Here is a 144179-nt window from a genome sequence, read left to right on the forward strand (position 1 = left end):
AGTTTTTATTTCCACGTCGTTGTTCAAGGTGTTAACTATCCAGGACCCCAAATACTTGAACTTGTAGACCTGTTCTAAGGTATTGCCCTTATTTTAATAGGAATTGGTACATTTTGGTACTTTCCAAATACCATGAGTTTAGTTTTGGAAGAATTGATCTTCATCCCGTATTTCTTACAAGAACCTTCAAGTCGGTCCACTAAACTCTGGAGACCAGTATCAGAATCGACAATAAGAACTGTGTCATCGGTAAATCTAATGTTGTTAATGACTGCGCCGTTGACTTTAATACCGCAATCTGTTGAAGAGAAAGCTTCGAAAGATCGCCTCAGAATAAACATTAAATAACGAAGGAGACAGCACCCATCCCTGTCTTACTCCTCTCTGTATATTGGCTGGATTGGAATTGTCATTTTCAACTTTCATGCGGGCTGTTTGTTGCGAATATATATTTTTCAGAAGTGTTACATCTTTGTTGTCAACTCCCAACTCATACAACATTTCGGTAAGTCTCGTATGTTTGACTCTATCGAATGCTTTTTCGAAGTCTACGAAACACACATACATTGGTTTTTGTTGGTCTACTAATACTTTACTACTAATACTTTTACTTTGTTGAATAAAATTACTTTTTTAGTCTATGGCTATGGTATAGGATAAACAAGCAATTTTTCAGTATTGCCTCCTTTCAAATTATGCCGTGTTTCATCATATTCTTTCTAAATAGTTGTTTGGTAGAGACGTTTGTTGGTGGTGCAGACTAGAAATATGCCGGTTTCAGAACTCTGTATGGAGGTGAATAATTACACACAAAAATTTTACTTATTAGTAGGATATACGAGTAATTCATATAAAAGCATAAAAACTTGCATTAGTAAGACACTAACATCTGACATATCGTTCATTGTTTACGCATAGAAATACGAAGGCAATTCTTCAGCCATCCGAGAAATTTTCTTCGTGATTCGATCTGATCATATTATATGGATCAAATATGATCCATTCTTTTTTCGACTTTGGACGAGTAATTCATTCATCCACGCAGCGATAGGTGGAGCGATACGCTCAAAAATATGCTAATTGGATGATCGTGAGCCTTTTTATGCTGAGAACGAGACCGAGATCTGGGCCTGATTTTTAGCCGAGAATGACTATAACCGAGAGCGAGACCGAGATCTCAGTCGGACGTTACTTGTGACATTGTTTCTTGAGTTACAACTCATCATACAGTCCGAGGGATTTGGCAAAAGCCAGTATATGAGACGATTTGACTCAGGTTAGTTCTCATCTACGATATTAGTCGTACCAACGTTTATGGCACGAATAGGTGTCGTCTCGGCGCACATAGTTTAGTTTTAGTTTTAGTTTCCCCATTTTCCTTGCTGAATATGTATTCATAAGATACTAGTAAACAGTTCTCTGCGAAAATCTAGTTACGCCACTGAGTTCTACGCGATAAACTATAGAGCTCAATTTTTGCCGTTATGCGCACACTGACCAGCGCCGCACTCGCCGCACGCGCCGCACGAATCGCACTTTTTTTCTTGCCGCGCACACTGACCCGTACCTAACGCGCCGCATTGATCGCTATTTTGTTTCTTTTTTCCCCTACTACACCCGCTTTCCCCCACTCAGTCGCTTCTGGAGTCCTGTCTGCGGTGACAAGCGTGTTTTTTAATATTTCTCGACAATAAACGACAACAAACAAGAAATAATTATGAGCTCCTTGCTAATAGAAGAAGAAGAAATCACGAGAAAGAATCGAAAGTTATAGGTTCACAATATTTGTAAAAATCCGCATTATTTCCATGTTTAATTGAGAATGAAAAATTTGCGAACTTTCTTAGCATTTCAGTGATTTATGATGTGATACTCTTGACTTGTTATCTTACACACTGTAAGAAATTTATTGGGTACTCCGAACTTTTGCATAATTGCCCAAATTGATTCTCTCTTTACAGAGTCGAAGGCTTTTGTTAGATCGATGAATGCAACATAAAGTTTACTCTGCTGCTCCTTTACTTTTTCCTGTAGTTGGCGCTCTATGGAATCAATGGTATCGCGGTTGGTGCGAAATCCCGTTTATGATTCTAGGGGTGCACCCAAAATAGTGGTACAGATAAAACCGAATCTTTGTATCTCTACTCTTAAACGAGAAACCCCATAAAACACACGAAAATGGGACACCCTGTAGATAAGATAAATAATATTATGAAAAAATTAAAAAAGAAATAAAATAACATTTTCATATTTTCTCCAGTATAATTAAAAGAAAAACGACGTAATGTTGAAAATTAAACAGAATTTTATTTAATAACTTTTATTCGAAAAAAAAACTCAGGGGGTACAATATTTACTCGGCCGCCAGCTAAAAATCCCTAATAACAGAAAGGCCGAAATATGATGACGTATTTACATAACAAATTTCGAACTGATATTTGCCGAGGGTAAATCTTTGTTAATAATGCTCTCTGCGAGTGGGCATCACTATGGCATTATTTTACATATTTCAAAAACGTCCACATAATGCCAGTTCTAATCCAGAGGCACAAATGCAAACTGAATTACGTTTTGTGCAAAAAATGAGAGGTGAAAACAATAAAAACGGACGAGGAAAAAATAACCGTTTGTTTATTTTTGATTTTAAAAATATTTTTCTTACATAATAATATGTAATGTTGATGTTACAGGCTTTTTAGAATTTTGAAAGGGCCACAAATTTTATCTACCATTAATATAATTAAAATTACAAGACCGATATGTTCCGCGTTCTGTAAAATATTTTTGATAATAATCGAAATAATAGTATACTGTTTTATTAGGAGTAAAAATGATACTCTTGTAGCGAAGATATATACAAGGTGACGCCTCTCATACGACACGTAGAGAACTGGAATTTATATCGAAATAAAATTTTGGTAGCATCTGTAGGTTAATTGAAAGCCATTTTATATAAATATATATTCTACAGGGTGTCCCTGAATATTAATTGATATTCGGATTCTAGGAAAAAAAACAAAGGTGAGTTTCATTAAAGAAGCATATGTCTAATATGTAAGGACATATTTCACATTTTCTGAAAATGCAGAATAAATTTCAATAACAGCTACCTAAATTGTAATTTACCTTGTATAATTTAATTACAAGTTTAAAATTTCATCCGAAAAGTTATACATAAAATTAATACTGAATAATGGCCATTTTTAGTAGGGTAACCTCTTTATTTTAAATGGAACACATTTATTTTTACCACAAATGGAGAAGGAAATTAAAGATAAAGGATTACACTATATCCGTATTGTAGCACATTTTTAGACAACTTTTTTATTTTTAAGATTTTGGTGGTCAATCATCAACAAAATATTCCTTATGTGTTTGGACTAAATTTTCTCGAAAATAAAGACATAATTTAAAATTCCGTTACAATACGAAAATAGATTGAAGTTTTGTGATTACAGTGATACTTTAAATGATTTTGTAACAAATTGCTCGCTATTTTACGGCAAATGCTGAAGCTCTGCAAACCTTAATGAAGCCTTAATCAAAGCACATGTGTTTGGAATTTTGGGCATGGCTTAACATGACAGGATCGGGCTAAGCTTTAGGCGGATTTCTGACATATAATATATAATTTACTTCGGCTACACACCCGCTTCACCCGACCCCTGAGAGCGACTCGAACAGTACATCGTAATAGACTCTTTCTTCTTCTTAAAGTGCCTTCTCCAGTCAGTGAAGATCGGCAACAACCATGGCAAATTCCTCTCTATTTTTCGCTCTTCTCAGCAAAGTATGTGAGTCCAGGCCTGTCCAATCTCTGATGTTCTTCAGCCAGGAGCGATGGCAAGCGGACCCGGACGATGGCAATCGTCCGGGTCCGCGCTTTCCCTCAATTTTACCCTCGATGATGAGCTGAAGGAATTCATACTTGCTATGTCTCATGATATGGCCCAAATAGGCTGCTTTCCTCTTTTTTATTATGTCGAGGAGTTCTCGGTCCTTGTTCATTTGGTTTAGAACTCGTTCATTCGAGACACGGTCAGTCCATGGTATTCTCAGCATTCTGCGATATACCCACATCTCAAATGCTTCCAACTTATTCATTGCGCTTACTTTGAGTGTCCACGACTCAACCCCGTAGAGAAGTACGTAGCAATAGACTCTTAAGACAGAATAAACAAAAATAAATTCTACCAAAATAAATCGTTTTACCCGATATTAGACTTCCTCACACTAATCGGTCACTCTGTATACACGGTGGCCCATCGAAAACGTTCGGCAAGGCGTAACGGCCAGGGTATTTTTTTTTCAAAAAATCCAAAAACACGTCAATTTTGTTTGTGAGAGGGACAACTTTTGCCCCGAAAATGATTGCAAAATCTTCAACCCTCTAAACGGGGGTGTCATCCCCCAATTTTTTTCAAATGGGAAGGGGAAGTTTAATTAAACATTTATCAGAGTAAATGATAAAGATAAATTCCTTCGACCAATTTGCTGTTTTTTCTTATTATTTCTAGATGTTTACGCATTTTTTCAATTGCCACAAGGTTGAACAATCAGGTGCGGTAGTTGCTAGATAGCTGTTCTGTGACTTTTGCGTTGAAGTTTTTTTCAACTTGCAGAAAAAGTGGAAATAATCGAACTTTATTTTACTTTATTTTAAAACGTCTTCGTTGAGTGCTTGTATCAACTGAATTTTGTACGGGTGGAACTTGTGTTTTTTTAATATCCTTTGGACGCTTGTACGATTCACGCCCGTCTTATTGGCTAATTTTCTTGTACTCAGCTTACTATCTATGGCAACTTGACCCAATACGAATACCCCCATAGCTTCATTTACTACAGGATTTTCCCTCTGCCTCTTTTTATTCATAACTGAACCAGTTTCGCGAAATTTTGCTACTAACTCGCGAACAATTTTGCCATAAAGGTGTTTTTCAGGATGGCATTCATTGAATATCTGCGCAAACCGATTGCCACATTCATTATTTTTAAAATAAATTTCGATTATTTCCACTTTTTCTGCAAATGAGTACACCATAATTGTTAAAAAGTTTAACGAATTGAGAAGAACTTCAACGCACAAGTCAAGGAACAGCTATCTAGCAACTACCGCACCTGATCGTTTAACCTTGTGGCAAGTGAAAAAATGCGTAAACATCTAGAAATAATAAGAAAACACAGCAAATTGGTCGAAGGAATTTATCCATATCATTTACTCTGATAAATGTTCAAATAAACTTTTCAAATTTCAATCCTTCATATTTTCTCAATAACTCAACCGATTTTCAAAAACAAAGCAGGAAAATATAGAGAATAGAAAGCCCTGTTCATTGCGGTACCACTTGACCCCCCTTCCCACTTGAAAAAAATTGGGGGACGACACCCCCGCTTAGAGGGTTGAAGATTTTGCAATCATTTTTGGGGCAAAAGTTGTCCCCCTCACAAACAAAATTGACGTGTTTTTGAATTTTCTGAAAAAAAAATTACCCTGGCCGTTATACCTTACGGAACGTTTTCGATGGGCCATCCTGTATAATTTCGCTGTTTCGGAAAGGCGTAGCCATTATTTTATTAACGAGTTAGTTCCTTACAACCATCAAAACAAACCTGAAACAGACAGATAAAACATAGACAAAGCAAAGACAAAACCCTCTGTGATTTCTGATAACCTAGCTAGGGAACAAATTGGCCTATAGGAGCTTCGGCGGAACCAAAACCACCAAAGAACTGTCTCTATTATCCCCCATTCTCCTGTTATCTCTCCCTCTTTCTCCCACTACTTAACCCTACTATTCCTCCCCCCTCCCATTCGGTCCGACCTGCGTGACGTTCCCCACACCGAAGCTCCCCAATCCCTCCAATTAAATGAAGCGTGGTTATGATGTGCCCGCGGGATTTACAGGCGATGACACATATTAGCGGTTTAATAGGGCCCGGGGATGTACAGAGTGTCCCGTTTTTGTATGTCTTATGAGTAGATATACAAAGATGCCGTTTTAACATCACTGTACTACTTTTATATTAAACTAAATGTGGTAAAGGCAAGTTCTGGTCACCTTTGTCCTGGGTGATCGATCGATATATTTTTAGTTAGTCATTATTATTGTGTAATCTAGTAGTAGTGTTTTTCGTAACCGAATAGTTAGGTTGTATATAGTCTTGTTATTTTAATAGTATTATTTACGATGTTCTGGAAAAAGTGAAGGTATTATTTGCCTATACAACATCAGAAGTGGTTAAGAAATTTAGTGTTGGTGTCTTAGGCAGTTTTGTTTGTCTTATATAAGGTGGGTATTCACTTGCAACAAAATACTCCGAACCAACCAAACGCGGCGCGCACTCCAAACAATCTGCAACAAAACATTTTCCGGGAACGCTCTGAACGACCTGCAACAAAACATTTTGCGCTGAGTGTTCCGCCTGTTTGCGGTGTTCGTTGCGTACGGAAGAAAAGTTATTACTCTTCAAAACAGTTAAAACATATGTAGGTGGCGCCTCCTAAAAATAGTAGTCATATTGACATCAAAATCAAATTTCTCATGTCAAAAAACACCGAGACACCAATTTTGATCCGAATATTGACGTTACTTCAGAAATTATTTAAAAAAAAGCGAAATAAAAATGAAACTTTTACATCCTGTAGGTATCTCAGAAAATAAGTATTTTAGGACATACATTAATACGAACTTGTCTTCCATATTTTTATCTGCAGAATATGCTGCCGAAGTTTCCGAAATACAGTTCGGACCACCCTGTATATTTATTACATTCTATGGTACCATGATATAGAAAATTTCAGTCCAACTCAAATTTGCTATATTATCAAACTTTAAGAAGTAGTTCAACAGAGAAGTTGAACGAAAGCTTGTAAAAAACAGATTTTTAATACCTTTTTCAAATTTACTATTAGACTTCGTATAAATTCAATAGATCAGGTCTAGGTATTCAGTAGAAACTACCAAACTCAGTTAAACACACCCTGTATCCCATTTCATGACGAGAGACAATTCTAAAATCCCTAACCGATATTTTTTGTCTTCCCGTCTCATTTTCTTTCATTTCCCCCCACCCTTTCCCAGTTTTTCCACCTCCCAAAGGGCCGCAAGCGATGAAAATCCTCACGATTTTCCTTTTGTCGCGCCAAAATGAAAATTACGCTAATGGCGTTTGGGAAAAATATATATGTTTCGCTTTTTTATCGCAGTACAAAGCTGGAAATCTCTTTTATTGGTATTACTACTATCGACGCGTTTTATGAAAAGGACTTAATTGGAGCTATATTCTTCTCGTTTAGAAATATTTTTTTATAATGTAGGTCTCGTTTAGACATACAATTTTTGTTTTGAAATACAGGGTGTTGCAAAAAACATGTGAAATCTCTCGTGGGGAAATTCCTCTCTTAAAAATAAGATCTATTTTTCATAATAACATAAATCCGATTCTGCCTTGTTTCATAGCTACAGGGGGTTAAAATCTTCATTTTTTTCGATTTATTATAATTTTCTTCCAAGTGCTTTAGTAATTGGAGGGTAAAATATTCTGTAGGTGCGACATATTTTAAGAGTCCATTTTACTAGTCCGAAAAAATAGCAAAATAAGCGTTCGGCATTTAACGTTTTATGTAAAACTGGCTAGGTATTTTTACACAAATAAAGTAGGAAATTAAACATAAAGCATTGTACTATATACGTATTGTAGCACATTTTTAGACAACTTCTTTATTTTTATGATATTGGTGGTCAAACATCAACAAAATAATCCTTATGTTTGGACTAAATTTTCTCGAAAATTAAGACATAATTTAAAATTCCGTTACAATATTGAAATAGATTGAAGTTTTGTGATTACAGTGATATATAATTTATATGATTTTGTAACAAATTGCTAGCTATTTTATGGCAAATGCTGAAGTTGTGCAAACCTTAATCAAGCCTTAATCAAAGAACGTGTGTTTGGAATTTTGGGTGTGGGTTAACATGACAGGATCGGGCTAAGTTTTAGGCAGATTTCTGAAATAAAATATATATTTCCTTCGGCCACACACCCGGTTTACCCGAACCCTGAAAGCGACCCGAACAGTACAGCAGGCTCTTTTTAAATAAATAAATGCTTTTATTGTCAAAAAATTTTACAATTTGTCGACAAAGGTAAAGTAAACAAACAAAAGAGAATACAAAACAAGTATACAAATTACATTGTCAGTCTTATTGTTTCAAATAAACATTTATAAATGTTTACAATATCAAAGAATAAAAAACTAAAAATAATATTCAAAAATATTTAGTAAGTTTATAGTAAATATAGTAATAGCAAATATTAGACCAGTGTTTACAAGATCAAATTCGATTATCAAAACATAAGTCATTTACGGCGTATAAAGCCTTGTCTAGTAAATAAGATCTCAATGTTTTACGAAATAAAGAAAAAAATGTTATGGATTTGATTTCAAATGGCACGTGATTGTGCATTTTTGTCGAGTCGTATAATATTGAACTTTTAACTGAGCATGGGGTAGGTAGATAAAGATCTTGCTCCGCGTTCCTGAGTGGATAAGTGTGAGATGGCCTTTTGAGAAGCTGATACATGCTTACATATTAGGCAAACGGATTCAAATATAAATAAGGAAGGAAGAGTTATTATCTTTAATTTTTTTAAAAAGTCCTGGCAATGAGTTCTGCTGTTTAGTCCCAGGGAATATCGAACAGCTCTCTTCTGGAGCTTGAAAATGCGGTCAAATTGAGTCGCATAACACGTACCCCAGAATAATATGAAGTTCTGCATAATAAATAGTTCTAGGCACTGACAAGTTAAGCTCTTTAGAAACAGAGCTTAATGCAAAACAGGCAGAGCTTATTTTTTTCGACAAAGCGTCGATATGCAAGTCCCATTTCAGAGAATTGTCTACAACAAGTCCAAAGAATTTTACAGATTTTACGAAGTTAATGGTGGTGTTGTTAAGTACAAAACGCTGCAGCGAGTTTTTATACGCCGAAGATTTAGTTTTAGAAATGTTGAGACGCACGAGGTTTGAATCGCACTAAGATTTAATGGTGATTAAGTCATTTGATGAAAATAGTTTTCTTAATCAAAAGAAATTTATTTTCGAATTATCAGGGTGACTGAAAACTTTTGAATCTATGTGTATCTATGAGAGCCGAACTGAGTACGAAATCAGCAGTCAACTCGAAGTTTCGTGAATGAAGAGGACAGAAAGGACGATAGAGACCGACTGAAACACAGCTCTATCGGCTCAATTTAGCCGATTTAATGCTGCAACCTGTTGCTCGGCGCTCCGTTGCCGAGCCGGTCGATCGGTCGTGTTAAGTTTTCCATCTCATAAAGCGCGATCGGCATCGGTTCGATAATAGAAAAATTGATGTCGAATGGGGAGGAAACAATGCCGTTTGTGACTTTTCGCCCGCTATTGTTTTATTTATGGATAGAGTTCGTCGATTCAACCCAGTTTCGCGGAATATTTTTACATATATACGTGCGTGGCTGGTTAAAAAACAAAATGTTTTAGTTTGTGTGTTTGCACGGAATGTATTGTAGGTACACCTTTTGTTATAACGCTATTTTATACATATACAGGGTGGCGCCTCTCATACGCCACGGAGGCTCCAAGGAGAACGATAGTTTGTATTGAAATGAAATTTTGTGAGCATATGTATGTTAATTCAGAGCACTTTTTAAAAATATAGAGAGTTCTACAGGACGTCCCCAAAAAATTTACATATCAAAGTTGTGTTTTTTCTAATGGAACACCCTATATATTAATTGATTTTCGGATTCTGGGAGAAAAATAAAGGTGAGTTTTATTAGAGAAGTATATGACTAAAATGTAAGGTTTTTGACATATTTAACATTTTATAGAAATAAAGAACAATTTTTTAAATTACAATAAAAGCTACCTAAATTGGAATTTACCCGGTATAGTCTAATATGTAGTTAAATTAACTATTGTAATTTAAATCAAATTAAAACTTGATCAAAAAATTTATACAGGGTGGGACAAAATTAACATTGGTCACCTCTACTCTTTTATATTAAATGGAACACCCAGTATATTATTCCGATATTCAGTGGGGGATTCATTCATACTACTTCAAAATACTATTAAGGTTGCCTACCCCTCAAATAAAGATTTTCCTAGATATTTTCATTTACATGATTTGATCTGTGTAGATCATTATTATTTGATAAAATCTAGGTGGCTGTGATATGTCTGACGTTACTTCAAATAGCTGTCTAATTAGTCCAACTTTTACAACTAGTTATAATTTTGTGTCAGTTAAAACAAAAAAAAATTCTCAGAAATTTGCCGAAAATGCAAACTTATCCTACATCAGAGATAAATTGATATGATTCTATTAGTTGGTTAATGCAGCGTGCATTAATGCCAATTAATAGAATACTTAAATGCTCCTGCTTTTATCTAGTTTGGTTTTTTTATGGAGATATGTTAAAGACAGTGTTTACAAAACTCGGCCAACTATTGTCGACAACATGAGAGAATTTATTGTAGCTGTTTTTCGAGGTAGAACTCCACATATGCCTTTTAAAATGAAAAGGGCAGTTCTTGTATTTTTAATGATTTTTTTAAGAAATGCTGAGAAATATATATTTTTTATTTATTTATTAATATCTCTGAAACTATCGAAATACATTTACTCATATCTTAAGATTATGTACAGGGATCTGAAAGGAAGCCATTTAAAAAAATCATCCCGATCCACTCACACTTTTTTGAGCCACCCTGTAGAAGTTAAAATATTTTCCTGAAATACATCCTAGTACGTACTTTAGGTTTTTCACTTAAACAAAATTCCCAAGTTTTTTATTCTAGGAGCTACAGATGCGTACACTCTGTATACAGCAAATCCCCAGATTGTCTTTACAAGAGGTAAAACATTTTTATTATCAACATTTTGAGAAAAACATTCTTCATCAAAAAATTTGCTTGTCTTAAGATGTCGTCTGTCGAAATCTTTCCTAACTGAGACACTAATTTAAGAACAAGACTGGAAATACGAGCAAGACAGAATTATTTTTTGTTTAGTACAAGCAAAAAATTAATCTAAAAATGATCAGTAAATTTGACTTAATTAAAAATCAAAGTTCGCCCTTCTATTTCATTTAGCCTGGGAAAAAAGTGAACAAAAAAACTATTTTTAGCGTTCATCGCCAGACCGTACGATTCAACTTTAACGAAAAACTTTTTCTCGCCTTTGTAGTCGAAAATATTCCTTGTAAAAAGTTTTTAAAGTACTAACAATTATAATTACGAACAAAACAATGAACAAAGAACAAAAATCTCCTAAAATCCCCTCTAAAAATTTCAATCGATCTTCTTCCGAACGCAGATCCTTAAGCGAGTAGTTTTTCCTTCTTCCCACTGATCTCCTGCCCTCAATTTTGCCTTAGATGACCAGTCAGAGCACCTCGTATCGTTCACCCCTCATTATGTGACCGACGTCCTTTCCTTCATTGTTGATAGGAGCTCTTTATTTTGCCCATCCGCCTGAGCACCTCTTTATTTGTCACTCTGTCCATCCAGTATATGCAATGCAGTATACGACGATACAAGTATATATCGAAAGCGTTAATGCGGTTTTCCAATGTCTGATTGACTGTCCAACTTTCAGAGCCGTAGAGAAGTACTGGAAAGATGTAACAACAAAGCATACGCATGCGCAGTTCGAGGCTTAGATCTCGGCTGGAGAAGAGGGTTTTCATGGAAGCCAAATTACGTCTGGCCTGTATTACGTCTGGCCTGACTCGCCAAAATTTCAGTTTTAGGGTCACACGCATCGTTAACGAGGGCTCCTAGATATTTTATGGACGATACTTGTTCTACCACCTTGTTAATTCTAAAGACAGTCTTTCTCGGTGTTTTGGAAAATACAACAAGTTTAGTTTTGTTAACATTGATATGTAATCCGTACTGCATGCTATGGTCAACGATGCAGTCCATCATGCTCTGAAGGTGTAGAATAGTTCTTGGAAATTTTGCAATGATCAAAAATCCAAAAACACTGTATCTCAATTTGCAATAAAAATATCCACAAACAGCATATGATATTAAACATGTCTCAGGGGTCTATTTAGAAAAAATACCTAGGTATTCAGATTTTCTAGGTTTTAAGAGCCAATAGTCCTACACAAGAACTACACAAACTAAAACACAAATTAACGAACTAAATACAGCGAGCAATAAAGTAGATCTCAAAATGAATTTAGCAAAAACTAAAGTAATCTACAATGAACTAAGAGACAGAAAAGGGCATTCTAATATATAACTTCTTCTTCTTCAAGTGTCATGATCCTAGTGAACGTTGACGACTGCCATGTTAACAATATCTCTGTATCGCTCTCCATCTTGCGCTACATGGAGTAATTCATCCGCGCTCAAGCCTGTTCATTGCCGCAAATTCCTTAACCACGAAAGCCTCTTGCGCCCAGTCCACTTATTACAAGCATTCTTCTGAAGGTCCACGTTTCAAATGCTTCGATTTTATTTATCGTTTCTTTATTAAGTCTAGTCTTTTAAATTAATTTAATAAATATACAGGGTGTTTCAAAACAAATGCGAAAAACTTCAGGAGGTGATTCCTTGTTCAAAATAAAGGGTAGTTTGTTTATAAACGTTGGGCCAAAAGTCAACCATTAGGGAGATATCGCGGTACAAAGATGGCGGAAAAATAATGTTTTAATTTTTTATCTTGAAAACTAAAAGCGATAGACTAATGAAACTTTATGGAAGCATTACTGTTATGAAAACACACTTTCTGGTAATTTTCTCACTTTTTTAAAATGAGTGGAAGGTGTTGAAATAAACTACCCCTATCATTCTTGTTAATGAAATTTGAAGAAAAATCGTATCAAACACATGCAAATAAAATTAATTTGGATAGCTTAGTTTGTTTAGAAACTTTTTTATCTCTTGTATTTTTTGGATAAAACTCACAGATTTGAAATTAAAAAATAAAATATAAAGCATTACCGTGTCAGAACAAAAAATATTTTTAGATAAAGAATCTAGTGATAATAACGATAATAATAATAATCTAGATAATAACGTATTGCAGTAGAGTAATGGGGTAAAATAAAATAATATTAGAAACATCCTAAAAAGTGACCAACTAGATTTTTTCCTAAAAAATTACAGCATCCCACTAGATTCTTTATCTAAAAATGTTTTTTTGTCCACATGTAATGCTTTACATTTGATTTTTTAGTTTCAAATCGGTGAGTTTTATAAAAAAAATACAAGAGATAAAAAAGTTTCTAAACAAACCAAACTATCCAAATTAATTTTTTTGCATGTGTTTGATAAGATTTTTCTTTAAATTTCGTTAACAAGAATGATAGGGGTATTTTATTTTCTATAAAAAAAATTATAGGAGTAGCTTATTTCAACCCCTTCGTTTTCAAGATAAAAAATAAAAACATTATTTTTCCGCCATCTTTGTACCGCGATATCTCCCTAATGGTTGATTTTTGACCCAACGTTTATGAAGCAAACTACCCTTTATTTTGAACAAGGAATCACCCCCTGAAGTGTTTCGCATTTGTTTTGAAACACCCTGTATAATAACACAAAACTGAAAATAGTAGAAGAATACATATAGGTATCTGTGACAATTAATACACAGCTCGGGATCTCTACTACAAGAAATCAACCGAAGAATTAAATTGGCAGGGGTACTTATGGAAGAAACTCCATCCTGTTCAAATCTAGAATCTAAAGAAGAAAACATTCGACCAATGTGTACTACCAGTCACGACCTATGCATGCGAAACCTGGATACTTAAATGGGACATTATAAGGAAACTGTATATGGCACAACGCTCAATGGAGCGAAATATACTGGGAATAACCCAAGAACGCTAAACTAATAGGATTGCTCATCCTCATAAGACGTACGTTCGCCTCTTCCCGCGCTTCAGCTGACAGTTCGTGGTCTTCGAAGCCTTCGTGGCCTTGTCATGATAAAGTGTATTATTAGTTGCCTATGGTAAACTTATAAAAATAACAGCTGAGAAATTTTGAGTTAATTATTTTGTCAATTTTAAATGTGAAAAAGGTGTCTTTAAAGTTTTTAGAGCTATAGAGTGTATAAATACGTTCATTTTGTGTTGTGGATTGTGACAAAGTGCATACTAAGTGCCCACGATTTTGTTTATTAATTATTTTAAAGCAAAATATGGAAGTACTCTAAAAAGAATGCTTGCAAAAGGTGATGCTGGGAACTGCTGTTCTTAAAAATGCATTATCCAAGTATTTAATAGGATTTATACAGTTAATTTTCTATACTGCATACATACAAGGTGTTTAAATAAATAAACTAAATAATGAACGTTTTGCATTCGGTAACCAATAATGCACGTGTGTGTATTATTGGTTGCCGGATAAGGACTAATAACAATGACAGGGGCTACAATGACGTCACAAAGCGAGTAGTTTTCGCATGCACCTGGCGGACACTTTTGGCTGAATGAGCAGTCCTATTAGGTTAACTGTTCTTGGGAATAACCAAGAAAGACCGTAAAAGAATAGACTGGATACGACAAATGACCCAGGTACTAGGATGTCCATACACAGAATCAAATCCCTCAATTGGCAATGAGCAGGACACCTGGCAAGAAGGAGGGATAACAGATGGACAACAAAACTTACAGCATGGTACCCACGAGGTATTAAACGAGTAAACCTGAGATGGGATCATGATATTAGGAAATTAGCAGGGAAAACTTTTTTTTTGAGAAGGAGGGGAAAAATCTTGCAACACCGTTGGCTAGTGTCGGATTCGTTGCATCGTATTTTTACCATTAAAGACTTGTCAACCACTGTCCCGTTAGAATGACTCTCTAAACTGCTTCCATTCATTGCAGAGGAATAGTGTGTGTTCGACATTGTCAACTTCCTTGCAATACATACACAAATTTGAGGAGGATCTCTCCCTTTTATACAAATAGTTGTTAAAGCATCCGTGCCCTGTCAATGCCAATGAGTTAGGAAATAGTCCGTCTCTCCAAAGCTTCTGTCTAACCAGGTATTAATGTCCGGTATGAGATCATGTGTCCATCTACCACATCTATCTAGATCCCACTCTTTTTGCCATTCAATCATCAGTATGCTTCTTGCCCCCAGTTTTGATGTCCCTTTGTATCTCTCTCTTCTCTCCTCTACAAGTAGGTGAATAGGCGGCACCCCGGATATGACATTTAATGCTTCAGCGGAGACGGTTCTATATGCACTGCATATCTTGGGGTTCAGTTTACGGTGTATAGCTTTAAGTTTTTGCCTTATATATCCCTTTGATATTGCGAAGTGCCACACTGGTGCGGCATATAACAGTTGAGAGTGTGCTACACAGGCTAGGATTCTACGTTTGGAAGCAAGTGGGCCTCCTATATTAGGCATCGGCCTACCCAGTGCGGTCAAAGTTCTTTCCGCCTTTCGTATAACTTGATTTATATGCTCGCCGAATGTAAGCTTTGAATCAAGCCAAACTCCAAGGTACCTAATTGCAATCTTTGGTTAAATTGTTGTACCGAGAAGCTCAAGTGAAATATGAGAGAGTTTCCTCTTGGTGGTTAATAAAACCGCTTCAGTTTTGCTTGGTGCTAGTTTTAAACCTTTGCGCTCGATCCAGTTGGCCACTCTTTGTAGTCCTGCATTAGCAACACTCATGAGTGTCTTTTCGTTTTCGGCCGTTACCACCATCGCTACGTCATCGGCAAAGCCGATTAGTGTTACTCCTTGGGGCATAACTGTTTCCAGTAGGTCGTTGTACTGGATATTCCATAGTGTATAGTGTTGGGCCAAGTTCTCACCCCTGTAGCACTCCACTGTTACGTTAATCTTCTATTAGCAGTATCGTCTTCAATTAAAATTGTCCTTTCAGAGAGATAAGACGCCACCATGTTAGTCAGAGACGAACTTTACCCCATTTCTGCATTAGATACCCCATTTCTGCATTTTGCCCAGAATGATCTGCCACGAAGCACTGTTGAACGCATGTTGCACATCTAGAGTAATTACTGTGCACAATTTTCTATTATTTGGTGCATAATCTGCTGCTTGTCTGGCAATAAGAAGTACATGTTCGATCGCATGTATTGTTTGTCTACCTTTTCGAATGACTATCTATTTATGTATAAATAAATAATTTGAATTAAAATCTTTATAATTTTTTTAACATTTTGTAACAAAATTTTTTAAAATTACACAATCGATATTAATTTATTATCATAATTTAGACCGTAAGCGTAGGTACAAATTTATGTATAATTTATATCGTAATAAATGCAGTGAACTGTAAAAGATACCAGTATTATTCAAATAAATATTTATTCAACCACCATGTTGCAGTTTTAGGTCATTTAACAAACGCGCGATAATTCAAAATTCGTTTATTTTACCGAAATGCAGTTAGGTGTAATTAATTTACCAATATGTTGAACCTGTCAGTTTATGTTTAAATATTAAATTAATATAATATGTATATACACTGTTTTTTTCTCAGGTAAGATTTCGACAGACGATGGCAGAGAAAAAGCTGATCCATGTCCATACCAATCTATTTCTTTCATTCAAAACTGTTTCTAATATTTTTTAGATAATTATGGATGGGTTCCCTTTTTATTTTTTGGTTGTCGTTGTTGACTGAGTTTACAACTCTTCTCCATTGCGTTCTATTGTGCGCTGTTTTCTCTCACTGATTCTGCATGATTATCCTCTTTAAGTTTTCATGGAAAATATCCTTGTATCTTTTCAATTGTCCCACTCGGTTTCCTCTTACCTTCTACCAGCTCACCGTAAAGAATAGATTTCGGTAGGCGGTTTTCTTGCATCCTGCGTATGTGGCCAGCCCGTCTTAAGCGGGATTTAGTAATCATGACTTCAGCACTCCCGCAGCTAGCTTTTTTAAGAACTGATGCGTTTGAGACATTTTTTTGTTCGTTTCAAAAATGACAGATCATGTTTCAATATTATAGAGATGTCAAGGTTTGCCAAATTTTAGGTTATAATTTGTGTCAAATTATGCCAAAAGATGATAAGAAAATTATATCTAAGACTTTGTTTCACTTCATCGAAAAAATTATGGTAAAATTGTTTCTGTTGAACCTTTGGAACAAAACCATTTCAAATTCATTATTGTTGTCTAATAATGCTCAGCCGAGGGGTCAACCACCATGTTAAAAAATGTACAATGATTTCCATATTTGGCAATCACTCATCAGTTACTCCCATGTATTCCCAAATATTGCCACTGATTTCCACTAATTGCCAAGTATTTTTATCCGATTCCCAAGTGATTCCCAGTTTTTTAACGATTCCCATGTGATTCCCGATTGATTACCTGATTTCCTCGCTGATTTCCTAAGCAATCACTTGATTCCCAGCCAATTTAATTACGAAAACAATGTTTAAGTGTTTATTTTCGTTTTATTGTGATCGGAAAATATGTACTAGCCGCATCTAGCAAAAAAAAAATGAATATTTTAAAACATCAGAAATTTTAAAAAATATTTCTTCATTACGCCATAAGCAATAATAAGCATGGTTTCTTAGAGATTTCATTATATTTCATTATAAATTGCAAATTATAATAATTAAAATACACATACAGTACGTCTGTCCGTTCTGTAGCTACGGGGTATCCGTGAGAGGGGAAACGATATTCTCTCTATATTTCTCGTAAAAAATTAGACAACGCGTCCCATCAATAAAAATTCAACAAATTTGCAAGTAGCCAATAAAATGAGTGGGCGGATCGATTTGCGGTGACGTATCGTCAAGTCGACGTATAAAATATATTGTTGTTTATTTAAATGTTTTTTGTCCGCATTCCTTTCATAGACACAGATCCAGCAGACGTACTGTACCTACCTACATTTAATGCTAAAAAATGAAACAAAAGATGATGAACTGAAACTAAGAAAATCATTATGAATGACATGCGAGATACATTAACTAAGTAAAACTAAAACATACATAATAGAGGTATACCTATTTGGCTTGTAAGTTAAACAGAATAAAAAAAAACATTGCACTAAAAATATTGAGGCAGGTACCTACTGCAATAGGAACATTAAAAATACATTGGCTAAAAAAACTAAAATATTATTACCTATTTAAAAAAAGAACGAAAATGATAAATAGTATCTAAATAGATAAATTATTAACATTTAAAATCTTTGTATTTTTTCAACCAAATCGTTTCTCTTTATAGTAGACCGATCACAGCCCCATAATGTGATAGGTCCATGAAAAATGAAACGTCGATGAACTTCTTGTATATCGTCTTTTTTGGGCCATTTAAAAATATCCTTGTCCTGTTGTAAAAATTTCATTTTAAATTTTTCTGATTTGCAGTTAATTACTAGCCCTAGATACCATTGCGTGTCATAGTACACAGCATAATATGAGTCTAAGCTAATGGACTCGATAATGGACAATTTAGTCTTAATCGAGGTCTTAATCAAAAACACCCTCTCCACCCCTTACTTCTTAAAACTGCATGTTTGTATTTGTTTTGATAAGAAAATTATGAACCTACACCCTTTACACCCTTCACCAACCTACACTCATTTTCGTTGATTAAATCGCGAGTTAAATTGTATTATCGCCAGATCAAATCATCAATCTGAATACCGCCTATTCATATTTGATTTGGTTCCAAAATTGTGAATTTCCCCCTTTCACATCCCTCACTCACCCTCTTTTTTTTCATTAAATTGTATTATTACCACATAAAATCATGAATCTGAAACTGCAAGGTCGTATCATTTTTTATTCCAAAGTTATGAGTTTTTACCCCCTCTACACCCCTTACCTACCCCCTCACCGTTTTTTTTATAAAAATTTCTTGTTATCAAATCAAAACATAAATCTGAACACCGCATATTTGTATCAGTTTTCATTACAAAATTCTGAATTTACCCCCTTTACACCCCTCACCCACCCCTGTATTTCCGATTTTTTTTTCATAAGATAAGAGTTCATAAAACATAAAATCCCCGATAAAATCATAAAATCTGAAAACCGCATGTTTGTATCTGTTTTGGTGCCAAAGTTATGAATTTACCCCCTTTACACCCCTTAACCACCCGCTATCCCCATTTTTTTTCATAATAATGCATTGTCATCGGATTTACATTACTGTGCCAAATTTCATTAAAATCGGTTCACGGGAAGTGTGTCAAAAATGAATCGCAAGATTTGACAGACAGCCCAATCAGACAATACAAGTTAAATTAAATCGTTTAATCGAGCGTTTAATAATACAAATATGTCGTGACAATCATAAAGATACTTTTTAACTCTTGGTGCTCTTGTATTATTTGAATTTTATGATGATAATAATACAGCCATTTTAATTTAATTACATATTTTTTATCAATTAGCTACTTTTGAAAATACATTTTTGTTTAATCTGAACGCACCCAAAAATCAAAATTGACAAATAAAATTTAACCTTATTACCGAGCTTGTTACCATCTGGCTCAATGACTAAAGAATATAAGGACATGTAACGTCCATATATAGGGGCTACAACAGAATTTGTGACCTTAGACGCCATTCTTTTGATGGCAAACAAAGAGTCATCATCTGGTCACCAGCGACAATTTTAGCGATTTTTAATAGTTTGTGTGTAGTGAACTTTGTATAAACTTTATTACAATGGTGATTAGTTGTTCAGCTTTCAAGTGTAAAAGCAGCAGCGATAAGAAAGAGCCAGGAGTTACGTTTCATAAGTAAATAAACAGTCAGCTCCACCTTTTTAGCGTTTTTTAGTTTTCTTATTGAATTCGATAATTATTTTTCTGATATTACTCGTATATGTACTTGATGTGTGATATACGTCGATACTAGTTTTGTACCTTTTGTTAACATTTTAATACGTTTTTTTCTTAATTAATTAGTATTATACCATAGTATACACCATAGGCGTAGTCAAAACATTTATCAAAAAATATAAATATCTCTTCAAACAACTAGGTTAAGAAAAATATGTGCCACGGCACTGTTTAGTGACATCGTCACAATTTGCTTTCGGGTGTTATTTGTCCTTGGATTCTTTAGTCATTGATATGGCTTGAAAGCTAGAAATCTGAAATCAGCTGTTGATAATCGGCCATTTTTTATTTTATTATTACACACCCGTCTAACGATACTTTAGACACCAAGGAAAGATTAAAATTAGTTGAATTTTTAAATAATAAATATTATACAAGCAACGAAGTATATTAAATAATATTAATAAAGTACAGAGTAGAGTACCTACTTATCTTACTGCTTTAGCAAAAGTTTTACGGGCTTGAACGCTTTCTAATCACAATAAATAGGTAAAGTACGTCTACTGGATTTGTGTCTATGAAAGGAATGCGGACAAAAAACATTTAAATAAACAGCAATATATCTTATACGTCGACTTGACGAGAACGTCACCGCAAATCGCTCCGCCCACTTATTTTATTGGCTACTTCCAAATTTGTCGAATTTTTATTGATGGGACGCGTCGTCTAATTTTTTACGAAAAACATCGAGAGAATATCGTTTCCCCTCTCACGGATACCCCGTAGCTACAGAACGGATAGACGTACTGTACACATGCGAACGGGGACGCCGCGTCGTGAAAAACTTTTGTATAATGACATGTGATTTCTAGGTTAGGATGAGGTGATTCCTAACGATTACCACATCATTCCCAGCGATTGCCAGTTGATTCCTAGGTGATTCCCAGGGATTCCCATGTGATTCCCAGGTATTCCCAGGTGATTCTCAGGGATTTCCATGTATTCCCAGTTGATTGCCACGTCATTCCCAGGAAAATGTACAATGATTTCCACTAGTGGTTTACCCCTCGTGCTCAGCCTTAAATGAGTACTTGGGATTCACAATCCTGAGGTAATAATAGGCGGTTAAAGCGTAGTGCTAGCCACATTTCCTTCCTTGTATTCCAAACGGCTCTAGCATGGCTACTCCCAAGCCCCCCCGCCGGTAAACGGTATATTCTTTCCAGAGCTGTTAAAAAATATGTAGGTGGCACCATCTACAAGTAGGAGTCATAATGACATCAAAATCAAATTCCTCATTTCAAAAAACTCTCTCAGATTGTAATTTTCCTCCAAATATCGACATAAGTTCAGAAATTCTTTGGAAAAAATCGGAATAAATGTGAAATTTCTACACCCAGTGTCTCTGAAACTAAGCATTTTAGGATATAAAGCGTAGTTTAAATTTCGAAAATTTTTTTTTTGCTTTGAATGTCTTGATTAGGGACTGTAATCCCGCAAATGCGGGATACCTCTGAGATTTCGCGGGATCAAAGTTGCGGGATTTACCGTGCGGGATTTGCGGGATCGACACATTACTACTGGGTAACCGAATCGATCTCAACCAATATCAAACCGCTTCGTTCCGGGCCGATGCGTCGACGCTCTGAACCCGGGGGATTCATTCCCCTTACGGCTTGGCCATGAAAAATAAGTGAAACAAACACGTTAGTTGTTAGATTTCTTTCTGGCGTATGTGCGTAAGTGAAGAAAAGCGTTTAACTTGTACTTGCGGACAATTTCGTCAAATAAACTGCCGGACATAATTATCGGGACAAGCAAAATTTTAGGGTAAATTTAAAGTTGAATATCTCTTGAACTCAAAAAGATTTTGGGATGCGGTTTGAACCAGGTTTTAGATGCGTCTGTTGTGATTAAAATGCTATGTGGTTTTTGAAAAGATATTTGGCGAATTCTCGTATACAGGGTGTTTTATAAATGTGTGAAAATGAGCCAAGAATCTTTTTTACCGCAAATTTACAATTTTTAAAAAATCGAAAGTACGACTCATCGTTCGATCTGTATTGAAATTAGAAAAAACAATTTGATCGGGTTTTTACTTTTTTTTTTGTTTTAAGGAAAATACAACGTTTTTTCAAAAAATATGCATTTTTAGTCTTACGTATGGTCCTAAATTGTACAAAAAGCTTTGTACATTCTACATATGCCAAAAAATTATTGATATAGAGTGTATCTAAAAGCAGATAACTAACACAAGTTAAAAAAAAACTTCAACATCAGAATAATATTTTTATTTATAAAATAAATAGATTAGTTATAATAAAATTTAAGTTTACTTAATATTAAATATATTTTTTGAACACTCTGTATACATCGGTCCAAAATTAAACAAAATATTAGTTTTAATAACGTAAATAAATACTTGTCACAAATAAAGAGGCCAATTAACCCTTAGTGAATAGGTGGAAGAATTATACAATTTTTTTAATAATAATTGATTGATAACATCTTAATTATTCAATTCAAAAACAATAGCTAAGGAATGTAATTATCAACTCGATGCAAAAATATTAATTCCAAAGATAACAAAAGTAAAGATATATCCAAAATATTGGTACCTCAAAATCACAACAAACAAAAGCGTTATCGCGAGATTTTTCGACTGATTATATTTTGAAATTCTTTGTAATTTTGAAGCCAAACGTTGGAATTTTGTTGTCTAAGGAAATAGGTAGTTATGCTGAAAAGCCTTGAATTCTGTATGTGCATCTGGTTTTTGTTTAGGTATATCTGATTTTAGATAAATATAATTAAAATCCATTGTAAACATCCGTATCACTTGACTCAAACTGATATTTTTCAAGATTTAGACTATATATATGAAAAAATTGGTCAAGTGCGAGTCGGACTCGCGCACGAAGGGTTCCGTACCATTCATTATCTATACAACATTAGACACTGTATTATTATATTTTTTTTCCGATTTAGCTGAAATTTTGAATGCGCGTATAAGTAATTAAAAAAAAATGAAGAAACACATTACTAAAAATTGTATTAATCAATAATAAATATGTCAAAAGTAAAAATAAATATGTAAAAATATATAAAAATTAAAAAAAAAACGATTAAAAAAAAGTCGCCTCGACTAGGATTCGAACCTGCCTTACTACGGCTCTAACGTCATAGCAGCGTAAAGTTCTAACGCTTTAACCACGCGGCCACCGAGGACTTCAAAGACTCTATGTAAAATTCTTACTGAAAAGATAATGTTTAGTGAAAGTACTTTTTTATTAATAAACATTTATTTAATTCTGTTTTTAGTATTTGTTCTTATAGCGGCAACATAGATACATTATCTGTAAAAATTTCAACTGTCTAGCTATAACGGTTCATAAGACAGACCTTTGTGACAGACGGACGGACAGCGAAGTCTTAGTAATAGGGTTCCCGTTTTTACCCTTTGGGTACGGAACCCTAAAAACTGTGCAGAAAAATATCAGTAGATTTTAGATGTAAAATAAAAATTCATACAGATTGATGAAATATTTAAAAATGCTATTTGAAGATGCCTAGATATCTTATCTAAACAAATAGACTTACTGATTTATTACGGTATTAGATTTTTTATATAAGTATCAATATACAGGGTGGCCCATCGAAAACGTTCCGCAAGGCATAACGGCTAGGGTATTCTTTTTTTCAAAAAATCCAAAAATACGTCAATTTTGTTTGTAAGGGGGACAACTTTTGCCCCAAAAATGATTGCAAAATCTTCAACCCTCTGAGCGGGGGTGTCATCCCCCAACTTTTTTCAAATGGGAAGGGGGGTCAAGTGGCCCCGCAATGAAAACAGCTTTCTATTCTCTATATTACCCTGCCTCGTTTTTGAAAATCGGTCGAGTCATTGAGGAAATATAAAGGATTGAAATTTGAAAAGTTTATTTAAACATTTATCAGAGTAAATGATAAGGATAAATGCCTTCGACCAATTTGACATTTTTTCTTGTTACTTCTAGATGTCTACAGGGGCGTAGATAGGTGTATGCTATGGGGGTGGTACTATGATTAAGTCGCAAAAAAAATCACCGTCGGAATTTTTTTGTCGAATTAAAACGACGGCGATTTTTTTGTCTTCAAAAAGATAAAAACATAACACAAAAATTAAAATATAGATTTGTAAATAACATAAACAAAAATGAAACAACGACGTTTATTAGTTAATTTTCTATAAACTATAAAAAAAACTCTAAACTATCAAAAAAAACTATAAAAACTATAAACTATAAATAAAACTACAAAACAAAATCAAGTTTTCTAGTACGCTGTTTGGAAAACCTATCAATAATAGCATCAACATTTATTTCAATATCTTTATGGATATTGATTAGAGTTAACCCCACTAAACTGTCCTGGCCAATAAGTACACTTTGTGTGCTTTTAATTAGGTCGAACATATTATAAACGATAAATCAACATAATTAAAAGCATACAAAGTATTCTTATGCCGAATTTTAATTAAAAAAAATCCTTTCATAGTCAATGACTATTTCAATTTTCGTATCTCGTCAAGCGTCAGGGGGGGGGTACTGTCCCCCAGTACCCCCCCTTATCTACGCCCTTGGATGTTTACGCATTTTTTCACTTGCCACAAGGTTGAACGATCAGGTGCGGTAGTTGCTAGATAGCTGTTCTGTGACTTATGCGTTGAAGATCTTCTCAATATCGTTAAACTGACCACAATAGAATTTTCAAAAATACCAGCCCACACGTTGACTTTCTGAGGGTTTTGTATGTGCACCTCGTGAAAAACCCTGGGGTTGTCTTCAGCCCAGTACCGACAGTTGTACCGATTAACGACACCGTTCAAAAAGAAAATACACTCATCCAAAAAACACACATTAAATAGGAAATGATTATCATTCGCCACTCGTTCACTCATAGTTTCACAAAATTGCAAGCGATGATCAAAATCATCTTCGTTGAGTTCTTGTACCAACTGAATTTCGTACGGGTGGTAAACAATGCTATCTCGGTAACCATAATAGATGTAGAATGTAGAATGAGTGAACCATAATAGAACATGGTTAAATTGGGGCAAAGTTGCCCGCTTTGGAATGTTTACCAAGATTCAATCAAAAAGCTTTTAAAAACTTCAAGGATTGCTGGAAAACCCGATTTTTTTGGAAGTCAATTTTATTTTTTCCTGTTGTTAGTTTTTAGAAAATCAAAAAACTAATTGCACATTCTCATATCCACTCTATTAGGGCTATCTGATAGTATTTTTAGATTTTCAAATCAGCTGATAATTTGTGAGATACAGAGGTCAACTTAATATTCTTAAATACGGAGCTGCATTTCTTATTTCAGGTTTTGAGAGAACTCGGTCTTTTGAGTACAACGATATGCTACACTTTAATTCTTGAATTTTTAAAACTTTGAGACTGAATCTTGGTGAACATCCCAAGGCGCTACTTTGCCCCAATTTAACCATATTTGTATCTATTACGGTTTCCGAGATAAAAATGCTCCTACTCAAATTTAAAACACCCTGTATTACCTACCTAACTATCTGTCGATACTTTTTAGCATTAAAATATATAGTAGCTTTAATCTCCAAAATCTCATTCGAATCACCAGAAGCACTTGGAAGAAGATTACAATAAATCGAAAAAACACATGTTTTTTTAAACACCCTGTATATCCTTTTAACCGAATAACCGAGACACTAAACAGGGAAAATTAAATTTAATAACTTCCCTGTGATACGGAAATAAAAATTCGTACGGCACATCTAACCGAATAAAAAAGAGATACAGTCTTCATTTCAACGGTTATTTGGATGTCTTTTATCCAGGCTTATCTCTATGTTTTCGGGCTCTTTATGGTGCCGCTTATCCAGGCTCTATTGTGCTCAGAGGGAGAGAGAGAGTTGTAATAGGACCGGGGTAATAATGGACAGGAGAGATGAAAACCCGATGAAATATGAGGAACACGATTAAAAAATCCAGTGAAAAAGGATGCAAATTGCATTTTAATTGCTTGTCATTTTGCGGGAGAGCATTAGCAGCACTTTAAATGGTCTATTTTTCTTGAAATTAGGTAGTTATACAGGGTGGTCCGCAGTGTATTCCGGAAACTTCGGCAGCATATTCTGCAGATAAAAATAAGTAAAAAAATTCATCAAAGTTGAACTTATGTCCTAAAATGCTTCGTTTCGGAAATAGAGGATGTAGAACTTTCATTTTTATTTCGAATAAATTTTAAATAACGTCAATATTTGGATGAAAATTGGCGTCTGGGAATTTTTTGACATGAGAAATTTTATTCTGATATCAACCTCCTTGTAGGGTGGCGCCATCGCCACCTACATTTGTTTTAACTGGTTTGAAGAGAACTTTTCGTCCGTACCTTATAAAACTACTAAGTAAAAAAACATCTACAGTGTTTTTTACGTAAAAGAGATATTTGGAATCGAAATTATCAATACCTCTGTCATCATTGACATAAATTAAACATATGTTCACTAAATGGTTATTAGACTGAAATTATAAATTTGAAATGTTGTATATATCTGTAGTGGCGGTTCCTCAATAAGTGCACAAGTGAACATGAATTAGAAAATTTAATGTATTTTCTTAAAAATGTAATTAAATTCATAATTCTTACATTAATTCAATTTATTCGAAAAAGCCTATTAACTTTTCGTCTTCTTAGGTCGCCATCTCCCTTTAGAGGTTGGCGATCTAAGTGGATATGAACATATCGAAATACAAACAAATTGAAATATTACAAGAACTATTAATTTCAGGTATATAACATTAATAAAATACATAAATTTTTTTTTAGAATTTTACGCAGAATCTAAAACTAAAATAAAATAAGGTTTTGTATTTAAAAAAAAACATATGTTATATCCTCCACATATTTTTGAAACACCCTGTTTATTCTATAATAATTTTAAAATGTGTATCTTAACCCTGTAATCTTTATATTAAAATTTTTTTGTGAACCTCGAAACAAATGATCGTTGACTTACCCTGTATAATTGCTTCAAAACCATGCCAGTATGAAAAAAAAAACGGTAAGTATTAAGTACACTAAACTATATATTTTTGAAATTAGCATATATAATATGTCTACCTGATGATGCAAAAATATGTGGCGGTTTCCATTTAAAATAAATCAACATGGCGTCGTATCTGTCAAAATTGACGTTTTAAAAAATTATTAGATAAAAAATCTACACCCTCGCAAAAAATTACATTAAAATATCTTTTTACTATCCTAAAATAGAAAACAGGAAAATTTTAAATCTGGTGAGACACTTGAAATAATTCTGGAACATTACATTTTTAAATGCACTGTATATTGAAAACGGTAAGCGCAAAGTGTACTAAGCTATATATTTTTGAAATTAGCTAAAATATATCTACTGGAAGATGTTAAAATATGTGGTGGTTTCTGTTTAAAAAAAATCAAGATGCCGTCGTATCTGAAAAAATTGACGTTTTAAAAAATTTGAGCTGTAAAATCGGCATCGTCGCAAAAAAACACATTAGAAAATCTTTCTAGTATACTTACATACGAAACAGAAAAATTGTAAATTGAGTGAGACACTTAAAATGATGTTCCTGTATATACAGAGTTGTTCACCACATACGACACGGAGTATTGTAGCTAAACGATTAGATTTTTACGAAATGTAAGTTTTAGGTTCGTTGAAGGACTATTAGAGCTACAATTACTATAGGACTATTTTTATTATTGCAACACAATAACTGATCAATAAATAGACTTCAGTAAATAATTAGTATTAAAAACTTTGATACCCTTGGAGAAACGAAGCCTTAAAATTTTTACTGCTAATTCACAAAATTGAAAACATTTCAAAAACGGTAAGGTTCAAGTGTAATAAACCTTAATCAAATTTATCTTTATTTTAATCGTAGAAACTAAAAATGTAATAATATACAGGGTGTTCCATTTAAAAAATACAACTTTGATACTTTTTATTTATTTGGGACACTCTGTATCTTGTAAAATTATTTTTAAATTGTAGCTCTAAATAGTCCTTCAACGAACCCAAAACTTACAATTTGTAAAAATCTAATCGTTTAGCTACAATACTCCGTGTCGTATGTGGTGAACAACCCTGTATACTCTGTCGATATCCTGCGTGTCTCTGACAGCCTTCTTTTAAGAGTTCCCATCGAGATTCTGTCATTATAATTACATCTACACGCTTAAGCTTGTCTGGCATTTTAACGCAAGCAAAATGGCGAAGCCAAAAAAAAAAATATTTTATTGTATATTAAGCGCGTTATCGACATATATAAAATGCTAATGTTTAACAACTTGCTCTAGAAAGTTGCTTTTTACTAAAAGATAGCTATTGGCTCTTCTAAAACTGTCGTCGCCGGTTTTTTTTGTTTTTCATTTTTAATATTTCATTTTAATTAAAAAAATAGAAAGTATTTTTATTCTAATGTCGTGGCGGATGCGCGAGGCTTCAACTAAGTAATAATATAATATATTAAAAATGTTGATACGAAAATTAATTCTCTATTGATATTTTCTCCTGTATTTTTTACACTCTTTTAGGAAACTTTTCAATAATTAAACGATATTTAAATGACTGATGACAGGCGAAAGTCATCGCGAGCGTATATATAAAAAAGAACGAAGAGATAGCGATTAGGGAAGAGTGGAGAAGGAAGGGGTGTAGAGAATAATAAATGACAGGGGCGACGTTGCCGTGTCGTGACTGGAAACGGACAGACTCGTCCCGACTCGCTAAAGAATTACTATCTGGAAATCAGCGTTTAGTTGCGTGATGGTTAAATCGGGAACAGGCTTTACAATTGAAATAGTTCCTTAATTAGCACGCACAACTCCTTTTGGGGGATTTAACTGTTGTAACTAAAAAAGAGCGAATCGAAATATTTAAATGAATAGAAAATTTGAAAAGAGACCCAAATAGCATTTTCACGACTTGCGACCACATGTTTACTAAACACAACGTTGGATTAGTTACAAAAAATAGTTAGCTCCGTACCTTGGGTATTAAAATAAATGTAAACGTTGTTGTAACGTTGTGCCGACGTTGAACTAGTACTACAACAAAGTAGAAGCTTCTGCGACGTCGAATAAACGTTGTCTTGTAACCTTTTTTGCTTGAGTGATCTTTAGGTGATTCGGACAACGTAGATTTACAATGTTGGGGAATAAAGGAGCTTTCCGACGTCACTTTCAGGACCTATTCCAACGTTATACAAACGTCGTCTGTTTACTAATTCCAACGTTGTTTAGATTTCCTTATTCTTACGTTGGTAGGACGTCGAGCCATTACCTTTTGCAACTGTATTGAACCATACTTAAATCTTAAATTTTCACTTCATTGTTCTGTTCAGTCAGACAGTTCAGTGTTGTTTTGTTTTTATAAAAAAACTTAATTAAAATGGGACGTAAGGAAGGCACATATAAAACTAAATTTAAATATACATCGACATATTACCGATATTTTATCCACTCCCTCGTTTATTTAGAACACAGAGGGCGGCACAATCTAGACTCTAGGATGACTAAATTAGGCAATCTTGCGACTAGTATACTACCTGTTAAGGCTGAACTGCGACTTTATTAGTCCAGTATGCGACTACTCGAACTACTCCATCTTAATCTCCAAAACAACAAAGTGAAAGCCGCCATATTATTTTGAATAAGTAAATGTTTCGTTCCTAAAATAGCAATTCCTGCTTTTTGAATACATTAACTTGACATATTTGACCCTAAACAACACGCGGAAACAATTTTTTTCGACTGCGAATAAATTATTCCCATTTTACTAAAAAAAATTCAAGAACTTTTCATTTTAATTTTAAGACCCATTAGTATTTTCAAAGTAGAAACAATACGTACATTTAGCAATAAAGTAGTTTGCGTTTAACTTTTTGCCTTGGGTAACGAGTTACAGAGTTGGTTAAAGTGTTTCAATAATTATAATCTTCAAAATTTTCCACACTTAAATACTTTTGTTTGTTTTCCTTTACTGCCATCTGGCCTATGTCTCTTACTAAATCATAAAATAATATGTTTACTATAATTATCCCAATTTAGGATAAAAACGCGACTTAGACGCCATATTATTATAGTTTTTGTATTTCTGTGAATTAGGATTTCAAACAACATTGCAGTTTGTACTAAATTAGGCTACTAGCCAACGTAGGTATCCAACGTCGTTTCGACCCAAAAATTATTCCCCAAACTAGTGCAGACTAGGGTTGGCACGAGATCGTGCCGACGTTGCGCCCCGACGTTTGGTCGCGTGACACAACGTTATCCCGACGTCCAAATGCTGCTTGGGGAACTATATCCTGCCATCGAACTTTTTTAAGTAATGGCAAATATAACATAATTATACCCGAGAGTGGAGGGCTGGATAAATTAAAATAATGTCTATACCTTTTCCCGTCCTTCTTGCTAGGTGTCCTGCCCATTGCCACTTGAGGGATTTGATTCTGTGGACAACATCTATTATCTGGGTTTTTTTGTCGTATCGACTCTACTTGCTTATTCACAGCATATTTCGTTCCATTGAGCGTTATGAGACCTGCACTTTCCCTATAAAGTCCGCTTTAAGTATCCAGGTTTTGCATGCATAGGTTATGACTGATTTTGTATGCATAGGTCAAAACATTGGTCGAATGTTTTCTTCTTTAAATAAAGTAAGTGTTATATTTTAATATAATTATGGATTTAATAATTAAATATAAGTTTAAATTGTGGTATGAGTTTCAATCATTTATATTTAAAATCTTAGGGAAGACAATAGAGATTTAAGGCAGGAGAAGGGCCAGGATATTCTTCTCCCTTCCAACAGATCTTTTTTAAACACAATTTATTATGAGTTGCAAAATCTCATACCTTGGACCTCTCATGATACTTGGCCGAGATATTGCAATTTTCTTTTTTCACTTCCCTTGAGGATCTCTACCTCATTCTTCTCAGAACCTCCACGTTGGTGAACCATGTTCTGTCCATGATATTCTCAACATCCTACTGGTATGTCCCATCTCAGTGAAGGCCTCCAGTTTCCGCTCGAAAAGCTCGTTGAGGGTCGTAAGCTTCCATACCATACAAAGGACTGGGAATACATAACATTTGAGCATACGAGTTCTCAATCCCTCTGAAGCTCAAATCGCGGCTACAGAGCAGCTTCTTAATCTTCACAAAGGATGCACGGGCCTTCTCAATGCGAATCTTTATTTCTGAACAATAATCCGCGGTGCAGTCGACACTTGTACCCAGGTAGTCATACTCTCTCTACTCTTTCGAGCTCCTCGCCTTCCGCGTACAGATGTTCATTGGGCACTCAGTTTTAGTGACAATCATGTATTTGGTCTTCTTAACATTGCAATTCCTGCTTTTTGAATCCGCGGTGCAGTCGACACTTGTACCCAGGTAGTCATACCTCTCTACTCTTTCGAGCTCCTCGCCTTCCGCGTACAGATGTTCATTGGGCACTCCAGTTTTAGTGACAATCATGTATTTGGTCTTCTTAACATTGAGTGTCAGACCATATTCTCGACTAGTTGTGATGACGTTATTTAACATATTTTGAAGGTCTTGCATGTTTTCAGCGAGAAGGACTGTATCGTCCGCGTAGCGCAAATTGTTCAGTGGTATGCCATTAACTAGTATTCCACCAGCATCACTTTCGAAGGCTTTGTTAAAGATTTCCTTTGAGTAGACGTTGAAAAGGAGTGGTGAAAGAACACACCCCTGTCTAACTCCTCGTTTGATATCCACTGCTCTCGTCAGTTCAGATTGGACGCGAACAGACGCACTTTGATTAAGGTACAGTTTTACTATTATTTGTATATCTCTTGTATCGAGATTTTTTCGTTCTAACGCTTCTATTAGTTGTTTGTGTCTTACTTTATCGAATGCTTTATTACAGTCAATAAAGCAGGCATATACGTTTTGATTGACATCAAGGCATCGCTGCATTAAGACATTGTAGGCAAACAAAGCCTCCCTAGTACCGAAACCATTTCTAAGTGTTATATTTTAATATAATTATGGATTTAATAATTAAATAATTATCTTAAGTTTAAATTATTGTATGGGTTTCAATCATTTATATTTAAAATCTTAGAAAAGACAATATAGATTTTAGGCAGGAGAACTCAAGGGAAGGACTGTGTAATTAGTAATTAAGATTTTGCAATTTTTTTTACTTGCCATTTTTCTTGTCGTTCACGTTGCGCTTTGTCTCTTCATTGTGTCACACACAATCTGAATTTCGGATATGATGCAGAACTGATAAATTGGACCAAATATATTAATTGCAAGGTATGCAAAGAAATATTTTTGTAAACTTTGCAAATACTTAAAGCATGGAATAATTTTAAAAATTTTTGACGTGAGACTACTTCATAATTCTTGGAAGCCTTGAATGATAAAGATTTGAATTATTATGGGTCTGTTTTGTTTAAGAAGTTAACAAATAATTTCAAAAACTCAACTATCAAAATATAATGGTAGCAAATTTTTAAAAGTATGCATGGGTATAATGTTCTATATTAATTGGACATGCTGAATGTAAACTAGGTATAGTTGCTGCAATCGATAATATATTTTGCTGCTTATTTTCATCATAACAAAATCCGTTATGACGAAACCGTCAATACCGCTACTCATATTATGGGTACCTAGTAGATCTTAAACCTCATAATGATGTTTAAAAATACATAGGTACATACTGTGAGTAGTGGTTGTGATGGTTTTTTATTAGGTATGATGAAAAGAAGCTGCAAAGTAAATTATCGTTGGAGCCAACTATGTTTTAATTTATTTTTATCTACAGTAACTATGCACGGTAGGGAATCAAAATACGCCTATACTATGAGGCATCTCAATTCGAGTATAAATTAACACTTACATTCCGAGTATCTTCTTGGTCTACCGGCACCCCGTTCACCCTTATTCCATCATTTCTATAAAACAATATTATGATTTATAACTTTTAATTTTTATTGTAAAAATTGGTGAAAAGCAATTTTTTTGTACGGCGAATTTAAATATATCGGCCTTCCATAAATTTACACTTTAAGTTCGAATATTGGTTAAACCTAGGAATACCCAGGTAATGGCCCGAAATATGCCAAAGAAGGAGTGAGTTTAGGTTAGATTAGAATTAGGTTTTAGTTGGTTTTGCATTAATAAAAAGATAGACCTAAACTAAATTTAATCTAAACTGACCCCCTTTTTTGCATATTTCGGGCTCTACGTGGGTAGGAGCCCGTCATAGTGTCGTGATCGTGATCGTGACCATTCGCGAATCCGCACACGTTCATCTCCATCATTAATATTTTCCTCACTAAAGTCTTCACTTTTACAAAAAGACATCACGATAAAAATCAAATATCAAAATTATTTAACGTTGCGAACGTTAAACTTGTTCACTATACGTATCTGGAATATATTTGTGAATAGCGATCAATGATACGTTTACGTTAGACTGCCGGAGTGCTGACGTCACGAATGTCAAATTGCTTTCCAACAAACAAGGTTTAGTTCTTTTATATTTCATTTGAGCTCTTCGAAATGACGCCACCAGTTAATATAAAATGTAAAAAAAACGGTGATTATCGACAACCGCCGACTTGTGTCTGGTATTTTCACGCCTACGATGGTTGCGCATGTTGCAAAATCTGTGATTTTTTTTCTCTCTAGACCTCTATCTTTTTGTCCCCTCCCCCTTTCTTAGGCTCCGACATTATTAAGTTTCGTGTTTAATTAGTTTTTAATGAAATTTAGCACAAAGAAGACAAATTTAAAACCTGCAATTTGGAAAAGTTAACGGCGCCGGCGGACGGGAAACTACTAGCGATAGAACTTGGAAATAACTTAGCAAATTAAACTTTAACCGGCCCCAAATAGATTATAATTATTTCGAAATAAATTAATATAATATGGATCCTATTAGCGAACTAGTTATGCTTAAATGGAGAAAATAAGTTAATTACGTTTGCAAATTGGGCATAGAAAGAGACGTGTAAAAGGTGCGGAACGGTAATGCTATAAATAGCTCTTCGAATACAGGGTGTTTTTAGTACTACGCGTACAATTTAGTCACTACTCACGCGGGAATACTGAAAGTTTTGATAATCGACGATTGAAATATGGATACTTAAGAGCAGGGTTGGCATGATTTAAATCGTGATTTAAATCAAATGATTTTTTTAAATTTTAATCATGTGATTTAAATAAAAAAAAATAATTTTATTGAAACTTTATCATAAATAAAAAAATAACTGTAAAAGTTATAAAAATGTGTCCTAGAAAACTATAAAAAATATTTCTACAACAGATATAATAGATAATAAATCGAAAAATAATTGTAAATGATATAATACTATATAAAAATATCTATTCATCAATTTAATTGTTGGACCGATTTTTGAACTAATTTCATGTGAATCCATTAGACCGCTAAACGCAAGGATTTGTTTTAAAAGTGACAAAAATCGGTGTTCGAATACAATATCATTCGCAAAGTCTAGTGCAGAACTAGGTTCTTCTGATATAGAGACTATATCTTCATTCCCGAGAATCTATAATCGTTGTCAGAAAATATGTTGTTTTATATTTATTGGAAATAAGTCCTAGTCATTTGGAAATCCGATTTAAATATTGTTTTGAATTAAAATAAAAAAAAATCTGATTTAAATAAAAAAAAATGATTTTTTTTTAAATCAACATTTTTTCCAACCCTGCTTGAGAGTCTATTACTGTTCGGGTCGCTCTAAGGGGTCGGGTAAAGCGGATGTATGGCCGAAGGAAATATATATTATATTTCAGAAATATGCATAAGGCTTAGCCCGATCCTGTCATGTTAAGTCACACCCAAAATTCCAAACACATCACGTGCTTTGTTTAAGTTTTGATTTTTTTTGATTGCAGAGCTTCAGCATTTCCCATAAAATAGCGAGCAATTTGTTACAAAACCATATAAATTACATATCACAGTAATCACAAAGCTTCAATCTATTTCCGTATTGTAACGGAATTATAAATTATGTCTTTATTTTCGAGAAAATTTAGTCCAAACATAAGGAATATTTTGTTGATGTTTGACCATCAAAATCTTAAACATAAAAAAGTTATCTAAAAATGTGCTACAATACGGATATAGTGTAACCCTTTATCTTTAATTTCTTTCTTCGTTTGTGGTAAAAATACCTAGCCAGTTTTACATAAAACGTTAAATACCGAACGCTTATTCTGCTACTTTTTGGACTAGTGAAACGGACTTTTAAGAGTAGTTAGTAGTACACCTTTTGATGCACCAAAAACATTTACAAAAATACAATTTTTTGTTACAGAAAGTCCATCATTTAGTGCTCCAATCACAAACGTGACAGCAGCAGTAGGTAGGGAAGCCATCTTGACATGTTTGGTTCAAGATTTAGGAAATTTTAAGGTGAGTAATATTAATTTTAACTCTTTTTCAAAGCTCCAAGGAGAACGGTGGTTTATATCAAAATGACATTTTGGGGGAACATGTAAGTTAATTGAAAGCATTTTAAAAATGTAAATAGTTCTACAAGGTCTCCCGAAAAAAAGTTGACACATCAAAATTGTGTTTTTTGTAATCGAACGTCCTATATATTCATTGTTTTTCGGAATCTAGGAGAAACATAAAGGTGAGTTTCATTACAGAAAAACATGACTAAAATATAAGGTTTTTGATATATTTAACATTTTTTAAAAATGAAGAACAAATTTTAAATTTGAATAAAAGCCGCCTAAATTGGAATTTACCCTACATATTAGGCTATATGTAGTTAAAATTACTATTATACTTTAAATGAAATTAAAACTTAACCCAAAAATTTATACAAGGTGTGACAAAATTAATATTGAACATTTGTCTTCACATTTAAAAGCAAGTTACGTTTTTATTTGAAATAACTTAACACCCAGTATATTATTCCGATATTCTATGAAGAATTCATGTCTCTTCAAAACACTATTTAGGTTGCCTACCCCTGAAAGAAAGATTTTTCTAGATATTTTTATTTTCATGATTTTTGGTGTCAGTAGATCTTTATCATTTGATAAAATCTAGGTAGCTGTGATATGCCTGACGTTACTTCAACACAGCTGTCAAATTAGTTCAACTTTAACAACTAGTCATCATTTTGTGTCAGTTAAAAGAAAACAAATGTTCAGAAACTTGTCGAAAATTTAAACTCATCAGAGATAAAATGATATGATTCAATTAATTGATGTTTGGAATGGGCATTCACCCATTCATAGAATGCTCCTAAAATATTTTAAACGCCCCTAAATATTTTAAACGTGTATCTTTTTATTGCCGTTAAATATTTTACTCTAGATCCTTTAATTTTTGTTAAATTAGCGAAAGGTATATATCACAGCCACCTAAATTTTATCAATTAATAAAGATCTACTGACGCAAAATCATAAAAATAAAAATATCTAAGAAAATCTTTGACTAAGAGGTAGGCAACCTTAAGAATATTTTGAAGATATATAAATTCTGTATACTGGGTGTTCCATTTAAAATAATGGATGTGCTTTTAAAAGTGACCAATGTTTAGTATTAATTTTGTCCCACCCTGTATAACTTTTTGGGTCAAATTTTAATTTTGCTTAACATACAATGGCTACAGGATATATTCCAATGTAGGTAGCTTCTATTGAAATTTGAAATATGTTCTTCATTTTTAGATAATGTTATATACAGGGTGAGTTTCCTACGATGTTCTCTATGGGTATCTCGGAAACTACTGGAGATAGGGATTCGGTTAAATGGGAAAAGAAAAATTGCAGTTTTGTGGGGTCATAAATATGCGCCTTTCAGATCTTTGAAAAAGTTCATGGCTTACTAGATATTTCGAAAAAAACAAATTTCGGCTATTTTAAAAATTGTCTCTAATTCCATTATAAGCTATTTTAGACAAAAAGTTTTCAGATAACAGTTGTAGATAATCACATCCTTAATGAGATTGTGTCCTCCGTTTTTCTCTAAAGCCTATCATTTTTGACATATGATACAAACGTATGTTTTTTTAAATGTAAACCATAGTTGGCCATGACTTCATAAAAAGCGCCATTTTTAAGCTTTTCGGCGATATAAGCTATAATATGTTTTCTTTAAAAAATTACTGAGTTATATCAGCTAATTAAATTTAATTAAAAAATTACTGAGCTAATTCTTATAATTTTTAAACAATTTCACTTAGTTAGCCATGGAAACAAGTTCAATCGTCGTTGCTCTAAGAAATATCAAACTGTCACATCCAAACTTTGTAACATAAAATAAACAAAAATTGTAAATACCAATTTTTCAACTGAAGAAAAGTGTGTAGAATTATTATTGGTTTAACTTTTCTTGACCATACATTTTCGAGGATACGTTGTACGAGGATACATTTCGTTGACCGGTGAATGTTGCGTTTTTTAGAGAAAAGTTTTCAAGATATATTAGAAAAGTTAAACTAGTTATAGCCAATTTATATCTTTCTTGACTAATTTCACTTAGATTGCATGTTTAACATTTCTTTCAGGGGGGGGGGGCGTCATAATGAAAGTCATGTTGGAACCACTCTAGTAGAGTATCTACACGCTTTTCTTCATGTGAAAAATTCTTATTTACAATTTTTGTTTATTTTAATTTAGAAAGTTTGGATGTGACAGCTTTTCACTTCAGAGAGCAATGGCGATTGAACTTGTTTCCATGGCTAACTAAGTGAAATAGTTTAAAAATTATTAGAATTGGCTATAACTCAGTCATTTTTCGAAGAAAACATATTATAACTTATATCGCCAAAAAGCTTAAAAAATGGCGCTTTTTTTGAAGTCATAACCAACTATGGTTTCCATTTAAAAAAACATATGTTTGTGTCATATGTCAAAAATGACAAGCTTTAGAAAAAAAAAGAAGGACGCAGTCTCATTAAGGATGTAATTATCTACAACTTTTATCTGAAAAAGTTTTGTCTAAAATATATTATAATGGAATTAGGGACAACTTTCAAAATAGCCAAAATTTGTTTTTTTTCGAAATATCTAGTAAGCCATGCACTTTTTCAAAAATCTGAAAGGCGCATATTTATGACCCCATAAAACTGCAATTCTTTCTCCATTTAACCGACTCTCTATCTCCAGTAGTTTCCGAGATACCCATAGAGAACATCGTAGGAAACTCACCCTGTATGTCAAAACCCTTACATTTTAGTCATATACTTCTTTAATAAAACTCACCTTTATTTTTCTCCTAGAATCCGAAAATCAATTAATATATAGAGTGTTTTATTACAAAATACAAAACTGATATTCAATTTTTTTTGGGACACGTTGTATAACTCTCTATATTTTTAAAAGATGCTTTCAATTAACTTACATATGCTCCCAAAATTTCATTTTTGATTTAAACTACCATTCTCCTTGGAGCCTTCGCGTCGTATGAGAGGCGCCACCCTGTACAATAAAAGCTCTTTTTCTGTATTTATCCATAATTCAACAACTTAAACAAAACAAACACGTGATACTAAATAGAGCCACGGAAAGAAATATGACATATTTATAAATGTCGCATCGAACTTTAATGAAAAAAATATTATAATTTTATTACTTCCGCTCGGTAGAACGAAAGTCGCACACATTTTCATGCGTAAACGGAATAAAAATAAACAGATGGAGAGTTAAAGATATCTGCAGACGGCATTTGCCCAGTGGCCGCCTTTTTTCCTACACTCTAATACCCTAAATTTGACAGAAAGCATTAAATAACATTGATATTAGAGTTAGATTTTCTAGGGCAGCACAATTTTGATTTTATCTTAAATATTTTATCAGGAACGGCTTTCAAATAAGCATTAAGCATCACATTTTACAATGGAATACAAAAGCTGTCTGTCAAGTTATCTAAACATCATTATTATTGATTGGTTCAAATGCTGCATCTTAAAGAGGAGAGATGCAGATGCTAATAAGAAATTTTTTGAATTTTTTAACAGACAAAAATCTTTTATTTGAAAATTATAACGATCTGAGTCAAAGATTTTAGTAAGTAAATATACATATCGTAAATAAATATACATAACAATTTTAATTTTTTTTTCTCTAGGCGTTTTTAGAAGTTTTGAAAACCAAATATTGTACTGAAATTTTGCTGATTACTAAATTTTGTGTTGCAATAATAAAAATAATACTACCTTATACAGATAATTTAAAAAAATATTTTAAAAAATTACTAGCTTTAATCGGCAATAACTTGTTTAAATTAATTGAAACACCCTATATATTTTAGGAGAATCAGAGGCGCTAAATGGGCTATCAAATTTTATTGTACCATTTTTTACCAATTTCTTCAAGTTTTCCTAGAAAATGCATCTTATAATTTAGACCTTATTTATCAATATACCCATGGAATATTGACATTTTAGAATATTTTTAAAGATGTAACAAATTTTCAAAGACTACACATAATAATATCGTCAATATAGTTGACATATTTCATTAAAAAATAAAAAAAAGTGTTTAAATATTTGCAAAAGTGTACCAACTAAAATGATCCCAGTATTCGAACTATATTAATTGACTGTTTGTGTTGATTAATTATTGCTCCGTATACTAAAAAAAAACCTTATAAATTTGATTTAATTTTTTGACGAATGCTTATTTAAAACAGAGACGTTCACATTCATAACTTATTACTATATTGATTTCTGATTCAAATCCACATTTATTTAGAATAATTTATTAACCAACACAATTAAGTAAGTAATTAATATACTACTCAAAACAATTATAGCATATTTTCTAAAAAATATATTAATTTGAAACACAAGACACTTTGAATTCCCTGACTTACAGTTTTAAATATAGTTTGGATACTCGAAGGGAAATTCGAAACAATAAGCTAATAGCCGATCGGCCGACTATTGGATTCTATGTGAGTGCGGCTCCAGAAATATACAGAGAAGACCAGGCTACTAGTAACATAAGCAAGTTACCGGACGAATTTACGTTTACCCGTTTTGCGTTCGTACTCGAGAGTCACTGCCGGCTAGTCGGCTGGTCAGGCAGTACGCAGTTGCAGTTGTGCTTGGACGGGTCGGTCGTGACAGATTAGGAATATGACGCGAGGAGTGCCGTGTATTTATTATTTTCATTTTAAGTGTTTACCTTCACTTAAGGTAACATTTAAAATAAAAATACTTAAATATTTATTATTTGAATGTGTTTACAAGCCAAAACTAAAAATAAATAAATTCTCTAAACACAAAAAAAAACTATAATATTACTCTAAATAAAAAAAAAGTTATAACAAGTGTTCAGAAAGACCACCTTCTTGTGCTAGACAGAACGTCGTAAAATCCCCGTCTGACACTGGCTAACATATTAGGGCTAATAGTTTGGAAAGCCTCTCGTATTTTTACTTGAAGCTCATCCAGATTATTAGCCCTATTATGACCATACACTTTGGATTTTACATAACCCCACAAAAAGAAATCATTGGGAGAAAGATCTGGTGATCTAGCGGGTCACAAAATAGTTCCATATCCACTTGTTAAACGGTTGGGAAAAGTATGGTTCAAATATTCTTGAACAATACGGGCATTGTGGGTAGGGCAACCACCTCAGCAATTTGATTACTTGAAAACGTGGGATTTTGATCCGCTGTAGCACAAACGAACATTTGCTTTAAGTCCTGTTCTTCATTAATCAACACATCAGGCTTTTTGTGTTTTTGTGGGGACACGCACCCATGTGTTTCAAAATTATTAATAACTCTTGATATAGTAGATGAAGATGGAATTGGCCTGTTTACAAAAGTTTGTGGAGAAATTGTTTGTATATCCCGATAAGACCTATTTTGGAAATACCATTTTACAATTTGAATTTTCTCACGAACTTCATAAATTACTTTATTTTTTACAGCCATTATTTTACTTAAAAAATAAATTTTACACGAGAATTGTCGCGAGAATCTGCGTATTCGTTTTGGCTATTAAAACACGAATAAATACAAATTCTGAAACATTCTTATCACATATCGACCTATTATTATTTTATCGCATTTTTTCGCCTGCTATTTATCCGGCGGATGGATATACGCTAATTCGTTTGGTTCTGCCTATGTCTGGTCTGTATATTGGTTACAAATATGCAACTAAATAATCGGCCGATTAAAAATTGCCTGTCAGCGTATAGCCTAACGCTACGCAATGAAATCAAATATTGGGCCGATCGGCTCCATAGAAACGTATTGTTTTCACTTTTGCAACTAACTAGTCGGCCAACTAAAAATTACATGTCAGTGCGTACCCTAATTATCCTAAAAAAATTCACAAGAGAAAGGCAAAAAAGTGCATGCTTCATTTAGAAACATGTGATAATTACTCTTATTTTTTATTCAAATATGCGTTAATTGTTTTGAGTAGTGTATTTGGACTGAAAAAATGGTGGTATTAGTCTTTTACAAAGACTTAAACATATTTCTTTTTGTAAACAGACAGTTCTGTTTCTGGTGCCATTACAACCCTGCCTCTTAAATCCTAAAAACCCTTTATGCAAATCGCCCCTATTATTCCGTATTCAATAATCGCGATTCCAGGTGGCTTGGCTGCGCGTCGACACGCAAACGATCCTGACCATTCACAATCACGTTATCACGAAGAATCACCGGATCGGCGTGACGCACAGCGAGCACAAGACCTGGTTCTTGCACATCAGGGAGATCAAGGCGACCGACAAGGGCTGGTACATGTGCCAGATCAATACGGATCCGATGAAGAGTCAGGTCGGCTACTTGGACGTTGTAGGTAGGTGTTATTTTATTCTAGTGTTTGTTTTTTATTCTAGTTTACGGACTGAAGAGTATCGGAAACAGCACTGTCATCATTGTTCTTACATTTGTACCAGTTCTGTAAACATTTTGCTGAGATTCACCTCTTAATTAAATCATTTACCTTTTTCCAAAAGATAAAATTTTTTAAAATAAAACTTTTGTAATGATATAAATTGTACAATAAAAAGTAGGGAACTGATACGGAAAGGAAGCTTACGTATAGCGTCAATACAATAAAAAATACGGAAGGATATGGATTGGAAACGGAAGGTATAGTGAGAAGGTAGTTTCATCTCGTTGGAATTTGACTTTCGAAAAATCCGTTTGCCAAAAATAAGCTTTTTACGTCAAGCAGTTTAAGCAGAATCGTGGTTAATCAATTACCCAAATTTCTGGAACACCCTGTATGATTTTTTTAAAAAAATTCAAAATATGTAAAAAAACAAATAAATTATGTCCAAGCGTCCGAAAGACTATAGTCTGTCCAACGACAAAATCCTTGAGAGTGATAGATGTGTCTGTCGTTTTAATTTCAAAGTAGTTTATTTTATTTTACAAAGAAATAAGTTGGTACAATTGGAAAGCATAATTAATATATTTAAATTTTGAGTGACAAGTGATTACTTCAAAATATTGTGAAATAAACTGTATAAAACTGAAAAAATCTAATCTTGGGTAATTAACTTTAATCTTAATTTTTTTCTGCAGTACTAAAATGTATTATTTACCTATCGTGTGGTGTTATCTTACAGATACTCCAGTTTTTGGTACCATATACGAGATGGTATACAATTTTATTTGTAGCAAATACAACTCTCTGGCCATAGTCTCTGGCAAACTGTGTCTCTAGCGGTCTCTGGGCACCGAATATTAACCGTAAACTATGGTCTGGGTTAACACTTAATTTTCCCTCGAGTTCTCCTCCATTTAATTTTAAAAAACACGAAACACAAGTATCAACACAGTTCAAAATGCAAAATGCAAAACATTTACCATTTCTATTTGACATAATTTGACACAAAATTATAACCTATAGTTTGGCAAGAATTTGACAATTCTCAAAAATCTTAAGTCGAGTTTATACGTATAGGCGTCCGTTTGGCGTTCATCGTTCCGTCAAACCAATAATATTGAAATATGATCTGTCATTTTTGAAATAAACCAATAAAACTGGTTAAAAACAACAAGAGACGACGCATGACGTATTTATTTATAAACCCATCCATAGTTAACTTAAAAAATATTAGAAACTTTTTTTAGTGAAATAAATGGATTGGTATGGAAGTCATTTGGCTTTTTTCTGTCATCGTCTGTCGAAATCTTACCTGAGAAAAAAAAACAGAGTATAACCGTTTTTTAAATAACAAATATTGTATTATTTGAGGGGCGTTTTTACCCTCTTGGAAATTGTGATTCGAGAAACCCCTCCTTATCGAACCTCTACACCCCACAGTCAATTCGTTTACCAAAAATCAGCTTTAAACGTCAAGCACTTTAAGCAGAATCGTGATAACTCAATGGTCATATTTTATGAAACACCCTGTATAAATTTATAAAAAATCTTAAAATATGTAAAACAACAAAATAAAATATATGTGTTTAAGCGTTCTTTCGGAAACTTGACCGTTTTAAAAAAAAATATTGAAATATTTCAGAGGTGGTTTCACCCTCTTGATCGACACCCTAGAATCAACCTGTATGCCAAAATTGAGCTTCTTAACTTGAGTGGTTTGAGAAGGATCGTGATTAATCAGTATGCCAGTCACTTAAGGATTTTATTTATTAGTATAGATTATAATTCTTACAAAAAATAAACAATTATTTTAATTAAATAATGGACTTATACCACGTTCAAAAACATATTACAAAAAATAAAAACTGGGGTAAATTTAAGTCCCCCTTAAGTTTAAATATTTTTATAGACATTAGCTTTATTGAAATGGATCTTTTTATGTAAAAGGTAATAATTAAAAATAAATTACACGAAATAATTAAAATTAAATTACACATTTAAATACACGAATAGTAAAGTTTTATCAAAATTAATTTCAGTTATATTGAAAGTATAAAAATGAAAATTACTTCGTTAAGATCTTTTAATAATAAAAAAAATAAATAATAAAAAATAATATTTTAAACTTCTTTTCCTTTTACATTTAGCATATTTAAGTACCGAATAATGAAAAAAAAACGGCGTCCGGTTGTCTTAGAAATGAGTTAGAACGTTGATGATATTCTCCATATAATTTTTCATACAAAATGACAGCGTATAAAGGTCCTGATATGCTTAGTTTTGGAGATACAGGGTGTAGAAGTTTTAATTTTATTTCGATTTTTTCCAAATAATTTCTGAAGTAACGTCAATATTTGAATGAAAATTGGTGGCTGGGAGTTTTTTGAGATGGGAAATTTGATTTTGGTGTCAATATGACTCCTATTTGCAGGGGGCGCCACCTACATGTGCTTTAACTGTTTTGAAGAGTAATAACTTTTCGTCCGTACCTGTATAAAACTACTGAGTGAAAAATATATATTTTCGTGATTTTTTGCCTAAAAAATGTCTTCATAAAAATTGCTACGAGCAACTGTTCTCAAGATATTTAGAATATAAATAGTCAATACATGTCATTTTTGACAAAAAATAAACATGTTGAGTAGATAGTTACTTGACTGAAATGATAGATTGGGGAACTTTTTAATTTTTTAAATTAATCATAAATTTTTCTGCGAAAAAATAATAATAATATAGTTTCTATAAATATAAATATAAAAAATATCTAAATATAAAACAGTTCAGACACAAAAACATTTCAAATTTATGATTTCAGTCTAATATCTATTTAGTCAACATATTTAATAAATTAATGTCGATTCCGATTACGTAAAAAAGTCGCAAATGTATAGCATTTTAAAACAAAAGTTATGATTTTAGGTAAAACAGAAGTCAATATGAATATAGAGATAAATGACATCAATTTGGAACAAATCGATTCAACAAATATTTGGGAGTGAACATCAGTAGCACAGGAGAACAAGAGACGGAAATCATCGAAAGAATTAGCAACACGTCCCGCTTGTATCAAGCCATTAAGAACGGTTTCTTAAATAGAAAGGAAATCTCGAGAGCAGTGAAGATGAGTGTATACAAGACAGTATTGATACCGACGTTGATTTTTGGCTGTGAAAGTTGGGTATTAACTAAAAGATTGAAGAGTAAGATCCAAAGAATGGAGATGTTATATCTACGAAGAGTACTTGGGGTAACAAGGAAAGGTAGACTAAGGAACAGCTTTATAAGAGAGGAACTAAAAGTAGATTCGATCCTGAATAAAACTGAGTAATGTCAGCTTAGGTGGTATGGACATTTGATCAGAATGAACAACGACATACCAGTAAAAGGCGTGTGGGAAGCTAAAATGCAGGGAAAGAGACCAAGGGGAAGACCAACTAAAATATGGAACGACACAATAGAGAAGATAGTGCAGGATAGAGGACTAACGTTAACTAACAGAAGCCAAAAGTTTAGCAAGAGACAAAAATAAATGGAAACAATTTGTGTATAGTGTAGCAATTAAGTGAATTTATTTAATTCAGTATACCTTACACCTTCGGGTAGAAAGGTTTTTGATTATATATATATACTTATATATATATATATATATATATATATATATATATATATATATATATATATATATATATATATATATATATATATATATATATATATATATGTATAGCATTTTACTCAGTAGTTTTATACAGGTACGGACGAAAAGTTATTATTCGTCAAACCAGTTAAAAAATATGTAGGTGACGCCCTCTACAAGTAGGAGTCATGCTGATATCAAAATCCAAATTTCTCATGCCAAAAATCCCCCAGACACCAATTTCCATCCAAATAGATTGACGTTACTTCAGAAATGATTTGGAAAAAATCGAAATAAAGATGAAACTTCTACACCCTCTATCTCCGAAACTAAGTATTTTAGGACATAACATTTATACGAACTTTTTCACTTATTTTTATCTGCAGAATATGCTGCCAAAGTGTCCGGAATACAGCTCGGACCACCGTGCATATTTATTTATAAATAAATTAGACTTATAACACTTTCAAAAATAACAGTTCATATATTTGATTAAACGTTCATTTTGTCAAAGAAAGTTGGCCTCCTCTAACATAACTTATCAGTAGCCGTACCAAATTTAAAAAGTTTTAAACAATTTCTCAAGACTACACTACTCTTCGTTTTTCCGCTAAGGAGAAATAAGAGTATCCGGGCATTCGGCATCGGCTTAATCTTAAATTACACTTCTTTAAGTGAGAATTACGAGACGGCCAGATGAAGGTAGAGAGAGCCCCTGGAGAGGCATAGCTCGCGCTGACCGCTAGTCTGACCGCAGACATCACAAATCTAAAGGAGAACTAACTGCCAAGTCCGAAATTGGTCGAAATTTGCATGCAGCACGCTTGTGTTCGGTTGGAGGTACGGCGATATTAAGAAAGTTTTAAAACGGATTGATTGAGTATTGAGATATATTCCACGTTAAAAAATGTCTAGCCTAAAAATTGTTCCGGGTACAGAGAATGTAGAATGAATAGGAGGGGGGTTAGGTAAATCATCAAGTACCTTAGGCCATGATACAGTAAAATGGCTTTGACAACAGCCAGTGTCTGAGATCTTACAGAGGTTAGTTCTTCATCTCCGATATCAGTCGTACCAAGCTTCTTACTACGTTGATCTTAGCATATTTAGAAAAAAAATATAAAGTTTTGATATGTTGAGGTTATACGTACTAAATGGAGACTTTTTAAAATCAAAAGAGTTCCTAACTGTAAAGTGTGAGCTTCACACCCAAAAACCACCCCCAATACGCACTGCGGTGGGTTTTCTCGTTTTCCTCGAAAACCATTAGTCGCTCAGAAAATTTTATTCTTGTCAAAAATATTCCTTATAAAATTTGCTATAAAAAGGGTTCTATTCATTATTTATATTTATCCAATGGATTTCGAGCAATAACAGTTTGAAAAATGGAGTACAAAAAAAAATACAGTTCGCCTTTCAAATTATAGATTCCCAAGGTATTTTAATGTACTAAATATACACGCAACAGATATAATACTGTATAATATAAACAAAAACATTGCCTATTCCACTAAACTAACATCCATACTTTCATCTACATATTGTCATCGTCTATAGTTTCTAGAATGTGCTTAGTATTCGAACAACTTTGCCCACGACAAGTTCCGCACATAGTTCTACATTTCATGCCGGCTTTAATGCAACTGCATCTTTTTACACAATCTTGTTTGCTGATGTTCAAATTATTCGTACTGCCATCAAAATATCTGAGAAAAATGAACAAGTTCTAATCGTTGGACAAGATGTCGATCTTTTTATTAGCAGCACTTTTCCCCGATGAAAAAGACATTCTTTTTCTGAAAGAAGCCATAGGTAATGTGAAACAACGAACGTATAGTTCGAAAGACTTGCAATCATCCAGTATTATACGTAATTTAAAAAAATCAATTTTATTTATTCACGCTATTAGCGGGCGTGACACAACATCACAATTTTTTGGAAAAGGAAAACAACACGTACAAATATTTAATAAAGAAAAAGACCTTGATAGTATCGTCGATATTTATAACAACGCAAAGTCAACACCTGAAGAAATTGAAAAAGCTGGAGAGACGTTTATACTGAAACTGTTCTAACTTCAATCATCTTAAGGGAGCCTTGGTGAGCAAAGATTCGCTTGTTTCAATAAGTTAGTTGGTCAAACAAACAGCACAGTACTTTTATCAAAATTGCCTCCCACATCTGCTGCAGCTAGGTCACATTCCCGGAGAACATATCTTCAAGCACAAATATGATAAGAACAACCTATAAAACCCGACCCGTGGGGCTGGAAGAAAATCAACAACACCCTGTCACCTTTATATACAACAGAATCGCCCTCTCCTGCTTCAGTTATGTCATTAATAACGTGCAAATGCAAACAGGATTATAACAGATAAATATAAATAATGAATAGAACCTTTTTTGTAGCAAATTTCGTAGGGAATATTTTCGGTAAGTATAAAATTTTTTGTGGGACCAACAGGTTCTGAGAAAAAAGCGAAAAACCATTGAAGTGCATATTGGGGGTGGTTTTATGGGGTGAAGCTCACACTTTAAAGTTAAGAACTCTTTTGATTTGGAAAAGTCTCCTTTTAGTGCGTCTAATCTCAACATATCAAAACTTAATAAATTTTTTCTTCTATTCGGCAATTTTAGGTCTAATATAAATATACTATCATGGTACAAATGGTGTTCGTCCGCTCACTCAGTGATGACATGATCTGGTGGTTAGTTTCCCATTTTCCCTGCAGAATCTTCGTTAGTCGTTGTGCCACAGAACAATCTAAAGAACAACGCTAACTCTCGAGTATTTTTTAGTTTCATATTTATAGTGGCGCCTTCTAGTGTGGTAAGAATGAACTAAATCTGGAAGAAAATTAGAATGTACCCTCGAATATACCATATTTTATTATTTTTATGTAAGTTGTTTAATGTAGATACAAAACAATCAGAAGCAATCAGATTTTCACAAATTATAAAAACTTATTTTCTTACATCTGATTGTCGCTGACTGGTTCGTACCTACTCTATGCACAAGGAAAATAATCAATAAAAAATAGGTATATTATATAAAAAGGAGTTAAAATATATAGTGTCAAATGGTACCATCACAAGTTTAACAGTACAGATAAAAATCAATTCAAAATATAAGATAGGTAACTATTAATAAAACTAATTGCAGCGTTTAGCGTGTTTTGTATTGTGTTGTTTATTATATTTGTGAATATCTTGTATGTTACTGGTAGTAGGCTTGTAGTAGATAAATGTGTTGCTTATTAAGAATCCAAATATCTCGAGAAAATTTTTAACCAAGAGACAAAAAGTTTTCAGATAAAAGTTGTAGTTAATCACATCCTTTATGAGATTGTGGCCTTTGCTTTTTTCTAAAGCCTCTCATTTTTGACATATGATACAAACATATGTTTTTTTAAATGGAAACCATAGTTGGCCATGACTTCATAAAAAACGCCATTTTTAAGCTTTTGACCGGTATAACCTATAATATGTTTTGTTAGTGTTACCATAGTTACAATAATGTGGTTCCAACATGACTTTATTATAACCCTCCCCCCGCCATAATGAAAGAAATGTTAAAAATTATTTATATCATAATTATGCAAACTCAGGGATAGGAAGAGGTGGACCAATTGCATGGGCCTCCTCGATAACCTGACCTATCAATTTTAGATTTTTTTTATATGGTATGGTTAACAATAAGGTTTAAAAAAGAACTTATGAATTAAGAGAGGCACTCGAATTGGCGGTACGGGAGAAGTTTAATTAGTCGACCGGTTCTTCTCTGAGAATAAGTAGTAATTCAGTTTTAAAAAGATGTAACTCAAAACAATTTTCTAAAATAACTTAAAGTGTATGTAGTGATATTATTTTTTTTAAGTTTTAGTTTGTGTATTGTAAACTGTAAAGAACCGTTTAGTAATATATTCTGACTTTTTATAAGTTATAAATCATAACAGAATAAGAATACCATGCAATCTAAGTGATATTAGTCAAGATAGAAGAATTAGAATTGGCTATAGCTAAATTTAAGTTTTCTTGAAAACCGTTCTATAAAAAACGTAACATTCACCTGTCAACGTATCCTTGAAAATGTATGGTCAAGAAAAGTTGAACCAGTAATCCTACACGCTTTTTTTCATTTGAAAAATTCATATTTATAATTTTTGTTTATTTTAATTTACAAAGTTTGGATGTGACAGCTTCACATTTATGAGAGCAAAGACGATTAAACTTGTTTCCCTGGCTAACTAAGTGAAATTCTTTAAAAATTACAAGAATTGGCTATAACTCAGTAATTTTTCGAAGAAAACATATTATAGCTTATATCGCTGAAAAGCTTAAAAAATGACGCCTTTTATGAAGTCATGGCCAACTATGGTTTCCATTTAAAAAAACATATGTTTGTGTCATATGTCAAAAATGAAAGGCTTTAGAAAAAAGCGGAGGACACAATCTCATTAAGGATATGATTATCTACAACTTTTATCTGAAAACTTTTTGTCTAAAATAGCTTATAATGGAATTAGGGACAATTTTTAAAATAGCCGAAATTTGTTTTTTTTTTTCGAAATGTGTAGTAAGCCCTAAACTTTTTCAAAAATCTGAAAGGCGCATATTTATGCGCATTTTAAATTAATTTTATAAAAAATCGTTACTTTCAAGGTTCTAACCTAACTTTTTTTCAGCTAACTTCCTTGGTACACTTTTAAAGTTCTTAATTAGTTAATTTAACTTGTGGTAGGTAGTATTATTCATAAACGTCTGTTTATTTTTCTCAATAGCTTAGAACAATATCACAAACAAATATTTTTTGAAAACAAATTGGTTTGGTTTGGTTTTTCATAATTTTAAAACCTTAAAGTCCGCTTTCTTTTTATGAGGTTAAGATTTCTTTAAATTAATAACCTCAAAGGTCAAGATTTCTTGCTTAAGGTATTTTTCCTCCGAGATGCAAGTTAAAAAATGGGCTATACTAGCTCATTTCTCGAAGGCGTATGCCGGTAAAACCGAAAACTTTTATTTTCTTTGAGTGACAGTTGACAATGATGTTTTATGCTAAGTTCGGTAATTACATCTTCGAGCAATCCGATCAACTTTTCACAGTGTAATCATGTGTCCTAAAATGAGAATATTTATTGAGAGTCATGTGATATGTCAAATTTTTATCCTCTTTTAAATTAAAACACTAACTAACTAAAAAACCAAATTAGTTTTCTTTGCTTATTATTTGTAAAAATGTTGTGTTTTGGGATTGTGAGTGTTATTATAGAAGACTTTTTGTTTTTATTGCACATAATGGACACGTTTAAGATTGGGTCGGTAATAAAAAAGAAACGCATTGAATATTCTTTCGTTCCCCACCTTCCCACTGGTAATGTGCTATGACGTAATAATCCCTCGAAAACTATTTTAAACGGAAATCACCCAGAGGAAATTAAAAGAGGTAATTTTTAACCTGCCGTATGTCTGACTTTCTTCCAAGTCAAAAAACTAAGTTACTTTTACCTTTGAAGCATAATAGCGACTTATGAGGTCGAAATAAATTAGAACTCCTAAATAACTCCATTTTAAGTTATTGACAACTAAATTTTAACCTAACTTGAAAACCAAACAATGCCTTCGACCCCCGAGACAAATTTGAAGTTATAATAAAGTAACATTTGACCTACTTTAAGTCCCTGTAGTCCTAATGCCCTCAATGGGTTATCAATAACTAGATTTTAACAACGCCAGCTAACTCCAACGTTGCTACTTTTCAAAGGCATAATTTTAGGTTATTATTAACTAGTTTACGACCTCAATTTTAGATTTCTCGCACTTTATTCCCTACAAGAAATTTATTAAGTTAAATATAAGTAAAATTCAACCAAATAGTGGTTAATTTTCCGTGGTCAATGGTTTTTTCTCCTTCCTATGCTACTTGGGTTCCCCATTTAACCGACTCTCTATCTCCAGTAATTTCCGAGATACTCATAGAGAACATCGTAGGAAACTCACCCTGTATAAAATACTGCCGAAATTTTCGGAATACAGTTCGGACCATTTTGTATAGGAGACTATTATACAAACTTCCTCGATAACGATAAGAGACTAGATCCCCTATCCCTTTCTATTTCATTCTTTCCTCTTCCCCCTCAACCTATCCTCAGCAAGCTGTCGTTTCAATTTTCGACTGCAATCCATCCGGAGATTTTAATTGGTGCCTTCCGATCCGGAACTTCTTAATTACTTCTGGATATTCTGTCCGGAATTTCGTTTCATAAAGCTAATTGACGCGGAGGATATAGAGTAACGAGCGAGACAGCGACATTGTCATAATGAGAACTGGAAAGAGTTAGAGAGTGAAAGAGACTTAGTCAGAGATATTCGTTATTACTATGTTGATTAACGAGCGAATTGATAGCTTTGTTCGCACAGGGAAATATACTCTGTTTTTTTTCTCTGGTAACATTTCGACAGACGATGACAGAAAAAAACCAGATGACGTCCATACCAGTCTATTTATTTTACTAATAAAAGTTTCTAATATTTTTTAAGTCAACTATGGATGCGTTTAAATATAAATCCGTCATGCGTCGTCTTTTGTTGTTTTTTACCAGTTTTATTGGTTTATTTCAAAAATGACAGATTATATTTCAATTTTAATGGTTTGACGGAATGATGAACGACAAACGGACGCCGATGCGTATGAACTCGCCTTTAGATTTTTGAGGCTTGTCAAAGTCTTGCCAAATTATAGGTTATAATTTTATGTCAACTGTCTCAAATATCTGCGTTTTGGAAGATGATACACTTTAATTCGTGTTATTACGTGTGTTTTGTGTCTTTGGAGGAAAAATCGAGGGAAAATTAACTGTAGACCCAGAGCACAGTTTATAGTTAATACTCGCTGTCCAGGCAGAAAGTCTTATACACCAATAAAGTTACCATCAATAAAGTTTGTATATCTCATCGTAGATAAGTGCGTCACTCTATATGGTACAAGGATCGTACTAAACATATACTATTGGAGTAGCTGTAAAATATCGACATTACATGATCACTTATCAGTCTTTTAAATATATTAATCTCCTGCTATGCATTCCAGTTGTACCAACTTATTTCTTTGTAAGATAAAATAGATTACTTTGAAATTAAAATGACAGACACATCTATCACTGTCAAGGATCTTGTCGTTGGACAGATTATATCTAACCGGTTGTCAATTTGATTCTACGGATTATTAGTTTCCAACTTGTCTCAAACCTGGTAAAGTAAAGTAAAGATTTCAGTTAACGTCTCCTTTTTGCTGCCAGGGCTAATCTGGACGGGGCCTACTTTGTTTACGCGGAATCCGAACCGCGGTTCTCGGCCATATCATGGTCAGTGGCCTACCGACTTAGGGAGTGTCTAAAGTAACTCTTACTCATGAGATATCCGATCTCACATTTGTCTAGAGATAAATTGTAAAAAAGTCTATATCGTGCCTCTATCCAATGGAGACTAATTGTCAGCAATGATTTACTAATAAACAAATTTGCCTAACGTAAAAAATGCTTAACGTTTCGGGAAGTATGTCTCTTCCCGGAAGCAAAAAAGATAGATACATTTACAAAAACCGTTTTCGTTTTATTAAAATGACATGATGTCAAGTTAAACTTCAAATTTCACAATTATTACTTCCTGATAACCGTTACTTAACAACGCAAAATTTGTAATGAAAGAAGCGATAGCCTCTAAGAGAAAAATAAAAGAAGCTTTTTAATACAGTCTAATAAAAATAAATGTATTGCTCATGCATCTGTTTGTAGCGGTTAGACCTTTTTCAGACGAGGACGCTGTATCCCAGACGCGCGTATCTCAGATACAGAAAAAGCATGTAGTTAAATTGTACCTTACACATGGCATTCGGCGACGCATACAGTATCGCCCCGCCGAATTTTTGAATGTGGATATCCGGGATCCAGAATTATCATAGTAGCTTATGGACCTGTTCAGACTCGCATACTTTTGCGATACAAAAAGTTCGATTTCACAGGCAAACAGAATATTTATTGTAGGTTTATTATAGTAAAATAATAATTCAGTAGTGAGAGTGAGTTCGAACTATTGTATTTATTAATAAGAGAACCATGAATTGTGTCGTAATGAAAAATTTATAAGCTTTGTATTATCATATATATGCCACAGCAGAACGCACGCTTCAATATTCATTTTATAATACAATAATACGACTGCACCGCACTGAAATTTGTTTTATCCTCGTCTGAAAGAGCTCTAGTTTTGTAGGGCAATGATTCTAAAGAACATAACATAAATAAACATAACTTACGTAAAATAAAAAATAATCATACAGAAAGTTTGAAGCTTTTTGGTTTTACCTTATTCAGTAATTGTTATCAGGTAGTAATTATTAATTTTGAAGTTTAATTTAATATAATATCATTTTACCAGAATGTCAACCGTTTTTATAGACGTATTTGTTTGAAAAAAAATTTATAGTGTTCTCGAGTATTTGCATTTAGATATTTTAAATAGTTTTTTTCCTTGTGTTTTTTTTGCTTCCGACGACGCGCGACGGGAAGAGATATAGTTTCCGAAACGTTAAGCATTTTTTGTCCGTTAGGCAAATTTGTTTATTAGTAAACCACTACTGCCAATTAATCTCCGACGGATTAACGCAGAGGTGTTACGTTTTTGAAAAGTAGACTGATTTGAAAGGCACACATAAACATATATGCAAATGTGTTTAAAATAGATTTCCCCTTCTTCCTTTCACCTACTTTTCACGCGTCTTTATGTTAAAACTATTCTAACCCCTAAATTAGGACGTTAAATGGTCCCTGTATCTAGGATAATGCCTTTGGGATATCCTGCTTCCTTTGTGGCTTAGAAGTCGCAGATAATTGCTGTATTTACCGATAAGATTAAGCATTATAGGCACTAATTTTATATTGTTTTGTTATTTACTGCCTATAAAATGACATACCCTTGCCTGTAATCATGTAAATTTTTGATCAATTAAGTTTCGTATATGCTAATAATTGTTACCTTTATTCTATATAACTTTGACATAAAGTTGAAAATGAATGGTTGTAACACAATTAAGTTGGATATGATTCACCAGTTATATTATAGTAAAACATGTGTATATAGTAAAACAGCGTTCAAATTGATTTATTAAAAAATTGTTCTGTGGCTTAGATAGTTCTACCAATTACTGTTTTTACTGATAAGAAACATTATTGGCACTAATTTTATGGAGTCTTGTAATTGGTAATTAAATATAAATTCTGTAGTCAACTGAATTTTTGATGAGAAAAGTTTCATAATAGCTAGTAAAGGAGAGTTAACCACCGCGACCTTACAGATCTATTGTGTGTTCCCCTTTCTTGAGTTATAACGAGTTCATCATATAGTCTCAGGGCATTAACAAAAGCCAGTATCTGTGACGGCACCAGAGATGCCAACTCTCCATCCTTGACATCAGCCGTACCAAAGTTCATGGCACGAACAGTCGTCGTCTTGGCGCACTCAGTGATTAGGTGTTCTGGTGTTTCCCCATTTTCCCCACAGAATCTGCATTTGTCATTTTTTCTCAGCTTCAGCCTACTGAAGTGTTCGTTGAGGAGACAGTGTCCTGTAAGAAATCCCGTGACAATCCGAAGATTATTTTTACTTAAATTAAGGAAAATCTTTAAATTTTCTCGGTCGTAATTTGTGAGGAACTTTTTCGACCGTTGGAGTAGGACTCCCATTCCAGGTTACGGATGGAGTCATCCAGGTTCTTCAGTTTCGCTTTTAGTTGGTTTCCGCTTGGAAAACAGAACGGTTCTGGATTTTTTGTATGGTTTTAATATAATTTTTGAAGTCATTATTTAGTAAGAGTAACATAATACAGGTGGCTATGATTTACCATTTCTGTTATCGTAAAACATTAACAACGCCCAAATTTTACTGATTAAACAAAGTGATTTGCTACTTAGATGTCTCAATGAATTTATGTATTTACTGAAAAGATTAAGCATTATAAGCAATAATTTTATATAGTTTTCTAATTCACTACTTCTAAAATGGCACAATTTTGCTAGTTATCAAGTGAATTTTTAATAAAATAAACCGCATCTTTGTATATCTACACATAAACGATAGACCCCATAAAACACACGAAAATGAGACATCCTGTACAATATGTACTCATTAAATTGGTAAATATATAATTCATTTAGTTTAACTATTCTGTAATAATCACATCATATAAATAATAAACCGTATTTTAAACTTTTTGCTTTATAAATGTGTGATGCTATCGAATTATTCAAGCAAATAGACACTAGTTACATTGCTGCAATTTCCATAAACCATTATGAATAATGTACGTATCATTTGGAATTGTTTACATAAGCGTTTAAAATATAATTTGTTTAAAAGTTTAATATATACGTACGTAAAAATTAACTCTGTTCCTGACTGGTTAGAGAACTGAACTTTTTTGGTACATAACATTTTTTAATCTGTAATATAATTACTATTGCACTTTCATTATATTAAAAAAATTGAATATAGTACGTGACTTCTTTTTAGTCTCTACACGAACTTGACGAAGATTATTATCATCATTTTCAATATTTTTTTGGTTATTTGCTATTTCCAATTATTTTGTACTAACCCAGTCAAATTAGAGAAATCGGTGGAAAAAAGTCCCATTGTTTTGAAAATGGTTTTAAATGATTTCTCTAGACTTGAGCTGATATGTGTCAAAAGTACCCGAAGATAGATAATGAGCTCGAGGAAAAGGGAGGGGTTAAATGCCACTTTTATGACTTTTTAGCTCATATCTCGGAAAAAATACACTATACAGAAAATTGAAGCTCTGAAAATTCTCTACAAATATAATACTCATATTAACAATGGTAATATTCAGGTGTCCTTATATTATCTTTCAAGTCTTCATTGCAACTTGACCCTTTGTATTCCGTTGGAGAGCACTAGTGTACACAGAACTTAACAATAACTACAAGTTAGAGATTAATGCATGCCTGCTTTACGGTAAAAAAAGTATACCACAGCATTTAGCGGAGCTGCAAATATTGTAGAAAGTATACGAAAACCAAGTATCATGGTTTATGGTCCATAATTGCTCAGAGTTGAAAATTTCTATCCCCGCCTTCAGTAGATTTTTCTAATGTTGGGAATAGAAATGTTCAACTCTGAGCAATTATGGACCATAAACCATGATTCTTGGTATTCGTATACTTTCTACAATATTTGCAGCTGCGCTAAATGCTGTGGCATACTTTTTTTTTACCGTAAAGCAGGCATTACCCAACTGATGCATTAGCGTTTGAGGTCTGGTTTACCGAGTTTGCTATCTGGGAAATTCAGCCCGTTTGGCTCGTCTGACGATGGGGTATAAGTCCCGAAACTGATAACGAGAGAGTCCATAACGGCAAACAAACACAACTTTTTGTTATTTTCAGTTTTTTATTATTTTTGAAAGCTGAAGATTTTACAGAACAGCAGTTTGCATCATTAGAAGTTATAAAAAAAGATGAATGAATGTTTTTTTATAAGAATTTTCTTTTGGAAAAATATTAAAACAACTAATACTATGCGACGGAGCTGTTCGCCGGTGAGCAATGGGTCGTGATATAGTGAAAATTAAACTGTGATACTTAAGCCTCTATAGAATATTGAGCGCCACTCAGTTTTCCATTTACTTTCGAAAACTTCTAAGTTGAAAACTGAGAAATGAACTCAGAATATAGGTATTACTTATTTTAGGAATTACACAAATGAAACGCTGAGATAAACTAATAACTAAGTATAATTAATCATTAAATGTAAAATAGAACTAAATCAGACTATGAAAAATTTAATGTTTGATAATATTTGTTGGTATTGTATGTATCAAAATAGATCACTATTAATGGTAAGTTGAAACTGCACGCTTCTGAATATTATTTTATACTGATTATTCCGCATAAAGTCTGGCCATCTTGGTACCAAAATGTAGGGACTCTTCATATTCAAAAAAAAAACGTATTATGTGAATATCAGAAATGTGCATAACATGTGTAAAATATATGAAAGTGAACTCTAAAGCAATCAAATATATAATATGCCTGAAGGGCTTAATGAATTAAAAGGAATTTGAATTATATAGATATAAAATTAAATGATATGGCCTGTTTTATCCGTTCAGGTCACAAGCTAGTTGTGGTCTACCGGAACTGGATGGTGGTATAAGATGTTTCTGGACAGACAGGATCGAAAACTTGTGTGGATTCAGGAGATTCCTCCGTTATTCCCGGTGTGAAATGTAGGGACACAACGTGGACCAAATGTCAGGTGCAAAAGGACAAAATTCCGTTTCCAAGAGGGTGAAACCACCCCTCAAATATTACAATATTTTTTATTTAAAAAACGGTCAAGTTTCCGAACAATACCTTAAACACGTATATTTTATTTTGTTTTTTTACATATTTTAAGATTTTTTAAAAATGTATACAGGGTGTTTCGAAAATTCTGGTCATTGATTAATCACGATCCTGCTTAAAGCGCTTGACGTAAAAAGCTGATTTTTGGAAAAAAGATTGACTTTAGGGTGTAGAGGTTCGATAAGAGTGGATTTTTCGAAACCCAAATTCTAAGGGGGTGAAACTATTCCTCAAATATTAAAATATTTTTAATTTATAAACACGTATATTTTATTTTGTTGTTTTACATATTTTAAGATTTTTTTATAAATTTATACAGGGTGTTTCATAAAATATAACCATTGAGTAATCACGATTCTGCTTAAACTGCTTGACGCTTAAACCTGATTTTTGGCAAACGGATTGACTGTGGGGTGTAGAGGTTCAATAAGGAGGGGTTTCTCAAATCTCAAATTTCAAGAGGGTGAAAACGCCCCTCAAATATTACAATAGTTGTTATTTAAAAACGATTAGTCTTTCGGGAAAACGCTTGGACAAGCATAATTTATTTGTTTTTTTTTTACATATTTTGAAATTTTTTAAAAAATCATACAGGGTGCTCCACAAAGTTGGGTAATTTCTTAACCACGATTCTGCTTAAACTGCTTGACGTAAAAAGCTTATTTTTGGCAAACGGATTTTTCGAAAGTCAAATTCCAACGAGATGAAACTACCCCTCAAATATTACCAAGTTATATAATAATATTGCCATATTGTTTTATCTCATGCTGACATAAATGTGAGAAAATTTTATCCAGTTTGTATGTTAATGGAAGTTCTTGCTTTGCTTTATCATCACCATTACAAATAATGATTAATTCGACGCGAACGAAGTCGATGGTCCACGCTAGTTTTAAATAAAATGCTACACAATGTTATAAGGCAAGAAATATTTTTATTTTAAACATTACATATTGATACTGCAAGAACCCTTCAGTTTTTATTTATCTTTTTTATAAAGCTATGATTAATGGACTTTACAAAAATCTACTTATGCATATCGCATATAGACCTTATAAAAAAACGTAAATATATTCTTTATAAAAAATATGTCTGTTATGTAAAAAGCGGCACTTCGTTTTTCGTTACATTACAGCATCGTAAAACAGAAAGGGATCCGTTTTAATGTATGCTAATAAAGAATATGAGCCTGTAAATCGACCGTTACTTCTTTTATAGCTTGTTTTTAGGAGCTACACAGCTCTCCACAACCGAGGCTCCTTTATACAGATTTTTTAGTCTCGTCCTCCACTCGTTGTTGCACGTTGTTAAGCGTTTTCTTCTCCCTTTTTTATCGGATTAGAGAAGAGCGGGTATAGATTGATTAATTTTTAATGAAATATTCGACGATTTTTATACCGTCGTGATAGTGGAAGCTCTAAGAGGCATACCAGGTGTTTTTCAAAAGTGACCTCTATAGTACAGGGTTCGTCAATAGTGCGTCGGGCATCTGTAGCTCTTACAAAAAAAAGTTAGGAATTTTGTTTAAGTGCAAGCCTAAAGTATGTATTGTAAAATCGCTATTTTTGGGGCTTACTCAACCGGGTCTCACAATGCAAATTCACCTCAAATATCCATTTAGTTGGTCATTGGCAAGCACTCTCTCATTGTACATGAAAATAACAAAACAAACATTTACTGATCTGGATCAAATTGATAGTTAAATAGTAAGACTCACCCGGGGGTACTCCGCCCCCTAGCCACTGACATCACTGATATTCTATTCAATATATCCCATTCCATCTAATTCAAATATTATTCGGATCTATTGGTTAATAATCTTCAACAACTAGCTAGTGTCACCTGAAATAGTATAGGGGCTTCCCCCGGACGCAATTCTGCCGCTAAACAGATTCGCATCCCAATCGAATAAGCTAATTGGGGTAGCTCACTACCCCAACGCCGCATCGTCAATCGAGAAGACATTATGGAGACCTCATACTCTCAAGACCAACTCGAAGGCAGGACGTCACAAGAGGTTTTCTTCCTGTGATCAAACGACCCCGTTGGCTTACAGTTAAACGACTTGCAACTATGTTAGTCAAAAGACTCGCAAACCCCATTTGTCAGCTCTGTGACAAAACACAACACTACACAGCCGGCCGGCCTATCAACTACTGACTGACCTGTCGCGCACCGGCAAGCTAAGCCTCCTCTTACATCACAATTTTACCTGATCTCAAATATTTACATCGCTTGCCAATGAATCATACTATTTTCTCTAATCGACTTTCAAATAGAGTGTTTTAGCATTACTAGATAAATAAATAGAGAGTTTCCGAAGGAATGCATATTGTTTATTAGAATAGTGAACAAATAAAAGCATTATTATGAATAACTTATTTTCCAAATTTTACAGTATTATAAAAAAAGGATGTATTTCAGGAAAATATTTTAACCTCTTCATGGTGGCTCAAAAAAGTTTGAGTGGATCGGGATGATTTTTTTTAATGGAACACCCTGTATTTTTTATCACTTTACATAATCCTAAGATATTATTAAATATGTTTTGATAGTTTCAAAGTCATTAATAAATAAGTAGGAGAAATATATTTTTCCACTCTTGAAAAGAGCCACTCTTGAAAAATACCCAGTATACATGACGTAGATATGGCTACAAATAAAACGATGTTTTAGTAGATAATGGCAGTTATTTTATGTTATATGTCTATAATTTTAAGGACTGGCTATAGCGAGTATTAGGAACATAACTTTTTACAGCTTTAAAAGCGTAATATAAAAATCTATAATAAACCTCTAAAAATCCAATACTAATAAGGTTTTATGATTAATATAATGCACAGTAACACATGGGTTAATAATAGCAATGCATTTTATAGTGAAAACACTCTCTAGATAGATAATTTCATTGAATGTGGTACATCAGAAGTGGGATCTTCTGATACTGATGCGAAAAATAATAAAATTAATTGACAATTTTTTATTTTATTTTCAGTTCCACCCGATATATTGGATTATGCTACCAGCACAGATGTTGTGATTAGAGAAGGTTCGAACGTCAATCTGCACTGCGTGGCTAAAGGCTTCCCTACACCCTCGATCATGTGGAAGCGTGAAACTGGCGAAATGATTAAGCTGTCAAATGGAAAAGAAGGTAAATTGGATGCGCCGACGCATGAATGTTAAATAGTTAATTTTACAGGAGAAATATATATTAATAATAATAAAAACTAAATATCTAAATAAATAAATATCGAAATATAAAAAAACATAACTGACATATCATAATTATATTTTTGACAAGTGACATAAAGACATCATCATCACTTTCAGCTTATTCAACCATTTCCAGTTATGATGTAGTCTTTGTCATTGTTGTCTATTTTTAGCTACGCGGGTCCAAATTATCCCTGCTAATTGCTTAACATCATGGTGCCATCCCAGGTTTGGTCTTCTTCTAGGTCTTAATTCCTCGTGGGTACCATGCTGTCATTTTTGTGGTCCATCTGTTGTCAGTCCTTCTTGCCAGGTATCCTGCCCATTGCCACTTGAGGAATTTGATTCTGTTGATGACATCAAGTACTTGGTTCTTTTTTCGTATTTACTCTATACTTTTACGGCATTTCTTGGTTAATCCCAGCATATTTCGTTCTATTGAGCGTTGCGCGACCTGCGGTTTTGTAACAATTCTAATAATTTATTTTATTTTTTTTTTGTTATTTTAGGAATTTTTATTCATTATTGATTGGTTCACTCTCTAGATAGATAATTTCTATCTATCTATTTACCAGATAATAAACCGTATGATCAAAAAAAACGGCGTAAGCGATGGCTATGAAATGAATATCGCTGTCATTCTATATGTAAATTTATATGGGAAATGTCATCGATCGCCATTTTCTAGCCAACTGGACGCCGTTTTTTTTTCGATCGTATTTATAAAATTACTTACTAGGGAATAATTTTTTAACTATTATTTTTTGTCTAGAATTGATCGCAAGCTACCCATGTAACTATTTTTGGCTTTTATCAACATAGCAACTTTTTAAACTAATAGTAAGGCTGTAAATAAAATAGTTTTAGGAAAGTTTTCATTACTGTCTCGAGATATAGTTAATTTCTCGTTATTGGCGTGAGCAATACCTACTCGGTACAAAATATATTAATACTTTTATTTGCCCCTACATTGACATATATCATTATTTATTCTAGCTACAGTATACCAAGCCAAAATACGTGTCTAGATATTATATATGATCTAAGGATCGACACAAACAAATTGGACTTGACGTTAAAACAATTTGGAGCGAGGAAAATGGCGAGACGACCGGTGCAGAACGACTACACCGAACATGTTCCTTGTTCCGAAAGAAATGAAAGGGAACAAGAAAATTTAATCAATTCCACTTGTTTTAGCGAAAGTTATTTTGTTATACAAGACAAACCCAACTCGTGAGCTGTTTTATTATGGCGTTCTTATTCAATTAAGGGTGATAGATAAGGGTTATATAGGGGTGAAAAAAATTGTATAAATATGTTGGGGAATATTTTTCTTGGAGTGTGGGTGTAAGACATGTCGATGGAACAAACAAGGTTTTATTTTTTTTGTCTGAATTAGGTTTATTGATTTGTATCCTTTTTTATAGTGAAACACATAATGAAAAACTAACAAGGGAAATAATTTTCTGTGACAGTTTTCTCTTTCTTTGGCCCATCGCTTGTTTGGTATCTAATCAGAAAGATAGTAGTCACTACTCACTTAGATCAATTCTGTAAAAACTGACCATCTTCTGTTTATTATTGTTAGTAGTGTTTCTAATTTGTTATACAGGGTTATTCACCACATTCGACACGGAGTATTGTAGCTAAACGATTAGATTTTCACAAATTGTAAGTTTTGGGTTCGTTGAAGGACTATTAGAGAATTTAAAAATATTTTTACAAGATACAGAGTGTCCCAAATAAGTTAAAAATATTACAGTTGTATTTCTTTAAAAGGAACACCCTGTATATTATTCTATTTTTCGATTCTACGATTGAAATAAAGCTAAATTTGATTAAGGTTTATCACACTTAAACCTTACCGTTTTTGAAATATTTTCAATTTTATGAAATTGCAGTAAAAATTTTAAGGCTTCATTTCTCCCAGGGTATCAAAGTTTTTATACTAAATATTTACTGAAGATTATCTATTGATCAGATATTGTGTTGCAATAATAAAAATTTTACTACCTTATACAGAGTGTACAAAAATTTATATTAAATAATTACTAGATTTAAACGGCAATAACTTGTTTAGTTTAAATTGAACACCCTATATATGTAAATCAGATGCACAATGTAATTGTCTATCAAATTGTATTATACCATTTCTTACCCATCTCTTCAAGTTTTCGTAGAAAATGCATTTTCTTATAATTTAGACCTCATTTATCTGAGACTTATCTGACCAACGAAATTCAGCTAGGTAGTTTAAATGTATTGCAGAGAATTTCGAAGAACTTTTTCCGAAAAAAGGAATTTCAGTGTACAAATATTGGGGGTGAATTCCCTCGAATTGATCTATTTGCAATTGATTTGAATTAGCTTATTGATTTTAGTTTTTAATTTTACGTTGTTCTTGTTTATTTGATAGAAAGTAGCATTCTGTTCCATTTCTTCATTCCATTTGAGAAAAAATTAATTATGATTAAAAATACGATTTAGGCATCTATTATCCAAATAAGAAAGAACACGAAAAATATTTTAGATGATAGAATCTATTTTTTCAATGCTCCTTCATTATTAGTGGTTGTATGGCACTCTGGATTGAAACTTACAATACTGTTTTTTAAATTGAAAATGCCAAAATTGAAAGAAAGAGAAGACCAGGCTACTAGTAACATAGCAAGTTGCCGGACGAATTTACGTTTACTTGTTTTGCGTTTGTACTCGAGGGTCACTGCCGGCTAGTCGGCTGGTCAGGCAGTACGCAGTTGCAGTTGTGCTTGGACGGGTCGGTCATGACGGAGTTAAATATTTATTATGAGTGTGTTTACAAGCCAAAACTAAAAATAAATAAATTCTCTAAACCCAAAAAAAACTAAAATATTACGCTAAATAAAAAAAGTTATCTATATATATAAGTATATATAACAAGTGTTCAAAAAGACCATCTTCTTGGGCTAGACAGAAGCCTAGGCGGCCGTAAAATCCCCGTCTGACATTGGCTAACATATTAGGGCTAATAGTTTGGAAAGCCTCTCGTATTTTTACTTGAAGCTCATCCAGATTATTAGCCCTAATATGACCATACACTTTGGATTTTACATAACCCCACAAAAATAAGTCATTGAGAGAAAGATTTGGTGATAGCGGGCCACAAAATAGTTCCATATCCACTAATTAAACGGTTGGGAAAAGTATTGTTCAAATATTCTTGAACAATACGGGCATTGTGGGCAGGACAACAACCTCAGCAATTTGATTACATGAAAACGTGGAATTTTGATCCGCGGTAGCACAAATGAACGCTTGCTTTAACTCCTGTTCTTCATTAATCAACACATCAGGCTTTTTTTGTTTTTGTGGGAACACGCACCCATGTGTTTCAAAATAATTAATAACTCTTGATACAGTAGGTAAAGATGGAATTGGCCTGTCTATAAAAGTTTGTGGAAAAATTGTTTGTATATCCCGATAAGACCTATTTTGGAAATACCATTTTATAATTTGAATTTTCTCACGAACTTCGTAAGCATCCATTATTTTACTTAAAAAATAAATTTTACACGAGAACTGTCGCGAGAATCTATGTATTCGTTTTGGCTATTAAAACACGAATAAATACGAATTCTGAAACATTCTTATCACATAACTACCTATTTTTATTTTATCGCATTTTTTGCCTGCTTTTTATCCGGCGGACGGGTATACGCTAATTCGTCCGGTTTTGCCTATGTTACTACTACGGTGGTCCGGTCTGTATAACATGCCATTCTATTCAGAATGTCAATATCTCACAGGTAAAAAATACCGGGAGTACCGCTTAAAAATCAATAATTAAATTTTACAGTGCGGGTTTTGAACACCCTATAGTGGAACAAATCAAATGTTTCATTTAATATAGTAATTTTCAATTGAAATTTTCACCTAATCGCTTTAAATTCTGAGGTATAAGTAATTATGGCGACCTATTTATTATTATTCGATAACTTTTGTTGAACAAAGGCACATAACCCCAAATTGATGTTGATATATTTAAACAGGAACAATTAGGCAGTCCATTTCCGTATAAAGACAAATACTCAATTGAAGTGTATACAGAGACAGCGAATATTATACGCCACTACATCCCACTTAGCGAAATAGCTCCCCTCGAACATGTACAGAACCGGCTAAAATATTCCTTTTCATTAAAGGCTAGAATTAAATTTAGCCTAGCTCACAATAGTATAAATGTTAAGTATTTATGCTAGTTAACTATGTGGCTACTACATAGGAGAGAACCTCGGAGAGAACCTAGATTTTTGGTCTAATATTTCAAACCGGTTTGATAGAGAGTTTCCGTGGTTTAAAAATAATTTCCAGAATGTCAATTATTAACTTGTTCATAGAGGCAAATAATAAATTACAACTATTAAGGTTGATTCTCACTATACCTTCCGTTTCCATTCCATATCCGTTCCGTATTTTTTATTGTATTGACGCTATACGTAAGCTTCCGTTCCGTATCAGTTCTATATTTTTTATTGTACAATTTATATCATTACGAAAGTTTTATTTTAAAAATTTTTACCTTTTGAGAAAGTTAATACATTTAATTAAGAGGTGAAAGAATAAGTAAATATCAGCAAAATCTTAACAAGGCTGGTACAGTTATAAGAACTTGACAACGCTGTTTCCGATACGCTTCAGTCCGTCCGCCAAAAAAAGGATATGGAACGGAAGAGAAACGGAACGGATAGTGTGCATTGTCCAGTTCGTTTACATGATATAATATTTTATGTAAACGGAAAGGATAAGTTAGGAAACTGATATAGAAGGTATAGTGAGAATCAACCTTTAGGTAATCCTAAAGATAAAACACTTCCACTGAAAAGGTGGGGTATTTATGAAATTTCGTGTAAAAATTGTAATCAAAAATATGTTGGGCAAACAATAAGATATGCCTTTTTTTTAATTTAAGACAGGCCTTACATACAGACCGGACCACCGTAGTAGTAACATAGGCAGAACCGGACGAATTACCGTATACTCGTCCGCCGGATAAAAAGCAGGCGAAAAAATGCGATAAAATAGGTAGATAAGATAAGAATGTTTCAGAATTTGTATTTATTCGTCTTTTAATAGCCAAAACGAATACATAGATTCTCGCGACAGTTCTCGTGTAAAATTTATTTTTTAAGTAAAATAATGGATGTTTACGAAGTTCGTGAGAAAATTCAAATTGTAAAATGGTATTTCCATAATAGGTCTTATCGGGATATACAAACAATTTTTCCACAAACTTTTGTACACAGGCCAATTCCACCTTTACCTACTGTATCAAGATACAGGGCTTCTGGCTAGCATAAGAAGATGGTCTTTTTGAACACTTGTTATAACTTTTTTTTATTTAGAATAATATTTTATTTTATTTGGGTTTAGAGAATTTATTTATTTTTAGTTTTGGCTTGTAAACACACTCAAATAATAAATATTTAAGTAATTTCATTTTAAATGTTACCTTAAGTGAAGGTAAACACTTAAAATGAAAATAATAAATACTCGGTACTCCTCGAGTCGTATTTCTAGTCTGTCATGACCGACTGCAACTGCGTACTGCCTGACCAGCCGACTAGCCGGCTTTGACTCTCGAGTACGAACGCAAAACGGGTAAACGTAAATTCGTCCGGCAACTTGCTATGTTACTAGTAGCCTGGTCTTCTCTGTATAACTCTCGCCAATATATGTATATGTTACAGTGAAAGTCGGAAATTTAGTGATTGTTAACATTGCAATGCTAGCAAATACAAATTGGACCAGTGAACGTGGTAAAAGAATAGAGTGTAGAAGACAAAAGACCCAGGTAATAGATGCCATCCACTTAATCAAATCGCTCAAGTGGCAATGGGCAGGACATCTGTGGTGGACACCTGAAAAAGGACGGACAACAGATAGGCCACAAAAAATACAGCATGGTACCCACGAGGAATTAAGAGACCTAAAAGAAAACCTAACCTGAGGTGGGACCATAATATTAGGAAATTAGAAGGGATAACTTGGGCCCGCATATCCAACAATAGACAACAATGAGTCCAGGTTAGGTTAGGTTAGGTTGCTGGGGTTTGGGATCATATTTGATCCCTCACTCGGAGGCCTTGGGCCCATTGCGATACCCCTGTGTTGTTTTACCAAACCCTCCTCTCATTATTTCTTTGCGTTAAAGTACTTCCAGCTCTTTGCAAAGTTCCCGATGTCGCTGATGTTGGCTTCTGCTGCTTCCTCTAGTCCCTCCAAAAAACCTTGCCCTAAAGTTTTAAAGCGTCGGTATTCCAGTGCCGGACAGCAGGTGCTCTATGGTTTCTTCTTCCTCTCCGCATTCTCTGCAGTAGTCGTCGTCGGAAACTTTCCATCTTAAGAGGTTTACCCCCGTGGGACAGTTTCCAGTGACGACACCTACAATTATGCGTACTAGGTCCTTTTTGTGCTCTAGAAGTTGTTTTGTCTTTTTGCTATCTACCACTGGCCATAGTCTTCGAGCTGTAGCGCAGTCCTCACGGTGTTGCCACATCTCTTGCTGCTTGGCTTTGATGGTAGTTCCTATAGCCTCCTTCAGTGTGTTGATCGTCACAAGTGGTAGGTCATCTGCCACGGCCTCTCCCCTGGCCCCGTCTTTGGCGAGTCTGTCTGCTTCCTGATTGCCCATCACATTGCTGTGCCCTGGCACCCAGCACAGAGTAGCCCCGCCCCGACGCAGCCAGGACAGTGCTTCTTGGCATTCCATCACAGTTTTCGATTTCACTGATTGCATGGTGATGCTTCTTAAAGCGGCCAAGCTGTCAGGGTATATCACTATATCCCCTATTGCTCTATCAGCAATTTTCTCTTGTGTACATCTAGCCGCTTCCTTTATGGCGTAAACCTCTGCTTGGAGAACATTACAGCCATCCGATAGCCTCAAAGATTGTCGGATGTTTAGTTTCTCTGAGAAGATGCCTACAACTCTGCCCCCTGAATTTGCGGAAGCATCTGTGTAGACTGCTATCTCTTAGTGTTCATTACTCGGTTGCTTTCCCATTCCAACAATGAGTCCAACTACAAAGAGAGTATCTAGACATGTGAGGGAGGCTACACCATGATTGGAAATGCTGAATAGTTGACTCAGCTGAGAATGATGATGATGATGGAATAGATTGGTATGGACGTCATGTGCCTTTTTTTCTGTCTTCGTCTGTCGAAATCTTACCTGAGTCGTAAAACAGAGTATGTTTGTAGTAAAACGATATAAAACAAAGTAATTAAATAAATAAACCCGGATAAAGAAACTCCGCAAAAAGACGCAAACAGAAAAAAAACTCGCACATAAAGCTGTCGATTCTACATCCAGACACAAAAAACAACAACAACAAACCGACAAAACCCCATTCGACAAACAGAAACTTCAATTTTCTTTCGCCATCCACCACTTAATCGTGTAATTCCGTTTGCTTTACGCGAGATTTTCCGGTTTGTCTCCTCCTTCTCCCACTTCCCCTACAAACGCTAACTAGAGATGGGCAATGATTGAACGAATATTAAAAAAGGATCGTGAAAATTGCAACGTTTTCAAAATCCGTTACATATTTTTGAATATTGCTCTAAGGTATATTATACAAGATGTCCTAAAATTAAATGCAAGTATTTCAAAGGGTGGTAGATCTGGACAAAAGAAACATATTTTCTCTTTACTATTTTTAAAATAAATTAATAATAACCGAGTTATTTAACTTTGAAAATGTTAAAAAAATAATGGCAACATTTTGAGAGCCGCCGGCAGCAATCGATAATCAAACTTAGCTTGTTCGATTCCCAGTGTTGACACATCGACTTGAAATATTTAGAAACGACTTGGAAAATTCAGATTTAAAGTAAAAAACTTAACTAACATTAGAAAATGGTATTCCGATAGATCGATGCAATTAAGTTAAGGCGTCGTTTTATCACTTTACCTAAAACCGTAACCCTACATTTCACTGCGATTCTTGACAACACTACACTTCTAGTTGTACAGTGACAAAATCCTTGACAGTGATATATGTGTCTATTATTTCAATTTCAAAGTAGTTCATTTTATTTTAGAAAGAAATAAATTGGTACAACTGGGACGCATAGCAGAAAATTAATCTATTTAAAATTTGTGTGATGAGTGATTACTTCAAAATATTGTGAAAAAAACCGTATATAACTGAAAAAATTAGTTATTTTATTAAAAAAAATTACGGTATGTGTTAATACAAAACAAACAAGGGTATATTTTAAACAAAACACCACATCCACGTACCAAAAATAAAATATAAAAAATATTTCTTATTTTCAAGTATTATTGTTCATTATTTGAGTATTTTAGTTTTGAATAACTAGTAAATCTCAAATGAATTGGAAAAACTAAAATTCATCAGCTGAACAGATCAGACGATTTACATTAGTTGGTTTTTTTAAATGTGAGTCAAACGTTGACTATTTACATATCTAATAGAGGGCGCTGATTCAAAAAATTCGGGTGAAAACCTTGTGAAATAATGATTCACCAAAAATATTAGTCGTGCACCCATTGCTAAAAATATAATAATATAAGCGTGGTATGGTTTAAAGCGATTTTTTTTTCTTAATCTTTTATATTGGTCAAACATCTAGACCCTTAAATGTTCGAATGAAAGAACATAAATATTATTTAAGAAAGGGCGACTTTCACAGATCTAGGATTTGTCAGCATTCCTGGGACACAGGGCACAGAATAGATTTTAACGATACAAAAATTATAATGAAAGAGCGATAGCCTCTACAAGAAAAACAAAACAGGCTTTTTTAATACAATCTAATGAAAACAAATGTATTGCTCATGCATCTGTAGATGTTACTAATGTATGGCAATCGCTTCTTTGATTTTAAAGAACATAACATAAATAAACATAGCATACGTAAAAATTAAAAATACAGAAAGTTTGAAGGTAGTAATTGTTAATGTTGAAATTTAACTTGATATAATGTCATTTTAACAGAACGTCAACGGTTTTTGTAGACGTATCTGTTATAAAAAATGTTGTGTTCTCGAATAGTTGCATTTTGCTTCCTACGATGGAAAGAGGTATACTTTCCGAAACGTTAAGCATTTTTTGTCCCTTAGGCAAATTTGCCTATTATTAAACCACTGCTGACAATTAGTCGATTAACGCAGCAGTGCTTACAAAAAATAACTATTTTATTTTGTGGATTAGATTTTCTTACAGTGGCGAAATAAATACCCATAGGACTTTTTTGGAGAGATAATTCATTGCGAATTTGTTTTTAACAAAACTGATCAACTAAATGGATATTTGAGGTGAATTTGTTCACTTTTACAAAGATGAGAACTTGAACCATGTCAATAGATTCACTAAAAAAATTAGTCGGCACCCATTACTAATACAAACACATACACATCCAGAAGCTGATCGAACAAACCAAACAAACTATTTCCGGTGTCGAAAAACCTGTTTCTGTGGCGCGGCGCCAGCGTTGCCGTTGTTCCCCTTCCAACAAAGGCGTCTCGTAATTGTCAACGCCGCCGCGTAAAGAAAGAAATAAAAGGGATGGGTGGCGAAGAAAGGCGACGGGGGTGGGGAAAAAATACAAAACCAGCGACAGCGCAAGAGGAATTTAACGAAATTAACGGTAAGTGCCCCGAGGTCGAGCTAAATGTTTAATTTCGGCTTCTAAAGCGATTTGCGGACGCCATTTAAGGGACTCGGGGCTTCGGGACGTAATTGCGTTACTTTGTCTGCGCCGTTGTTCTATAGAAAAGCGTGGTATAGTTTAAAGCGAGTTCTTTTCTTAGTTCCGCGTTATCTGTTCCCTTGTTTGATCAATCTTATCTGTTTCTTTTCGAAGCTATTATTTGATCAGATTAGATTAGATTTTTTGAGTTGGTTATTGGATCGTTCTACTGCGACGTATTTAGGTCTATTGTGGTGCTCTTTTGAATATTTGGTTACATTCTCTAGTCGTTTTATTTCTAAAATATCTGGTAACTTTTAAGTAGTTTGGACGCCATCCCTCAATCTAGCTTCGACAATATCATAAACAGCTGCTACCCTATCACCGAAATGTTTTACGAAATATTTCTGGAAATATCTCGTGAAACATTTCACAAAACATTTCTGGAAATAGTACGATACATATAAGCCCGTGTTATAAAAATTAGTTCCGACGTTTCTTGAAATTGATCGAGACGCGCCGTGATTGGTTGTTTGTTCTTTATTGTTAATCTGGGTTCACACGGGCTTATATTTATCCTGCTATTTTGTGAAATATCACAATCAATGTCAAACGTTGTTTTGGCTTCAGAAAAATAAGTAAACATGGAAAAACTGATATGAAAACAGTTACCGATGGTTAATTAAATTGGCTATTCCTCGAAGATTCCACAAAAATATTTAGTTTTAATTATTGTCTAATATTATTAATCACAATATAGTAAAAAAAATATACATCAGTGACTAACTACCATTTATCCGCTTATAATCCACGGTATTGCGCCTCATCAACAAAATATACACAAAATTATTTAAAAAAATCGTCCAATTTATTTATTATTTCTGGTTATGGTAAAGTAACATTTAAAGTGCAGTCTGTAGCAAAGTTTAGTTTACGAATTTGGTTTTGTTTTTTACTTTTAATTGTCTAAATCCCTGCATAATAAATACTAGTTGAATAGATTTATAATATCGTTTACAGATTTCTCTTAAGAACAATAAAAGAACAATACTTTCCGTGGACCATTTTTGTTGATATCGGGTCATATAATAATTTTACCAAACGGATATATTGATAATGTTACCAGTATAACTCATCAAGCAGTACTACTCTTATATTAATCAATTAAGGCCGTAAACATATCATATACAATTTTATATACTAATTGATTATAATAAAATTACATCATAAAAATGTTGTAATTATATTCCTGCAAGTTCTTTTAAGTGAAAAGTTTTGTTCCTAAATATCTACTATACATATCTATAATACACGCTTGTTCAAATATTAATTCTGGGGAATATATATCAATATAACCATATTCAATTTAAAAGCTGTTTAAATCTGGAGCAACATAATTTAATTACCATTGTTAATAACCGGTTACTAGACTTAATTCTTGTAAATAACGAATTTTTGGGCTCAATTGAAAAAGCTGAGGATGTTCTAATTGGAGAAGATAATTATCATCCTGCATTAGTGGTATCTTCGAACTAAACATTCTAATAGGCGCAATAATCATAAAATCGATAATATTTTCTATAATTTTAGAAGAGCCAATTTTAATAATTTGTATGCTCATTTGACGGACATCAATTGGGATTTTTTTAATTGTATAACTGACGTTAATCTGGCGTGTGAAAAATTTTATGAAACAATTTATACATGTTTGGATATGTATGTGCCAAAGACTAAAAAACATAAGAGACTTTACCCTTCATGGTTCGATTCTTCAATAATTGATACCTTGCGGAAAAAAATTCGGAGCTGGAAGAAATATAAAAATACTATGAACAACCTAGACCTGCAAGAATTTAGAAATCTCAGAGCAAAATGTAAAGCCGATATTGAAAAGGCGTATAAAAACTACTGCCGTAATATTGAAAATCATCTGACTTCTACGAAGTTTCTTAGTTCTTTATCATTTTTTTGTGTCAATTTTGTTGATCTGATCTTTGTTTTTTACTTTGTATATATTTTGTTTTGTACCTTTTATTATAATTAATTTGTTTATGATCTATAAATTGCTTAATTTTAATTTGTAATCGATACAGTACGACCCATTCTGTAATTGGCGCTTGCTGTTGAATGGAGTACATTAAATAAATAAATAAATAAATAACATAAAACTAGATGTAATTAACGAAATATTATCGTAACAACAACTATTTTAGAAACGTCTAGGTTTACTTATTTCACTGAGATTTATGAAAAAAAGTCCTTTGCCTCCGGTACAGATACCACCACGTTTTGGAAATAGCTCAAAACAAAACAAAATGGAACAAGACAAAAAAAAAACGCCAAAAAATATCTCCCCTCGCCCTCCTCACGAGTAGCTTTCAGGCGTTTTTAAGAATCGATAGTAGGCCGAGGCAAACCGAAGTGGGCTGGAAATTAAACGAAATGTGTTCAAAGTTGGGCGACGAAACGCGACCTTGACATGTTTCGTATTGTTTCTCGAATAGTGTGTACGATTTTTCTAAAGGGACACACGGTGTACACCAACTTTCTACATTAAAATCTGAATATATCAACTGGGCTTAAAAGTTGTCAAGTATAAGACCAATTAAATGACGATCTGATATTAATTAAACCTAGGTGATATTAAGCTGTAATCGATGAAGACACTCAAGACAATCTAAGCTAAAATTAATATCCCAACAGAGGAATTAATAAATTAGGATAGAGTTGGTATAGGCTAACTTCAAACCAAAGTTTATTATTGTAGCGTTTTTTTAAACAACTACCACTGCGAACGGCAGCTTTTCATCGGAGAGCAGTCGTGGATAAGGTATTTCACTAGAGAGAAAATTAATCCATAGTAATAAACAAAAGATATATAGATATTGGGCGCCAGGCATGTACAGAGAAAGAAAACACAGTTGTATAATACTTAAAACTAATGACTATATTTATTCGTGATGAATTCTGATGGTAAATAGCATTGTACAATTAATATAATTATTATAGTGGTTACTTGTTGAGTAAAACTATATATGTAAATAATATTAAATACGTTCTATGAAAAGACTATAAAGAAAATACAATGCGTGTAACGTTATAGAAAATATAGGAAAAGTAGCATTACTTTATTTAAATTGTTAAATTTATACGGTGTTAAATCAGATGTGTTGCAACCTGTAGATTCTAGAATCTATCTCGTTATTCATCTGTTAGTATAGCGTAATAATAATGTCTATAGAAAGTAATACTATTACAATGCGTGATATTATGAAATCTAAAATCTAAATCACACTTTTACTACTGCATCGACATAAATATCCTTAATAATCTAACCACTAAATATAGTCTGTACGCTATTGTTTAAAATGTACGTTACTGTTTAAGACTGAAAACATTTTAGATGTTAAATGCAAAACTAGAACTTAAATATACACTTAGCTGTTCTTTTATGTAAACCTGCTTCACAGTAGCAGCGCGAGGAGGTCTAGCATCTCTGTACTGTCTGTCGGCGATCCAGGCTTAGAAATGGGGGTGAAGCAGCACGGGGCTCAAGCCACATCCACGCTGGGGCACTCTATGTGTAAGACAAATCAATCCTACTGGGGACACTTGTCCATGGGACATCCGTCCATAAGATAGTGGCACAAGAGAACACTACTAGGACCTTTAAAAATAGTCCATACCTTGGACACTTGTCCGTAAGACAATGTCCGTCCGTAAGACCCTAAGAACACGAAACTCTTGTTTAAAATCAAACACGGTCTAATAAACAAAATGAACCTACCTCGCGTATCAAATATGACAAGTCACCCTCGTCATACACTCAAAAAAACTCAAAGGATACACTTCCTGTATCAACATAACGGTCCTAGTATAACTGTCATAACAAAAAACTCAAAATGTACCTAAAGTACCAAACAGGACAGTCTAACAACTGTCGATAGCAACTGACAACACTGAAGGTTTAGATGGTGAAACATAGTGAATCGGATACTAAATAAATAAAAAATTGGCATAAAAAACATTGGCATAGAAACCTGAAGGTAAACTAAACAATAAACGAGATGAGATTAACTCTAACGTACATAAAAATAACCCTAAATGTTAGTTTAGCAGCTCGCCCTAACAGTTATCGATAATCACAGAAAGTTGTAAAATTAATTGCAATCAATTAATCAACACAAACAAAAACAAAATGATCAAGTTGTGACCACACAGTATTAGGGTTGTGCCCAGACATCATATATCATAATCAAAGACATGTAACGAACTAAAAACGTTACATTATTTTTTTTAAATGAATGTTTACTAGGTAGTTGTTTTTTACTTAATTTCTTTTATTTTTACTTTTTACATTAATTTTTTCGACATGACTGAGAAGAGATGATTGAAGGATGTTCTTTCTGTTATATTAGTTTTGTCTTCACACTTCCATGTGCTTAATACCATAGTGTGCTTAGTTTCAAACCTCTGGTTTATTCTTTAAATTGTTGACTTATTTGATATAGGCTTTCCGGAGACTAAGCTGCGAACATATCTAATACATCGAGATTACTATTTCCAGCAAAATGCCGTTTAACCATCACAACTTTTCACAAGTTGGGAAATTCATAACTATTTTATACAAAATTGCTGTATTTGGTACCTTCAAATTTTTGTAAACAAAATGTGACATCGAATTTGAAAATGACCCAATCACATTTTTGCTGATATTTTAATTGTAGCTTCTGTGGGCCGTATTATAAATTTTACTTATTCGAAGGTAAACTTTTGCAAATACTTTTTTTTACAAACTTCAAAAAATGAAAAGGTTCGCGAATTGATAGCAATGTGCGAAGTGACTGTTTTTTTCATTTTCCTACCTTACCATGACACGGTCGCGAAGAAATGCGCGAAATGCCTATTTCGCACACTGCATGTAAATTATATGGGATTTTGGAATTTTGATTTTTGAAAAATTAAGAACTAAATCATACTAATTATTTATTTCGAAATGTTCAAGAATAAACAAATAACAAATATCAAACTTAACACTAATGCACATTCTAGTTATTATTTACAATATTAACATTAATAGTACAACCAGTACACGCATTTAATCCCAAACTAGATAGTTCTGATTTTGCTTGAGATATGGGGGTTTTGGGACTTGAGACACTATCCAATTTTGATGTAGAGGTACTTGATCCCAATATTTGACACACTAAAATTTTATTTGATATTTGAATTTTATTGTTGATAGAATCCTCGACGTATCCCTCGGCCATTGTCAAAGATTTCCATCCTTCAAGGCGCTTCAAACTAAATACACATACCGGAAAAATCTAGGGATATAATTTTATTAAAGTTAAAAATAAATGTTTTGAATAAACAACCACATATTTTTAGGCCGATTCTTTCTACTTCGACTGAAACGAAGTAGTCGCACTAGTTATTTCTAAATTTGGGATACTTGCAGAAGTGTTTGTGCATTTTTTGTCAAATGTATAAAAAGCACCTAGCATCAATTGTTCGAATTTAACCTGTACTGGCTATGATTTTATGATAACTGGCCAGTGTTCATTCAAATAACTCTGTTTAGTATTAAACGACATTATGGAGCGTAGACATCTTAACAGAGACGAAATGCTAAGGGCCATGAGTATGCTCGAAGATCGAATGCGCCAAATCGACGTAGCTAGAGCATTAAATACAACGCAAAGTGTAATATCGCGATTAAGTGCACGCTACCGTGAAAGTGGTGATGTTGCTGAAAGGCACACAGGGCGACATCGCATTACTACCCCTCAGCAAGATCATTTTTTACAATTAAATGCTCGACGCCGACCGACTCTTACAGCACCAAAGCTTAGTTTAATTCTCCAGGAAACACATAATGTAACCGTTAGTCCTGACACTGTTCGCAATAGATTAAGAGAGGTCAACTTAAGAAGCAGACGCCCCTGGAGATCTCAACCCTTAACGAGAGGAAATCGAGAGGTACGATATCTGTGGGCTCAAGATCATGTTCAGTGGTCGAATGAACAATGGGCCAATGTTCTCTTCACGGATGAGTCACGCTTTGGAATTCATCCGGATTCGAGAAGGCTTAGGGTATGGTGAGAACCGCGAAATCTTATTCGGTTGGATCATGTTCAGGAGGTGCACCCTTATCAAGGTGAAACAGTTATGGTCTGGCGAGGAGTCCAGTTAGGCCGAAAAACCGATCTCGTTTTTCTTGAACGGTTTCTAACAGGAATCACATATCCTGATTTAATTCTTGAGCCTGTCGTGTTACCATATGCCAATGATTTTGGGAGAAACTTCATTCTCATGCATGATAATACACGGCCTCATACAGCCAGAGTGGTAAGTGAGTTTATCAATGCTCATCAATTAAACATCTTACCCTGTCCGGCACAATCTCCTGACCTCAACCCCATGGAGCACGTATGGGACGCGGTCCAAAGAAGAATTTGAGAATGGGTATGCCCCGTGAAACTCGTAGGGATCTGGTTCGGGCCGTGAATGCAGCGTGGCAGGCTGTATCTCAAGAAGAGATCAACGAGAGCATGGAGAGACGATGTAGGACTGCAATGAACTGTAGAGGAGGCCATATCCTTTATTAAGTAAAAATGGTTTTATCTAATTAATTCGCAGTTTAGAATAAAAAAATGTGTGTATTTTTTTGAGTTCAATAAAAATCAAGGTAAATTTGAAAAATTCGGTAAATTTCGCATTTTTATTTCCAAAACGTCCTGTAAATTATTTGTTTATTTTAATTTTATTATATCAGAAATGCAAATAATAAAATTACTTATGATGGCTGGATAAATTTGTAATATCCCTAGACTTTTCCGGTGTGTCTGTCCCCCCCTGCATTAGCAAGGAGTGTGGCTGAAGTTCTCCGGAAACAATGCCCAGTGTAGGCCTCATAATCTGGCAGCTTCAAGTGTTTTGCTATCATGCTAGGCATCTTACCAATAGAATATATGCCGACAACTTGGTTAACACATCTTTTATTTTGATATTTTTAAAACAATCTGCGACTGGTAGAATTTCTTGGTCGAAGAGCTGCGCATTTTCGGTAAATCTCAATATAATTCAAATTTGACACTGTAAAGACTCGGTCTATGTTTGTTTCTGTATCGGGTACTTTAACAATCAAAACTGAATCTTTATCTTCTATGTTATCGACCGTCATTTTAGTAAGTTTCTCACGGCGGCAAGCCCCAGAAATACCAAGTAATAAAACGAGCTAAAAGGAAATCGATGACGACGTTCAGTAATAAAAAAAAATATACTCAACTCGGCTACGCCTCGTTAAAAAATTCAAATATTGCTCACCAAAGTAGCACTTCGCGCACTAGATACAAAAATAACTGTTATATTGTCAATCACATCGAAAAAAACTGTTTTTTTTAAACGACACAAAAGTATTAATTTCAAGGTCAAATTCAACGAGTTTGACCATAGTTTCTCGATATAGAATTACAAGGTATTACTTTTTTATATCTTTTTATCTCATTTGCAATGTTTGAAATTGTTTAAAAAATTATTTGTGATGTTTGAAAAAAAAATAGTATGTTCTATTCGGAGTAAAAATGACTTTTTCGTCACACGTATGACCTCGCGACAAAAAGTGTCATTGTCCCCCTAATAAAATTTATTTTTTAATGAGAAAATACCTACAGTGTATTTTCTCATCAATCGTTTACATCATTTTCTCTCGTTTGATAACTACTGTATATTTTTTTTATTTTCCCTAAATTCTTTTGCACTATGTCCCCACTTTCCAGTTTAACCATAGCTTGTAATTTAACCACTCCACCGCTCACCCTCAACGCAATCTAGCCCCAAGCGACAAAAAAGGGCTAAATGCTGAAACATTACCACTCCACGCTTCTTCTGATAATTAAATCGCCACAACCTGTTTGAAAATGCCCCCCGTTAAAAGCCTCTTTGCGCGCGTTTCACGCTCCGATTTGAGCCCCGACGCTTTCTAACGCCCTCTATGTGCTGAAATATTCAACTGGCGGACCTCTGGCGGCTTGGTTACGCAACAAAAAAACAAACGATGAAGAATTAATTAATTGTTTTCGACTCGATGGAGCAAAGCGGTCGGTCAGAGAGGGGAAAGATGGGGTGCAAAGTATTTTGGTTCGGTTGTTTGGCCTGATTGCTCAAGTGGGTTGATAGGGGGGGGGGGGGGGGTGTTTAAAAGGGGGTGAACATTATTCAGCTTTTAAGAGGCGGGATTATTTAAACCACGAACTTTAAATACGTAATAGGGAAAGTTAAGTTTTTTTTATTATTATGCAACGAAAAAAACTTTATACAGGGTGAGTTTTCTAGGATGTTCCTTATGGGTATCTCGGAAACTACTCGAGATAGAGAGTCGGTTAAATGGGGAAAGAATTGCAGTTTCGTGGGGTCATTAATATGCGACTTTCAGATTTTTGATAAAGGTCATGGCTTACTAGATATTTCGAAAAAAGCGAATTTCGACTATTTTAAAAATTGTCCCTAATTCCATTATAATCTATTTTAGACAAAAAGTTTTCAGATAAAAGTTATAGATAATAACATCCTTAATGAGATTTTGTCCTCCGTTTTAAAGCCTGTCATTTTTGACATATGACACAAACATATATTTTTTTTAAATGGAAATCATAGTTAGCCATGACTTCATAAAAAGCGCCATGTTTCGATATAAGATATAATATGTTGTTTTTCGAAAAATTACTGATTTATAGCCAATTATACTTATCTTGACTAATTTCACTCAGTTGGTATGGTATTCTCATTTTGTTATTTATTTATAACTTATAAAAAGACAGAATATTTCATTAAACGGTTCTTGACAATTTACATTACACAAACTAAAACTTAAAACATTTTAAGTTATTTAAGAAAATGTTCAAAAAATCCACCATTGTTTTGAGTACATAGATGCATCTTTTTAAAACTGAATTACTAGCTTTTCTCTCAGGACGACCGGTCGACTTTATTAAACTTCCCTTGTACCGCCTCTTCGTGTGCCTCTGTTAATTCATAAGTTCTTTTATAAACCTTGTTAACCATACCGCATAAAAAATCTAAAATGGACAGTTTAGATGATCGAGGAGGCCCATGCAATTGGTCCACCTTGTTCCTATCCCTGAGTTTGCGTAATTATGATATAAATAATTTTTAACATTTCTTTCATTATGGGGGGAGTGTCATAATGAAAATCATGTTGGAACCACTATTGATGTGAGAGTCTCTAAATTCTATCTTAAAAACCGTTCTCTAAAAAGCGTAAGTAACGTTCATCGGTCAACGTATCCTCCAATGTATGACCAAGAAAAGTTGAACCAATAATCATACACGCTTTTCTTCATTTGAAAAATTTATATTTACAATTTTTGTTTATTTTACAAAGTTTGGATGTGACCATGGTACAAAGAAAACAAAGTATGATCGATAGCCGCTCCAATTTCGTTAAGTTTGCGCATACCACCTGTGACGTCATACGCCATACAAAAAAATATCCATATTGTTTAATTGCCACTAATAAAAAAGACCTAAAATAGGGAAAAATTAGGACATAACCCCAAAAAAATTCAAAATGTCAAATCATCGATCTTGACTTTTGAAAGATTATTTTCACGTTTATTGTGTCATCTGTTGCCGTTTATCACCTGTGACGTAATGACCAACCTGCGCAATATCATACCTTGTATTCTTTGTATCATGGGATGTGACAGTTTGATATATCTGAGAGCAACAATTTAACTTGTTTCCATGGCTAACTAAATGAAATTGTTTAAAAATAATACGAATTGGCCCTAACTAATTGTAGCTATATCGCTGAAAATCTTAAAAAATGGCGTTTCTTATAAAGTCATGGCTAACTATGGTTTCCATTTAAACAAAAACAAATGTTTGTGTCATATGTCAAAAATGGCAGGCAAATTCATTAGGCATGTGATTATCTACAACTTTTATCTGAAAACTTTTTGTCTAAAATAGATTATAATGGAATTAGGGATAATTTTTAAAATAGCCAAAATTTGTTTTTTCAAAATATCTAGTGTGCCATGAACGTTTTCAAAAATCTGAAAGGCATCTATTTATGACCCCACAAAACTGCAATTCTTTCCCCATTTAACCGACTCTCTATCTCCAGTAGTTTCCGAGATACCCATAGAGATCATCGTAGAAAACTCACCCTGTATATTCCACAAAATTAATATTTGAACACGCGTTTATAATATCTTACGAGAAATCTGTAAACGATATTTTCCAATTTATTAATTTTTTAATTTTATTTTTTTGTCTGGGACACCCTGTATATACACCAAGATTGTTTATAAATATTCCATATATTAATAGAATTTAGAATTATTGATGCCAAAATCGATAGAAGCCTTTATAAATATTACTAACAAAAGCTATTTTAAAATAAAGCTCGCTGTATACGGAAGAGTGGAATACAAATATTTATAGCAAATATTAACATTATGAATATTAAATGCGTCTGAAAAATTGGAAATTGATTTTTGTTTTACAGAAACAAGGCAGATACAAACTCAAGATAAATAGAAAGAAGAATAAAAAGAATAAATAAAAAATATTTCCATATATATTTTTATTCCAAATCGACTTTTTTGCTAGTTTTGTTGTACCCAGCTGTGACGGCCTCGTTATACTGACTTTTTCTTCTCGTTTTCAGTTGCAGGTGCCGAAGGCTCAGTCCTGAACTTGACAAGGGTGAGCAGGCAACAAATGGGGCCCTACCTGTGCATAGCTTCCAATGGAGTGCCCCCCTCAGTCAGCAAACGCATCATGCTGATAGTTCATTGTAAGTTAAATTGCTCAAAATTTTCTTTTTGGACTTTCCAAAAAGTTGGAAGGTTTATTTTTTATAAAATATACAGGTTTGTTCACCACATACGACACGGAGTGTTGCAGCTAAACGATTAGATTTTTACGAATTGTAAATTTTGGGTTCGTAGAAGGACTATTATAACTATAATTTAAAAATATTTTTCCAAGATACAGAGTGTCCCAAATAAATAAAAAATATCAAAGTTGTATTTTTTTAATGGAACATTCATCATGGAACATATTATTACATTTTTAATTTCTATGATAAAAATAAAGGTCAATTTGATTAAGATTTATCACAATTAAATCTTAACGTTTTTGAAATATTTTCAATTTTGTGAAATTGCAGTAAAAATTTTAAGACTTCATTTCTCCAAGGGTATCAAAGATTTTAATACTAAATACATATTTACTGAAATTTATTTTTGGTCAGTTATTGTGTTGCAGAAATAAAAATACTACTACTTTAAACAGAGTTTCTAAAAATTTATTTTAAATAATTTCTAGCTTTAAACGGCAATAACTTTTTATTTTTTTTTGGGGCATTTAATTTAAATGGAACAGCCTGTATATTTTAGGAGAATCAGATGCACAATTTAAATGTCTATGAAATTGCATTATACCACTTTTATATATTATCCATTCAAGTTTTCGTTGTATTTCCTTATAATTTAGAACTCTTTTATCATATACCCTTGGAACATTGCCATTTTAGATTGTTTTTAAAGCAACAAATGTACCGTCTGATCGAAGAAAAACGGCGTCAGCGATGGCTATGAAATGAAGATCGCTGTAATTTTATATGTAAAATTATATGGGAAATGTCATCGATCGTCATTTTCAAGCCAAATGGGCGCCATTTTTGTACAGGTGCTAAATACGATAATATTACTAGCCCATTTGTATACAAAAAGAAAACTATTTAAATCTTTATAAAAGAGTATACCATTAATTAAATCTGCCATGATTATTTCCGCCCAGATATTAATTAATTACATACTTAATGGTGTTAGTAACAAATTATTCTAAATAAATATGGATTTGAATCAGAAATCAACATAAAAATAAGTTATGAAAATGAACGTCTCTGTTGTTATAAATAAGCATTCATAAAAAAAACACTTTCCTGTAATGTTAGATGATAGATATTCCTAACATTTCATTGTTTGAAATGTCCTATTATCTTTATTCTTTTATGAGCTACACATTTTTAAATAAAATACTAATATTTTTACGATCTTGAATTTGTTGAAAATTGAGCTTTCAATGCCGACCGTTATATTGAGGATGTCCATCATGAAGTTGTTTCATTTGCTCTTTTCATTGAAAATCAGTTTATACAGATGCATGATAATTAGGGTGAGCCAAAAAAAACTAACCTATGGAATTTATGGGTTAAAATGTACCTACAGGATGAGTCAACGATAGAGTAAAGTCCATTATCTGATTTGTTTCAGGGTTTACAAAAAAATATTAAATATAAAAGTAATAGGTACGGTTAAGACACACATTTTAAAATTATTGTAGAGTATACAGGGTGCTTCAAAAAAGTGTGGCGAATATAATATAATGTATGTTTTTTTAAATGCAACATCCTATGTTTTATTTTATTTTTAGATTCTGTGTAAAATTTCAAAATTTTCTTATATATAATGTTATACACCTAAAATGAATAGTTTTTGTAATATTTAAATTTGTTTAAAAAAATGTTTGATTGCAGTGTGTTAAAAAATTGCCAGTGATGCCTTTGTTTCTGAAGTTGGACAACTAAAATTTGGTAGGAGAATTTTATGGAGATATAAAAAAAGACCTATGTAAAGATATTTTAGTTAGATGCTACAGGGTGTTCAAAATATATTTATGAATTTCGTCTACTTAAAATTAAGAAATTTCAATTTTTTTAAGTGGAGGGTGTACCATTATTATATTATCATTTTTTCTGATAGATTTTACAAAAATTTTCAACTTTTATTAAGTATGCCATATACCTATTTTTAATAGTTTGCAATTTATTCCAATTTTTTCTATTTTTACCCATATTTTTAAGACAATTACGCTATAACATCATAGTTGCCATGACAAAAAATAATAATTATCAAAATTTCATGTCTGTTAAGGTAAGAACAAAATTTGAATGTTGTCGTAGGGTGGTAATGGTAGAGATAAGAGTTACATATTTTCCTGAAATGAATTAGTCAATGTGACTAATATACACGAAGAAGCCAAGAAAAACATATTTTTTGGTTCAGTACTATATATTATATAGTACTCTGCTAAGTATTATGAGAATAGATGTAGATTATCTAGAAAACATCTTCAGTGTGTAATGAGACGGTTTGGCGGCAGTAGTAACATTGGCTTTACGAAATGAATTATAATCAGTCAGACATTATAGCCAGTCACTATATCAGTAGTCTTCAACAATTAGGTAATTTAGTATTACCCTAATTTGTGGCTATTCGCCCCGACGGAAATCCCCCCCCCCCAAGTATCATTTTCATTTTTCATAATATAGAAATACACAAAGAAATTCACGACTGCGATTTTAGTTTATAAATCAATATAAAGTTAATTAATTTTAACTAATACTAACAATTGTAACTATATATGAAGCTACTTGTTAAAGATAAGTAATAAATAGTTTGTTTTGTCAATAGTTGACTTTGTCATGATTTTATAGCATAATTGTATTAAAAATATGGGTAAAAATAGAAAAAATTGGAATAAATCGCAAACTATTAAAAATAGGTATATGACATACTTAATAAAAGTTGAAGAGTTTTGTAAAATCTATCAGAAAAAATGATACTATATAGGGTGTCCCATTTAAGAAATTTGAGAATTTTTAATTTAAAATAGTTGAAATTCATAAATATATTTTGAACACCCTGCAGCGTCTCACTAAAATATCTTTACATAGATCTTTTTCTATATCTATATAAAATTCTTCTACTAAATTTTAGTTGTCCAACTTCAGAAACAAAGGCATCACTGACAATCTTTTATCACCTTGCAATCTAACATTTGTTTAAACAAATTTAAATATTACAAAAACTATTCATTTTAGGTATATAATATTATATATAAAAAAGTTATATGGAATTTTACGCAGAATCTAAAAATAAAATAAAACATAGGGTGTTGTATTTAAAAAAACATATTTTATATTCGCCACACTTTTTTGAAGCAGCCTGTATACTCTATAATAATTTTAAAATGTATATCTTAAACTTCCCTATAACTTTTATATTTAAAACTTTTTTGTAAACCTCGAAACAAATGATATAATGGACTTTACTCTATCGTTGACTCACCCTGTACATGATAACCAAGAAAAAAATTTCCCCGGAAGGCAGGATTTTTAGCTCAATTTTAAAAGGTGTCAGTGAACATTCAAAGTTTTCATTTGAAAGCTTTGAAAAGTGAAAAAAATCAAAATATGCAGTTTTAGTATTTATCGATTAAAAATTTTCATATTTAGCAAAAAACTATATTACTCTCAGATAATTAACTTAAAAGACCTATTTTTTGGACTACAGACTTAACAAAAGATTTTAAATAATGAGCAGAGTTTCAAAACTATTTTTTAAATACAGAAAACTGAAGGCTTGGACTTTCGAATACACATAGAGAGACAAATAATTCTCTAGGCCTCTTGGGATTGTTATATTTTCAATATTTACAGATATCTCCATTCCGGTTGCGAAATATGCATACGATAAAGATACAGACCAACGGGAAAACAGAGTGGGAAGGATACTTACTCTCCGATGCGAACATTTCAATTTCGATATTTGCTCGGTGTTTGAAGAGGTCTCGCAACCTCCATTCTTTTCCGATATGTAGCTTTTTAACGAAGGGTTTAAATGTAGAATACGGGTATTTGCTCAAGAACGAACGGAAGCCACCCAAAGAAAATGGGCTGTTTTTAGATAGGTATATTGGCAATAGATTGTATTATAGAAATATCGCTGTTCCTGGAACAACAAGCTAAAGGATCTTTTAATAGAATATAAGATGTATATAAAGATATCGAGAAATATAATATTGTTTACGATAAAGAAAATAGAAAAAGCAAATCTATGTAAAACTTTAGTTTATTACAAAAAAAAATAAAAAAATAAGACATTGGTTATATTGGATGTAGATTTGTACGAAATTTCTTGATATGAACAGTGCTAACCTGTGAACATTACTTAATGCAATGTTATTAATATACTTATTAATAAATTAAATATATCACAAAAAATAATAGTTATTTTTAATACTAGACGATAAAATAGTATTTTATCGTCGACCGATAAGATTAAATAGACGATAATGCAATTTTATCGCCGTGTATAAAACAATATTTTCTTCCATAGTGAGTTACGTTATAAAAAATATTCAGAAGTTATTATTTCAAGGTATTTATTACGAGTAGACAAAATTTGGTTGGCGTTGGTTTCTATGTAATTTGGCAAATAAATAAAGCTGTCTCTTTAGTTGTCAGTTTTGAGTCAATATTTCTTAATTCTCTTTCGTGTCGATTGCTGATTGAATTTGAGCCAGAAATGGCTGAAAACGAAATAAGTAAATTACCAACAGATATTCAGGCTGAGGCGACAAACGCCATATCCGAACTACTTCCCTTTAAATCCCGAATAACTTATGAAAAGGAATACAAAAATTTTCAAAAATGGAAGCAATTAAAAAACGTGCGAGAAGAAATAAAGTTTTTAACCTATCCTCGCTGTTAAAATATCACTTAATCTACTATTTTTGATAGATATAAGGCAATTTTAACAGTTGCTACGGAAAAAAATAAAAACTTATAGAAAGTAAATTTAATTTAAATTTAAGTTTTTTAAGAGGTGGTAAAAAAATAGTTACTTGCACTTACTTCTGGGACGCCCTGTATATACTAGGAATCTATTCGGGATATATTAAAGTGACTATTAATTGTTTCAGTTCCTCCAATGGTATGGATCAAAAACCAACTGGTGGGAGCATACGAGGGACAACAAGTTACCTTGGAATGCCACTTAGAAGCTTTCCCCAAATCCATAAACTACTGGATCAATGAACGTGGAGAAATTATATCTCAAAGCAGTGAGTAGTTTCAGTCTTGATTGACAGTTTTTAAAAATAAATCAGTGACTATGTCAAGCCTTGAAGATAGGAATGTAATAAATCTGTGGCCAAATCTAACTGTAAATGAACAAACGGTTCTTATAAAGGTCTGGGCCCGTATTCTGTAACTTTGACATAAAAACGTTACGCTTTCAAAGCGTTGACCGCAAGTATTCGATCAGCGAAACGCAAGGCAGTCGATTTTGGTATTCTCGTTGCCATGCGAATAGTGTTCTGGATACGCGTTGAGCACATATTGGCAACATCACAATTTCTAATATAACTAATAGTCAAAAGTTAAAACTGACGGATGTAACAATGAAAAATGTCAATGTTACGTGAATTTCATAACCTATTGTTGAGTTATGTCAAGCTATTTTTCTATGGATATGTCATTATTTTTATTATACGAGGGAAGTGTTGAAGACGCTTCTCAGCATTTTCGATGTTTTGAACAATATTTATAGCTGCCAAGTCGTAAATTATCAATTACTTATTGAGGAATTTAAAGAAGAAGTAGTAATTTTCACTAAAGAGCAAGATAACGCACAAAATCGCCATTTTTTCGATTTTTACTGACAGTTCAACAAGCAAAACGATCCTTTAAGGCAACCGTTTTCAAAGCGCTCCGCGCAATCAGTAAAGACGCTAAGCGCGTCAGGCGAGAATACCGAAACCGTTAATTAAGTGCGCGCTCAGCGAAAATTAACGTCATAAGGTCTGTTCCCAGAAAAATCCCTGACTAGTCAGCGCGTTTCTTATTGGTTGAAATGTGTAGAAACCAGACTAACAATCAGGTTTCTACGCATTTTAACCAATAAAAAACGTGCTGACTAGTCAGGGATTCTTCTGAGAACAGATCTATATACGCGTCTAAAAGTTTCAATTTTGGCTTAGCGTTTTCAATGTTACAGAATACGGTCCCTGGGCTTTACCCTCTAAAAAACTGATATGAAAGTAAATTTAGTTTTTGTAAATACCACTGCGTTGAATATAAACCGAACTTGTTAGTGGCTTTTTCCTAGTAAGAAAATGCCTAACTATCCAGTTTCCAGTCACTCTCTTAATATCATCTGTCCATCGACTAGGAGGTCGTCCTATGCTTCTATAGGCCTCGTGTCTTTATCTCCAGTCCACCGTCCATCTGTTCCTATCCTAGCCACATGTCCTGCCCAATTCCATTTAAGATGTAAGACAGATATCATCGGATCTCTTACTCCTGTTTGAGTATTTTATCCTTAAGTGTAACTCCCAACAAAAATATATTGAAGAGCAAGTGGAAGAGGCCATAACTCACCTCAAATTAAACAAAACCCCAGGAACAGGCGGTGTCTCAGCTGAAATGATAAAGTTGATAGGGGAGGAAGGTGTGAAAATAGTACATAACATCTACAATAAAGTATGGCAGTCTCGACAATGGACTAAAGATTGGACTAATTCTGCTTTCATCCCAATTCACAAAAAAGGATCCACACAAAAATGCCAGAGTTATCGAACAATATCCCTAACGTCACATGCAAGCAAGATCTTACTTAGGATAATTGACCGAAGACTTCAGAGGTACTTGACGCCTGAAATACCTCCTGAACAAGCCGGATTCGTGAAAGGAAGAGGCAAAAGAGATCAAATATTTAACATACGTCAACTCATAGAGAAATCCCGAGAATTTAATTCGTCTATGTTCTTGTGTTTTATAGACTACAAGAAGGCTTTCGATTGTGTGAGGTGGAAAAGCCTATGGAGGGTTCTGAGCGAAATGGGATTTCCGAATCATCTAGTGGCTCTTATTAACAATTTATATGACAATAATACGGCAATTGTCGACCTAGATAACAAAACGTCGGAACCTCTCAAACCTAGAAAAGGGGTACGCCAGGGCTGTATACTGTCACCCAGATTGTTTAATGCCTATGGTGAATACATCATGAGACATGCTTTGGAGGGCGAGGAAATAGGAATCGTAGTCAACGGTAAAATCCTAAACAACCCCAGGTACGCGGACGATACCACCCTGATAGCGAAAAGTGAGGAAGAAATGGCCCGGTTGCTGGAAAGAGTTACCATCGAAAGCAATAATCTTGGTCTAGAAATAAACATTGATAAAACCAAACTCATGCTGATTGATAGAAGTGGTGCCGTTCGATTACACAATCTCCTCTCTAATATAGAAAGAGTAGATCAATTTATATACTTAGGGTCTTTAATAACAAATAATGGGGGCTGCGAAGCAGAGATAAGAAGGCGTATAGCTATGGCACGGACGGCTATGATGAGCCTAAGAAAAATATGGACAGATAGGAGCATTACTAAAAACGCCAAAAAAACCCTTGTTCGATCTTTGGTGTCCTACATATTCCTATACGGGTCTGAGTCATGGACCGCCGAGAGCGCTAATAGACACCGTATAGATGCATTTGAGATGTGGTGCTGGAGGAGAATGCTCCGTATCCCATAGACAGCTCGAAGAACGAACCAGTCAATTCTTAATGAACTCGGCATCACAGATCGATTATCCACCATCTGCCGTAGACGCATTCTGAATACTTCGGTCATATCACTCCCAGAGGTGAAGACAACCTTGAAAAAATCATAGTACAAGACAAAGTAGAAGGTCGAAGACCCAGAGGACGATCACCATCGAGATGGCTTGACCAAATAGCAAATATTACAGGTCAGACATTTCAATCAAATCTCCGAGAGGCGGAAGATCGCCAACGATGGAAGATCAAAATCACCAACTGTACATAGCCATACTGTCACGATTCTTCAGACATGAAGAGAGGACGAAGAAGAAGAAGAACTCCCAACATGGACCTTTCCATTTTCCCTTGCATGACCTGTATTCTATGTATTTTCTTTTTTGTCAAAGTAAGTGTTTCAGCTTCATACATGAGGAAAGGCAAGACACACTGGTTAAAGACCTTTCTTTTTAAACATATTGAAAGATCAGATCTCAGTATATGCTTTAGTTTACCGAATGCCGGCCACGACAAACTTATTCTTCGTAGAATTTTGTGTGTCCGATTATCCCTTCTAATAACGATCTCATGTCCTAAGTATTTTTATATATGCACTTGTTCCCAAAATATGATATTAATGTTTAAATTACTTAAGTTAATTTTCAAACCGACTTTTTCCGAAGCATCATTTAGATATCTAGCATATTCTGTGCTTATTGTATATTGTCTGTTATTAAAACAATATCATCTGCAAAACAGAGATGATTTATCAATTTGCCATCAATGTTAATTCCTGTTGAATCCCAGTTTATCATTTTTAACATACTTTCTAGCAGAGCAACGAATAGTTTAGGGGAGAGTGTGTCGCCTTGTCTTACCCCTCGATCGATATTGAATTTGTCTGTGGATTGATTTGTCAATATTCTGACATTTACCGTGGCATTATCATATATATGTCTTAAGATTGCAGAGTATCGATGATCGATGCGACTCTCACTTAGTGTCTCTAGAAGCTTCCACTGGTCTACCGAATCGGAGACCTTCTCAAAATCCACGAAGACAAGCATTAGTTGTCTATTATAGTAAATGCATTTATCGATAAGGACCTGGTCATCAGAAGATGGTCATTTGTTCCGTAACCTGATCGGAAACATGCCTGTTTGCTCAAAAAAAAAGTCTATTTTATTTGTCAATCGCTTGGTGAGTATTTTAATAAAAAAATTGTATACATGGCTAAGAAGGCCTATATTTTATAAGGTCTGTAACAAACTTGTCGTCACCTTTCTTGTGTACATTAATAATGGGTGCGTTGTTCCACTGTGATGGGGTTATTTCTTCTTCAATGCATTTATTAAATAGGACATTTAAAGCTTTGATGATTTCTGGTCCTCCTTCTTTGATTGACTCTATTTCCAGTCCATCATCGCCGGCAGCTCTATTATCTTTCATATCTCTAAGGGCACTCATAATTTCTTCCTAGTTTATTTCTGGAATTTCTTCCGACCCCTGATTTTTATTTCTATTAGTTTAGATTCAAAAAGTCTCTTGTATGTTTCGTTTAGGGACAGATCAGTTCTTTGCTTACATTTCAAGAAATAAACTCGCTGCAAATGTATACATATTATTTTAAAGAAGCGGTTGTTTACATTTTGATTTTTACATCTTTTCTACATCTCTTAAAAAAATCCTTTATGGGTATTTCTTCATTGCACTGCAAGAAAATCTACAAAATAAAATAGTTATTTTTTGTAAACACTTCTGCGTTAAACCTAAACGGACACTGCTTGTCAGAAGTTATGTTTACAGTTATATACAAATTTGTCTAACAAAGAAAATAAAAAAGCTTAACAAAGCAAACCTTTGAAGGAGGGTAAAAAGGACAATAACTCACAATCTTTAAGTTGTTTAATTTAAAAAAAATTAATGCTTAAAAAAGCAAGGAGGCGACTTGTTTCGGGAATTTAAAATATTCCCATCTTCAGGCCCAAAGACAAAAGTCACTTAGGAAGTACAACCACTCAGAATCAATAAAACCAATTAGAGCCGTTAACATTTAAAATAATAATTTGATAATATGTACTCACACTGGGTTAGAGAACGTTTAGTTTTTAACGTTTAGTTTTAAAAAGCTTAACGTTTCGGAAAGTTTATCTCTTTCCGTCGTCAGAAGCAAAAAAAATACAAAGAATAAAGAAAAAAAACTATTTAAAATATTTAAATTCAACTATTCGAGAACACTTTACTTTTTTAAAACAGATACGTCTACAAGAAACCGTTGACGTTCTGTTAAAATGACATTATATATAATAAAAAAAACAAACAAACGAACGTCAACGGTTTCTTGTAGACGTATCTGTTTTAAAAAAGTAAAGTGTTCTCGAATAGTTGAATTTAAATATTTTAAATAGTTTTTGTTTATTCTTTGTATTTTTTTTTGCTTCCGAGGACGGAAGAGATTAACGTTAAGCATTTTTTTCTTTGTTAAGCAAATTTGAATAACTGTAAACATAACTTCTGACAAGCAGTGTCCGTTTAGGTTTAACGCAGAAGTGTTTACAAAAATAACTATTTTATTTTGTAGATTTTCTTGCAGTGCAGTGGCGAAATACCCATAAAGGATTTTTTTGGAGAGAAGAATCCGCCATATAGGTATAGACATTTTTTTCCTACATTTCTATGAAAAACTACTCTACCGCCTCGTTTCCATAAACGTGTTTCCTAATGTGAATCCATTATTACAGAAATTATATTTTAGTGTGTTTCTACTCGTTCTACATTAATGATATTCATAACACACATGTTATAAAAGCTTCATTACTCCATAAAATCGGTTACTTAGCCGCGTGTATCCCTAACCTCCTTGGGGGATTCCCGGGTCCCCGGCGTCCCGGAAACCGCGCGAAATAACGGGACACATTAGCCTAAAACCATGGCGTCGCTTTCAAGTCGACGAAACTACACGAACGCAGCACTCGAAAATTGAATAACCAGGTAAACTGTTAGCAAAGTGTATGAAATATTCATGGGGACTCGTGCTTCGAAGGGTTGGATAACAGGAAATTAAGGATTTATTTCGCCTAGTACGACAATAATATGTTAGAGTTTGATGTTTTGGTTTGCTTGATAAATATATTTATTCGGTACTACCAGAAAAAATAGTTCTTAATACAGAAATTAAAAAAAGACAGTGTTGAAGGATTTGAAGGACATGTTTGAAGAAGTGACATATAATGCTGTTTAAATATAAATATTATTTTCAATTTATTTCGGTAATCTGTACATTGTCTTTTTCCTAAATAGCCTGCAAATTTTGTGGAATACCACCCAAAATACACACTTTTATGCAAATGCCTAATAATGCTAATGTTTGAGAGTCCATTTCACTAGTCCGAAAAAGTAGCAAAATAAGCGTTCGGCATTTAACGTTTTATGTAAAACTGGCTAGCTATTTTTACACAAATGAAGAAGGAAATTAACGATAAAGGATTATACTTAATTCGTATTGCAGCACATTTTTAGACAACTTCTTTATTTTTAAGATTTTGATGGTCAAACATCAACAAAATATTCTTTTCTTTATGTTTGGACTAAATTTTCCCGAAAATAAAGACAATTTAAAATTCCGTTACAATGCGGAAATAAATTTAAGTTTTGTGATTACAGTGATATATAACTTATATGGTTCAGTAACAAATTGCTCTCTATTTTATGACAAATGTTGAAGCTCTGCAAACCTTAATGAAGCCTTAATCAAAGCACGTGTGTTTGGAATTCTGGATGTGGCGTAACACGACAGGATCGGGCTAAGCCTTTGGCAGATTTCTGAAATATAACATATATTTCCTTCGGCCACACACCCGCTTTACCTGACCCCTGAGAGTGACCGGAACAGTTCTAATTTTTACTACAATTTTTATACTAATTACGGACCTGTCCAGGGTTTATGTTACCTGTGAAATTTTACTCCGGTTAGTTTCTTCGAGCCGATACATTTCTTGTTCCTACAACTGCGTCAGCACACGGTTTTTTAATAAAAAAAAACACTCAAATCGTCGAGGAGAAACATTTAATTTAAGGGAAAATCAGAGGAGAAAATGCACAAATGATACAATCTGTTTTGAGTGAAATCTCAAATGTATTGGATGAGCGTTGACTTTTAAGTTATCCAATAGAGAGCGCTGATTCGAATTATTCGGCTAGAACCTAACGAAAGTTGAAAAAATATTTAATTTTTATTCGGTATCATTGGGCTCGGAATCTCGGAATATTTATATCATATGTTAATACGGTTCAAAGTTGTGTAAAGAAAGTTTTTAATGTATTTATGTAGAATTGTTGGGATGTGTAAAAATTAAAATAATATGCTAAAATTTATAATATTATGTGATATTCAGTTTAAAGGTTCATTCAGAACCTCGCAATTAGTGGAATAAATTAGTGTTTTTAATTACACAATATACTTTTTAGTTTACGATCACTCCCCATACAGCACATTAAATCACATTTACGATGTGTTTACATTATTAAATGTAGATACAGGGTGACACAATTCCCCCGATGTAAATATGCTACGTTTACACATTGTGGTTCAACACGCATGCACAGAGGTTAAACGTCCGCCTCACAATGTAGCCACGTATAGCATTTACGTATACACAAAGTAAGGGATACACAGTGTGCCGTAGGATACACGGTGCTTGTGTATTACGTTTAAACTCTGTTTACACATTGCAGTTGTGACTACCGCGTGTATATGTATGTATTTTGCTTCGTATATACATCTTGTGCTAGATAAAACTACTACTTATGAACGAATTTAGGAAATAATACAAGTTTTGATGCCTAACTTTTCGTTCTTTTTAAGAAATATTTATTCAATGATACCAATTATATCCTTTTAGAACGAAAATTAGGAAGGCACAACTTTGTATTTTCCAAAAGTATCTCGATCGTAAGTTCAAGAGAAGTAACCTTAAAATTGTTCCATTTTTGTTTTGTATTAAATGTACCATTTTTCTTCAGTGGTTAAAAAATAAAATTCTTATATTTCTATATATCATGAAACGCAATAGCGCAAATAACACAATAATAATAATTATTTACACTGCAGTAACGAAAACTAAGAAAACACTGTAAAAGAATAGAATTTGTATCAAAATGTATTAAAAATATAAGTATCTAGTATAACAACATACTAAAATGGTAAACACTGGTATATCGCCACGATTTGGTGGACCTCGTTTAGTCATTTTTTTCTCCTCTTTTCCCTCCAAGCAGTTGGTTTGTTAGCATACTCATTCAACGAGCACTCTGTTGGATTTATTTTATTTCCAGATTAACAATCTCACCCTTAAATTTTATATGAAACTGATTATTGAATATTAAACATATCTGTGTATATTGATCCATCAATAACTTACCGAATATCAGTGTTAGAAGTTCTTTGAAGTGTTTAAATCTTTCTTTCTCTGGTCCATTTAGATTTTTATTGTTTCCAAATTAAAAAAAATTATATTGCAGAGCTAACCTCTTTATCATTATACGAGAATATTTGGAGTTTTCATTCATTGGTGTCAAAATTTGATAAATTAGGTATCGAGTAAGGGAAGAGTCGCTGCTATAATATTAATAATACTCTTAGGAAGGTGTAACAAGGTAATTAAAAACTTGTGCTTACCTTAAAATCTCTTTTAAACTACACACAAACAGAACATTTATATAGAGCTTCCGAATGATAAAACAATAATGGCTGCTAACACATACCACTCCTAGAAAGGAGGAAGGAGAGAAGACACATAAGATACACTTGGTCGGTGTATCTACGCTGAGGCTATCCGCGCGTGCGCACACCTTCATTTCATGCTAGAATGTAGACACAACAGTACACTATTACAAAGTGTCTATATAGATATTTATATTATGTGTATACGTCACATTTTTACAAGGTGTGTACTATAGGCACATCTATGATACAAAGTATCACACATACATATGACTTGTACATTGTATCTCTCATATACCGACGTCAGATTTCATCATTTTAATAATTATTTGTTACGTTACAAAAAACTCTTTAGAATCTTGAGTGCATACGGTATACAACTAGTAAACACTGTATCACACAATTCTATCAATATAAACCTGCGTGTATCTCATATGTATATGTTAGAACTAGATGAACACTTAGGTTCACTTTAACATATTTTGTTTCTCATGTGTCTCCCTTGTAGAAACGTAATTTCATTTGGACGTGCTGTATGGGTTACAATGTCTAAAAAACACAATTAAAATTAATAGAATATTCGAGCAACAGCTTGCGGTAGTCAGTTGTATCCATAGAGAAAGCCTAATACTTACCTTATAAAACAATAAACTTTTGATTTCTAACCACATTTTCTCTTGACGGATGATAATCAAAAGCCAAAATGACATTCGTCGCAAATTTTGAAGTATAATTGGTGGAATAGTTAAAAGTTTGTTAAGTTTTTCCACTAATGGAAAATTCCTACCTCTAATTTTGATGTTCTGAATGCTTACATTCAGAACATCATTACTAAGGAACAAACTTCTACGCTAATTGAAACCACTAATTTATTCCGCTAATTGCCCGGTTCCAAATGAAGCTTAATAGATATGAGACACCCTAAGTCAGATTCCCTAAGTCACACGGGAAAAGTCTAGGGATATTACAATTGAATCCAGCCATCGTCAGTAATTTTAGTTTTTGCTTTTCTGATATAATAAAATTAAAATAAATAAATGATTTAGAGGACGTTTCGGAAATAAAAATGGGAAATTTACCGAAATTTTCAAATTTACCTTGATTTTTATTGAACTCAAGAAAAATACACAATTTTGTTTATATTCCAACCTGTGAATTAAAAAAATATTATTAGCATTTTTATTTAATAAAGGGTATGGCCTTCTCTACTGTACATTACAGCCCTACATCTTCTCTCCATGCTCCTGATCAGGCTGTCGATCTCTTCTTGAGGTACAGCCTGCCACGCTGCATTCACGTCCCGAACCAGATTCCTACCAGTTTCACGAGGCATACCCATTTTCAAAATTCTTCTTTGAACAGCGCTCCATAAGAGCTCGATGGGGTTGAGGTCAGGAGATTGTGCCAGCCAGGATAAGATGTTTAATTGACGAGCATTGATAAACTCATTTACTACTCTGGCTTTATGAGACCGTGAATTGTCATGCCTGACAATGAAGTTTCTCTCAAAATCATTGGCATATGGTAACACGACAGGCTCAAGGACTAAATCACGGTATGTGATTCCTGTTAGAAACCTTTCAAGAAAAACGAGACCGGTTTTTCGGCCTAACTGGACTCCTCCCCAGACCATAATTGTTCTACCTTCATAAGGGTGCACTTCCTGAACATGATCCAACCGAATAAGATTTCCTGGTTCTCTCCATACCCTAAGCCCTCTCGAATCCGGATGAATTCCAAAGCATCACTCATCCGTGAAGAGAATATTGGCCCATTGGTCATTCGACCATTGAACTTGAGCCCACAAATATCGTACCTCTTGATTTCCTCTCGTTAAGAGTTCAGCTCTCCAGGGGCGTCTGCTTCTTAAATTGACCTTCTTAATATATTGCGAACAGTGTCAGGAATAACGGTTACATTATGTGTTTCTTGGAGAAGTAAACTAAGCTCTGGTGCTGTAAGAGTCGGTCGGCGTCGAGCATTTAATTGTAAAAAATGATTTTGCTGAGGGGTAGTAATGCGATGTCGCCCTGTGTGCCTTTAGCAATGCTCCATAACGTTGTGTAATACTAAACAAAGTTATTTGAATGAATTCTGGTCCGTTATCATGAAATCATAGCCAGTACAGGTTAAATTCGAACAATTGATGCTAGGTGCTTTTTATACATTTGACAAAAAATACAAAAAATCTTCAGCAAATATGCAAAATTTAGAAATAACAAGTGAGAAATATGTAGTTGTTTATTCAAAAAATTTATTTTTAATGTTAATAAAATGATATCTCTAGATTTTCCAGTGTGTTTAGTTTAATTTTAATTTTTAATATATTTTTTACTAAATTGCGTGGAAATAAACCAAATATTTATATTAAACCACAACAAAGCGGCCCCATATTAAAAATATAAAAGTAAAATATAGAAGATTAATATAGATATCAACCGCAACAAAGACCTTTTGTTTACCGATATTTTTATAATATTGTTTAAGGTCAAATTCCTGTTTTCGATATTGGCTGAAGCTTGTTGTTTGTTAGAACTCCATTTTTAAAGAGCAGGGAAAATTTACCGTGGGGTTATATCTATATTTTAGCGCTTTGTATAGATAAAAATTTGAATTCCGCTATCGAGATGAAATAGCAGGCCGTATATTGTATAGAATTTCCTCTTGAAGGTACGTGAGATCAAATTTTTCGTAAAAGTATATAGCGTTATTTAATATAATGCATTTTTGGCATTTTTATCTATAACTAAGCAAAAATTTAAAAAAATCCAAGATAGACTATCCGATTACGAGGCAAGCTGTGTTAGGAGATGTTGTACATTTACTTTATGACAGACAAATATCCCATATCTTAATCAAGTCATAGAAAATATATACAGTGCTAACGAAATCTAGGCTAATATCCACGGGGATCTTACTGAACCTAACCTAACCTGTAGAGAAAATAAAAGAAATTCTAGTGAAATTTTGGCTGGTCGCCGTTCCATATTGGGATTGTTCAGTAGAATTACGGTCTTGGAATTCATTGAGGGTCGAGAAGACCGATTGGCAAGAAATTGAGCTTGGCCTGTGTAGTTGGAATTCCGGGGAAACCTTGAAAAGGGATATCTTTGTTGGTTGGGTAAGAGACATTCTTATGTGTAAGGTTCTCTTCTACAACTATTTATTTTAGAGGACAGGAGTTGTAGATGGGTGCGTGGACGTACTGGGATGAGTACGAGGACAGGTTTTTAGTTTTTTCCCAAAAAACTTCATCCTTGAAAATAATTTCTTCTTTAATCCACAAGGGTGTCCACACAGGAGACAACAGAGGACCAGGGTCACTAAAGCATTGAATATCTCCAAAAAAATATATGAATATTTCAAAAATCTTGTTATCAATTTACAACAAGTAGGCTTTGGAGCATCACAAAACAAAAGCAAATCGCTTCACTTGATAGTAGGCTTTGCGAAATAAAAATATCGCAGCAGAAGAGTCTCAATTTTGTAATTTTTTTAAAACGTATATTTTCCAAATATTTTTTTTTTATGATGAATGTAGATGATAGGGGTAAGTTTTTACTGTTTTTCTGATCTTTTTCTGATGGATAGTTTCAGAGATGTTAATAAATAAATAAAAAATATATATTTTTCAATAAGTTACAAAGTAAGTTGATAAAATGTTGTATTTTCAAAATAATTACAAATAAAATGAAGGTACAGCTCTTATCATATTTTTATGCAATTACCTTAAAAGTCTTAAAAATCGATTTTTAAGAAAAAACTAGTTTTATAAAAAGTTCATTACTTTTGACTTTTGAGACACCCTGTATAACAAAATTTTTTACATATTATGATGCTTCTAAGCTCATACATTTTTTGGAAAGTAGTTAAGGTGTGACTTAAGTTAACGTGTGACTTTTTTATATGGGTTAATATTGTAACACCCTGTATAAACCATTTGCTATGGACTAATAATCATTAATTTTTTTATATTTTGTATTGATTTTGTAATTTTAACACATATTGAATAATATCTAGGAGCAAAATAATTTTTCCATAAAATATGGTCCACCGTTGGGATTTTGCGCGCCGTTGACCATGGATTTATCGAGAGATTCGCAAGTGTAAGTAGTCGATGCACTGCCTTCTGTTAGTTTAAAAGCTACCTCGTCTCTTCGGATTCCCCGCAGGTGTTATAGTTTGTCTAGGGAAGGGAAGCCTTAAGGGGCATAAAGGGCCATTACTACAAGCTTTCCCGTTCAAAATATTCTAATAAGGTCGCAGTGAGTTTTTTTTGCGACGGCTATTAAGCTATCTTGTACACTACGTATTAACAGAGGTTATAAAAAGAACAATGTTCGAGTGCAAGGTCTGCTAGTAAAAAAATAAGCTTAAAGTATCACAACAATTCATTTAAGCCAATTTTTATTTTTACTACAATATGGTCGGAAAAAAAACCGGGTCAGGGATACCTGTACTCTCATTTTACATGTAAAATTATATGGAGAATGTCATCGATCCTCATTTCAAAGCCAACTGGACGCCTTTAGCAATTAGAAAAAATCTACTAATATATTCTCAAAGAATCCTTTTTAGTTTATCCTTTGGGTAAGATGTTCGTTTATTGTTATTTGAAATAAAATACCGACAATAATAGCCCAGAAACTCACATGTCTTGCGTGTTTTTTGTCTCTCTGTGTGAGCAGACAAATGCGCCCGAAACCCTGAAGAGAATAAAAGGTTATAAAATATTTTTTTAACAGGTTAAGCACCAATTTCGTGTTCAACTCGTGAAATATAAGGACGGGAAAGCTTTGCTCCATTTGTTAGAAGACGGAGCGACGTGGTACAAGTAGCTTGTTTCACGCGTATAAAAAAGAAGATCATCGTTATGTAAAATTGGGGTTATATACTAGCTTCTTTTTTTTTTCACGAATATCTATTTTTATCTGTATTTTTTTCGAAAGTAATTTAACTATTTTTTTTTCTTTCTTCAAGTCTTCGAGTGTATTACGCTGTACTTTCGGGTTGCACTCAGGGGTCGGGTAAAGCGGGTGTGTGGCCGAAGGAAATATATGTTATATTTCAGAAATCTGCCTAAGGGCACAAACATAGTGAGGCATCTCGATGCGATGCTCGCCAAGATGCTGGTAGCTCTGCTCGCCAGGATGGTAGCCGATGCATCCTACGCGCACTGTTTTAAAACGGCCAATAGGTGCGCGTAGGCATACTGAAGCATTTATCATCGCCGTATTAAGCACCAGTTTATATATTATGTATTATGTATTATATGTTTATGTATTCAATGGCAAACATCAGAAATTATCTATTTCACGTCGCCGTCATGTTGATCGCATAGAATAATATTGAAATCGTGGTTTTGTTATAATATTTAAGTATTTTAGTTTTTTGCTAGTGCAGTTATGAGACAAAAAGGAGATAAAACACTCAGGTACGTGGTTTGTGTGATGTAACGCTGTTTCGGATAATAAAAAATAAATGAAAAAGAATTCGAACTAGACGTCGCGCGTCGGCGTCGTGCTGTGTTGTGACAATTTCAAATGTTAATAAAATTGCCGAAAAAATGTTAACGCGTAAAGGAGAGCGTAATTAGGGCGCTGTTGGGTGCAATTACATTCAATAACTCAACTTTCCCGGATATTCAACTCTCCTGAAACAACCGATTTGATCAAAAGCAAAAATGGAGTGAGTAAACAAAGTGCTCGTTACCTCATCAAAAAATTAAAAAGACATATACTATGAGAGGATAAAATATAATTTGCAATATTAATGGTACACTTTTTTTAATCAACTAGCGATTAAAGTACTTGCTATAAATAAATAAAGTTCATAAACTAATTTCGATTTTGAAAATAGCTATTGTCACTAGAAACTTGACGTGACGACATCAGCCCTCTTTGTTGCCATTTTATTGGAAAATTGCTCTTTATTCAAAATCTGAGCTAGATAGGTATAGGATACCCTAATATAGTTTGAAAGAGCATTTGAATCTGTTTCGATTTGTTTTAAAAAATAGAGATTGTCGTATTTGAAATAACAAGGTTTTTATGTAAAATAAATATTTAAAATAAATCATGAATATTTGGTGCCCCTGTATAAATTTAAGGGAGCAATACAATTTTTCAGTAAAGTTTATTTCTCTATCTTTAAACTCAGCACAATAATTAGTTCTAAAAAGTAGTGTACAGGGTGTTGATAATTTATTTCATTGTAGCATGCATATTTAAATATCTTTAAATATCTCAAAAACCAAAGCTTGTAAACGTATTAGTATATAATAAATGCCTTATTTTGTGTCCAAGGATCCAAATATGAAATAAAATACCGGGTGTTTCATAAGAAAAAATATAGCTTTGGTGTAAATCTGTTAGTTCTGACATACCCTGTACATTTCAAAATAATTTTAAATTATGCACATGGTGTTCCCACATATGCCCATAAAATATTTTGTTTCTATTTCCGTTTTTGTATAATTAACCGAGGCGAATGAGTTGCGCCACTCTGAATATAGGTGTTTCATTTAAAAAGATATTCGCGATCCACTCACACTTTTTTCAGCCACCCTTTAGAAGTTCAAATATTTTCCTCAAATACATCCTAATACATACTTTATGTCTGGACTACAAAATTCATAAGTTTTTTTTATTATAGGAGCTGCGGATGCCCGACACACTATTGCCGGACCCTGTAGAATCAAGGTTATTACATTGTTGGTGATAAATTAAATATTAGTATTGTGAACATTTTATTCCACCCAACTCTAGTTCAACATATGCTCACAATTGTGATCCTAAACCGACTAACCAAATGTAAAGTTTCAAGCATCCGCGTCCGCTTCTCGCAAAAAACAAAAATTTTGTTTCCTAGGAAGCATCGCGCTGAACATATAGGTGCGTGGCGAGGTGCGAGGCTCCGGTATGTTTTGACGCATAAATTTGTACATGTTTGATTCAGCATCGCCGGATGGCGAGGTGAATGGCGAGCATTGCGTCGAGATAAAATGCCTCGCACTATGCCATGTTTGTACGATAGTCGCGATGCATCCTACGCGCACTTACTCGCCGTTTTAAAACAGTGCGCGTAGGATGCATCGCGGCTAGCATCCTGGCGAGCAGCACGGCCAGCATCTTGGCGAGCATCGCATCGAGATGCCTCACTATGTTTGTGCCCTAAGGCTTAGCCCGATCCTGTTATGTTAAGTCACACCCAAAATTCCAAACACACGTGCTCTGATTAAGGCTTGATTAAGATTTGCAGACCTTCAACAATTGCCATAAAATAGCGAGCAATTTGTTACAAAACCATATCAATTATTATATCACTGTAATCACAAAAACTTCAGTCTATTTCCGTATTGTAACGAAATTTTAAATTATGTCTTTATTTTCGAGAAATTTTAATCCAAACAGAAGGAATATTTTATTGATGTTTCACCATCAAAATCTTAAAAATAAAGAAGTTGTCTAAAAATGTGCTACAATATGGATATAGTATAATCCACTATCTTTAATTTCCTTCTTTATTTGTGTAAAAATACTTATCCAGTTTTACATAATACGTTAAATGCCAAACGCTTATTTTGCTACTTTTTCGGACTAGTGAAATGGACTCTTAAGAGGAATTGTAGATTTTTTAACTTTCCTTGAAAATAATCGAAGATATCAGTCAAGTTATTAAAGTTATATTTAAATTTGAAACTAAATTTCCTCTAGTGCACAGTGGTTCCCAGATAGGTAATTACTTAGAAATATTAATTTAAAAATGTTTGCATGAAACTGTTAATAATATTTTTTTTATATTCCCCTGTAAACGATACATAATAAATAACGAAATCAAATAAGCCTAGTGTAGAGCCTTTTTTATTAGAAATGTCACCTTTTTGCTACTGGTATCAAGCTGACATAAACAGTTTTCAGATAACGCCAATTAATTACTTATTTTTAATAAAATTGATAAAAGCTGTTGCCCTTTCTGTAATGGACGTTCGAAAAGAAGGTAAAAAGAACTGTTTTTTATTTTTTGCACTTAATGAAACCTAAGTAATATTAGTTTGTGGCAACAAAAATAGTATTTTTACATTTTTGCTTGTTACTCTTTAAGACCTTTAACTACTTTCCCTTTCAAATCTTCTTAAACGGCATGCTAATACTTGTTGCTTAAAGTATATTGCATATAAATTAATTGCCACTGGCTGCCGCGAACTGCCGCCGGATCTTATACCGGGTGGTTAAAGATTGACTCTTTGTCTTAAAATAAAAGTAACTTATTTTTTCCTCTTCGTGTCAACTTATTTCGTGGACACACTGTATATCAATTGACAATAAAATTGTATTTATAAAATGAAACAACTGTCTCTTTTATTTTCTCAACATTTAAAATAAATTTGACCTTTTCAATATGAAAAAACATGTACATATGTGCAAATATAGTCTGTATACCTTTCCGAATAGTTAGAACTTAAAATGCAAATCATACTGAACCCAATTTTTTTAATACATATTACTTTAAGTTTTTTTATATACATTTATTTAGCATTTGTTATCAATTTCTATTAAAAAAGGTGCAGTCAAGCTATATCTAGATATCTAACAGTTATGACCGCGCAGCTAATTAAGGGGAACCACTGTGTAGTGTAATATTTAATTTTCTTCTAAGCCTTATATTAGTAATTCGGATTTTATAGCTAACTGAACTGAAATATTCCCTTAATGTGACGATAATTGGGACATTATCATATTTTCTTTGTAGATTTCTGTTCAAAGGATGAAAAAATCCATATTTTCTTTATGATTTTTGTCTTTTTACCATTACAGATGGAAGGTACGATCCAACCCAGAAATCGCACAACTACAAAATCTACATGAAACTGAAGATCGAGCACGTGATGCAATCGGACTACGGCAAATACAAATGCATCGCGAAAAACGCTCTGGGCGAGACGGACGGCACGATCCAGCTGTTCTGTAAGTATACTAAAGCGGGATTTCGGGATCTTCCAGGGTCAAAGGGCATCGACGATTCACTTTTTCTTTGACACCGGAAGTGTCGTAGCTGAGTGTGACAGGAATCTTAATATCCCGAGATTTCGTCTTGTGCTTGATAAAAATGTTATACTTGTTTGTGTAGCTGTATTAAATTTGCTATTATAAATCAGGAGTCAAGTTGCAAAACCCGCCTTATCCATTTAAAAAAATGGCCTCATGACATATATTAATAGTGGGACCCTGAGATCTACATAAACACAATTCCAAACAAAAGTCGTCTATTTTATATAAAATTCACTACAAATTACGATACTACAGATAAATCCGTCTTATCCACTTATATTTGCTTTTTACTGTCATTATTTTGACAAATCCCGCATTTTTTCATAAGCTTTTTACGCAAGTATGATATTACTACTGACGTCTTTTCAAATCCTTACTTAATTTTAATAAATAAAGTAATTTTAATAAATCAAGTGAGAATGCAAATACCCTAGGTATGATCCGCCTTATCCGAATTATTTTTTTGTTTAAAAATTAAGTATTAATTTTAATTTCTAGAAAAACGAGATACAAAACAATGATTCCACTCAATGTAAATTAACGCTTCAAACATTTGCTAAAACAGTTTTTGCTTATTATCTCGAAACAACGTTTGTGGAATAAGACGGGTTGTGCAACTTGACGCATCAAATATTTTAAATATAAATCACTTTTCATAGATGCTGCATATTCCATGTCACTAATGGCCTTTAATTTGAGACATAATTGATTAATTTTTAGGTATTAATATCTACAGTTCCACATAAGGTTACCGAAAAATGTGAAAATCGAGTAACTGATATGCCGGGTGCGTCTCAAAAGGGGTTCACCCCTATAACTTTTTTATTTCTTCAGATAAAAAACCGAAATTTGATATGTTAGTATAAGGCATAAATTAGGATTGATTAACGTATTCAATTATTTTTGGTCACTTCCTGTTGTGAACTGGAAAAACACTTCCTGAACCGGAAATAACAGCAACTTTTGATTTTTAAATGGCACTCTTTGTATATTTCTACTTTATTCGATAGAAAATGACACTCATACGTCAACTTTTGACATTTTTCATAACGACATTTGACTTCAAATACCAATTGTATGGTATGAAATTATCACTTATAATATCACAAGAGCTTAATATCAATTGTATGGTATGAAATTATCCGTAAAAAATATATTTTTTTTTCAAATATGTTAACGAAAATGTCAAAAGTTGACGTATGATATGTCATTCTATTCAGAGTGTCATTTTCTATCGAATAAAGTAAGAATATACCGAGGGTGCTATTTAAAAACCAAAAGTTGTAGTCATTTCCGGTGAAACAGGGAGTGACTAGAAACAATTGAATATGTCAATCAATCCTAATTTATGTCATATAATATCATACCAAATTTCGTTTTTTTATCTGAAAAAATAATAAAAGTTAAAGTGGTGAGCCACTTTTGAGACGCGCCCAGTATAATGAATTAAAATGCATGAAAGTTCAAATTTTTTATTCAGTTTTTCCTTAAGCTCGAGTGTATTAACATTATTAATAATAATTTTTAAAAAGAAATATTTTTAAGATATATTAGCGAAGTATAATAATCATTTTCTGTCTATTTTTAGCCATACCCAAACCTTCAAAATTACTGAACAGTGTCGTGGATAATGGTAAGTCAATTTTTGTCTATAAATTATTAAGAAACATAAGAGAATGATATTACTCAAACTCTACAAAAAAATCTATAACCATATTCTTGAATACTCTTCCTTATTACTGTAATTTGCTTCTTTTTTTTATCATGCACAACATGAACTTTGATAGGAGAAATTTATACAGGGTGGTCCAAACTGTGTTCCGGAAGTTTCGGCAGCATATTCTGCCGATAAAAATAAGCAAAAAAGTTCATATAAATGTATGTCCTAAAATGATTAATTTCGGAGACACGGGGTGTAGAAATTTCATTTTCATTTCGATTTTTTTAAAATAATTTCTGAAGTAACGTCAATATTTGGGTGAAAACTGACCTCTGGGAGTTTTTTGAAATGAGAAATTTTATTTTGATGTTAATATGACTCCTATTTGTAGGGGGCGCCACCTACATGTGTTTCAACTGGTTTGAAGAGTAATAACTTTTCATCCGTACCTGTATAAAACTACCGAGTGAAAAAATATACATTTCCGCCACTTTTTAGGTAAAAGTTGTTTTTAGGTGAAAGATGTCTTCAAGATATTTAGAATGGAAATATAGTCTGTCCAACGACAAGATCCTTGACAGTGATAGATGTGTCTGTCATTTTAATTTCAAAGTAGTTTATTTTATTTTACAAAGAAATAAGTTGGTACAACTGGAACGCATAGCAGGAAATATTTAAAGTTTGATTGACAAGATGACAAGTGATTACTTCAAAATATTGTGAAAAAAACTGTATAAAACTGAAAAAATGTAATCGAGTTATTTTATTTAATAAAAACGGTATGTGTTAATACAAAACAAAAAAGAACAAGACACTACATACCAAAAAACATAAAAAAGAACCATTATTTACTTTCAAGCTTTATGAAACTACCCGCATTTATGATTATATTTATCAATATAACTTATGTACAAATACAAATTTGTAATATTCCACAGGAATAAATAAAACAACATAGGTAAAACAAACTATTTTATTAATAATAACACCTACCAAACTTTATACCTTAAAGGTTGATTAATTAACTTTAATCTTAATTTTTTTAAACTAGTACCTTTTGACATTATTTTTCTGCAGTACTAAAATCCATTATTTACCTATCGTGTGATGTCGATATTTTACAGCTACTCCAGTTTTTAGTATGTGTTTTGTTTGATCCTTCTACCATATACGAGATGCACTTGTCTACGACGAAATGGTATACAAACTTTATCGATAGCAACTTCATTGGTGTATAAGACAAGACTTTCTGCCTGGGCAGCGAATATTAACCATAAACTGTGCTCTGGGTCTACAGTTAATTTTCACTCGATTTATCCTCCACTTGACTTCAAAAGACACAAAGCACACGTAATAATACGAATCAAAATGCATCACCTTCCAAAACGCAGGGTATTTAACAAAAGTTGACACAAAATTATAACCTATAATTTGGCAAGACTTTGACAAGCGTCAAAAATGACAAAAATCTAAAGGCGAGTTCATACGCATCGGCGTCCGTTTGTCGTTCATCGTTCCGTCAAACCAATAAAATTGAAATACGTTCTGTCATTTTTTAAATAAACCAATAAAACTGGTTAAAACAACAAGACACGACGTATGACGGATTTATATTTAAACGCATCCATAGTTAACTTAAAAATTATTAGAAACTTTTTTTAGTAAAATAAATAGATTGGTATGGGACGTCATCTGCTTTTCTTCTGTCATCGTCTGTCGAAATCTTACCTGAGAAAAAAAACAGAGTATAGTCAATACATGTTATTATTGACAAAAAATAAATCATGTTGAGTAGACAGTTATTTGACTGAAATTATTGATTTGGAAAATTTTTATTTTTTTAAATTAATCATATTTTTTGCGAAAAAATGACGATAGAACAGTTTCTAGATAGAACAGCAACATGTTTAATTTATGTCAATGATGTATTGTTAATTTCGATTCCAAATATCTCGAGAACCACTACTCGTAGCGATTTTTACCAAGAGACCTTTTTTACGTAAAAGGCGTCGTACATGTATATTTTTTCACTCAGTTGTTTTATACAGGTACGAACAAAAAGTTATTACTCTTCCAACCAGTTAAAAAATATGTAGATGGCGCCCGCTACAAGTAGGAGTCATATTGACATCAAAATAAAATTTCTTGTATCAAAAAACTCCCAGACATCAATTTTTATCCAAATATTGACGTTACTTCATAAATTATTTGGAAAATATCGAAATAAAAATGAAACTCATACACCCGGTATCTCCGAAACTAAGCATTTTAGAACATACATTTATACGAACTTTTTTGCTTATTTTTATCTGCAGAATATGCTGCCGAAATTACCGGAATAGAGACCACCCTGTAGAATAAAATAACGTATCCTGACTATTTCTTCTTTATAATACATTTGATTTTTCAATTAAGGTTGCGGGAATTGTAAATAACCGATAACAATATCAATCTTTGCAATACAATTCACATATCTACACTAATATATAAAATTCTTAAGTGACTGACATACTGATTAATCACGATCCCGCTCAAACCACTCAACGTAAGAAGCTCAATTTTGGCATACAGGTTGATTCTAGGGTGTAGAGGTTCGATAAAAGGGGATTTTTCGAAATTCCAGTTCCAAGAGGGTGAAACCACCCCTCAACTATTACAATAATTTTTATTTAAAAAACGGTCAAGTTTCCGAAAAAACGCTTAAACACGTATATTTTATTTTATTTTTTACATACTTTAAGTTTTTTTTTTAAATGTATACAGGGTGTTTCGAAAAATCTGGTCATTGATTAATCACGATCCTGCTTAAAGCGCTTGACGTAAAAAAGCTGATTTCTGGAAAACAGATTAACTTTAGGGTGTAGAGGTTCGATAAGAAGGGATTTTTCGAAACTCGAATTCTGAGGGGGTGAAACTATCCCTCAAATATTAAAATATTTTTTATTTAAAAACTGGTGAGTTTTTCGGAAAAACTCTGAAACACGTATATTTTATTTTGTTGTTTTACATATTTTAAAATTTTTTATAAATTTATACAGGGTGTTTCATAAAATATGACCATTGAGTAATCACGATTCTGCTTAAACTGCTTGACGTTTAAAGCAGATTTTTGGCAAACGGATTGACTGTGGGGTACAGAGGTTCGATAAGGAGGGGTTTCTTGAATCTCAAATTCCAAGTGGGCGAAAACGCCCCTCAAATATTACAATATTTGTTATTTAAAAAACGGTTAGTCTTTCGGGAAAACGCTTAGACAAGCATAATTTATTTGTGTTTTTACATATTTTGAAATTTTTTAAAAAATCATACAGGGTATTCCAAAAAGTTGGGTAATTTCTTAACCACGAATCTGCTTAAACTGCTTGACGCAAAAAACTTATTTTTGGCAAACGGATTTTCGAAAGTCAAATTCCAAGGAGATGAGACTATCCCTTAAATATTACCAAGTTATATAATAATAATGCCATATTGTTTTTTCTCATGCTGACATAAATGTAAGAAAATTTAATCCAGTTTGTATGTTAATGGAAATTCTCGCTTTGCTTTGCACCATTACAAATGATTAATTCGACGCGAACGAAGTCGCTGGTACACGCTAGTAATGATATAAAATAAATGTTTTAATTAATTAAAATTATATAATATGTATGTAATAATGATCCTGTATTTAAACACAGCGTCATTATTACACCTGTTGCGTGTAATTATGTAGCAATTTATGATTCTTCCTTTATCGATACACATCAGGCCATAAAATAGATCGTTCACACTTTTGTTAATAGCCATCTCGCACTTCCACAATGAGATTTCAGAATGCTTTTCGCCTTAACTTGAGTAGAGATAATCAAAGCATACTTTCTTTTGTATTTCCTTTTGGAAGATACATTTTGATGATAAAATGAATGATCTTCGTGCTAGGCTTAATGAAACGACGTCAATTGAACTCGTTTATTTTTTTCTTTAATTTTGTGCTATAATATACTATATTTCTGACTGTATAATAATATAAAACATAACTTTAGTTCATATCTTCAAAAACACTCTTTCGGAATAACAGACTACGCCGCTGTATTCTACGTAAAAAGTTCTACAAGAAAGAGTTTTCACCTTCTCGATATTTTTCACAATAACAGAGATACGAGGAGTGTACAAAATTGCAAAATTATCCAAAAGACCTTGTAGCTCAAAAATGGAGAGGGCTATGAAAGCTTTGTTTTAGAGCATCTTCCGTTTGACAAAAAAGCGGTACAGGTTTGTGCAAACCGCATCCTTCTATTTTCACTAAAACGGAGATGCTATGATTCAATTCAACCAAAATGGGACACCTTGTACAGATTCGACGGTTTAGAAGGGAAACACCCTTTTCTATACGAGATAGACGAGAACTAATATTGTTGTCTGGAGCTCAGTTTTTATCAAAAACATGATGGTGAAAACCGCACATCGATATCTGTTACCGTTTCAGAGTTACGGGATGTTTTTCAAAAATGTGCATTTTTAACAAATCGCTGGAACTTTTTTGCTATAGAAAATTTTGTATTTTTGTGAAAACATTTCTAAATCACCTTTTTACGTAGAATTTAATGGTTTAAGTATAATTTTTTTAAAATTAATATTTTAAGATTAACAGAAAATTTGATTTTTTATTTGGGATGCAATGTATATTTTTAATTAAGTGAAAAGAACTTAAAATTACCCTTTCCAAAAATATAGCACATTTGATATTTTGTTATAGCGCCCTTCGAAATACAGAATTTTTATAAGTTCGCCACTTTTAACTAGTAGGCTTTGGTTCCCTTGTTGATGATCTGCCCCTATAATGAAACTCGAAAACATATTTTTCCAGCAAGATGAGGCACCGCCTGAGAACGCTGAAGTTATCAGCAAATTTTTGCAGCTAATTTCGAGAATAATTGAATAGCTAACCAAAATCCCAGCCGTTGGCCGTCGAGGCCACCGGAATTAAGTACCTTAAGTTATTCTTAGTGGATTTTGTGGAAGTATGCTATATTTTTGCAAAGGTAATTTTAAATTCTTTTTAATTAATTAAAAATATACAGGGTGTCCCATATAAAAAAATCAAATTTTCTGTTGATAATTCTTAATGATTAATTATATAAAAAAGTATACTTAAACCATTAAATTCTACGTAAAAAGATGCTTTGGAAATATTTTCACAAAAATAAAATGTTACAATATAAAAATGCACATTTTTGAAAAACACCCCGTAACTTTGAAACGGTAACAGACATCGATGTGCGGTTTTTACTCTCATGTTTTTGATCAAAATTGAGCTCAAGGCACCAATATTAGTTTTCGTCTATCTCCTATAGAAAAGTGTGTTTTCCTTTAAAAGCGTCCAATTTGACCCACCACCCAGTACAGGGGTGGTCGAAATTGGTCTGTTTTACCAAAGAAAATCTATTTCCTGACATAGATGTCATGGGCTCGATTTCTGAGACACGTTTATTGGCTTAAACCGCCTGTTGGATATTTTCACTCCCAACAGGTAGATACGGGATTTTTTTGAATTTTTTACCATTTTGAAAAAGGCCCATAACTTTTGTATTTCGCGGAATAATAAAATTCCGTAACGTTCTTAAGGCACTTTTTTAAGCACAATCCAGTTGCGTAGTCAGTTTTTTTGTATGCTTGCTCTTTTTTTAAGAAATAATAAAAAAAAATAATTTTTTAAATGGAAATCATAGTTGGCTATGAACCTAAAAAAAAATCTGGCGTTTAACCATTTCCAACATGGGTATCTATTTCTAAGAATGAGGAAGTATAGAAAAAAAATTGACTACGCCACTGGATTGTGTTTAAAAAAGTGCCTTAAGAACGATTTTACGGAATTTTATTATTCCGCGAAATACAAAAGTTATGGGCAATTTTCCAAATGGCAAAAAATTCAAAAAGACGCTGTATCTCAAAATATAGTGAAATAATATAGTCTCAAGTGATGATATCAACAGAAGGTTTACGCCATTAAACGTGTCTTAGAAATCAAGCCCATGACATCTATGTCATGGGCTTGATTTAGTCACGAAATAGGTTTTCTCTGTTAAAACAGACCAATTTCGACCACCCTGTACAACACACTTTAAGATTCTACAAAGTGTATCGTCCACTTTGACGATTTATACAACTTCTCCACCGCGTCCAACCGGCAAAACCACTAACACTCCTCCTCGAAACAATATTTCTCCTAAACGTTTCGCGTTTTTTACCTTCTCCCCTCTTCAATCTCTCACTCTTTTTCCAGACGTGGCCGACCAGACTGGCTCGCTCCTCCAGGACAAAAACTACGCCTCCTCGTACGCCGGAAGGAGAAGAAAATTTATATGCCTGGATTTTTTGCCCGCTCTCCTCCTGGTGTTGCCGACGTCGTCCTTGCGGCTGCCGCGATAAATCCTGGAGAATTTGGACAAGTTTGGGGAAGGTGAAGTTAAGCGTGGCAAGTTAGAGTGTGTTTGGGGATAAATAGACTAGTTAGTGGTGTCCTGCGCAGAGGATAATAGGTAATATGAATAATAGGGTATCCGTTATTTACCAAGTTGATTATTTCTCTCACGACGCCCTCAAAATTTCTAGTTTATTGTCTAAAAAAAAATAACAGACCATTGTAAACCCTTAATATTTACATTAAACCTTGCCCCGAAGACGATTTCCCATTTAAATTACATGGGAATTTGCTACTTTTGGTAAATAATTTTTTTTCTCTCGATCTTGTTCTCTCGCAGCCATGCCAGTTTCACGTTTTCGTACAGAATTGAACGCTGGACAAAAAAGTTCTCTTACAATTTTTCGATAAACCAACTCCTACAAAAGTTATTCACGGTTAAAGTTGACCACTCGGTAAATTCCTGAAGTTTTTAACTTTTTTAACAAAATTATGATATTTTTGAAAAATTGAATCTATTACTGTCAAAATATACAATTTTGATGGTGTTAAGGTTGGGAATTAAGAAATCTTCGAGTATAATAAAGTTTAAACCATTTAAGTATAGCTGATTTATTTTAATAAACATTCTTGGTTAGGTTTTTAAAAGTTGGATCAGTTGGATTTTGATATTTTTGATATTTTTTTTTGTATGTTGGCAAGAATGTTTGTAAAAATAAATTCAAATCGTTATCTCAATAGAAAAAAAAATGTAAGGAAAATAACAGAAATTTACCGAACTTACTTAAAATTAGTTAATTAAGTACTGAAAAAAATACAAGCTCAAAAATAATAAGTATTTGAATTAACAACCTGTCATGCATTCATTTGTTTTCCATGATTCAAAATTGTTTAACATGATATCATGAAAATTGTTTTTTTTAAATGATTAAATTTTTCAAAAATATTCATAATTTTTTCAAAAAAGTTGAAACTTTAGGAATTTACCGAGTGGTTAATCGTATACCGAGTAATTTTAACCTTGAATAACTTTTAAAGGAGTAGGATTATCAAAAAACTGTAAGGGACCTTTTTTGTAGAGCGTTCAATTCTGTACAAGAATATGTAATTGCTGATGAGAGAACAAGATCGAGAGAAAAAAAAATTATTTGCAAAAAGTGGCAAATTCCCATGTAATTTAAACGGGAAATGTCTTTGGAGCAAGGTTTAATATGAATATTAGGGGTTTACAATGGTCTGATGTTTTTTTAGATAATAAACTAAAAATTTAGAGGGAAAATTCAGAAATGATCAACTTGGTAAATAACGGACACCCTAATAAATAAGTATTTTTGAAATGGAACTTCTTTACGCGCGTTGAGGTTAAAAATTCAAGGCCCTGATACGCGACGCGTCTCAATATAACGAGAAAAAAAAATCGCTCAAACACCAAGAAACATTTGCCTTTGCTTTTGGTATCAGTCAACAAACCTATCAAATATTGTTTAGGAAGTCCTGTATATGTCAGGAAGGCGTGCTTTAGGAACACAACTTACTATAGACCAAGAGCTGGCTACATAAAAAAACCTTATCATCGTTACATGGCTAATTTTTTGTGTGAAGTATCCTTTTGTGAAGCCAGTGTCATGTCTGCCAGCGCGATCCCGGGGCTTAAAGCGGGTGCGGCCTATCGAAAGGGTGAAATTTTGACACTAAAAATATTATAAGGTACACGAGTTAAAATTGCCAAATAGCTTTTTTTATTTTTTTTTTATTTATTATTAGGAAACGTGTAAAATTGTTGACAGACATTTTTCTCGTGGCTGAAATGCCGGCAGACAACGCGAAAGGGGCATAGAATTTTGACAAAAGAAAATCATCGCATACATGCATGTCGGTTGGTGGAATATCATGTTTATTGTTAATTAATTTAAAAAGCCGTAAGCAAAAGGGCAGATAAAAAAATCGTTATTGAAATAATAAAAAAAATATATTTATAATATAATCGTATATTATATGATTTATCTGTACTTAAATGGATGAGGCGGCCAGCGTTCCCTGAAAAAGCGCTAGAGTAATATCGCGCTTTTGATAACTGTCTGCAGCTGATTGAGCCACAATCTTTTTGTCTGCCCTTTTGGATACTGCTTTTAAAATAAATCATCATTTTTAATTTAGAAAGAGACACTAAAATGTCAAATAATTTAGCCACATATTGCTTAAATACCATCAAAATCGGCCCGCTAGAACAAAATAGAGGGTGTTTCAAAAAATGTGTGCCATCTCTCATGGGGAGATTCCTCACGTAAAAATAAGATTTATTTTTCATATCAACATCCGATTCTGCTTTGTTTCGTAGCGACAGGGTGTTAAAGTTTTAATAATCTCAATAATTTATTATAATTTTCTTCCAAGTACTTTTAGTGATTCGAATGAAATTTTGAGTTTAGAAGTTACTATTTGTGCTACATATTTTAATACTAAAAAAGTGTCGATAAGTTTATCAGGGACGTGAATATATGAGTTATCACTGGAACATTTAAAAAAAAAACATGTGCGCCACTGACTGCTTTTGTTTTGATATCAAAATTGTTTATTCTGTTTAATACCAATTAAAAGTTAACTCTTGATTCGGCCTCCTTGATGAGATAAACGCAATTTTATTAATCACGATTAATAAAATTAACATTAAAATAAAGTTAATAAAGTATATATTATTTTACTTAATTTATTTTTAAATATATAACTATTAGTTATTACTAGTAGTGGGAACTATCGAATGAATACTATCGAAACATTCGATAGTTGCAATTCATTCGAATAATTCGATAGCTAGTAAAAAAACATTCGTTGAAAACTATTCGAATAAAAATTATCGAATAGATGCGTCATCTGTCTTGAAATATTGTATTCTAGTAATTCGGCAGCAAAAACCATTCATTTATAAAATTCATTCATTTATGAAATTCATTTATTCGTCAGGATCGATTATAATAAAATATTAACTGGATTTTAGTTGTCGCCCGGCGATGTAGGTTTCTTTCCGAGAAACCCGACAGCGGTCGGTGGCAATGCTATGAAAGAAGCCGGCATCTTTGATTTTTTGCGGAGTCATATAAAGATAAGGACACATTATTTTTTTTTATTGAGGTGCTAGTATTTACACAGAAAATACATTATGAAGGGCGCTGTTGCCATATATTGGTATTAGTTGATATTAGCAAAGAATATTATTGTTTGGATTTAGTTAGTTAGGGATAGTATGTCTATATATTTTGCATTTTTTATTAATATTCTGTTGTTACACTGCAATAATACTTGTTATTTTGGATCTAGGAAAATTATTTTTAATGTTTTTAAGCAAAGACTGGTTTAATAAAAATAATAATAACACTAAAAATTTGTTATACCTATTAACAACAAAATATAAAATAATTTAATATAAACATTTTTTTACGTAGTAGCAAAATATAAACAACAAATTAGATGTCAAAATTAGTCTTTAATTTTTTTGTGGCAACGTTGGTTTATTAAATAATAATAATTACTGAACTAATTTGTTATATTAACAACAAACTTTAAAATCATGAAATATAAAAATTTATTAATTTTCTAAGCATGCAGTGTGTGTTTTTTTTATTATTATTATTAATGGAAGGAAAATATAAATAAAAAATTAGAAATCAAAATTATTTATATTAGGTACTTTATATTACTATTTAAAAATAATATTTACTTTTACTGGCATTTACTTTAAAAAATAAATGAAATATTTCTTCGCAAAAAACTACATGTAAGAGAATTAGCATAAACAAAATACAAACATCGTTAACTTTTTTTTAAATCGGCACGTGTAAAACTTTCAATTTAATTTTCTCACCCCATAGTTTGAGTTCGATAACCACACATTTACTTAACCACATTACTTAAATATGATTATTAAGTTCAACTAATTCATATTATTAAAACATCTAAAATACAAATATGTATTTTTAAAATTAATTCTAAGTTCATCTCATCTCTCTTAAAAATTGCTACTTCTCAAAATGTCCCATTAAAAAATAGACCATATATACCATATAAAATAAAATAATTGAGAGGTCGGGCTACGGAAAATCACACAAATTTTCGGAAAAATTTTGACACCTGCACACGCACACAATCGTGAATTAAAAAAAACTACTATTTTAATATTTTAAATATTTTAATAAACGCAAAAATAGTACAGCATTTATAAGGTGAAGTTATAAAACTTTAGGAACTTTTTTTCATATCTTTTGATGAGAAATCTAATGAGTAATATAATGATAGCTCCCGTATATAGTGTTTAACAGTGATAACCCATATGCACGTCCCTGGTGAATATATCGACACTTTTTTAACTTTAAAATATGCTGCATTCATAGTAACTTTTGCCCCAAATTTTTTTATTCGGAACACTAAAACTACTTGGCAAAAAATTATAATAAATCGAAAAAATATTAAGACTATAACACCCTGTAGCTATGAAACAAAGCAGAATCGGACCTATGTTGATATGAAAAATAAATCTTATTAATACCCCACAAGAGATAGCACGTGTTTTTGAAACACCCTGTATATCAAACATTAAAATACATTAAAATTTTAAAATGCCCGTTTTTCCTGCCAGTGAGTGTATTTTAATTATTGTTGATCCCTCCCTGTGTTATTATGTCACTCATACATCCAGTAACTTCATTTACTTTTTTCCAACAGATAAGATTCTCTGCGTTGGACTGCCCATACGTCACATGGACAAAACAATCTTCGTTAACCATATTTTTATACGCTTCATCGCTACAACTAGGTTAGGGATTGAATTAATTATTAATTAATTTAAATTAACATTAATTAAGTAAGTTCCGTATTTGTGTATCTTCCATATTATGTAACTATAACTAATTCGTTTTATGACTGAATTCTAGATAGATATTTAGAATTTTTAAAATTTGAAAAATGTGGGTTGTCAAAAATAAAATCCCTAATAAGACAGAGACATAGATAAATGAAACAAGTTTATATTGAAAAGTGCCCATTAGAACAATTTAAACACTATTTGGTGTTGTTCTTGCAACGGTCGCGACCCAAAGCTTTTGGATAATTTCGGATCGGTTCGGCTTTTTCCGGAATTATGTCGTCAAATATTGTTTATTTAAATTTATTATTATTTTCTCGTAATTTTATAAATAAAATACGATGTATTGAATACAAGAAACTTTATTTGTAATGTATGTGAAATGCCTGTAAAACATTGGAAACCGACGTTATGCCACGATCCACGATGGTTTTTGCAGTCCCCAGTTCACAACACAGTTTTTTAGTTTTTAATGCCACTTTTTAACAATTATCACGGGTTTGAGTAAGTCAAATTTAAATTAAACTCACAAGATAGCAATAATTACTTTGAGAATGGACGTTTTAAACATTTTTTTGTTTTTTAAACAATGCAGGGCGTTTAAATTCTGAAAAATTTTATATTTTTTGAAGATTCTGACGTGGACAAGAGAAAATAATTTCTGTTATTGTTTGGCGGTTGTTCTTAGCAACCGCCATAGCAGCGCCAGATCGCGTACAACGGTCGCGACCCAAAACAGTTACACAGGGTGCCGCACCTCATTCGCCTTGGTTCATTATATGAAAACAGAAAGATGTGGGAAGGCAATGTGCATAATTTAAAATTATTTTGAAATGTACAGGGTGTTTCCGAACTAAGATACATACCAAAGTTATATTTTTTCTTATGGAACACCCTGTATGTTATTTCATTTTTGGATTCTTGGGCCCAAAAAAAGGTATTTATTATAAAGGTTAAATCTTAAAATGTAGGTATGTCGTAAATGTGTAAAATCTTTGGTTTTTGAGATATTTAAAGATATTTAAAAATGCAGGCTACATTAGAATAGATTATTAACACCCTGTACATTGCTTTTCAGAATTAATACTGGTGCTCACCTTTAAGCCAGAGAAATAGACTTTACTGAAAAATTTGATTGCTTTGTTTAATGTATACAGGGGTATCACAAATTGCTGGTCTATTTTAAATATTTATTTTACATAAAAACTTCGTTATTTCAAATACAACACCCTGTATTTTTTTAAATATATCGAAGCAGGTTCAAATGCTCTTTCAAACTATATTAGGGTTTCCTACACCTATCTAGCTCAGATTTTGAATAAAGAGCCATTTTTCAATAAAATGGTGTCCAAAATGGCTGATGTCGAGTTTCTAGTGACAGTTAGGAGCTATTTTAAAAATCAGAATTAGTTAGTGGGCTTTATTGAAATTTATAGCAGTTTATTTTTATTTAATTTGCCTACAGTAGTTTTTTAAATGATATTTATTAAATATGTATTTATTATTCTATCAAGAAAAACGAAGAAATAGTTCTTTCATTTATTTTATGTTCACTTGTAGATATATGGATTTTCTATAAAAGAGCCAATTACGGCAAATTCATTTTCTTTACTTCCAACGACAGGTTTCTGCCTACTAGGTTTTTTATAAACCACACTAACATAGCTCTGCGGAATAGAAAAGTATTTTTTAAGGAACGCTTATCAGGAAGATTCCTAAGTATTTGGATGGATTCCTATCTTTGAGCATAAGCCCTTGAGGCCAAGAAGCAATTTTCCTCACAAAATAAAATAACTAGTAACATATCCATTCGTTCCACCAGCAGATACTGCTTTATTTTTCTTGATAAAATAATGAATACTTACTTATTAAACTATTGTAGCTGAATTTAAGTAAACTATTATAAATCTAAATAATAATGTCCATAAACTAATATCGATTTTGAAAAGAGTTACTAACATTAACTAGAAAATTGCAATGGCGACACCAGCCATCTTGGTCAAAATCTGAGCTAGATAGGTATAAAACCCTAATATAGTTTGAAAGAGCATTTGAATCTGCTTCGATTTATTTAAAAAAATATAGGGTGTTTGTGTATTTGAAATAACGAAGTTTTAATGTAAAATAAATATTTAAAATAGACTAGCAATTTTTGATACCCCTGTATACATTAAACAAGTAATCAATTTTTTCAGTAAAGTTTATTTCTCTGGCTTAAAAGTCAGCGCAGGAATTAGTTCTGAACGGCAATGTACAGGGTGTTAATAGAAAGAAGAAAAAAAAAAAATATAACTTTGGTATGGATCTTAGTTCTGGGACACTCTGTACATTTAAAAATAATTTTAGATTGTGCACATTCCCTCCCCACATATACCCATAAAATATTTTGTTTCTACATCTTTCCGTTTTCGTATAACCAACCGAGGCGAATGAGGTGCGCCACCCTGTATATTATGAAGGGCTTTTCTAAATTTATTTCCTTGATCTATGCACAGAGATAACATAAAACCATAAATCCACACAGTTAAAATTAAACTCTCAAAATTACAATAACTTTGAAAAAGAACGCTTCAAACACTTTTCGGTATTTCTCCAATCTTCACTGAATAAAACTGAATAATACAACAATATTGAACTAAATTTTCGAGAGTTTTTTTTTTTGGATTTTTTAAATTTTGATGAAGATACCGACTTTGACAAGAGAAAATATTTTTTGTCCTTGTTTGCAGTTGTTCTTAGCAACCGCTATAATAGTAGCGTCGTACAATGTACGCAATCCAAAACAATTATTCTAAGTTTTTTGCAGGAAGCCGGGCATTCCAATCTAAGTTTATTTATTTTATCTATGCACCAGACATTTTAGTAAATTCCAAAATCCATTGAATTTTATGTCTATACTTCTATTACTCTATGTATATATAGTGACAACAGGGACAAACTTTGACATTTTACATTTAGTTCTGTGTACAGAGTGTTCAGAATATGCACTGCCAAATTTCAGGGGATGATTTCCATTCCATGTTACGAATGGGTGTGTTCCAGGTTCTTGATTTCAGCTTCAAATTGGTTTCCAATTTGGTAGCAGAACGGTTCTGGTTCAGTTAGTGGAGTGTTCCCTCCTTTTCTAGCTAGATCATTTGCTTTTTCATTGTCTTCTATCCTTCGGTGTGCCGGCACCCAGAAAACGATGACTTTCACAGGGGGACACCATTTCAAGAAAATTGATTTTTGTTTTAATGTTTAATATATTGTATCTTTAAAACTAGTCATTTTTGTACCCTCATTAATAGAAACCTTTTTATATACATATTTTCTTAATGAGGAACAACCTCCTGAAATTTGATCGTGCATTTTTTTCAAGACCCTGTATAAATACAAAATTTGTTACAACCTAATAACTAGCTTAAATATTGTTACTGCTGCTGAACATAACTGTGTCTTTAATTTAGGGTTGAACGTACAGGGTGATTTTAAACTTGATGGTTGTGCCACCCTGTACATACTAGTTTTAAAACTATCGATCAAAATGTTACAGGGTGTTTCTTATTAGTAAAGACGTATAGTTGGTGTAAATATTTAGATAATGTGCTGTGGGAATGTATTATATACGTTATATTTATTTCAAAATGTTTTAAACTAACATGTAAAGTGTTTTGTGGTTAGCATAATATACACTCATGTCAAAAATCTCTACCTATAGTATTTCAGATTTTTCAGATTAAAAAATACCCACCCTGTATATTTAAAAATTGTTAACAATTAAATTCTTAAAGGACTGAAGACATTTAATGCAATTTGTATATAAATGAGCTATAGTAAAATATGTTAATTTGAATTTGTTCAATTCGGATCAGTCTAGAGTAGTGGCTATTGTACAAAATGGTAGTTAAAAGTTCCGAAAAGTTAGATAAATTATAGATTTTTTACATATACAAAATTCTAAATTATAATCTTAACATATCATGACATATCTTTTATTATATGATATTCTGCATAAGAAATAATGTTCTCCAAATACAGTAAGAATTTTGGGAATTACAGTTTTTCTTCTTTTTGTTATACAGCGTGGTCCAAATTGTATTCCGGAAACTTCCACAGCATATTCTACAGATAAAAACATAGACTTAGAATAAAATTATTCTAAGTCTATGGATAAAAATAAGTAAAAATGTTCGTATAAATGTATGTCCTAAAACGCTTAGTTTCGGTGATACAAGGTGTAAAAGTTTCATTTTTATTTCGATTTTTTTCAAATAGTCTCTGAAGTAAGTCAATATTTGAATAAAAATTGGTGTATGGGAGTTTTTTGACATGAGAAATTTGGTTTTGATTCAATATGACTCCTATTTGTAGGGGGCGCCACCTACACGTATTTTAAATGGTTTGAAGATTTATATCTTTCCATCCGTACCTGTAAAACTACTGTGTAAAAAAATGTACATTTTCGTGATTTTTTACGTAAAAAATATCTCTTGGTAAAAATCGCTACGAACAGCCGTTCTCAAGGTATTTAGTTGAGTAGATATAATTATTTGACTGAAAAAATAAATTTGGAAAATTTTTATTTTTTTAAATTAATCATCAATTTTTCTGCGAAATAATGATGATAAAACAGTTTCTGTTGAACTTTTGACACAAAAACATTTCAAATTTATGATTTCAGTCTGATGACTATGTCAACTTGTTTAACTTAATTATGTCAATGATGACAGGTATTGATAATTTTGATTCCAAATATCTCGAGAACAATTACTCGTAGCGATTTTTACCAAGAGACCTTTTTTACGTAAAAAACATCGTAAATGTATATTTTTTACTCAGTAGTTTTATACAGGTACGGACAAAAAGTTATAATTTTCCAAACGAGTTAAAAAAATGTATAGATGCCGATGCTACAAGTAGGAGTCATATTGACATCAAAATCAAATTTCTCATGTCAAAAAACACCCAAACACCAATTTTCATAAAGATATTGACTTTACTTCACAAATTATTTCGAAAAAATCGAAATAAAAATGAATCTTCTACACCATATATCTCAGAAACTAAACATCTTAGGACATATATTTATACGAACTTTTTTACTTATTTTTATCTGCAGAATGTGCTTCCAAGGTTTCCGGAACACAATTCTGACCACCCTGTATATTGGGTTCAGACTTCTATAGAGAAAAAATCTTTTATTTACCAATATTACAAGTTACTAGCAGGCTTATTTTAAGTCTAGTAACAAATAGTAATTTTAATATTTTATTAAAACTTCCGAAAAAAACATTACTGTATTTAGAAATTAGAAACAAAACATAAACATGTCCTTTTTATTTTTTATATTATATAAAGTATATTCGTGCGAATATACTAAAAAATAAATAACTGTGACACTATGTCAATAAACTTTAGAACCATCTTCTTTGAGTTGTGCTTCCGTATAAGGTTTCTTGAATTTTATTTCTTAAATATAAAACGGAATAATTCACTACAGACATCAAAAATATCTCTCCCCGGACGAAATAAAATAATATGATAATAAAATCTCTAGAAATGGGGCAGGATTGAAATTCAAGTAGCCTATAATATCTGGAAATTCAATAAAACCCAAGTTTTAACCGAGTTTATAGGCAATGGCTGCAAGTTAAGGATCTTATTAATATAGGATGAAATTATTTCCACTGATTTTTTTTACTTATTATTGATAATGGAGGAGCATCTATTAAATAGAAAGGGGAGATTTTTTTGAAGGAGACTCTACTAGATTTAAACTAATTATATTTTAATTTAAGTGGATGAATTTTCCTTATTTTATTTTACAGAAAATTTATTTGGGATTTTTTAAAGAACTCCTTAAAATCAGAAACATGTGTAAAATTGACAAAAACATAGTCTTGAATAAGCGTTGGTTAAATTATAAATTCGGCATATTGAAAGTTTAAATTTGGTTTATTGGTTAAGGAAAGTCGACATATTCGACCAGTATAAATCAACCGATTGGATATCAGACAGGGAGATCAACAAAATATTTATTTCCGCTTGTAATTCGCTCGTCATTGTTATTTTAAATTCAAGTTAGTGTATATTATTTAAAAAATCGAAACATAAATAAAACTGCTTTTCAACGATATGGTATGTTCATATGCCTAAACTTTCTGGTGTCCTCAGTAAAGCCATATAAAAGATAAAATAATTCTATAATACAGGGTGGCGATGGCACCTCTCATACCCCGCGGAAGCTCCAAGGAGAACGGTAGTTTATATCGAAATGAAATTTTGGCAGCGTATGTAGGTTAACTGAAATCATTTTATAAAAATATATAATATTATACAGGGTGTCCCCCAAAAAAGTTACACATCAAAGTTGTGTTTTTTCTAATGGAACACCCTATATATTAATTGATTTTCGGAATCTAGGAAAAAATAAAGGGAAGTTTTATTAAAGAAGCATATACCTAAAATCTAAGGATTTTGATATATTTCGCATTTTGTGAAAATGAAGAGTAAATTTTAAATTTTGATAATAGCGACATACCTAAATTTTAGTTGACCTTGTATATTTAATTATAGTAACCATTGTATGTTAAACCAAATTAAATTTGATCCGAAAAGTTATACAGCGTGAGACAAAATTAATATGGAACATTAGTCACTTTTAAAGGCAAGTTACTTCTTTATTTTAAATGAAGACCTCACCCAGTATATTATTCCGGTGTTCAATGGAGAATTTATATATCTTCAAAATATTATTAAGGTTCCCTATCCTCAAACCAAGATTTTCCTAGATATTTTCATTTATATGATTTGATCTGAGTAGATCTTTATTATTTGATAAAATCTAGGTGGCTGTGATGTTACTTCAACATAGCTGTCTAATTAGTTCAAATTTAACAACTAGTTATCATTTTGTGTCAGTTAAAACAAAAAAAAAATTCTCAGAAATTTGGCGAAAATGCAAACTTATCCTACAGCAGAAAGAATTGATATGATTCGATCAGTTGGAGAATGCAGTGTGCTTTCACTAATTAATAGAATACTTAAATGCTCCTGATTTTATCTAGTCTGTATTTTTTTATGGGGATATGTTAAAGACAGTATTTACAAAACACGACCAACTATTGTCGACAATATGAGAGAAATTATCGTAGCTGCTTTTCGAGGTAGAACTCCACATGTCTTATAAGTTCTTAATTTTTTTTTAAAAAAAGGCTAAAAATTTTTTTTTAACTTTAAAAAAAAAAAAAAAATTAATTTGTTTTGTGATTGTATTTTATATATTTTAATCTCTATATAACTTTATTGGAATTTGTTTATTATTCTGATTGTAATTATTTTAGCTTTCTGGGCCTGAAGATGGGAATTGGTAAGTCCCGAAACATGTCGCCCCCTTCTTTTTTTGAAGCAAATTAAATTTAAATATACATCTTAAAAATTGTGAGTTTTTTGTCCCCTACCCCTCGTCAGAGGTTTTACTTTGATATGTACTCACACTGGGTTAGAGAACGTTTAGTAATATATTATACATAGGGTTGAATTTAAAATAAAAAAGAATTGAGCAATTTTATAACAAACGGAAATATTTTTTTTTGTTCTTCCTGTGTAATATAAGTTGGTTTAGACAGATGAAATATAAAAGAAAGAAAATGCTTTTATGTAAAAATGCAAATTTCCAAAACAATACTATCACCGGTTCTCCAGATACGTCTAACATACCTTTACCGTGAATCACCCTACATATTTCGTAGATAAGTAAAGAAACTGCTTCAAAAGATAATTGATTTATAAAACACTAAACAATTCACAAAATTAGGTACTTTTTAATTATAAAATGGAGTAAACTTTCCTTATGTATTTCATCTTTGTCCAATAATTCTTGGTGTTCGCAATATTTAAATGACTTAAAATTATGCTTCTTCAAAATTTGCCAAGCAGTGGTACGATGTTTTTCGACTATCTCTCCAAGTATATCTGGTACTCCCTTGTTTTTCAGCTTCCATTTGTAACAGAATATTCAATGTATTTTATTATACCTCGATGATAATTATCAATATTATTTATATTTTTACATTTATAATCTTTAGTAACTGTTCTCGTATAATTATTTTTCAATAATTATTCTTATAGCTCTGATAAGGTAGTTAATTATATTTAAATAGGTGTTGTAATTCCGACTTTCTTTTTAATTTTCGAACTTTTTAATCAAGTGTATACTGTAAATATACAGGGTGGTCCGAAATGTATTCCGGAAACTTTGGCAGCATATTCTGCAGATAAAAATAAGTAAAAAAGTTCGTATAAATGTATGTCCTAAAACGCTTAGTTTCGGAGATACAGGGTGTAGAAGTTTCATTTTTATTTCGGTTTTTTCCAAATAATTTCTGAAATAACGTCAATATTTGGATGAAAATTGGTGTCAGGGCGTTTTTTGACATGAGAAATTTGATTTTGGTATTACTATGACTCCTACGTGTAGAGGGCGCCACCTACATAATTTTTAACTGGTTTGAAGAGTAATAACTTTTCGTCCGTACCTGTATAAAACTAATGAGTACAAGAACATACATTTACGAAGTTTTTTACATAAAAAAGATCTCTTGGTAAAACTTGCTACGAGTAATGGTTCTCGAGATATTTGGAATCGAAATTATCAATACCTGTCATCATTGACATAAATTAAACATGTAAAAATAGTTATTAGACTGAAATCATACATTTTTTAAATGTTTTTGTGCCAAATGTTCAACAGAAACTGTTTTATCATCATTTTTTAGAAGAAAAATTTATGATTAATGAAAAAAAAAATAAAAAGTTCCCAAATTTATAATTTCAGTCAAATAACTAGGTATCTACTCAACATGTTTATTATTTGTCAATAATGACATATATTGACTGTTTCTATTCTAAATATCTTGAGAACAGTTGCTCGTAGCGATTTTTACCAAGGGACATTTTTTACGTAAAAAATCACGTAAATGTACATTTTTTCACTCAGTAGTTTTATACAGGTACGGACGAAAAGCTCTTACTCTTCAAAACAGTTAAAATACATGTATGTGGCGCCCCCTACAGGAAACAGGCATATTGACATCAAAATCAAGTTTGTCGTGTCATAAAAGTCTGAGATACCAATTTTGATCCAAATATTGACGTTACTTCATAAATTATTTGGAAAAAAATCGAAATAAAAATTAAACTTCTACACCCTGTAGCTCCAAAACTAAGCATTTTAGGACATACATTTATACAAAGTTTTTTACTTATTTTTATCTGCAGAATATGCTGCCAATGTTTCCGGAATACAGTTCGGACCACCCTGTATATTATGTCATTCTTACTGCTATTTGTTGTAACAAAAAACCTACGGTAAATCAAAATAGAGAATATGTGACTGCAAAAAGTGTACAGTAGTGCAGGAAGTTAATGAGAAAGATGTATTTAATGACTGTATAATAAAAAGTTGATAAATATGTTATCTTGGGTAGTTGTAGACATAAATTTAGTAATGAAAGATAATAAAAGACTATCTTTAATTCTACTATGTATACTTTTATTATATTATTCTAGGTATTATTGTGACTGTATACAATTGTATATATGTAACCAACCCATTGCAAGTTAATATGTACGTGGTGATTCCTTGCTGTGACCGAAAAAATATATGTAAATATGATGATTAAAAATAAAATAATTATACAAAAATAACATTGTTTTAATTTTTCAGAATGTTTTTTTTTTGTTTTATCCTACTTTTAACATTAAAAAGATAGTTTTATTCATGTTAGGATTACAACAAAACAGTAACGATACGACAAAATGAACATTATAGAGGGTGTTTCAAACAACATCTCTCGTAAGAATATTCCTTAGGTAAAAATAATAATATAATGATTAATTTATAAAAAATGTCTATACCTATGTAGTGGGGTCGGATAGCTCTGAAAATCATAAAAATATTTCAGTTCTGGCGGCGAACTTGAATTTTTAAATATGGATAGTACATATGCCAAGCATCAAAAAACACCCCTGACCTCAAAATTTTGGCGCCCCCCACCACTGCTATGACGTCATTAAAGCGGGTGTCAAAAAACGGCTTTTAGGCATATAAATACTTTTTTTTTGTAAAAACCCATTTTAATTTTATTTTTATACTAAAACAACTTATTTGAAAATACTTTCTAATATTTTTAATTATATGGCGGCCATCTTGTTATATAAATATCAAAATTTTGACATTTTATCTGAAATTTCGTGTTTGATATCAATTTATAGGTTTTTGGGGTCGACAAATTTAGTGATGATATTCAAATTTTAATACGATACATCTACAACTAGATGCTACCCCAAACAACTCCTCAAAATTTTTCTTATATACATCTCTTCCCCAACACCCCCCTATGCACCAACCTTTATACTAAAATATAAACTTCTATTTATGTTCATAATATTTTATTTCATCAAACGTATGAATAAAAACGACTTGAAAATTAAAAATAAGTTAACATTCTAAATAAAAGTAACATTTTAATAAAATAAGTTAATACACTCTATTAATCGTTTTCAGAATAATGTCCTTCACATGCACACAGCTGTATACATCGAAGACCATTTTTTACACATTTACATGCTGAACACCGTTGTTTGCAGCTACAAGCGATTAGCTCCTCACAGCTTTTTACAACATCTGGAATGGTAGACCACAATGGCTGAAATCCGTTGTTAGTTTTTTGCCATCCCCAATTATCAGGCAATGGAGCTTAAAAGTCTTTTTCCAAGCAGTTGTTCCATATAAGGGTTTGTAGAGGTAAATTCTCAATTGCCCAATTTTTTTTATAAAAAGGAAACGTCTACACTCGTTAACAGTACTCAAGGGTGATGTCGCATCATGTAATAGAACCACAAATCTTTCCATTGTACGCAAAATATCTTCATCTGGATCTCTTCCCATAAGCAGTTGTTCAAAAGCCGAATTAATATTAGGATCTGCTATCCAAACCTTCCAAGCTCCTTTCTTGCCCACCCCACAGAATGATGACACAGTATCGCAACCTATTATAGAATGAAATATTGGTAGATATCTGCAAGTCTCCTGTGAAAGCTGGGAACATAAGCCATGGATGCTAATTAATCTTTGATGTTTCCTTGTTCCAAAATCGAATTTTTACGAGTAGATGAAAACAAACAGCAGTTATTTAGCTTTTTGGCAAAACAGCTAACAAGCGAAACTTTTATTGGAAAACAAGTTTGTACGCTCGAAGAATCAGTAATATCTTCTTCAGCAGAATTGGATCTTTCAGATATTTTGCCATCGTGGCATGAAAAAGCAGACGGTCGCCTTCTTCTGCATGCTAAACATGCAGTCGATAAGGGCAACAACTGCGTCACCATTTGAAAGGTGGATTTAGATGTTGTCATTGCAGTGTCAACATTAACTATTTAAAATATTTAAATAAAACGACGGAAAGAGATAAATTTTCCGAAACCTTAAGCATTTTTTTGTTCATTAGGCAAATTTCTATATCTTTAAACCTAACTTCTGACGAGTAGTTTCCGTTTGGTATTAACGCAGAAGTGTTTACATAAAATAACTATTTTATTTTGTAGATTTTCTTGCAGTGGCGAAAAACCCATATAGGATTTTTTGGAGAGATTTGTTTATAATATTTATAATAATATAAAATAATATAATTATAATTAATAAAATATAATTAGATTTGATGCTGCTTCGTTTCATAGCTACAAAGGTTAAAATCTTTGTTTATTAAAAATTGTGTAGGTCTTTTAATACAGATAAAAAGTTATATCTCAACATCGTGTCGATTTTGATCTCCTTGATGATACAATTGATAACAACTTTTAATCCACTTTAAAGAGTTGTACTAACAAGACAAAAATGTAATGTCCGTGGCTTACAGATTTCTTTTAGAAAAATATTTTTGTGATAACCCATATGAATATCTCTAGTAAATATGGCGACACTTTCTTAGCATTAAAATATGTAGCCCTTATAGTAACTTTACCCTAAAAATGACATTCAAATCGCTAAAGACACTTTAAATATAAGAAATTTATAATAATGTGTTAGTTTAATACACTTAAGGCTTAAGTTGTAACGAAACCAAGCAGAATCGGATCTATGCTGAACGGTGTAGCCTCCTTCACATATTTAGCTACTCTGTTTGTAGCCCATTGTTGTCTATTTTTGGCTATGCGGGCCCAAGTTATTTCCTAATATCATGGTTCCATTTCAAGTTTGGTCTTCCTCTAAGTCTCCTGATTCCTCGTGCTGTAATTCCCATCCTGTAATTTTTGTGGTCCATCTGTTGTCTGTCCTTCTTGCCAGGTGTCCTGCCCATTGCCACTTGAGGGATTTGATTCTGTAGATGACATTTATTACCTGGGTCTTTATCGTATCCACTCTATTCTTTTACGGTCTCTCTAGGTTATTCCCAGCATATTTCGTTCCATTGAGAGTTGTGCGATCTACAGTTTCCTTATAATGTTCGTTTTAAGTGTCCAGGTTTCGCATGCATACACATTGGTCGAATGTTCTCTTCTTTGAATATGATTGAGTTTCTTCCATGAGTACCGCATGCTAACTTAATTCTCCTGCAAATTTTTGGTAGGTTGCCCCAAATATTCTATATTCTTCTACTATTTCCAGTGTTGTGTTATTTACTATAATGTATTTAGACCTAAGCTGTTATAGAATATAAAATATAAATCTTATTTTTAGTTGAGCAAATCTACGAGAAATGGTACATGTTTTTCAGAGCACTTTGTATTTTAGAATCACTGAGAATGTGAATATATAATAGATATTATGCTACAGTATATGGCAACAGTAGATATTAGATTAAATAATTATTGAAAGGACCTTAAAACCTTTCTCCTTAAATTTGTATCAGAATTAATTATTAAATTATTGTATTTTCCCCTAATTTTAGGAGAAATAACCACCTTATAAACTTTATTATTTTTATTGGTCATAAAATTTTTCTTTTAACTAAAGATTTTTTTATCTAAAGATAAGCTGATTTTTGCTGGACTAAACCCAATGAACTTAATAAATAACTTTAATTAACCATAAAAGAATCAATCAAATTCTAAATTTGGAATCTCAATTAGTTAAAGCGTCTTATAATAGAAGCTTGTACGTTCTAGTAGAGCTACGCCAAGGCAAAGTATAATCATTTCGGAAACAGGCACGAGCGTGAAATCCCGTTAATGTTATAAAAGGCTTGAAAGGCGTTCATGGGTAAAATATCGGAATTAACAAGTCAATCTAGTGACATTGTGTCCATTCAGTTGCGTAAATTAGCTGATTAACTTGTTCATTCCTCAATTGACCTTAATTATGATCTTCATTGATAAAGTTTTTATTTATAAAACTACGTTTAATTCGGGTTTTAATTGGATCGTTTTTTGGGGACACATTTTTTTAATATTTTGTAATTTTTAAAGCAGTTTATAAAAGGGATATAATAATTATAACTTACTTTTAGTAATCCACAGAGTTTTAAGACAAAAAAAGTTTTTTCCTTTAAATATATTTTTAGGTTTCTATTGTATTCGCTTAGTTTAATGTTAATAATGATTAATTTAATTAATAGTAACCAATAAATTTTTTTAGAGGAAAATGCCTCTCGTGTCCACATCTATTATGTTTGATATGGACTGTAGAAATTAAATTAAATTATATGCCAGTACCAATCTGAATATTTGCTAAAATTTCAGTAAGATTTATATACTAACTTATTAAATAAACAAAATTTCCACCCAATATCTGCATATAAACTATTATGTTATCACTGTTTAATTTAGATAAAATATTACAGTTGAGGGTTGGAACCTTTGGTGTTATACAGCAAAATAAAAACACTAAATCACCACAATACACCAAAACACTTTTACTTTTACACTGGACGCGCGTTTGCTAACAATGTTAGCATCATCAGCAGATGATCAGCAGCAGATAATATATATACAGATACATTGTTCTTTTGTAACAAAAAGAACAATGATCATCAGCAGATAATCATCTGCTGATGATGTTAACATGGATAGCGAAACGAGCGTCCAGTGTAAAAGTAGAAGTGTTTTGGTGTATCGTGGTGATTTAGTGTTTTTATTTTGTTAGATAAAATAGTAATGTACAAAAACTACAAAATAAGCAAGAACTACATTATGTTAAAAAATTTTAAACTTGATGTTGTGTTGAACATTCAAAAAATTCAAAGAACCAGACGATCAGACCACACAAAAAAATCGTTAATATTCAGTAATACGGATAAAGATTGATTTTCATGCGTCCGTTATCCGAATTTAAAGACTTCCAGTGGTTAGAAACGGTTAACCAATCGAAGCCTTTAAATTCAACCAATAAAATTAATATCGTATCATCGTATCGTCGGATAACGGATGCATGAAAATGAAGCTTAACTCAGCAAACTCATTTTCATTCGTGTAAATTGCAGGTTGTACTGGAATGGATTAAAGATGATTGCGATAGGACAGACTACAGTATTGTGAGCAAATGATGGATTTATTTGACAATATTACCGTGAACCCAAAGAACATATTTTTTTCTGACAGTTCAACTTTCATGTTGAATGGCCACTTAAACATTTGAATGGCAGGTCGACAGAACTATTGATAATGGACAGATAAAATGAAACACTAAATGAGCCAAGACTGTACTCAATGGCCACGGACTTCAACGTTTGGCCAGGCATTAATGGTGTTGTTGTTAAACCAAATGGTTCTAATGGCCAGACGTACTTGCAGTTTTTAGAAAGAGCTTATTCCAAATAATTTAATGACTCACACTGTATACCAACATTGCAAGATATGTAAAGAAATATATCGTTCCAAATTTTTATGCACCGGGAAGTGAATACGCATCAGCTATTCATTGTGTATGATTTACTATTATTAATTTTATTAATTATAAGCAACAAGATAAAAAGAACAATGTTGAAGGGAAAATGCGTCTCATATCCTTATATATTAGGGTAAAACGACTGAGTAAAAAAATATACATTTACGACGTTTCTTACTTAAAAAAGGTCTGCAAATGGTAAAAATCGAAATTATCAATACTTGTCAGTATTGCCATAAATTAAATATGTTGACTAAATAGTTATTAGACAGAAATAATAAAAATAAATTTGAAATGTTTTTGTGCCAAAAGTTTAACAGAAACTCTTTTATCATCATCTTTGGAAGAAAAACGTATGATATAACCATCAACTCAACATGTTCATTTTTTGCAAATAATGACATGAATTGACTATTTCTATTCTAAATATCTTGAGAACGGTTGCTCGTAGCAATTTTAACCAAGACTTATTTTTTACGTAAAAAATTACGGAAATGTACATTTTTTCACTCAGTAGTTTTATACAGGTACGGACGAAAAGTTATCACTTTTGAAAACGAGTCATATTGCCTACAAGTAAGAGTCATATTGACATGAAAATCAAATTTCTTATGTCAAAAAACACTGTTTTTCATCCAAATTTAGACGCTGCTTCAGAAATTATTTGGAAAAAATCGAAATAAAAATGAAACTACACCCTGTATCTGCAAAACTAAGCATTTTCGGATATACATTTAATAATAATTGATTAATATAATTGATTATAACAAATAAAATTAAAATGCATCCCGGTAACTCTCTGTAATAGGTAAAGTCAACATTAGTTTCATACACTAACCCACTAAAAAAAAGAACTTTCTAATACCTTACGAAGGTACCAAAATTTGATAAATATTCATGACCCATCCTGAACAGAGAACAGTCCCTTACGTCTGAACTAGTTTTCAGAACTGAAATTAAAGTATAGTTAAGATTGATGTACCGCGAAACTCACCTTCCACCCTCACATACTCTCTGTTTTGTTGCCGAAGCCTTCAAGAAGCAATTTACTTTCACAGGGATTTGATTTTACAGGTGTAGTAGGGTCATTGTGTATAGGTTTTGGGTCGAATGGTTAGAAGCAAGGTAAATTCGAAAGTTGAAGGGGCCTTTTAGAAATGATGTAAAAAGAAACTTTGTTATTGAATAAACTATGGACTAAAATTTATATTAAAATGGGTTCATGTAACTAGAATGTAAAATGAGTGGGAATGTGGCTAATCACCGCGACCTTAAAGATCTATTGTGTCCCCTTTCCTTGAGTTATAGCTTATTATACAGTCTCAGGGCTTTGACAAAAGCCAGTATATGACACACAGAATCGCAACGGGTTTTTGCACCAACCGCGGTACCGTCCATTCCATATTCTCCATCCGCCAACTACAGGAAAAAGTAAAAGAGCAGCAGTCTAAACTTTACGTTGCATTCATCGATCTAACAAAAGTCTTCGACTCTGTGAACAGAGATGCACTTTGGGCAATTATGCAAAAGTTCGGAGTACCCAACAAATTTCTTACAGTGTGTAAAAGCCTGAATAATAACAACAAATCAATAGTGTCATATCATGGTTCACTGAGCGATCCCTTCCTAACAATCGCAGGCTTTAGGCAAGGATGTGTCTTAGCGCCTCTCGTATTCAATATATTCATGGCAGCGCTCTCCATTATAGTGGACAGCAAACTGCAGGAGAGAGGTTTGGGCATTAGATACAGATTCGACGGCGGTCTGTTCAACATAAAAAACTCAGGGCAAAAACACGTACAAAATTCATCACAGAACTTCAATACGCTGATGACTGTGCTCTAGTTGCAAATACGGTACAGCAATTGCAAGAAATGTTGAACACATATACATGGGCATATGAGGCTTTGGGACTTAAGCTGAACATCGATAAAACTAAAACCATGTGTACCCCTTCCGGAAGATCACAACAATGCTATAAAAATCGGAGAAGAGCTATTGGAATATATAGCGGAATTCAATTACCTCGGCAGTTTGATTTCGGAAAAGGCCAATATCGACTCTGAAATTCAGCACAGGATTAGCAGCGCCATGTTATATGGAAGCGAAACCTGGGTGCCGTACCGCCGACACACGAACGCATTAAACAAGTTGCAACAGAGACATCTTAGACAACTCTTAAGAATAAAATGGTTCCATCATGTCTCAAACGTATCGGTCCTTGAAAAAGCTAACTGCGAGAGTATTGAAGTCATGATTACAAAGGCCCGCTTAAGATGGGCTGGTCACGTATGCAGAATGCAATAAAACCGCATACCAAAATCTCTGCTTTACTGTGAGCTTGTAGACGGTAAGAGGAGGCCGGGTGGACAACCCAAAATGTACAAGGACATTTTCCACGAAAACTCAGAGGGAATTAACAAGCAGAATGAGTGGGAAGAAGCAGCTCACAATAGAACGGAATGGAGAAGAATTGTAAACTCAGTTAACAACGGCAAACAAAAGTAAAGAGGCAACAATGTAATAAGATTTTTGAACGTCCGGAGTGCGGAAGAGAGATAACATCACGTATCGGGCTTTTCAGTCACAGAAAAGCTCCTGAAAGAAAACGGTTTGCGTGACCATTTTTTGATGCGTGTCAACTATTCGTCAGCGAGTCTGCCATTACTCTAACGGCAAAAAAATCTCTAGTACATGGCGTTAGTCTATGATGATGCACGTACCAATCATTTAGCCAGGTGTTGTACTATTAACAGTTACCTCTCCAAAAAATCCTATATGGGTATTTTGCCACTGCAAGAAAATCTACAAAATAAAATAGTTATTTTTTGTAAACACTTCTGCGTTAAACCCAAACGGAAACTACTTATCAGAAGAGAGATGAATCCGCCACATAGATATAAACATTTTTAACAGTTACCTATTGAAAAGACCAAAAAGCTTAAGGGAGTTTTCATTAAAATGCATTTCTTGTTATAGAGTATAGTTTTGTGAGCGCTTTAAAGAAACAACTTGTAAAATAATACTGCTCTCCATTGAAAAGAACGTTAGAAATATGAAACGACGTATACAGTTCGAATTTTAAGTGTTTTGTTTTGTATGTACAACTTACCAACCAACGTGCACCATAGCCAGTCTATCATAAAATATTCCAGTCATCGATGAGGCCGGCTTTTAGTTTCCTTACGAGCAACTGAAGTTTCGGTAACGTAAAACGCCAAACTTGCGAAGCAAAAGCTGCAGCCTGAACAGCTGCAAACGGTCTTCTCAGTGATGAGTTTTGCATGCAAATTGCCATCCAGTAGGGACGTCTAAAAAGGATGATAAAATTGTTATCGATATATCGGAATATCGATAATCTTTGAAGTGAAATTGTATTTTTTTCAAAAAAAGAAACCGAGATTGCAGTATCAAAATTTGAATATTTCTCACGGTTTCCTATATAGATGCCCTATAGCACTATAGAAACAACCATAATGGTCCACCCTGTACATGGTGGATCAAATTGGACGCTTCCTTAAATGGAAACATCCTTTTCTATAGGAGATAGACGAAAACTAGTATCGGTGTCTGGAGCTCAATTTTTATTAAAAACATGATGGTAGAAACCGCACATCGATATATATGTTACCGTTACAGTTACGGAGTGTTTTTCGAAAATGTGCATTTTTAACAAATCGCTTTAATTTTTTTGCTACGGAAAATTTTGTATTTTTGTGAAAACGTTTCCAAAGCACCTTTTTACGTAGAATTTAATGGTTTGAGTATAGTTTTTTCAAAATTAATAATTTAAGAATTATCAACAGAAAATTAGACTTTTTTTATATGGGACACCCTGTATATTTTTAATTCTTTGAAAAGAATCTAAAATTACCTTTCCAAAAATATAGCATATTTGATATTTTGCTCGATTCCGCTTTGAAATATAGAGTTTTTAAAAATTCGCTCACTTTGAATAAGTAGGCTTTGAACAGCGCTGGCTGTAATACAAAAAAATTCTAGCTGTGAGCAGCAGTTAAAACGGAAACAAAATTGACAATGAGGTGCAGAATTTTATAACAATTTAAACTATATTTAACAACATCAACACATTTAAACTATATCTAATAACAATAAAAATTAATAGCAAACCAAGACATGACATTTTGCTACAGGTGTTCGACATGTCCACCGTCTTCTGTTATGGACAGACGGGACCGTTTTTGAACATTTCTTGTGGAATTTGTTAACTTAGTGAGGGTGAAAGATACCCTCGCCTAATCACTTAGTATTTCTAATTCTTGTTTAAATTATTCGGTCAATTTAAAAATAAGAATATTTATTCTTCCGCAAAGATAAAAATCCACCAAGGATAACAGGCACTAAGTCCGGCGGCCTCGACGTCTGCAAAAATGTGCTGACCCTTCAGAGTTCTGAGACGCTGCGTAGTCTTGCTGGAAAAATATGTGTTCCATAAGGGGCAGATCATCAATAAGGGGTCCAAAGCCTACTAGTCATAAATGGCAAATTTATAAAAAATGCCGTATTTCGAAGGGGACTACAACAAAATATCAAGTGTGCTATATTTTTGGAAAGGTAATTTTAAGTCCTTTTCACTTAATTAAAAATATACAGGGTGTCCCAAATCAAAAATCAGTTTTTCTTTTGATAACTCTTAAATTATTAATTAAAAAAAATTATACTTAAACCATTAAATTCTACGTAAAAAGATGCTTTGGAAATGTATTCACAAAAATACAACATTTTCCATAACAAAAAAGTTACAGCGATTTGTAAAAAATGCACATTTTGTCCCAAATAAAAAATCAATATTTCTTTTGATAACCCTTAAATTATTAATTAAAAAAAAATATACTTAAACCATTAAATTCTACGTAAAAAGATGCTTTGGAAATGTATTCACAAAAATACAAAATTTTCCATAACAAAAAAGTTACAGCGATTTGTAAAAAATGCACATTTTGTCCCAAATAAAAAATCAATTTTTCTTTTGATAACCCTTAAATTATTAATTAAAAAAAATTATACTTAAACCATTAAATTCTACGTAAAAAGATGCTTTGAAAATGTATTCACAAAAATACAAAATTTTCCATAACAAAAAAGTTACAGCGATTTGTAAAAAATGCACATTTTGTCCCAAATAAAAAATCAATTTTTCTTTTGATAACCCTTAAATTATTAATTAAAAAAAATTATACTTAAACCATTAAATTCTACTTAAAAAGATGCTTTGGAAATGTATTCACAAATATACAAAATTTTCCATAACAAAAAAGGTACAGCGATTTGTTAAAAATGCATATTTTCGAAAAACACCCCGTGACTCTACTACAACTAATAGATACCAGTGGATACAACTACAAAAAGAGAATCTAAAAAAGTGCGAAGGCTACTCCATAATTAAACATGGTTGAATAAGCTGAAAATGATGATGATATCGATATTTTTTAAATCAAACATCCCTACTACTGTAAAGAACTTAAAGGGAGGTCCATTAAATGGAGAGTTTCCTTTACCGTGATGGCACTACTTTTATAACATAAAACTTAGACTAGCGTTGTCTAATTATAACATCCAACGGCTATTTTAATAGGGTAATGAAATTTTCCGCTATACTACCAGTCGATTATTGTGCGCATGATATGGACAAAAGGAAAAAGACTAAACAGTCTAAAGTTACCCTTAACGACCTACCCTTACTACGGTAGTTGATATAGGCAACACACAGTAAATTAATTAACGTGATGGCAGAAAATTGTATTAAAAGGAGTACCTACAAAACATTGTACCTACTGAAATTTAAGTAAGATATTTGAAGCTTTACAATATACAGGGTTGTTCACCACATACGACACGGAGTATTGTAGCTAAACGATGAGATTTTCACAAATTGTAAGTTGTGAGTTCGTTGAAGGTCAATTAGAGCTACAATTTAAAAATATTTTTACAAGATACAGAGTGTCCCAAATAAGTAAAAAATATTATAGTTATATTTTTTTAAATGAAACACCCTGTACATTATTCTATTTTTGGATTCTACGATTCAAATAAAGGTAAATTTGATTAAGGTTTATCACACTTAAACCTTACCTGAAATATTTTCAATTTTATGAAATTGCAGTAAAAATTTTAAGGCTTTATTTCTCCCAGGGTATTAAAGTTTTTAATACCAAATATTTACTGAAGATTATTTATTGATCAGATATTGTATTGCAATAATAGAAATTTTACTACCTTATACAGAGTGTCCAAAAATTTATATTAAATAATTACTAGCTTTAAATTTTACTAACTTGTTTAATTTAAATGGAACATCCTATATATTTTACGTAAATCAGATGCACAATGTAATTGTCTATTAAATTTTATTATACCATTTTTTACCCATCTCTTCAAGTTTTCGTAGAAAATGCATTTTTTTATAATTTAGGCCTCATTTATCACTATACCTATGGAATATTGACATTTCAGATTTTTTTATAGCACCATAATATGTACAAAATGTACAGGTGGTAAATATTGCAAGCCCATTGGCATAGAAAATAAACTATTTAAATATTTATAAAAGAGTATACCAATTAAATATACCATCATTATTTCCTACCAAAAACACCAAAAATTAGTTAATTACATACTTATAAATTGTTTTAATTAAAAAATTATTCTAAATAAATGTGGATTTGGCTCAGAAATCAATATAATAATAAGTTATAAAAATGAATGTTTGTGTTTTTATAAATAAGCATTCGTCAATAAATGAAGTAAAATTTATAAGGTGTTGCTTTTTACCACACTGTCTAATACACACACAAAATTCAGTTTGAGTATTGTTCCTGAGTGGATAAGTGTGAGATGGCCTTTCTTGAGAAGCTGATACATGTTTACATATTAGGCAAACGGATTCAAATATGAATAAGGAAGGAAGAGTCAATATTTTTAATTCTTTAAAAAAGTCCCGGCAATGAGTTCTGCTGTTTAGTCCCAGTAAATATCGAACAGCTCTCTTTTGGAGCTTGAATATGCGGTCAAATTGAGTCGCACAACACGTACCTCAGAATGGAACGGCATACCTGAGGTGCGACTCAAAAAGTGCATAATAAACAGTTCTAGCCACTGACAAGTTAAGCTCCTTAGAAACAGACCTTAATGCAAAACAGGCAGAGCTCAATTTTTTCGACAAAGCTTCGATATGTATGTCCCATTTCAGAGAATTGTCCACAACAAGCCCTAAGAATTTTACAGATTTTACGACGTTAATGGTGGTGTTGTTAAGTACAAAAGGCTGCAGCGAGTTTTTATACGACAAAACTTTAGTTTTAGAAATATTGAGACTCAGGAGGTTCGAATCGCACCAAGATTTAATAGCGATTAAGTCATTTGATATAATCCTATGAAGTGCCGTGATGTCCTTGTTGCTCCAAGTGAAGCTAGTGTCGTCCGCAAAAAGACATATTTTGCCACTGATATTTATGTTAGCAATGTCGTTAATAAAAAGAAGAAACAAAATAGGGCCTAGTACTGAGCCTTGTGGTACTCCACATTCTATTGGCTTGCTAGAAGACAACGTGGTATCCACCCTCACAAGTTGACTTCTGTTGCTCAGATACGACTTAAACCATTCGAGAGATGATCCCCTGAACCCATAGTGCTGCAGTTTATTAATTAGGACCTTATGATTTACACAATCGAACGCCATAGAAAAATCACAGAAAATTGTTGCTGTAGAATGATGGTTGTTTAGGCTGGAGTAAACTTTATTAAGGAGGGAAAATATAGCGTAATTTGTGGACTTGTTGTTTAGAAATCCAAATTGATATTCAGGAAGTATTTTGTACTTAAACAGAAAAGATACCAGCCTTCTTTTAACCAACCTTTCTATCATCTTAGATAGCGTTGGAAGGAGTGCAATTGGGCGATAGTTAGAAGCTTCATCTTTGTCTCCTCCTTTATGCAGAGGAATGATTATTGCCGTCTTAAGACATTTTGGAGAAATACCATTTTGGATTGACATGTTTATTAAAGTTGTTAGGTGATTCAGAGTGCTTTCTGGCAGATTCAAAAGCATTTTTAAAGTTAGGGAAAAAACCATTGATTGAAACATTTGATTTAACCAATGAAAATTTGATGAACTTTACAAAAAATAAGATTTTTTATGTTTTTGAGCCATTATTTCGTGATAAAATTGTGGAAGTTATCATATACGATTTAAGTTGTATTTCAACCTTCGATAACATTCAAACGAGTCGATTAAATGAAAAATCATATCAGACCCTTTTTGAAGACCATTCAATTTCCTAAAAGAATATGTATTGAGTTTTACGATATGCTGATTCGTTAGAACGCAATAAAATTAAAAATAACCTGTGTTATTTAAAGGAGAAATAGAAAATCACTGAAACCTTTGAATATGACCTCTTAATATTACTCCTACTACTACTACTACTACTGTCATTTCTCGCTGACGAGTATTTGACACACATCAGATGGTTATACAGATCGTTTTTTTCCATGGGATTTTCTGTTTTGTTGCCTCTTTACTTTTTGGTTGTCGCTGTTAACTGAGTTTACAATACTTCTCCATTGCGTTATATTGTGCGCTGCTTCTTCCCACTCTTTCTGCATGTTTATCCCCTTTAATTTTTCGTGGAGAATATCCTTGTACCTTTTGAGTTGTCCACCCGGGTTCTTCTTAAGGTCTACAAGCTCACCGTAAAGAAGAAATTTTGGTAGGCGGTTTTCTTTGCATTCTGCATATATTACAAGCCTATCTTAAGTGGGATTTTGTAATCATGACGTCAACGCTACCGCAGCTAGCTTTCTGAAGGACAGATAGGGTTGAGACATGGTAAAACCATTTGATTCTTAAGAGTTGTCTAAGTTGTCTCTGTTTCAACTTGTTTAATGCATTCATATGTTGGTGGTACGGCACCCAGGTTTTGCTTCCATATAAGATGGTGGGAATTGTTATTGCTCGGTACACTGGAAGTTCCGTTTCAAGTCATGATTGTGGAAAACCCTATCTTTTAACTTCCTGAATGAACTTGAGACAGGGGCGGATACAGGAATTTATTTTAGAGGGGGCCAAAATAAAAAGCAATGTAGAATGTATGCTTTTTAGGGCGCCGTTTTTAAACCAAAAGGTTAATATTTTACACAATTTACAGATTTTAGAAGGGGGCCATTTTAATGAAAATTGGTGTCTCGGAGTTTTTTGACTTAAAAAGTTTGCCTTTGATGTCAGTATGACTCCTACTTGTAGAGGGAGCCACCTACATATATTTAACTGGTTCGAAGTGTAATAACTTTTCGCCCGTACTTGTATAAAACTAGTGAGTAAAAAGGTATACATTTCTCTTGGTAAAAATCGCTACCAGTAATGTTTCTCGAGATATTTTGGTTGTAATAATTATCAACACCTGTCATTATTGACATAAATTAAACATGTTGACTAAATAGTTATTAGACTGAAATCATAAATGTTTTTGTTTCAAAATTTCAATAGAAACAATTTTATCATTATTTTTTCAAAGAAAAATCTATGATTAATTTAAAAAATTAAAAAGTTCCCAAATTTATCATTTCAATCAAATAACTATCTACTTAGCATGTTTATTTTTTGTTAATAATGATATGTGTTGACTATTTCCATTCTAAATATCTTGAGAACGGTTGCTCGTAACAATTTTTACCAAGTGACATTTTTTATGTAAAAAGTCACGGAAATGTATATTTTTCAGTAGTTTTATACAGGTAGAGACAAAAAGTTCGTAGGTAGAGACAAAAACACATGTAGGTGGCGCCCCCTATAAGTAGGAGTCATATTGACATCAAAATTAAATTTCTCATGTCAAAAAACCCTCAGACACCAATTTTCATCCAGATATTAGCGTTACTTCAGAAATTATTTGGAAAAAATCGAAATAAAAATGATACTTCTACACTCTGTATCTCCGAAACTAAGCATTTTAGGATATACATTTATACGAACTTTTTTACTTATTTTTGACTGTAGAATATGTTGCCGAAGTTTCCGGAATACAGTTCGGACTACCCTGTTTTTTTGGTGTACCCTACTGGACTTATTGCCAATTCAATACCGTTTAAAGTTATACATAACTTAACTAAAAACTGAAAAAAAAGTGGAAACCGGTCCCTGTAACGAAACTTCATTACAATATCCAGAGAATGAGGTTGTTTCCATTCTGGAACACGCCGTCTCGCGACAATAACTATTCCACACGAGCTTTGCCAGGATCAAGCTGCCATTAAAAGTTGTTTATTTTCATTGGTACTTTCAGCCAAATTGGAAATTCATCGATCCAACCAATGCCTTCGCGATCAACGGTCGAACTGCTCGATTTTTTCTTAATTTTATTTTTGTTCTGAGTCTAAATAAGTCTAAGAAGAATCTTCGGTGTATATTGCAACTAATAGATGCACTTAGTGAATTAAAGTATCTGTTTTTAAAGTGTTAAATAGAAATGTTCTTATTCAAGCTTGAACAGTTTTGTTTTAACATCCATTCAGTAGTTTTTGCGTGAAAGAGTAACAAAGATCTATTATACATCCATCTATACATCCAAACAAACTTTCGCGTTTATAATATTAGTAAGGATTGGCAAACAATTAGAATAAACACAAATTATTAAAATTATTATTTAATTGTTAAACAATTAGAATATACACAAATTATTAATAATTTAATTCATTCGCCAAATATTAAAAATACAAACAAATTACGTCTTATCATAAGGTATTACATGCATTACTTCAAGCGATATCGCTGTTTCCAATACTAAAAACAAGAAAAAATATCTAAATTCTCAATAATACACCACTACCACTCTGTAGAGTATATAAAGAGAAGACATGACTGTCAATCATAAAAGATCGAGAAGGGTTATCGTCATGTCCGGCATACAACATAATTTGTAATTTTAATTATGATATCAGAGGCAACCCTAAGGTACTTTCGCAGTTTTTTGGAGTATTTCCCGAAATTCAGTTTCCAAGAATTATCTTTTCTAAATTGAGCAGGAGAGAGAGCTTTCGATTTAGAGACAATTTTTATCTCTAAAAGGAAGATATAAGGGAAACAGCAACATCCCATGCAAATTTTGAACTGTCCAAATAATGGCTCACTTGTTGATTTTATAGCGAAAGAGTATTAACGTTTTTTTTCTGAACGTGGAAGATAACGATTCAAAATTGATACTAAAAAAATGGATTAACAATACAATACAAAGCAAATAAACTGTAGTACTTAGAAGTAAACAGAAAAATTGTAAAGATAGACCTTAGATAAAAACGCTGGGACGTTGTAAAACCATTAACCACCCTTGATAACATGTTTAACTATCGCCGGATAGCTGTAAAGGATCTGTGAACTTTAGAAAAGCACGTACCTATATGTATGTGGCGCCAAATGAGTATTAAATACGTAAAATGGTCATACTACTGCCATCTAACAACGGGAAGTCGAACCAACTTGGTTTGAAGGACGGTGTCAAGCTGACCAATCAAACAAAGAACAGTACCTTTAGGGATGATCCTATTGGCTAAGTACCGAATGCACCACCCTTCAACCCTGTAATGTTGGAACCTCGGGGCTGTTTTTAGGCAGAAAAGTTAGTTCGGTTTGAGTTTCTAAAAGACACGGTCCTGCCTCGGGTTCGCGGAACTCGGAAAGGTTCCCTGTAGTTTTTAAGTCTGGTGTCTGCTAATAGTTATGTTAAGTCCTTTTGTCGAATATTCTTAATTTCTATTTTATTCTTCTTTAAAATTAGTTAGTTGGATTTAGCAAGATTTAGTAATGAAAGGTTTAATTGATTATATAATCATCATATTTTTCAATAAAAGCAGACGCCAGACAATTTTCTTGTATTTTTTTCATCTTTTTTTTTTATTCTGAGTAATAATAAGTAACTTAATTTTTTATATATATTTTCTTTTGGTTCTTTATTTTTTTCTTTAATATTAAATTTAAATGTTTGCTGAAAACTCGGCAGTTTTATTTCTGGAGTTAAAAGAACCAATAGTGTTTTAAAAGTATATAAATAAGATCCCTATGAACGGGCAGAATAACTCCAGAGCAGTCCAGAAAAGTCTCGAGAAATGAGCTACAGATTTACAGACAGAGGTCGGGCCGCAATTAAGGTAAGTTATAGTAGATTTGTGTAACTAACATCATCAAGACAAAGCATTAAACATACGCTCCAAAGAGTCGGTGTACTTTTAATCCAAGTTTACCTTCCGCCCAGCTTAATTGTTTTTTATAATTATAAAATAGTCACGCTACCCATAGACAAGTGATTAATCCGAAAAGATTTGTCACAATACGATTATACCACAGTCAGATATTCACTCGTGAGCAAGTTGGGTGCAGTCAACCTTGAGGCTGTTCGCTTAGAATACCTGCATAGGTAAGTTTTATAAGCAGATGCCATATCGTAGACATTTCCGTCCTAGGATTGCTAAAGATGTTATTATTGTTTGTTATAAAAATGACTTCTT

General features: G+C 32.8%; 1 protein-coding gene across 1 annotated transcript; it reads left to right on the plus strand.

Moving 5' to 3' along the window:
- The first annotated feature begins 32685 nt into the window (after window positions 1-32685).
- LOC115886041 (lachesin-like) lies at window positions 32686-103869 on the plus strand. Its single transcript, XM_030905070.1, has 9 exons — window positions 32686-32737; window positions 33112-33172; window positions 35200-35299; window positions 41468-41675; window positions 60766-60907; window positions 66734-66738; window positions 81385-81513; window positions 86490-86634; window positions 103656-103869. Exons 1-9 carry the CDS (start codon window positions 32686-32688, stop codon window positions 103867-103869), a joined length of 1056 nt encoding a protein of 351 aa, XP_030760930.1.
- The last annotated feature ends 40310 nt before the right edge of the window (window positions 103870-144179 follow it).

Source organism: Sitophilus oryzae, unplaced genomic scaffold, assembly GCF_002938485.1.
Source record: "Sitophilus oryzae breed Bouriz unplaced genomic scaffold, Soryzae_2.0 scaffold_466_pilon_pilon, whole genome shotgun sequence".
NCBI classification, from domain to species: Eukaryota; Metazoa; Arthropoda; class Insecta; order Coleoptera; family Curculionidae; genus Sitophilus; species Sitophilus oryzae.

Coding starts and splice junctions, on each gene's coding strand:
- LOC115886041 (XM_030905070.1), top strand. CDS start 32,686: ATGCACGGTAGGGAATCAAAATACGCCTATACTATGAGGCATCTCAAT. Junction 41,676..60,765: donor CGGCTACTTGGACGTTGTAG/GTAGGTGTTATT, acceptor TTTTATTTTCAG/TTCCACCCGATATATTGGAT. Junction 81,514..86,489: donor CATCATGCTGATAGTTCATT/GTAAGTTAAATT, acceptor TAATTGTTTCAG/TTCCTCCAATGGTATGGATC.